At 45.1% G+C, this 144,179-nt stretch overlaps 2 protein-coding genes across 4 annotated transcripts; one reads left to right on the top strand and one right to left on the bottom strand.

Annotated features, from left to right (window-relative positions):
• Positions 1-6,942: 6,942 nt before the first annotated feature.
• On the bottom strand, positions 6,943-15,693 carry AP2S1 (adaptor related protein complex 2 subunit sigma 1). Its single transcript, XM_005283714.4, has 5 exons — positions 15,576-15,693; positions 10,381-10,530; positions 9,395-9,508; positions 8,691-8,750; positions 6,943-7,533 (listed from the first exon to the last, which is right to left on the bottom strand). Exons 1-5 carry the CDS (start codon positions 15,576-15,578, stop codon positions 7,432-7,434), a joined length of 429 nt encoding a protein of 142 aa, XP_005283771.1. The 5' UTR covers positions 15,579-15,693; the 3' UTR covers positions 6,943-7,431.
• An 18,847-nt stretch (positions 15,694-34,540) lies between these two features.
• Positions 34,541-137,117, top strand: ARHGAP35 (Rho GTPase activating protein 35). 3 transcript variants are annotated; one of them, XM_065570932.1, is made up of 7 exons: positions 34,541-34,720; positions 66,181-70,087; positions 86,105-86,249; positions 126,820-126,897; positions 130,620-130,751; positions 135,474-135,579; positions 136,229-137,117. In XM_065570932.1, exons 2-7 carry the CDS (start codon positions 66,386-66,388, stop codon positions 136,587-136,589), a joined length of 4,524 nt encoding a protein of 1,507 aa, XP_065427004.1. In that variant the 5' UTR covers positions 34,541-34,720; positions 66,181-66,385; the 3' UTR covers positions 136,590-137,117. The 3 variants fall into 3 exon arrangements, 1 of the variants encoding a protein (XP_065427004.1); XR_010593406.1 differs by lacking the exon at positions 34,541-34,720 and adding an exon at positions 128,844-128,908; XR_010593407.1 differs by lacking the exons at positions 34,541-34,720; positions 86,105-86,249 and having other exon boundaries at positions 66,187-70,087.
• The last annotated feature ends 7,062 nt before the right edge of the window (positions 137,118-144,179 follow it).

The raw sequence follows: 144,179 nt of genomic DNA, 5'->3' as shown, positions 1-144,179 counted from the left end.
GCGAGAGACCTGGCAGCTTGACAGATGTCACTGCTGCTGATGCAACCTCGCTGGCTGTTTCATACTCAGTATGTGGCTACGGTCACATCTCGCAGTTCCATTACAGTGGAACCCAGCCCAGCCCCCGGATTTCCACATCCTTGGTGAGGTGATGCAATGTGCGGGTGAAATAACAGCATATAGCTCTGAATGTGTCAGAGGAGGAAACTGAATAGACCAGGTGTGTGGGGGGAAGGGGACTGGGCGACTCCTGGGTTCTCTGCCTGGCTCAGAGGCAGTGTGGTTCAGGGTAGGTCTATGCTGCAATCACAGAGTGTGATTGCAGCTCAAGTGGGCAGACCAGAGTTAGCCTGAATCTAGCGAACGTGGGTCCTGGCAGCGCGTGGCAGCACAGAATTCTGGTGAGCTCGTACCGCCCCCGCCGCGGCAGCTTCCCTGCTCTGGTGCTTGAGCGAGTTCGATTAAAGCCAGTTTGGGTACGTCTAACCAAGCCACAGTCACACCCGGTGATCGGAACAGACATACCCTGAATGGAGTAAGCAGGGGGCCAGGGCTGATTCTGGCTCTGGGATGGAGCATAGCTTACAGGGTGTTCAAGAAAAGACACACTGAGCGTCTAGACTCCTGGGTGCTCTGCCACTGTTTTGCTGTGAGGTCTTGACCAAAGTCTGGTCTATACTAGAAAATTAGGTTGGTTTAACTACATTGATCGGGGTGTGAAAAATTCAACGTGGTTAAGCCACCTAGGTCCCCTTTTAGAGTAGCAGCCATGTTAGTCTGTATCCGCAAAAAGAACAGGAGTACTTGTGGCACCTTAGAGACTAACAAATTTATTAGAGCATAAGCTTTCGTGGACTACAGCCCACTTCTTCGGATGCATAAATATTTATTCCACTCTATATGCATCCGAAGAAGTGGGCTGTAGCCCACGAAAGCTTATGCTCTAATAAATGTGTTAGTCTCTAAGGTGCCACAAGTACTCCTGTTCTTTCTAGGTCCCCTTATAGGCAGTGTTAGGTAGATGGAAGAATTATTTGGTCAACCTAGCTACTGCCTCTCAGGGAGGTGGATGACCCTGCCTGTCAGCGTAGGTAGTGTCTACATTAAAGTGCCACCGTCTCCTTTACAGGAAATAGAGTTGTCATGTTGTTTGAAGCATCAGCTGCAGCTCGGGAGAATCCCCTTTCCTGTTGGTAAAGAACTGTATCACCCCACAGGCTGAGCATGACCCAGGAATGAGAGAGGGCAACCTCATTCTCCTGTCACATGACAGGGATCTGACTTCAAACCTCAGCCGGGGTGGCACTGTAGAACTAAGAGGCTCTGTGAACACAGCAGGTAATCCAGCACGTCTGTGCGTCACAGCCCACACGGGGCGCTGGCTCATAATCTCCACATCCTGTTGGCCAGGGCTCTTTCCTTGAAAGGCTTATTTCTAGGCCTGGTCTACAGTACAGCGTTAGGGCAATATAAGGCAGTTTACGTTGACCTTATGATGTCAATGTCTACACTACAGCCTTGCTCCCACCGATGTAAGTGCCCTATGCGGATAAACTCTGCACCAAAATCATAACCCCACCTCCGCCAGAGGCATCGGGGTTTTGCCAGCGTAGTTAGGGCGATGCAGTGTCTATGTAGACACTGCGTTACTTACATCGGCTGTTGGCTGTCACTCTCCTCAATTTCACAGCTGGGCTCTGCAGCTCTGGGCTCACAGCTGGAGCCATGAAATTGACATGAAAGGCTGGTAGGCTCCCAGCTGTGCACCGTGCCCCAGGCTCACAGCTGGTGGTGTCACCCTGGGGCAGGTTGGGGGCTCCAGCTGTGAGCCCAGCTGCTGTCTGGGCTTTCAGTTCCCTGCTCCCCATGGGAACCAGACTTCAGCTGGTTAGCTCTGCGGGGAGCCAAGCTCGGAGCGGGGAGCTGAGAGCCCAGGTGGCAGCCAAGCTCGGAGCGGGGAGCTGAGAGCCCAGGTTCTCAGCCCCGCACACTGCCCCTCTTAAGTCAATGCAAGCGCTTCTGGTGAGGATGCGCACCACCGACAGAAGGAGGGTAGCGTGGACATGGAAAAACTGCAGCAATTACTGAGGTGGCTGTATGTGGACTTGACTTAAGTTTGTAGTGTAGACATGCGGCTGACCCTCATCCCAGGCCTGCTTCTCTTCTGGGACACTTTTGGGCTGGGGGATTCTCTAGCAGGCTCTGAACTAAAAGGCGAACAGATGTGATGCCTGTTTCCACGGTTCTGTGACCTCCGGAGACCCTAAAGCCCTCTTAGCGCATGGGGAGAGCCTCAGACAGGAAGAATCTCCCGCTGGTGGGCATGGAGCAAAGCAGCCAGGGAATCATCAGAACGTGGGATCAGAGGGGTCTGGGGCAGAGCGAGGAGACGCGACGGTCCTCGCCCGCAGGCGCTCGGCATAAGAACGAATGCAACTGGGCTGGGAGGGCAGCAGATATGGGCTCCGGGGAACATGAGAGCTTTCAGGGGGGCTGGCACCGTGGGAGCTGGAGGGAGCACCGGGCATGAGAGAAGAGATGAAGAGAAGATGGGGTTCATTGGCTGGGCAGAAGAGGCAGGGGGCTCAGGAAGAAAAGCAGAGACGGGGCCAGCAGGAGAGCTGTGAAGGGGTTTGCATTTAAGGGCACTGATTAGGTGCCATGTCATCCTCCAGTGGAAGCCAGCACACGATTGTTCTCCGTTGTACTGCCTACGCTGGTTTTACACGGACCAAGCAAAGGGGCTCCCAGCCCTGCTGTTGAGGCAATTGCTGGGACACTGGACACCAGGCACCACCTGGGTTCTGTTCCCAGCTCTGCAATGACCTTGGGCAAACCCCTTCCTCTCTGTGCCTCAGTATCTGCTCCCACCCTTCGTCTGTTTAGACTGTCAGCTCTTTGGGACAGGGACTGTCTCCTACTGTGTGTCTGGGCAGCTGCCTGACACGATAGGGCCCTGCTCCTGGTCACTGTGTGTCTGGGCAGCGCCCGACCCGACGGGGCCCTGATCTCGGTCACTGTGTGTCTGGGCAGCTCCCGGCGCGACGGGGCCCTGATCTCGGTCACTGTGTGTCTGGGCAGCGCCCGGCGTGACAGGGCCCTGATCTCAGTCACTGTGTGTCTGGGCAGCTCCCGGCGCGACAGGGCCCTGATCTCGGTCACTGTGTGTCTGGGCAGCGCCCGGCCCGACGGGGCCCTGATCTCGGTCACTGTGTGTCTGGGCAGCGCCCGGCCTGACGGGGCCCTGATCTCGGTCATTGTGTGTCTGGGCAGCGCCCGGCCTGACGGGGCCCTGATCTCGGTCACTGTGTGTCTGGGCAGCGCCCGGTGCGACGGGGCCCTGATCTCGGTCACTGTGTGTCTGGGCGGCGCCCGGCCCGACGGGGCCCCGATCTCGGTCACTGTGTGTCTGGGCAGCTGCCTGACACGACGGGGCCCTGCTCATGGTCACTGTGTGTCTGGGCAGCTCCCGGCGCGACAGGGCCCTGATCTCGGTCACTGTGTGTCTGGGCAGCTGCCTGACACGACGGGGCCCTGCTCATGGTCACTGTGTGTCTGGGCAGCTCCCGGCGTGACGGGGCCCTGATCTCGGTCACTGTGTGTCTGGGCAGCGCCCGGCGCGACAGGGCCCTGATCTCGGTCACTGTGTGTCTGGGCAGCTGCCTGACACGACGGGGCCCTGCTCATGGTCACTGTGTGTCTGGGCAGCGCCCGGCGTGACGGGGCCCTGATCTCGGTCACTGTGTGTCTGGGCGGCGCCCGGCCCGACGGGGCCCCTATCTCGGTCACTGTGTGTCTGGGCGGCGCCCGGCCCGACGGGGCCCCGATCTCGGTCACTGTGTGTCTGGGCGGCGCCCGGCCCGACGGGGCCCCGATCTCGGTCATTGTGTGTCTGGGCGGCGCCCGGCATGACGGGGCCCCGATCTCGGTCATTGTGTGTCTGGGCGGCGCCCGGCGTGACGGGGCCCCGATCTCGGTCATTGTGTGTCTGGGCGGCGCCCGGCGTGACGGGGCCCCAATCTCGGTCACTGTGTGTCTGGGCAGCGCCCAGCGCGGCGGGGCCCCGATCTCGGTTAGTGTGGGACAGGGACTGTGCACCACCCAGCCTTAAAGAGTCCTGTTCTCAGGACACTCAGTGTAACTAATAATAAAGTAAATAATCCATTTTATGCTCAGGCTGCTTTGCTTGATGATCACCCGGTGCTTCCCCCGTCTTCGTTTCATCCCAGCAACCCCGGCGAGCAGCCATGATCCCAGGGGAGAATAAAGCAGTTAGGAGGGAACATTCTTACACGTGGTTAAATACACAGTACGGGCTCCCTCTGGTGGCTGCAGATCCACGTTCAGCTGGCAGCACTAATCAGCACTTGGATCAAACAGGGGCCAGCCCACATCTCTCCAGAGCAGCGGTGTTTTAGGCTTGGTCCCGGTGCATCGCAGGACACATATAAACATAAGAACAAGCGGGTACATGGTTATAGTAGAGGGCAGTCACCTGGTTGAGCAGGGATAAGGTTGTGGAATTCGCTGCCTGGGGCATTTTCTGATCTAGTTTTGCATGGGAAGAGGAGAGGTGTGATTGAACGCTCATAGCATGGAGATTCATTGCGCCTCCCTGTCCTCAGGCGTGGCATTAACTCCCTCTGGGCCTTCCCTTTCCTTTGGAGCATCCCAGATCAAGTCATAGATCCAAGCGACCACTGTGACCATCTGGCCCGACCCCCTGGATAACACAGGGCATAGGACTGCCCTGATTGATTTAAAGCAGATCTTTTAGAAAAAAAAAACATCCAAGCTTGGCTTTAAAGTGGCCAGTGATGGAGACTCCACCCCCACCCTGGGTAAATTGTTCCAATGGTTAATTAGTCTCCCTGTTAAAAATGTACACCTCATTTCCAAAACTGAATGTGTCTAGCTTCAACTTCCAGCCCTTGGATTGTGTTAGACCTTCCTCTGCCAGAATGAAGAGCCCATTATCAAAGATTTGTTCCCCACGTTGGCACTGATAGACTGGGATCAAGTCACCCCTTAACCTTCTCTTTGTTAAGGTTGAGCTCCCGGAGTCTATCTGTTTATCACTTTAAGGCCGGTTTTCTAATCCTTTAATCATTCTCGTGGCTCTTCTCTGCACCCTCTCCAATTTATCAACGTTCTTCTTAAACTGGGGGCACCAGAACTGGACACAGGATCCCAGCAGCGGTCGCACCAGGGCCAAATCCAGAGGGAAAATAAAATCTTTGCTCCTACTCAAAATTCCTGTTTATACATCCCTGGATCGCATTAGACTTTTTGGCCACAGCATCGTGCTGGGAGCTCTTGGTCAATTGATGACCTTTTTCAGAGTCTCTGCTTCCCAGGATAGAGTCTCTCTTCCTGTACAGCCCACATTTGTTCTTCCTAGATGTCTATATTGACATTTACCCGTATGATATTGAACACATTGTTTGCTTGCACCCAGCTTACCAAGCGATCCAGATCGCACTGTAGCGGTGATTTGTCATCTTCATTGTTTACCACTCCCCCAATTTTGGGGTCAGGTCATTTGCAAACTATCAGGGATGATTTTATGTTTTCTTCCAGGTCATTAATAAAAATGTTAAATAGCGCAGGGCCAAGAACCAACCCCCGGAGTACCCTACTAGAAACACATCCAGTGGGTGTTGCTGGAGGCAGGGTACTACCGCAGTAATTAGGGAGAGGCAGTGATGCCTAGTGGATAGAGCACCAGATTGGGACACAGGAGAGCTTAGTTCTATTCTTCGCTCTGCTGCTGGCCTTAGGCCCAGTCCCGTTCTGTGCCTCAGTTTCCCCATCTGTAAAATGGGGGATGGTGATACTGTCCTCATTTAAAAGCTATGGGTGGTAGGAGCTAGGTTTTATTATTCAGGGTAGGCACCATCTCTGAGCCATTACCGTAACGCCCAAGGAGCAAGGATACCAGGCTGCTACCTAGAGGGATCGACAAGTCTTATCCAGGATTCTGGGCCCAATGAACCAATGAACCTATTAGCCCAATATGGCTCCAGTTGAGATGGAGCAGTGATTCACTGCATGGTGAGAGGACAGACCTTCCTAAAAAGAATCGGGCCTCAGCCCAGGGAGAAAGGACCTTTCCCTGCATTCTGGGCTGCCCCAAGACAGCCTGCATTCTCCAGGAAAACATGAGGGAAAAGCCCTAACAGGGGACATGACTGCTCCTGAGAATTGCACTAGTGGCCTCTTTCATGAGACACCAGGGTAAATTCCTTTGCAGTAGATAGTCCAAGCTCTGGAGAAAGCCAACTACTGCAAGAGCCCCGTGTCTATGGTGAACTCCCTGCAGCATGTGAAGGTCACACAGCAGCTCCTGACCAGACCCACTTAGCTCAAAATATTAAGTATTACAGCCAAAATATTTCAGTCCTGAAATGGCAACTGTGCATCATGGCTCCTGTTCTCCTCTACAGGCTGGGCTCCCCAGCCAGACTACATCTCCCATGATGCACTGCCTCCCTTCAAAAGGAAAGACTCTGGTGCATCATGGGAGTGGCAGTCCAACCAGGGAGCCCAGCCTATGGGGAGAATGGGAGCATAAGGTGCCTGAACTATAACTCCCATGATGCACCACAGCAGCATTTCAGAATTGAAATAATTTGGCCGGAAACACACAGTTGTGGGTTGTTGTTTTTTTGGCCAAGATTGTCCATGCAAAATTTAGTCAAAACAATTTTTTTCCATGGGGGAAAACCTACCCTCTCCCCCATGTAGCTCCTTCCCCACCAGAGGCCACTGGACACCGAGCTCACTGAGAACATGACCTGCTCCCAATGCCAGACACCACCACCCAACAGGAGTTTCCTGCATGCACCTCAGAGCCTTATGTCAAATCTACCTCCAAGAACCTCACCCCCACTCCCTCCCTCCTGCTGCTGCAGGGCCCTTCGGAGACCACCCCAGAGGAAGGAGTGTTTCACAGATGGTTTATTTCAATACATCACTGGCCATATGGTATGGCTGCCACTCACCAATGGATAACACACAGTTGTGGTCCCACTTCTAGTGCAGACTCGGCACACACACGGACATGAACGGAGCTGGGGGGTTGGGGGGGGGGGGGGGGAGACAGCGCGCTGGTTATATGGAGGGAAAACACAGAGGTTCGGGGATGGTTGTGTCAGGGCCCCAAAAAAGGTTTTTGTTTTTTTTTTAAATACAGTCGCTCTCTCCCCTTAGACCCACCCACCCGGGATCTCAGCTGCCGCATTCGAGCATGGGGGAGGTGGGACTGAAACTTTCGACTTGTGGTTCTGATCCATTTGAGGGGGTGTCCTCCCCCCTCCCCCCAATGGAGAGTGGCTAAATTTGTTCTGAGACAGTCACTGATTCAGGGACTGGGTGCAAGGAGGAGTCCCGGGGCAGGATGGGGGATGGGGCCAATTCGATCCAGTTCTCTCATTCCAAGGACTGCAGCATAAGCAGCTGTTTCAGGACTTTCGTTTGGCTCGTCTCGCGGATCTCGCCGGCTAGGAACATTTCGTCCACCACGGTGTAAACCTGCCGCAAGAACAGACCACCCGTGAGCCAGGTGCACGGAGGACAGCCTCAGCGCTGCCTCTCCCTCTGGGGCACTCTGCAGCACACCGGCAGCGCAGTACGCAGCGCCTGGGTTCATCCACCAAGTGGCACCGAAAAGCATTTCCAAGGACAACGCTGTGACAGGTTCTGCCATTTGCTGCGTCCCAAGTGCCACGGGAGGGTAAAAAGACTGGCACCCGTGTCCTCCCCCAGAGCAGCGGAGTGACCCTGACACAGCGGGACCCTCGCGGGACTGAGGCTTGGAAAGTGGGTCCATAGCCATCAAATAGAGACCAGCATGCTGAACCTCTCCCTGCTACATTCCAGCCCTCTAAAATCCCCCAACCTGCAGGGGGAATTTATCTACCGGAACGCCACAGAGTTACATGGGATCTGCCCTGTGAAGCTGGAAGGGTCATCGGGGGCAAGGGCTGTCAATGTAACACGTTATATTTTGAATGTTTAAACCTCCCTCCCCCCACCCAGGACAGAGAGAGAGGTCAAGCAGGCTCAGCGCAGCAATGCTTCATAGACTCCACAGCCAGAAGGGACCATTGGGATCATCTCGTCAGATCTCCTGTGTAGCACAGGCCCCATAACAACTCCTAGAGCAGATCTCTTAGCAAAACATCCACTCTTGATTTTAAAATGGTCAGCGATGGAGAATCCACCACGACGCTGGTCAAATGTCCCAGTGGTTAATGACTCTCACTGTTAAAAATGGACACCAAATTTCCAGTCTGAATTTGTCTGGCTCCAGCTTCCAGTTATTGGATCATGTTAGACCTTCCTCTGCTAGGCGAAAGAGCCCATTATTCAATATTTGTTCCCTACGTAGGTACTGATAGGCAGCGACTTGATCCCAGTCTAACAGTCGCTTGGTTAAGCTAAATAGATTTAGCTCCTTGAATCCATCACGATAAAGCATATATTTTTTTGGCCACAGCATTGCAGTGGGAGCTCATGTTCATCTGATTATCCACCTCCTTCCCCCAAACCTTTTTCAGAGTCACTGCTTCCCACGATAGGGCCCCCAGCCTGTAGGTACGTCTGACATGAGACGGTGTTATGCAGCAGCTGCATGGAACCGCAGAGCGATTGGTCCCGTGCTCCCCTCCCTCCCGGGCTGAGCTCACCTTGTAGAAGTTGAAGACCAGGTCGAGTTCACAGACGTTGTGGAAATATTCATTCAAAACCTGGGCCAAGAGAAAGGAGAGCTGGATTTCAGAGACCGGGAGAAGGAGGGAGCCACGCCACCTTTCGGTCAGAGATGCTAAAGTCACAAGGGACCATTGTGATTGTCCGGTCTGATCACCTGCATAGCACAGCCCACAGACTCCCACACAGGATCCCTGCCTGAGCCAGCGCAGGTTGTTTAGAAAGACACAGCCAGCCAGGATTTACGACTCCAAGGGATGGAAAAATCTACTGTCTCTGGGTCAGTTGCTCCAGTGATGTCAACCTTTCCTCTTGTTTCAGCTTCCGGCCGCTGCAATGGTTCAGACCATTGCCTGGGCGGGATATGCCTCTGCCTCAGAAAAGGGTCACCAAAGGAGATCCCTTGCAGCCAGTGGAATCTGCAAACCTGACCCCCTTTAACACACGCACAGCCCCCAGTCTACCTGAAGGACGAGGCACCCTCTTTATGTCCCATCACAGCCGAGATCAGAGGGGCAGGAACTGCTGACTGTCCTGCCAGGACAGAGAGGGGCTGCAGAAAGCAGCTCACGGTCCTTTTAGGGCTGCCATCCCTCTGAGGAGCTGGCACAAAGGACCAGGCCACAAGACAGCTCAATTGAGTCGTACTAAGGGAAGGGCAGAGGCCGGGGGCAGTGCTCACCTCCACGAAGTTGTGGATGGCCTCCAGGTAGGCCAGGTTGTTGTCATTCACATCCACACAGATGCAGAAGTACAGCCCCGCGTAGCGGCGGTAGATGATCTTAAAATTCCGGAACTGGAAGAGAGAGGAAGAGGACCAGCTGACGTCTGTGCTCTGGCCCACTGAGATGCACCTGGATCAGACAACCTCCGCTCACTTCCTGCTAGCCCCCTTCTGGAGCACAGAGCAGCCAGTCAGAGACAGCACGGCCTGAGGGGCCACACATATCACCGGCGATACTCGAGTCTATAGAATAATCCCTAGCTCATGTCTAGCGCTTTTCACCCTTAGACCTCAAGGTGCTTGATGAAGGAGGGGCAGAATCATTAGCCCCATTTTACAGATGGGGAAACTGAGGCAGAGAGCGAGGCAGCAATTTGCTCAAGGTCACCCAGCAGGCCAGGGCACAGACAGGAATAGAATCCAAGTCTCCCTCCCTCAAGTCCCAGTCCAGTGCTCCACCCAGTAGGCCACACTGCCTCCGTATCCATGTCATCGGCTCACGACAGCTCAGTGTCGGCCTGCTGCCCCCCAGGCTGATCGGAGCGACTCCAATGAGATGAGGCATTAATGGCTTGTGGCTGGAGGAGAGATACCAGGAGAAGTGTGAATCCCTACGCCTCAAACAGACGAGCTGGCTCCCCGCTCAAGGGGACCAGGGGCTGAGCAGCGGATGGCTGGTTTTTAGCTGCAGTGATCCACCACCCCTAGACTGGATAATGAGCATGCTGTATTCGAAGCTGCCTCGAGGGCACCCACAGGCTGCAGCCTCAGCAGGACCCAGCAGCCGGAGGGCTCGGGCATGGAGATCTCCAAACCCAGGGTTGGTATAAATGGAAGGGTTGTACCAGAGAGGGCAAGATTACACCTGCCACAGCCTCGGAGACCCTGCAGTGTAGGCTGGGGCGTCGGTCGGCTGCCCGTTTGGCACGCCAGGGGCGCCTTACCTCCACGAAGTTGGTGTGCTTCGCGTCTCGCACCGTGACCACGGCGTGCACCTCCTCGATGAGCTTCTGCTTCTCGTCATCATCGAACTGCATGTACCACTTGGCCAGGCGCGTCTTGCCGGCCCGGTTCTGGATGAGGATGAAGCGAATCTGCACAGAGAGCAGGCAGGGTTACGGGCATCCCAGCCAGCCCTCCCCACCACTGGCACCACACACCCTGGACACTGCTGCTCAAATACGGGGCAGCCTGCAGGCTCTTGGGAGGGTGCCTCCTCTCCCCCTCACGTCAGCTGGCAGAGAGATCAGCTGTTCGGAGCTGGAGCCACCAATGCAGGGACCTTTACTCTGAACTGCAGAAAATTCTGTGACTAGCTAGAATTCCTCTGCCCTGTGCTCACTGGTTATTTGCTCCAACCCCCTCCCTCCCTCATCCCCAGTCACCCTGTTCTCCCCTGCACTGTCCCCCTCCTCTTTCCATTGCTCTAATCTCCTCCCTAAGTAATCCCACCTAAAAATAAAGTCACGGCACAGCCATGCCCGTTGCTGCCATCACTTTGTTCACGCTCGCCCCCTCGCCCCACCCCGGCTCTGTCTGGTCTATTTCGATTGCCAGCTCTTCAGGGCAAGGGCGGTCCACTACCATATGTACAGCGCCTTGCACGACAAGGCCCCATCTTTAGGCATGTAATAAACATGATTGCTAAGTAGCAGCAGCTGCGGGGCAGAGTCTGGGGGCTGCTGCTTTATGGAGATGGAGCCGTTGCCTCTCTGAGGGTGCAGCACACCTTGGAAGGAGGGTCTGTCTGAGCTACTAGCATGCCAGTGTGGCACGTGCCCTCTGCAGACACCGCTGTGCCTTAGCGAGCAGTCGGCACAGTATGGGGTAGAAGCAGAGGTCAATTTACCAGTCCCACAGGAGGTTATTCTCCATCAGTGACATTGGAGCTGCTCTAACTCCCAACTGATCTTCCCATGTCATTCTGCATCCCCCATAGACCCCTTCATGGCACTCTCCAAAAGGGCCCTGGGTCCCCCAGGCAGACTGCCCCTGGCAAGAGTCTAAGATCCCTAGAGCTTGGTTCTCATTGCCTGGCCCATGTAGTTCACTGGCCTCCTGGAAGCCCTTCCTACGGACAGAAACAGCAAGAATCAGGCAGTGCGGGACGGGACAGAACAGGGCAGATCTCACCCTCACCGAGGAATCTCCCAGAGGAAAGAGATGCAGAACTGCCTTCAAACATGGCGTCTTCAGTGGGCATCTCCCCCAGCCTGCCCCACTTTGGGGGCCCTTTGTCAGCTGCTCCCTCTGACAAGTTCCTGTCCCTCCCTTTCACCCGCTGGCCTCCCGTGGCTATGCACATAAAGACAACATGTCTTGCGCCTCCTCCCACCCCACCCATTCTGCTGGGCTGTGTGGGGAACAGATAAGGGAGGGGGTGTCGATGCAGGGATGCCCCAGAGCAGGAGAAGCAACAGGCACAGTTTGTGACTCCTCTGTCCATTCCCCTGCTGGTCCCAGCCTCTGTCTCATGTCACAGCCATAAGCTGGGCACGTGTGGATCCTCCTTCCCTTTCTGAGGGCTCCTTCCCATCACCAGGAATCCCACCGTTGATCTAAACATCGTTAAAAGATAGACGGCTAGATTCTGGCTACTCTGAAACTGGTCAGCATATTAGTCTAAAAATCACAAAGTCCCCCTTCTCTGAATTTTGCCTTCAAGACATCTGAGCTCCAGAGACTTAAATTTTTTTAATTGAAAGGCATCTTCATCAATTGAATCAAGAATGTTCTTTGCTTCAGAAGGGCAAGGTCCAACGGCCGAGACAATAAACGGATCACAAACAAATAAAAGCAAATCCTTTGGAATTTTAAAATTCTCAAATCGCATTTTGAAATTTTCGATCAGATGGTTTAGGAATTCATGCATCATTTTCGTCTGTAGCAACAACATGCAATGTGGGAAAGTGCAACATCTTTCCTGTTAAGTTTGTCTGACAGATTTCAAGATTCCTCTGAAAGGCACACACTTTTTCAAACAAATCCCTGACACTGCTTGCATGGTCTGGGAGCTGCAAATTGAGGGAATTCAAGTGACCAGTAATATCGCACGGAAAAGCTACCTGTGACAGAGGGGACATCATTCATAAATTCCAGAACTCGCAAGCCTTGTTGGTCTTGTGGTTTGAAAGAAATTCTATTTCTTTTTGATGTGCACAAAACCTCTCTAACACGTGACCATTAGAATCATAGACTATCAGGGTGGGAAGAAACCTCAGGAGGTATCTAGTCCAACCCCCTGCTCAAAGCAGGACCAGCACCAACTTAACCAGTGAACATCACTGTGCTGCAACAGGTCACTGTATTCGGCTGAAAAGTCTTGTAAAACACCTTTAAAAACACGATGTTGTAAGCGAGAAGTTGACCATATGTAGTTCACTAATCTTGTCACAATACTCGCTCTTTTTTTTTCCAAAATCCCCAGACAATTTACCACAGAGGACAGTCTGGTGAATAATGCACTGAAGTGTATTTAATGAAGGGTGTATCACTGCCAAACGTGAAGCAAAGCTCTTCTCTTTCCCTGTCACGTAACAAGCAAGTTTACTCCGTCTGTAACAAGCAAGTTTACTTTCTGCAGACCTAAACCTTTTCTTTTCCCCCTCCAAAAAAGCCTTTTACTTTTTAAAAAATGCTCTCTTCTGTAGTGTAGGTTTCTAATGGTATTAAGCACAAAAATTCTTCCTGACAATTTAACCATCATAAAAATCTAACCAACAGCAATAAATGGGCAGTGTCACTTAAATCACCTGATTCGTCCACTGCAAGAGACATATATTTGGTGTTTTTGAAACCAGAAAGCAGTGCTGAGAACTCATCCTCATAAATTAGCTCCAATCGTCACACTGCGGTGGAATCAGATTGTCAAACGTGTGAAGCAAGTTGCCCTATGTCATCTTTGTTTTTATCTCTGACCAAAAGCTCCGCCAGCATTTCCCAGGGCAGTCCTTGACAAGCTCGGCAACCAGGAAAGGCTGTTTCGTTTTAGCTAGGACCAACGTTATCCGAAATGAAGCAGCTATTGCTTTTATACAGTCGCTGATGTTATGAGAACGACATTTGAAGTGTGATACAAAGATATCAGATTTTCAATTTTGTGACATCTTGCAACATTGCCACGAGGACAGGCCTTATGGAAGTTACTGTGCTTTCATAGAATCATAGAATATCAAGGTTGGAAGGGACCTCAGGAGATCATCTAGTCCAACCCCCTGCTCAAAGCAGGACCAATCCCCAATTAAATCATCCAACAAATTTTTGCCCCATATCCCTAAATGGCCCCCCTCAAGGATTGAACTCACAACCCTAGGTTTAGCAGGCCAATGCTCAAACCACTGAGCTATCCCTCTCCCCGATTCAAAGTGGTGCCTCCCGTTGATGACCTTACAGATGGATATGCAGTGGTTTGGCACATTAAACACAAAGGTTTTGCGTTTAAATGAGGTGGCATCATAAAAAGAAAATCTCCTGTCCAGCTTGGGTTAAAAGCTCGGGTTTCACTGTCAACTCTGCGATGTTCACTCCCACTCACATTCATCTTTGGCTCCATTTCCATCACTAATGAAAAAATGGGTGACGTCCAAGCACAATCATAGCCAATGCTATCGTGAGAACTTCAGATCCAGTAAGTTACTAACTAAGGAAGTCATAGGCAAATGATAGGCAGCATATCACTGTTTGTGAATTTAATTAGACACATTTTTTAAGGTGAACTGGTGGGCACATTTGGCCTGCAGGTGGCCTATTGAGTATCACTGGTGTAGGGTGTTTCAAACTCTATTAATCAAGGCCTCAGGAGACAGACTGAAGGGGACACTCCTGCATTTGCAGGGAAGTGGACTGGAGAATCAAATAGATCTTTTCTATCTCTAACTTTTGCAATTCAATTATACACATGCAGAATTCAGTCCTCAATGTCCAGGGCCAAGCCCATATGTGCTGGTGGTTTTTTGGTGACCATCCCATCAAGATGGTAACAGCTTTGTCTCACCCAGCCCATGACAGCTTGGGTTAGGCACAGAAGCGTCCGGATGTCATTATGAATCCCCTGTGCTACCTGGATTAAACCAGACTAGGTCAGATGGGGCCACTCAAGGGATCCAGGAACCCCTTGGTTGGATGATAGTATCCGCCCAAATCTGTGATCATCTAAAATCTCCCCACTTGTCACAATGCCACACCACGTGGCCCCTCGGAAATTCATAAAGACAACAGGGACTAGAACTCAGAGCCTCCTGCCCTCGCCCCTTAAAGCAGAAGACAATTTCCATGATCAACTGGTGCTAGGCAAGGGGACCTCTGAATAAACAGCTTACTGCATCCCACACCAGAGACAGCTGCTTGTCAGCGGCAGCTGAGCAACCCCCATACGCAGCCCATGTGGCGGTACGAGTGCTGTCAGAATTACAGAAACAGCCCCAGCACCTGTCTTCTTCTGTTACCTACCTCCAGTCCTTTTGCCTACCAAATCTTACCCCGCAAGAGCCTCCCTCCTCAGGCCCTGGGGCTGCTCCCTACTTCCCCAGGGGTGGGGGAGCTTATACCCCAATGGTGCACCCCCTTTCCCCTCCCAGGATAGGGAACCTGGCCCCACATCCTTCCCTACAGAGAAACCACCAGTGGTGCCTCTCCCCACCCCCTCAAGAGGTCATCTAGTCCTGTCCCCTGCACTCCTGGCAGGACAAAGTATTATCTAGACCATGGGGATTCTGATCCAAATCACTCCCCTATAAGGGCCCCAATTTTCCCTTTCCCCAGGGATGAGACCCACATCTCACCCAATGGTGCCCCTCCCCCAGGGATAGGGAAGCCAGACCCACATCCTCCCATAGGTCTCCCAGTGGTGCCCCTCCCCCAGGGATAGGGAAGCCAGACCCACATCCTCCCATAGGGTCTCCCAATGGTGCCCCTCCCCCAGGGACAGGGAAGCCAGACCCACACCCTCTCCCAGGGATACGGAGCCAGACCCACATCCTCCCATAGGGTCTCCCAGTGGTGCCCCTCCCCCAGGGATAGGGAGCCAGACCCACATCCTCCCCCAGGGATAGGGAGCCAGACCCACATCCTCCCCCAGGGATAGGGAAGCCAGACCCACATCCCTCCATACAGCCCCGCCCCCGTGGTGCTCCCCCCTTACCATGATGGCCCCGTCTTTGCCAGAACCCCCCAGACCTTCTTCTCCTCCGCCCTCCGCTTCTTCACCCCTTCCCTTCCCACCGGATATCCGGCGCCCTCCCGTCGCGTGGCCTGCTGGGAGCCGTAGTCCCGGACGCCCCGGCGGAGCGGCCTGTCCCGGCAGGCCGTGCGGCCGCGGCGGTGCATGCTGGGGATTGTAGTTTCCCCCAGGGCGGGTCGGTGTCGTTCCCCGCCGGCTCCGCCAGGGGGAGCCCGGGCTCCGTGGTGCCCTGGGGTGGGCAGCGGGCTGCTGGAACCGGGGAGTCGCCTGGCGGCGCCAGCCGGGAACCTCCCCCCGGGCCCGGGAGAGCTGCCTACGTTAGCCCGCTGCTGGGAGAGGCCTCGTAGGCCCGAGCCTAGCCCAGAGCCCTGCAGCCCCGGGGGAAGCGAGCTGACCCCCCCCCCCCACCACTGGGGACACAAGTGGGGGGCGGGTCCCCCCCCGCGGGCAATGGGGGGGCAGTTTCCCGCCACTTCCCCCATCTTGGGCAGTGTGTGTGTGGGGGGGAGTCCTGGCCTGATTTGCCCCCCGTTCCTGGGCAACAGGGCCAGAGCAGAGGGCAACTCACTGCCTGAGCCTGGCCCCCGTCCCAGGGGCAAGATCATGGGAAGGCAGCTGTGGGCCCAGTTCCTTTCCCGCTCTGGTCCTGGAGCTGACTTTCAGTAGCGGGCGGGCGGCCCCCCACCCCACAGCCGCCGGCGGCTGGCCCTGTGACCACGCGAGGTGACGCGGAGGATGCAAAACCAGGAACGGTAGCTAACCCGAGCTTAGGGCAGAGTCTCTTCCTGAAAGGCTTTTGGGTGACCCTTCAATTTAGGAGACCCAGGTTCTAGTCCCTGCTCTGCTGTAAGCTCCCTGCATGTCCTCAGGCAAGTCACCTAGTCTCTCCTGGACTCAGTGTCTCCCCTGCACAATGGGGATAAATTCACTAGCGACTGTGAGGCGCTCAGATACTACAGGGATGAGGGACCAGGTAAATAGCTTAGATTAAACTTGTGTTTTGTGCCCAGACCCCACAGTGACTGGACCCCAGACAGATCAAAGTGACATGCAAGGACTTTCTCTTTTGGAGGCTTGTAGAGTAACCTCCAGCACTATAGTTTTATGTTGTAATCATATTGAGGCTAGAACTCAGAGTCTCCTGCTCCAAAAGCCCCAGACCTCTGCCATCTGAGCTAAAGGAGAATCTCCCTTAGCTAGCAGTAGCATATGAACCTATGACACACAGTTGAGCAGCCCCTGTTGCATCCAGTAGATGGCAGTGGTATGCATGTGGTAACCCTAACCCTGGACTAGCATGTGATGTAGCAGAACAGACGAACTGGAGTCTGGATAGGAGGTGAGGTGATAAAAGAACAGGAGAATGAAAGTAGGGGACTGGGAAGTGAGAAGGAGGAAAGCAGGAAAATGGGAAAGGCTTCAGGTCAGGAGAAGCAGAAAGCAAAACAAACCAGGGTGTGTGAGCAAACGCTATTAGAGAAGGGAAGTAGAGGGAAATAAAATCTACAGATGTACCAGAGAGAGAGAGTACCAAGGAAAAAAAACTGAATGGAAATGTAAGTGGTGAAAAAGGGGCTTGATCAAAGAGCCGTGTTAGATGAAAACAGATCCTGAAAACAGTAAACAAGATGCCCACTTACAAACGATCTAAAGCATTGATTCTCAACCAGGGGCCCCCTGGAGGGACGCGAGCAGGTTTCAGGGGGTCCACCGAGCATGGCCAGCATTAGACTTGCTGGAGCCCTGGGCAGAAAGCCGAAGCCCTGCCGCATGGGGCTGAAGCCCAGGGCCCCGACCCCCGCCACTCAGGGCTGAAGCCAAAGCTGGGTGAGCTTTGTGGGAGCCCACGGTGGCATGGGGACCCGACAATTGCCCGGCTTGCTACCCCAGATGTTGGTCCTGGCTTTTATATGCAGAAAACCAGTTGTGGCACACCTGGGCCGTGGCGTTTTTATAGCATGTTGGATGGGCCTCAGAAAGAAAAAGGCTGAGAACCCCTGATCTAAAGTATATGAACAGAGAGAACGACTGAGTGAACCGCTATTGAAGAAATACTGTTCAAAGTTGCTTAACGGACAAGGGAGGGTCAACCCTGTTTGTGGATAAAGTTGGTGAAAAGAGGTCCAGCCTCAAGATCATTGAATCTCAGGAGCACTTCAAGCCAAAGAGAGCAAAGACCAGTGCAGCAAAGAGTGGAGCTGGACGTACAGCCCAGAAGAGGAAACGTTCTCTGAAGTGACACGGTATGTTGTTAATTAATCTCCTTTGTTCTGGTTAATAGTGCATTTGGTATTAACGGCACAGAGTAAGGAAGAGTAGCATGTACAAGTTCCCAAAGGTTAATGTGTTGGTAATCTATAGTTTGTTTAGATAAGTAGTAAGTACTTGGCAATGTTCTATATTATTTATGCTCCTGGTACAGTATTTGAGTTTTCCCTTACAAAGTTCTAAAAATACAAATGAAAAGGATCCCTTTTGTATTGGTTTGCCTCTGTCTCTCCTCACAGTTAGCACAGCCTAGCCTAGCCAGGTCACTGCAGTACCTCCATCGTTACAGTGTGGATAATAATACTTGCTTTCTCCATAGATAGCAGAATAATGAGGGAACGAGTAGTTGAAGTGCGACCAGAAAGTGAAATTGAGTTAGTTTTTTGTCATGTCAGTGGGGTTTCATGTAACACGTTCTGGATAATAACAGGAAGGGCCTCCATGCTTGTGAAACTAACCTGGCTCTTTTATTAAGAGAATGATTTACAGAGATGCCACAATTGCAACTAGTATTCCAGCCATGTGCACACAGACGGACTCCCTGGGGTCTCCTCCAAACTCTTCCCTCTTGCAACCTGTGCACCTCCCCCCAAGTTCCCTGCAGGTTGTCACGTCTCTCTTTTTTAATCATTGTTGTGTCTGTTGTGCAAGCACTGGCTGACTTGGGGGGATCAGAGGTTATTAGGACATAGACCACCCCAGGGGACATGGCCTTTAGTGACAGCCCATTGCAGCCTGGTAATTCTCAGAGACCTTCAAGTGTGACACCTCTTCTCCCCCCCCCCCACCTTCTTGTTTGTGTTCTCACAGCGGGTGGGGGAGTTGCTTCCATCCTGTTGCTGTAGGGTGACCAGACAACAAGTGTGAAAAATTGGGACAGGGGGTGGGGGTTAGTAGGCACCTATATAAGACAAAGCCCCCCAAAATCGGGACTGTCCCTATAAAATCAGGACATCTGGTCACCCTATGTTGTTGCCTTCTGATGGGTGGCATCCTGTTGGTCCCCTGTAATGCTCGTGTACCTGGTTTCTTCTGAATCTCCTACATCAGGCCATGCACGGTCTGGCTATTTGATGGTTGGGCCCAGACCTGCCCCGCTATGGGTCGTGGCCTCAGATTCTGGGCTCCTTTGCTGTGGCAGCTGCCTCCTAGCTTGGCATTAACTGCTTCTGTGTCCTGTCCATCGTTTCTCCTCTGGGGGAATGGGCGGCACAGGGGTGGGGCCTCGGGGGAGGGGTGGCACGGGGGGCGAGGCCACAGGTCCGGCACCAGTGGCTCCTCCATTTTTAGGGAGCTTCCAGGGCTCCTGCCTCCCCCTGTAGCACGTTAGGACTGGGGCCTTGCTTAGGGTTGTTTTTACGCTTTCTGATGCCTGCTCTCGAGTCACAGACCATTCCCACATTGCATCATTGTGTGGTAACGGTCTCCAGGGCTCACAGCCTTCTGTCAGGTGCGCCCAGCGTCTGAAAAACTCGCCCCTCTAACTCGCCGGACTCCCTTCAGAGTCTCCGCTCTGGTCATTTCCTTAATGTCTCTCAGTGTCTGGCCAGAGTCCTTCAGAGGTCAACAGAAGGCTGACGGAGGGCACCTCAGTTCGCTTCAGCTTGTTGGCATTCAGACTGGTACCCTGCTCCTGGTACCCATTTAGGAGCTGTCACGGCTTGGTATCAGGGTCCTGGATTGCCTCTCCCTTGGCATCGTCTCCTACAATAAGAATGACAATCTTGGTTGCTTGTAGTCCCTCTAGTGCAGGGGTTCTCAAACTGGGGGGCGGGACCCCTCAGGGGGTCGCAAGGTTATTACATGGGGGGTCGTGAGCTGTCAGCCTCCACCCCAAACCCCGCTTTGCCTCCAGCATTTATAGTGGTGTTAAATATATAAAAAAGAGTTTTTAATTTATAAGGTGGGTGGCTCTCAGAGGCTTGCTGTGTGAAAGGGGTCACCAGTACAAAAGTTTGAGAACCACTGCTCTAGTGCTTGGTTCAGTTTATACTGAAACACTTCTGGGCTGGGCTGATGCCCACAGGTGTTTGTACCCAGCAGTACCTGCCGAAAGATGGGACAAAGGGTGGCCACATGGCTGATCGAGCTCGATACACCAGCCGTCACAAACACTGACCACTTTTGCCTGGGCTAGATCGGGTAGTGTGTCCGCCATCGTTAACGGGCAGTGACTTCTTTTCAAGGCTCTGTGCAGGTCCTCAGTTCTCACCGCTACTAGACAGCTGACCCTTTCTGAGCTCCTTTCCACAGGTGTAATGACGCCTCTTCTCTGCAAGCTTGCCCGTTCCTTCTTGAGTGGGACCGGGGCTAATGGACCTCAGTGTTTCAGTAGTCACGTGGGCTGCACGTGGGGGTCTGTTTCTACCTTCAGCTTGCCCCTTCCTTAAAATATGCCATTCTATTCTGTGAGAATACCAGACAGGGCCCGCAGTGACTATTGTCATGTTGTCAGATCCAGAGCATGGGCTGCCCTTGTGTGTTGCCTGCTATAACTTAAATGTACTTTGGAGCCCGGGACTGGAACGTGGGTTTCCCATCTCCCCGGGAGAGCCTAACCACTGAGCTAGAGGCAGAGTCTCTCTGGCTCCAGGTATAGTTAAGTATTTATACACATGGAACAGCATCAAGGGGGGGGAGGGTGTAGGCAGGGAATTGAGCACAGCCACCGGATTGAGGCCCCAAAGCAATTAATGGGGGGGAAGAATGCCTAGTTTGTGAATCCCACAGAGGTGTAGAGGTGAGCTAGGCGCTGCGTTGCTGGGCAGTGCCAGGATGTAGGTGGCTGTGCACACACCCAGCAGCTGAAATGTAGGTGCCTTGGGAACTTTAATGGCAGAAATGTAGGTGTTCCCAGGGCTAGGTGGCAGCTGAGTGGGGATTTTGCGAATGCCTGGGCTGCTTAAAGGTTGGACATAGGTACCAAAATATCTTTGTGAATGTAGCCCATGGTGTGATTATTAGAGGGGTGTTTGGGGCTCTTCAGTCTTCATAAAAACAAGACTTTGGAAATCTTATCCAAAGACAAACGCCAGCGCTGTTTGCAGCTACCGCTTGTGGCCAGGGGCGGCTCCAGGCACCAGCGCAGCAAGCGTGTGCCTGGGGCAGCAAGCCGCGGGGGGCGGCCTGCCGGTCACAGTGAGGGCGGCCATCAGGCTGCCTTCAGCAGCATGCCTGAGGGAGGTCCGCCGGTCCCGCGGCTTCGGCAGTAATTTGGCGGCGGGGACGCTGAAGGTGCGGCACCGGCGGACCTCCCGCAGGCATGCCGCCGAAAGCCGCCTGACTGCCGTGCTTGGGCCGGCAATAACCATAGAGCCGCCCCTGTTGGTGGCGAAGCCTCAAAGGGGGTGGCGGGAGAGACACGTTGATTCTTGGGCAGCAGACATCCCGACCTTGGTTCCTTCGTCTTCCCCCACCCTCCGAGCATCATCCTCCAACCAGGCTGTCTTGCTTCTGGCACTTGGTGCGGTCAATAGCCTCTAACTGTTTGTTTATAGTGTCCCTGCATTGGCCTGGTATTCAGCACAGAGGTGTCTAGGATAAAAGTCTGTTTCTTTTAGGGCTGGCTGAGAGCCGTTTCCCGTACGCACTTGTATTGTTCATATGCAGGGGAATTAAGACAATGAAAAGACTGAGTGGTCCTTATTAGCTCTCAAGTTTAGTTGTAAATGACCCATGGCTATGTCTACACTTGCAGGAAAAGGGGTGTTCTAGCCCAGGTTAAACTAGTAATGGCGTCAGACTTTTAACTTGAGTTAGCAGCTCGAGTTAAAGCCTAACGGCATTGAATGGGAGCTGCTAGGGTGACCAGATGTCCCAATTTTATAGGGACAGTCCTGATTTTTGGATCTTTTTCTTATATAGGCTCCTATTACCCCCCAACCCCATCCCGATTTTTCACATTTGCTGTCTGGTCACGCTAGGAGCTGGTAACCCGACAAACGCCAAGTTGCTGTGTCTTCATTGCTATTTTAGCTCAGGTTAGCTAACCCGAGGTAACACCCTTTTTTTGCGGTGCAGACACGCTCAGTGGTGGGACTTCTAATGGGCCCCAATGATTGGAAGTTGTAGTTTTTGGCTTCCTGAACCCATATAGGTCAAGTAGGCCGGTCTTGTGGTTAAAACCCTGGGTTGAGGTCAGGCAGTCTAGAGTCAATTCCCTGCTCTGCCCCAAACTCCCTGGGGGACCTTGAACAAGTCCCTGAATCTCTGGGCTTAAGGCCAAGGTTACACTAGAAATGTATGTTCGTCGGGCTGTGACTTTCCCTAGCATGGGATCTGCGAGTGGAGATGCAGTTTATATCACCACAAGAGTGTTTTTACCAGTAGAGCTTATTTCCTTGGCCGCATTGCTATAAGCCGTACCGCAAAAGCACCCTATTACCCGGATAAGCTGCATCTCCACTGTAATGGTCTTAGCTACTCCGGCAAACCTTCTCTAGGCTTAAATTCCCCCTCTGTAAAATGGGGATAATGACCGTTCTCTGCCTCCCAGGATGTTGGGAAGATAAATCCATAAACAGGCTGCGCACTGCCCGAGTCACAGCACCCTGGGCCGCGAGTGTTTTCCACCTCCCATGGACGGGTTTCCAGAAGGCTGCGACCATCTAACCACAAAGGAATCGGGTCCCTGCTCTTCAACCTTTCCAATCACTGATTGAAAACAACGAGGATGCTGCCTCTTCTATACATGTGCGGGTCTTTATCCTTGTTTGGGTGCTGCAGTGACTTGGCTTTCCAGCTAAATCATTAAGGGGGGGAAAAGCCAACCTCTTCCAGGATAGCCAGGAAACAAACCCAGAAGAATCTCCCATTCCCCATCTCAAGCTAGGCACAGACCCTCCTCCTTCCTAATGGTTGGTTGGTCTTTCAACCTGTCTGTCTAAGTTTTAGGCACTGTTCACCCCACTCTCTGGGTGCTGCTTTCCAGGCGCTGGTGCTGCTCAGACTTGCTCTTGTGGGTCACATCTTGCTCTGTTCTAAGCAGCGGCTTCCTGGAATCTTCCTACTCACCTCTGGCTCCCTACAGGCTTCGGTTCCCCCCCCCAAGCCCTGCCTGTCATGTGACACAACTTACCTCCCCAGGTGGAGAAAGTGAACAAAGAGCTTCGCAGGTGGGCCTGGACCCATCTCCCCTTAAAGGGACAGTCAGTCTGTGATAGGAGGGGAGCAGGCAACCAGCAAAGGCAAATAAAATTAGAGAGAAAGGCCCAGGGCCTTAAAGGTGTTTAGGCGCCCAACTCCCATTGGGGATCTGGGCCGAAATTTTTCCCAGCAGGGACCCTGTCTTACAATCTGTTTTTACAGTGCTCCCACCCTGATGGGGGTTTCTGGGAGCCATCCCAATCCGAATAACTCTCTCTGACAATACCGGATCCTTTGACCCAGCCACTTCAATAGAAAATGCACCTGTTGAAGAAAGCCAGACCGTCTCTGCATTAAAGGTGACCCGGCCAAACAAACAAACAAACAAACAAAAAAGGTTTGTGCCTTTTTTTAATGCTCCGTGAGGGTTAAGGCAGCCTGACTTTTATTTATTTATGTCAAGGAAAAATAAGTTTCTACCCGTCCCTCCCGACCCCCTTAAAAATTCAGGTCTTGTCTACCCTGGAAGTTTCGGTGGAAGACCAGAGAACAGGTAGGGTTAGGACATCAGCCGTGCTAAGGATACGGAACCTGATTAACTGAGAGAGGAAATGATTCCCCCCCCACCCCAGACTTCTAAAAACTCTGCTTTTTGCTGTTAACAGAAAACACTTGGAAGAAACAACCTTTTTAAGTATGCACACCCCCAACCGCTGTTATTAATATTGCAGGAGAGCTTAAGGCTAGACTAAGGAGGTTAGACTAGACTAAATGACCCCTTCCAACCCGATGATTCTAAGAACCCCAATCAAGGGTTTGAATTCCCATTGTGCTAAGGGTTGTACAGATAAATAAGAAAGGAGACAGTCTGGGCTCCAGAGAGCTGACAATCTATAGTTCATACACACATCATGGTGCAAGGACTGGAGAAAATGCCTTACAATGAGAGATTTAAAGAGCTCACGCTGATTGAGAGGTGGCTTAAATATGGTCTATCCGTCCTTTACTGGGAGGAAAACATTGGGTTCTAAAGGGCTCTTAAGTCTGGTGGAGGAAGGCAGAACAAAACCCGGCGGCTGGGAGCTGAAGCCAGACAAATTCAGGGTTGAAATTGGACACAAACATTTACCACTGAGGGAGGGTAACCACTGGAACAAACTCCCAAGAGAAGTGATGGATTTTCCATCTCTTGAGCGTTTCAGATCAAGACTGGATGCGTGTCTGGAAGATGCATTTGCCCAACACAAGTTGCTGAGCTCAATACAGGGGTAAGTGGGCAAATTTAGTGGCCTGCACAGTACAGGAGGTCAGACTAGAAGATCTAATGATCCCTGAAACTCTATGACTAGAGCACCTGGATTCAGGGCTGGAGAACAAGGGAACAATCAAGACAACAGATCTTAGCAAGCCCATGAAGTGCTGAAAAACCTCCTAGGCTGCGTGGTCACTAGAAATGGATTGCGTTAGTCTGCTAGGATTGTGTTAGTCTGCTAGACTGAAGAGACCGTGATCAAATATATGTTCCCCATGTAGGTGCTGATAGATTAGGATCAAGTCTTCTCTTTATTTAGCTAAGTAGATTGAGCTCTTTCAGTCTATCACTGCTAGGCAGGTTTTCTAACCCCAGTGACTCTTCTCTGACCCCTCTCCGATTTATCAACATCCTTCTCGAACGGTGGGCACCAGAACCGGACGCAGGAGTCCAGCAGCGGTCGCACCAGTGCCAAATACAGTACTTGAGATTCCCTCTGCTCCTACTCGAGATTCCCCTGTTTATGGATCCAAGGATTGCAGTCCCACCTGCTCCCCTGGATACGTACTCGGGTGCTCACCTGAGCTGCCTGGGCCACGCTGCTGGTTTTAGGTGCTAGCTTGACCACAGCTAGTGCATCTCTGTTCACCTGAGCTAAGAATTATACCTCCCAGCTGCAGTGTAGACGTGGGCACCGACTTTCCAAAGAGCTGGGGAGTGCTTGACCCCTGGCTCTGTGCCAGGCCCCGCCCCTGCTCCACCCCTTCCCTAATGCCCTGCCTCTTCCTGCCCCTCTCCACCCCCGCCCCGCCTCTTCCCTCCCAGTTCCACCTCCTCCCCTGAGCGCGTGGTGTCCTCGCTCCTCCCCCCACCCCCAGTTTCCTGCATACCGCGAAACAGCTGATCACGGTGGGTGGGAGCCATGGGGAGAGAGGGGGAGGCACTGATCTGCGGGGCCTGCCGGTGGGCGGGAGGTGCTGGGAGGGTGTGGGGGGAGCTGATGGGGGGCTGCCACATTTCCAGCCCCGGAGCACCCACAGAGTCGGTGCCTATGAGTGTAGATGTACCTTATAAGGCTTGTTTTGCACTCCTTTAATCATAGTCCTAGCTCTCCTCTGGGTCCATTCCAATTCTGATTAGACTTCGGTGGCCTTTTTGTTTGCAAAATCCACAATCAGGGCCTGACGCAGGTAATGTACATGTAGCTCTGTGTGTTTAAAGAAATCCCCCGCCCCTCCGGGAGAAACGTTTCCCTGAAGCTTTTCAAACTTTCCTCGCCTGCTCTGGAATGAATCCTGAGCCATCTCTCCGGTCTCCAGGGGAATTATGTAATTATGCGGGTGTTTTTCAGACGCGTGTTCCGTGCCCGGCAAAATGAAACTGTGCGGGTCTGTCGTGTTATGTAATTAGGATGCCCGTTATCTATATTAAGGATCTACATGAACAGGCACGACACAATTACACAGTGCACACTCGGCAGGAAGGTTTGCAGACCCACTGTCTCACTGGAAGGCCTGGGGCTGGAACCATGATTCCCTCCCGGTTTTTCAACCCAAGCAGGATTCTAAGTCCTGGCTCCAGGGCTGACTCTGAATAAGCGGCTAATCTAAGCTGATAACCAGCATGGGGACTTTTTTTCCTTTTGTAAGTGGGTACCTGGGTGTGAAAGCTCTGATGTTGTGCATTTCTCTGTCCCCTTTCATCCAAGAATTCCCAGGCCCTGGCCTCTAGTCTCCCCTACAACCTCCTTAGCAGGTTGAACCAGTTTAACTCAGCAGGTTGAACCAGTACTCAAAGCAGCAGAGCATAGGTGCCAACTTCGTGGTTGCTCCGAGGCTGAAGGGGGGACCCAGCACCCATCAGCCACCCACCGATCAGCTGTTCGGCGGTGGGTGGGGAGTGCTGGGGGGAGGAGGCGGGACGGGGACGGGAAGAGGTGGAGCGAGGGTGGTGCCTTCGTGGAAGGGGTGGAGTGGGGGTGGGACACCCACCCAGAAAGAAGAAAGTCAGTGCCTGTGCACCAGAGTCTTAGCTATATTAGGACACCTAGCGGGAGCATTGGTGGGAACCATAGGTGCCAACTCTGTGGGACTGGCAGCCAGCTCCCCGCCAGTGCCTCCAGTCCGCCGGTGGCCCCGCTGATCAAATCCTCCCCCTTCCTCCCAGCGCTTCCCGCCCACCGCAATCAGCTGTTTCACGGCATGCAGGAGGCACTGGGAGGGAGGGGGAGGAGTGGGGATGGGGTGCGCTCAGGGGAGGGAGGGGAAGAGGTAGGGAGGGGCCAAAGCGTGGGCGGGAAGAGGCGGGGCGGGGGTGGAGGAAGAGCCCTCAAAGGAGCTATAAAAGTTACCTTCCCGGCAACGGTGCCTAGCAGTTAGGGCCCGGGGCTAGAAGTTGGGAACTGTGGGTTTGAATGCCCTGCCACCAGTCCAATGCGTGGCCTTCCCATCTTGGTGCCACACATTTCTATCTTTAAAATGGGGATAACACCTCGTAACTCAGAAAACAAACTGTGTGGTGGCACAGGGCCCCCAGCGACGGGGGGGCCCCCAAAATGCAGGACAAATATCTGACAACCTGCCCCCGAGTCCTGGCCGGCAGCGCAGCAGGGCTCAGGCAGGCAGGCTGCCTGCATGCCGTGGCCGGTAGCCCCACGCCGCTCTCGGAAGTGGCTGGCTGCTGGCACGTCTCTGCATGCCCCTGGCTGGGGGAGGAGACAGCTCTGCAGAGGCGGCTCTGTGCGCTGCCGCCACCCCGAGCGCCGACTCTGCTGCTTTCATTGGCCGGGAACTGCAGCCAATGGGAGCTGCGGGGGCGGCAGCCACAAATGGAGACCCCTTGCTTCCCCACCACCACCACCTAGGAGCTGCTGCCGGAGGGGTGTGTGTGCCGGTTGCTTTGGGAGCTCCGCCACCCAAGGTAAGCGCCATCTCCTTGCCCCCCTCCCGCACCCCAACTCCCTGCCTCAGCTCAGAGCCCACACCCAGCACCCAAACTTCCTTCCAGAGCCCACTCCCCGCACCCCCTCCCACACCCCCTGCCCCAGCCCAGAGCCCACACCCAGCATCCAAACTTCCTGCCAGAGCCTGCACCCCTCACCCCCCTCCCATACCCCCTGCCCCAGCCCAGAGCCCACACCCAGCACCCAAACTTCCTGCCAGAGCCTGCACCCCTCACCCCCTCCCACACCCCCTGCCCCAACCCAGAGCCCACACCCAGCACCCAAACTTCCTCCCAGAACCCGCTCCCCGCACCCCCTCCTGCCCCTCAACCCCCCGCCCCAATCAAGGTACCTCACTTTATTTTCATTTACTTCCCATTACTTATAATATAGGAGGAGGATGAAGAAAAAAAGAATGAAAAACAGGGGATGAGAGAATGTTCTTTTTCTTGGCTGGGTCCCGAGGGGGCCCCCCCGAAAATGAAGCTGCGCACAGGGCCCCACTAACTCAAAATATACCACTGTCTTCACTGCTATAACATGGCTTGAAATTCTCAGATGAAAGATCAAGTGTGATTACTACCTAATATACCAGCTCCCTGCACGGGTGAGAGTCACAGCTATTGTCTTCATTACTGGGCTCCACTTTTAGCATTCGCTCCGGAAACCTTTTGTTTGTAGCTTAAATAATTATTACTCCTAATATACACAAACAAGTGTTAGGACATTGTAGCTTTTTCCGGGTCCAGTTGTTTAAAGAAACCAGCTCTAGGAATGGCTTTTTCCTCTCAACTAGAATGTCTTCCACCTTGAGGGTCATGCATTGAATACCCGCTTGGCCCTTTTCTCCCATCAGTCACTGCTTCCTCAACCACGCCCTCCTCCCAGATGAATGGACAAGACCTAATCTACAAGAGGCAGTGCTGTGTCGCAGGACGCATTTCTGTAAACTTGGCCATTTCTGCCGCATCCTTTTCCTGCTCATCTGGACCAGGGCTGGTGGATCTAACTCCCATTATCAATGAGGCAAATATCACGTTTATTTTCCTTTAACTAGAACGATAGAGACTTTTCCTTTCACTTTGCTCTCTGTAACCCACTCAACTCTCCCAAACCTGAGGTCTAGCAACTTTTCTTCTCCCAGCCTGGAGAAATCATTAAGGCCCACAAAGGAGTTAGAGGTCTAAATACCTTAGAACGTAAGAGTTGCCATATCATGATCCATCTTGCCCAGTTTCTTGTCTCTGACAGTGAACTGTACCAGAGTTTCAGGGGGTGTGTACAGAATGGTAATTATGGAGTGATCCACCCGTCTTCCCCGCCTGGCTTCTTGGCAGTCAGAGCTTTAGGGTCACCTTGAGCATGAAGTTGCATCCCTGACCATCTTGGCTAATAGCCACTGATGGACCTGTCCTCCATGAACTTATCCAGTTCTTTCTTTAACACAGTTGTACTTTTGGCCAACCCAACATCCATTGGCAACGAGTTCAACAGGTTAGTTGTCCATTGTGAAAAAGTACGTCCTCTTGTTTGAATTAAACATGCTGCCTGTTCATTTCTTTGGCTGACCCCTAGTTTTGGTGGTGTGGGAAAGGGTAAATATCACTTCTCTATCCACTTTCGCCACACTACGCATGATTTTATAGACCTCGATCAGATCCCCCCTTAGTCGTCTCTTTTCAACGCTGATCAACCCTTTTTAGTCTCTCCTCAGATGACCTTTGAAGATCTGGGCCCAGAGGTCCATCCAAGGGAACAACCTAAAGGCAGCATGAACCTATTGGATAGGGTGATGGACCAGGAATCAAAAGTCACATATTTTACCTCTGTTTCTGCTCCTACCCTTTGTCTGTCTTACCTGTTTAGATCATAAGTTCTTTGAGACAGGGACTGTCTCTCACTATGGTTTGATCTACATATAGATTTTGTCCCAGTATAACTATGAGAAGAATGGAAGACATGTTGTGATCGGCGCAATCTATACGCGGCTCGATGAAGGTGATAACTATGTCTATTAAGGATGTGATTTTTTTTTTTAAACCTTGTTGTTACGGGTTGGGCATAAGCAGCGCCATTCGTTCAGGGTGAATGTAAAGTGCCTGAAATACTAGTAGTCTCCAACCCAAACACAGGCATGTGTCTCCGCCCCAAACAAAAGGCAAATCCACGGCTGCCTAGAAATGTGGGTGGCTTGATATTGTTTGGTCTCCTGAGCCCCCGTCTGGTGCTCTCTTCAGTAGGCCACACTGCCTCCCTACGCCCTTCCTCCGGGGTTCTGCTCTCACTAATGTAAAACCACACACCTTCCCTGAGAGATGAGTCCGCCCTCATATGAGCTGGGGAGGAGATCCCCTCACCTGACGAGACTTGAAAGGGAAGGGAGAAAAAGGTGTAGGGCCAGATGCAAAGGCTTAAGGGGTCTGCAGCGGGCTATTACAACCCATAGTGCTAGGGCAGGGGGTCATGACCCCTCAGAGGGTTGCGAGGTTATTATGGGGAGGGGGGTGTTGTGAGCTGTCAGCCCCCGCCCTTCGGAGCTGGCTGGCTGGAGAGCAGGAGCTGCTGGCGGGGCACCCAGCTCTGAAGTCAGCACTGCCCCCAGCAGCACAGCGCAGAAATAAGGGTGGCGTGATATGGGGATGGCGTCACTTTTTTCGGGGGGTTGTCACAGACTGACATATTTTCAAAGGGGGGCGCAGCAAAAAAAAGTTTGAGACGCCCTGGAAGTTGTATTCTTTGTGTAGCACGGACTAGGGCGGTGCTGAACCATGGGCATATGGCGTTTGCTGCTGTGGCTTTGCAATGAGATAGTAATAACTCCCTTCTGTGCCTTGAAGTGCAGTTAACGCTGCTGCTGACCATTCGGAGCCTGAGGAGATTTGCTGGAACTCCCAGCTGGATGGAGACCCTTTGGGAGCAAAGGGGCAGGGGAGCATTTAACCGCATCACGCAAATGGGTCAGAATTAAGAAAACCGAGGGCTCTTTCCGCGGTGGACTCAAGGAGTCTCAAGTACCCTTGGTCTATTATGGAAGAAGCTTGGGTTTGGTTCAATTTGTAGAGCCCTGCGCAGATACAAAATTTGTGTCTGCATCCGATCCATGATCCGCAAAAATGGTCCACAGATATCCGCAGGGCTCTACCAATTTGTATAGTTTACGTACAGAACAGTTGGTCGATGCGTTTTCACAGGCCATTCAGATGCACAATTTCTCTACCAAATAATGCCCGGCTGGAGGGCTGTAGAAATAGAGAGGAAACTTTCCAGCTTGCTAGGGCTGGCATAAGACCGTCCTTATTCTCTGCAGACCTGAATCCTTCTAGGAGACATTCAGCACAGGGCAGAATCACCTTACTCTCTGCAAGGGGAGACTCTCTCCCCGAAGCTCATTTGCTTTGCAAAGCGAGGGACCGCACATCAGGGCACGGCTAGCTTTTCTGCACTGGTCTGTGTTAATTCCTCCCTTCTTCTGTGGGGGAGGTGCCTGCATCACCCTGTGGTCAGCAGAAATGCCAGAGGAGCAGGGAGAGGAGGATGCTATAAGGCAAAAGTGTGTATAGAGATTGCACAGGGGCAAGGGAGGTGCACAGAGATGTGTGTGGGGGAGTGCGTGGGGGGGCAGAATTGCATAGGGTTATACATTGGATTCACATAAGTTTTTGTGTGGAGGTTGTTTATTGTATAAGGATTGAATAGAGAACCAGGGGAGCGGTGTGGGGACTGTGTGGGAGAATGGGGAGGTTGTTTAGGACATGCACAGGCTTGGGGGGGCTGGATGGGGGAGCGAGAGGCTCACATGAGGGAGGGAGTGCCTGGCGTGGCTCCAGGGAGTGATGGGAAGGGGTGGTGAATGGAGGATTGTACCAAGTGTGCACAAGGTGGGATGGGATGTGCTCACAAGGCAGGGGAAATGCATGGTATGAGGGAGGGTAGGCATAGTTTCTCAAGCTGTGGGGCATGTATGGGGTTGGATGGGGTATAGGGGATGTGAACAGGATGCGGCCTGGGCATGGAGATCTTTGCACAGACTTGCCACCTCTGAGATACAAAAGACTGGGGCATCCAGGATGAGCCTGACCCCATACAGCTGGCTGTGCGCACTGAGCACCCCAGCTACCTCGAAGAAGAGACCACCCCGGGAAAACCTGGACAAGTGGTGAACCTAGATGTGGGGGGAGTTGCCTGGGCTGTGCATGAGCTGGGGGTGCATGTGGTTGGATAGGGGCATGCTGGTTATGAATAGGATGTGTACTAGGAATGGGCTGTGCACAGAGTTTGTGGGGTTTGCAGAGGCTGGGGGTCTGGGATTGTATGGTTTGTGCACAAATGGGTGGCGGTACGCATGGGGCATGCACAGGAATGTAAAGTTGGATGGGGCACAGGTGGGTTGCATGAGGAGGGCACTGGGGTGTGATGTGGGATGGGGGTTGCATGGGGCATGCACGGAGGAGGAGGGTTGGATGGGGCATACATGGGTTTATAGGGGGCTTTGGGCAGGTCTGCAGAGTGAAGAGAAAGGAGGTTGTGTGGAGCGTGCCCAGGGATGTGGGGCCGAATCAATATGTGGCAGGGTTGCATGGGGTATGAGCATTGCATGGGAGTTACATGTGGGGTATGCATGGGGAAGGAGAGCGGGTTGCTTGGAGATATGCATGGGAATGTGGCAATGGATGGAGTGAGGGGATTTCCATGGGGTGCAGGGGATAAGTGTAGGGCATACACAAGGGGAAGGGGAGGTGTGGGAGTTGAATGGGGTGTGCCTAGGGCATGGTTTGTGCACAGGGAAGGGGAGGGGGCTGGTGTAGGGTTGGATAGTTTGCATGGGGGGCTAAGTGTGGGGCTTGCACAAGGAGAAGGGGAGGGGCGGAGTTGAGTTGCATGGGGTGTGCCTGGGTATGGGGGCATTCATGGGGTGGGGGGGTGCACAAAGGGTGTGGGGCTGGATGGGGCATGAGGTGTGCTTGGGGCATGGGAGTAAGTGTGGGCTGTGCAAAAGGGAAAGGGGAGGGACAGGAGTTGCATGGAGTGTGCATGGGGGGGTGGGGAGCATGTGTGGGGTGTGCATGGTGGTGGGGGAAGAGGGCACAGAGCATGGGGTATGTGTGGAGGGTGCATGAGGATGGGCATAGACATGGGATGTGGGGGGCATGCCTGGGGTGTGCACAGGGGTGAAGGGTAGGTGTGGGGCTATATGTGGGGGTGTGCACAGGGGTGGAGGGTAGCCGTGGTGCACGAGGACATACGTGGAGGTGTGCACTGGGGTGGAGGTAGGCATGGGGCACTTGTATAGGGTGTGTATGAGGGTGGGGAACATAAGAACGGCCACACTGGGTCAGACCAATAGTCCATCTAGCCCAGTATCGTATCTTCCAACAGTAGCCAATGGCAGGTGCTTCAGAGGGAATGAACAGAACAGGGCAATTATTGAGTGATCCATCTCGTTACCCAGTCTCAGCTCCTGGCAGTCAGAGGTTTAGGAACACCCTGAGCATGGTGGTGTGTCCCTGTCCATCTTGGCTGATAGCCATCGATGGACCTGTGCTCCAGGAACTTATCTTATTATTTTTTTAAAACCAATTACACTTTTGGCCTTCACAGCATCCCCTGGCAATGAGTTCCCCAGGTTTGCAGTGCGTTGCGTGAAGCACTTCCTTTTGTTTGTTTTAAACCTGCTACCTGTTAATTTCACTGGGTGATTCCCCTGGTTTGTGTATTACATGAAGGAGTAAATAACCCTTCCCTAGTCACTTTCTCTCACCAGTCATGATTTTAGAGATCTGTCATATCTCCCCTTAGTCGTCTCTTTTCTAAGTTGAACAGTCCCAGGCTTGTCAATCTCTTCTCGTATGGAAGCTGTTCCATACCCCCCTAGTAATTTGTGTTGTCCTCTGCAGCTTTTTGAATTCTAATATATCTTTTTTGAGAGGGGGCTACCAGAACTGCACGCAGTAGCCACGGCGTGGGCGTACCATGGCTTTATACCGTGGCATTATGCTATTTTCTGTTTCATAATCTAGCCCTTTCCTAATGGTTCCTAACATCCTGTTAATTTTTTTGACTGCGGATGCACAGTGAGCCGAGGTTTTCAAGAGGACTGTCCGCGGTGACTCCAAGATCTCTTTCTTGAGTGGTTACAGCTAATTCAGACCCCATCGTTTTGTACGTAGAGCTGGAATGATGTTTTCTGTGGGGTTAGGGTGACCAGACAGCAAATGTGAAAAATCGGGGCGGGGGTCGGGGGAAATAGGAGCCTATATAAGAAAAAGACCCAAAATCGGGACTGTCCCTATAAAATCGGGACATCTGGTCACCCTACGGTGGGGTGTGTGGGGTTGGGAGGCATGCCTGGGTGTGGGCAGACATGGAGTGGGGGGGAGCCCGTGGGGGTGTGTGCTGGGGGGGTGGGGATAGGCATGGAGGTGGGGGAATGGGTGGGAGCCATGGGCAGTGGGGGATAGGTGGCGGCAGGGGGCGGTCATGCCTGGGGGTGTGCGTGGGGGGGGTCACGCCTGGGGCTGGAGGAGTGTGCGTGGGGGGGGGGTCACGCCTGGGGCTGGAGGAGTGTGCGTGGGGGGGGTCACTCCTGGGGGTGTGTGTGTGGGGGGGTCACCCCTGGGGCTGGAGGAGTGTGCGTGGGGGGGGTCACGCCTGGGGGTGTGCGTGGAGGGGGGGTCACGCCTGGGGCTGGAGGAGTGTGCGTGGGGGGGGTCACGCCTGGGGGTGCGTGGGGGGGGTCACCCCTGGGGCTGGAGGAGTGTGCGTGGGGGGGGTCACGCCTGGGGGTGTGCGTGGAGGGGGGGTCACGCCTGGGGCTGGAGGAGTGTGCGTGGGGGGGGTCCACGCCTGGGGGTGTGCGTGGGGGGGGGGTCACCCCTGGGGCTGGAGGAGTGTGCGTGGGGGGGTCACGCCTGGGGGTGTGCGTGGGGGGGTCACGCCTGGGGCTGGATGAGTGTGCGTGGGGGGGTCACGCCTGGGGGTGTGCGTGGGGGGGTCACGCCTGGGGCTGGATGAGTGTGCGTGGGGGGGTCACGCCTGGGGGTGTGCGTGGGGGGGGGTCACGCCTGGGGCTGGATGAGTGTGCGTGGGGGGGTCACGCCTGGGGGTGTGCGTGGGGGGGTCACCCCTGGGGCTGGAGGAGTGTGCGTGGGGGGGTCACGCCTGGGGCTGGAGGAGGGGTGTGGCCGCGCGTGGTGCAGCCAGCTCGGCCCCGCCGGCCCCGCCCCCCTGCTGCCCGCGCGCGCGCGCCCCCCCGCTCCCTCGGGTGGCGCGCACGCCGACGCGCGCTCTCCCGCCCCGCCCTGCCGGAGCCCGCGGCCCCGCCCCCTGCTGCCCGCGCGCGCGTTCGCTCGCTCGCTCCCGCGGCCCTCGGCGGCGGAGTCTGAGGGGAGGAGGAAGGAGTCGCGGCAGCCGCCGCCATTACAGGCCGAGCCCGCCCCGCGAGGGACTCGCCCCCCCCCGCCAGCCCCCACCGCCGCCGCCGCCGCCGCCCGGGGAGAAACATGGCGCCGCCGCCGCCTCCTCCCCGTCCCGGAGTCCCGGGCCGGACCCGCCGCCGCCAGGGTAGGTATCGCCCCCCCCCCCCCCGGCCGGCCCCTCCCCCTGCGCCGCCGGGAACAATGGGGCCGGGCCCCACCCCCTGCCGCGGCCTGAGGGGGGAGCCACCCCCCCGGCCCGGCACGTGGGGGGAGGGGTGGGGAGCGACCCCCCCCACCCTGGCATGTGGGGGGAGGATGGGCAGTGACGGGCAGTGACCACCCCGCTCCGTGGCTTGGGGGGGGGTAGAGAACAGGGAACGACCCCCCCCATCCCCTCCGACATGGGGGAGGGGAAGAGTGGGGAGCGACCCCTTCTCCCTGCCTAGGGGGGGGGGGTGGAGGACGGGAAGAGTGACCCGCCCCCCTTTGCAGTCCCTGGGGGGGGGGATGGAGCATGACTATCCCCGTCTCTCAGGCCCCGGGACTTGGGAGGGGTGTTTCTCCCCCACTCCTCTGGCATGGGGGCAGCTGGGCGGTGAATTGCCTGCTTTGCCCCTCCACCTGGGTGCCTTGTGGCGGCGGGTGGGGGGAGGGGGAGGAGCAGCCTCCTTCAGCCCCTGCTTACATAGTGGGGAAATAGGCCCTTTTTTTCTGACCCCGGGACCAGGTACCAGGAGGCAGCCTCCTATCCCTTATTGTGGCCCTCGGGGCGGGTAAATGGGGGAGCCACCTAGTGCCAGGGAACATCGGTCCTCTCACTTCCTTCTAGGTGGCTGTTGCGTCAGTCCCCACCCTTCTGCCAGGGTTTTCTCCCATTCTTTTTCTTCTGTGTCAAGGGATAGCCCCCCCCCTCTCTTGTGCCAGGGGGAGAATGAGGAAGTATCTGGTTGCTGCCAGGGAATGCTGTTCACTGTTCCTGGGATTTTCTCCTAACACCCTTTACCTCACTCCTCCCATGTCCTAGGGTGGTCTGCTCCACCCTCAGTGCCAGGAGATTTCAAGATATGTCCCCCTCCTTAGTCCTCAGGTACAGTGCTGCAGATTTTAGGCCTCGCCCGCTCTATCCTCTTTGCTTTGTGCTTTCTAGGGGAGGGGTCCGGAGTAAATGTACCCACTCTCTTTCTATTATAAATTCTCTGAGCTGGAGGGGTGGAGAAGAGAAGATCCCTTGTCCCCACAAAAAGAGACGTGGTTTTCCTCTCTTGGCTCCCAGTATCCCCATGCAGATAGAGAACTCTGATTTCCCAGTTGCTGTAATCTCTGGATTTTGTTACTGGTACTGTAGAGACTCCTCTCTGGTTTGCCATCATTCCTCCCCTCCCGTTAATGTGTCTCTCTTCACGAGTTCGCCGGAGAGCTTGGCCACCTCCGAGCTTCACCTCACAAAATAAATTCTGTGGTGGGTTAGCATATGCAGTTGAATGACAAATGATGGGCACCAGTTTATCATACCTTCTGTTCTACTAGCCACTGCCCACCATCCTATAGAACAAGGGGTCTATCCAGTCCGAGGGCAAAATTTGAGGATCAGGGTGTCCCAGTTGTTTCAGGGAGCTTGTAGCATGCACAGTTAATTGGGATGCATCAGGCGCTGTCTGGTAAAGTGGGGCAGTTGTCCCAAAGGGATTGGAAACTGCAGCTTTAAATGATTCTCTACATTAAAATAGAATAAATTTGCTTTCTTGGAGGGTCATCTCTCTTTACCTGTCCATTCAGTGCAGACATATATATCCATTTTAGTATATCCTTGGGGGGTATCAAGCTGCATATGTTTGTAATAACCCTTCCCATAATCAGTTACTAAAGTCCAGTCTTCCTCACATTGAAGTCAACTGGAAACTTATCGACTTCTGTGGCAGCAGGATTGGACCACAGCTCTGAGGGAGCAGTTGTGTGAAGGGCTAGCAAGATTACACTGATCAACTTTGTTTTATTGTCTCTTACTTAGATTAGAAATCAAATCCTGTGTGTGTGTGTATGTATGTATGTATCACTGATACACAGTCACCGAGTAAAAACATTCGTATGTGATGTAAATCAAAATAACTTCAGAGATCAGTAGGACAGTCATGAGTTTTTAATTGTAAATGGTGTTGAGGAACATTTAGCAAAGCCTGTGAGACAGAAAACACAGTTTCTTTTAGCCAGTTAATTATAATCAGGAAGATAGATAATATGATCTGCAGTTTCTAAAAGGCCCTTTGGTTTCATTTGCCCTACAGGGCAGAATTGTGCACCATTTTTGTCCCAGGAATTCAGGTTTATTCTCTTAAAGTGTGACTCTGTGAGGTCTGAAAATATTGCCAAGTGTGGCAGTAAATATTTTCTTAGCATGGTGAACTAAAGGTTTGGACCTAGGTTTTTTTTACCACCATTCACATTCTTACTGGAAGAAAGAAATATTTGTGTATGTTCTTGTGCTTGGTTTACATAATAGAATGAGCAGACAGATTTACTAGGAGCTGATGTTTTTCCCTACTTGCTTGAGCTGATAACTGATTTTGTAAAGACTGTGGGATGAGCAGCTTTCCATGCTGTGAGCTGACATTGAAGGAGGGAATTCAAAGCAAATGATATATTTATATCTGCTTTTGTTCATGTATTGATGGCTTCAAGAATCTGTGGTGGTAACATTTTCTGTGATAGTTACGTGTGCCCGTTGGTGTAAGGAGGTGTGTTTTCTGCATAGATTCTGCATTTCTCATCACTGGAACCCCTTTAGTAGAGGTAAAGGTGGGTTAGTGAGGACATTCTTATCCAAGGAGTAGGTGATGAGGGTGTGTTCCTAACCATTATTTCTGTGAAAGGAGCTGGGAATTACCTGACCTCTTTGAAAGGAAGCAGTGGCCATGTTGATACACCTCTACCTCAATATAACACTGTGTTCGGGAGCCAAAAAATCTTACCGTGTTATAGGTGAAACCGCGTTATATCGAACTTGTTTTGATCCGCCAGAGTGCTCAGTCCCGCCCCTCCGGAGCGCAGCTTTACTGCATTATATCCGAATTTGTGTTATATTGGGTCGCGTTATAATTTCTGGTTTTCCTGACTTGTAAAGCTGTTCGTTCAGTGTTACATTCTGATATAAAGTTACTTTTATTTTTTCCAGTCTAGCTTGGACCTCACTTTGTAACACCCAAAGTGCTCAAGTTCCAAAGGAGGTGTTGGATAATGAAGAGGATGGCAGTTAATGTGTAATACTGAATGTAAAGTTCTTGTTTTTAATTGGCATTTTGGTTGCCCAGTTCTTGTTTGCATTGAACAGGTGAAATAAAGCACAAACATGCCCTGTTTCATTTTTTTGCGGTTATTCAAATGGAAATTAATTCATATTTGGGGGGGGGGGGACTCAACACTGTTTTTTGCCTTTGTAATTAAGACTACACATTTTTAAAGAAGACTTAACTTTTCATGCTGAGTCATTGTTGACCCAGTTATCCAATAGCAAAGATCTGAATGAATGGCTTGAATTACTGCAGTTTGTTTCTATATCAATATTTCTGAAAGTGCAGAGCCCTCCCTACTCTTTAATGATTATATTCATAATGTTCATTCTGGAGTTTTGCAGGGTTATTATGGAAGAGATCCTTTAGTTTTCCCTTATTCTTCTGTAAATTTAACAGCTTTCTGTTTCTTGATTATGGAGGATGGTGGGATTATTGTCAACATTAAAGTATTCTCTTGAGCTGTGTCTTAACTGAATTATTGCTTAAAATATTGTGCTCTTCCCATTCTGTTTTCTCCACATACTACCTTTTGTTAAATTTGGATTCCTTTTCTCTAAATTATCAAGAAATGTTAAAACTACAACTGGCCCTGCTTACCCTAGGATTTTAAAATGTGTTATCTATCACATTTTGAAAACATAGCTTTTTCCTCGTGTATGTCTGGCCTTGGAGACTGCATTTGTAGTGTTGGGTGCACTCCCTTGTAGGGGCTTGTAGTATTAGTTTTTTTCTCAGTGGGAAGGGCAGTGTCTATCCAGGGGGGAAGGCATGGGGAGCTGAGTACAAGGGGAGATAATTTTTGGTAGCCAGAAGACAACACATTGGACTTCTGGTTATCTGAGCACCAACTTGAACTGCATTTTGAATACATGGCCTCTATCCCAAAACACAAGTTGCCATATTGATGCAATCTCTATCTGGACTCTTCTGCAAAGTGACTATATTGTATTCAGCAAGCATCAGGTCTCTGTGCAACGAAGAAGAGAACGAATGTCCCGTCATGTGCTTATACCCTGCATTCTAAAAGGCCTAAATGTTTTCCTGCTACAGTTGGTGGCTTGTTTACATATACATTTTCTGAACAGACTGTAGTCATTTTTTTAATTTAAGACCTTCCAAAATCTTTTTCTTTAGATAAGCAGTAAACCTCTCTAAACAATTGACAGTGTTCCTTTAAATATGAAGGATTATTTCTCCCTTTGGGAAAGCTGCAGTGATTTTACAGCATCAGATTTACAGAGATACGCTGTACAATCCACCACATACACCATATCCTGTGTTATGTGCTTTGAAAATTAGTCTAACTGATGTATAAATTGACCATGACCAAAAGCAGTAAGTTTCTTTGTTGCATATTAAAGCAGCATGTTGGCATTGTATTGATTTTTAAATATAATTGCAATGAACCTCTGAGGAAACCTTTAAAATCCCAGTTTTTCCTTCTCCGTGGAAGGTCAATGAGGTGCAGTTTCATAATCTATTGAAACCTCTGCATGTACTGACACACGGCAGCTGTGTGAGTGAGTGATCACACTTCACAGGAATAAAACAAGAGAAAAATCATTACCATTAATTGCCATAGGCAATTAAAAAGACCTTTTTTGGTAATAAATTGTTTACAAAGGAAAGTGGATAATATGTTACATATGAGATTATTAGACTTCTGACAGATTCCTAAATCTGGATTTTTAGACAAATAGGGGCTTTTATATCTAAATAGTGATTTTATGGGGGATAGGATACCTAAATGGACTAGTGATAATTGGCATTTTAATCTGGTCAGATAGAGCTTGGAGTGGATGCTTGCTTATTTTGTAGGTGGACTGCTGGCTGATGCCGCTATTGTGATGTAATTTTTAATGGCCTGGATTCATTGATTTATTTCTTTAGCCTGCTGACTGATGTGAGATTCAAGCACTGATTAGTCAGTAAAAGAATGCAAATGAACCCATTTGATAAATGTAAAAAAAAAAAATCTTCTGTGAGCACTAGCTGTGGGCCTGTGAAATTGGCATTTGCCCAGTAAATGGTCATTGAATACAAATGCTTGGAAGATGGTGGGTTTAGCTCCAGTGGCCAGTGAATTTGAGGGCTGCGTGACTGAGGTTAGTGTCTTTGTCTTGTTTATGCCCAGATCAGTTTGCAGTGTGACATGGTGATGTTTACCTTTTTCATATGCAATAGTTTGGAATTTTATACAACACTGTCATCTGGGTTCCAGTTTAAGGTCTTGCTTCTAGTGGCATATGATACTGGAATGAGGAAAGTGTTGTAATAAATATGCTTACAGAACAGTATCCATTATTACTTATGCTTTGATTCTTGCGTTTCTGTTTTTCTCTGTCCTGTTTTTTTTTTTTTTAATTATTTTCTCCTGATCTGGATTATCCAAATTTTTGGTTGTTTCAGTTTTTTGAGTCCATTGGAAGTTGTTGAAAATAAACTAAAATCTGATTATTATGATTATTATTATTATTGCCTACCACAATCCTAAGTGCTTGTTATCAAATATGATGGTGCACATGTAGTGTCCTTGGTTATGCTATCACAGTTGCTTTTTTTTATTCCCTGAGGGGCAGTGTGGCAAGATGTGCCTATGGATTTGCGAGCAAGTTTAAGACCGTTATCCTATCAAATGGCCTTACTCTCTGATATTTTGGTGAAGTACTCTTTTTAACCATTGGGGTCATCCACGTTCTTGATGAAACCATGATGATTCTTCATTTCCCCTTCTTTTATTGCTGCTGTCTCTTGGCCCTGCATCTCAGCTTCCATCTTTCTGCAGATGGCTGGGCAGGACACCCCCTCCCCCCCAATCCATCAGTGCTGCTCAATTGGCTGAAGGGGTCACAGTTTAGCAATGCTTTGCATATTCCTTTCTCTCCCTTCCCAGGGGCAGTCTGCTGCCTCTGAAGTGCTTCCAGTGTTTGTCTCTCACATAGCAGTGCAAAGCTAGGTCTTTGAGCCAGCCTTACTTATTTCTGACCATTACTTGTTGTTTTTTTGCTGCTATCCTCCTATACATGATGACAAATTTTCCAAGTGTTTTCTTAGGGCTGGTCTACACTGGGGGGTGGGGGGGATCGATCTAAGATACGCAACTTCAGCTACGTGAATAGCGTAGCTGAAGTCGAAGTATCTAAGATTGAATTACCTGGGGTCCACACGGCGCGCGATCGACGGCCGCAGCTCCCCCGTTGACTGCGCTACCGCCGCTCGCTCTGGTGGAGTTCCGTTGTTGACGGTGAGCGCGTTCGTTGCATCTTAACGAGACGCGATATATCGATGCCGGATAAATCGATTGCCACCCGCCGATACGGCGGGTAGGGAAGACGTACCCTTGGAGTTTTTTTATATCCTTTTGAATCCTCATCTGATTAGGATGAAATTTTAATATCAATTTTGTCTATCGAATATTGAGTACATTGGCATTTGTTCATGGTAGTTATAATGTGCCCTAATTTTAGTTATTTGTTAAAGGGTGTGGAGAAATGTGGTGACAGGAGATTGGAAGGAGTAAGACGGACTAATGGAGTAATGGAACGGTTCGCTGAAGATCCGACACCCTGGAATATTGCTCTTGATGCTGTTAGATCTAGTTTTTATTCTCATTTTACTGCTTTTTGGGGGTGTGTGTGTGTGGGGGGGTAATGTTACATTTCTATTTACAAAGAAAAGCCCTGCCTTCACATTCCTCTACAGTGGTTGGCTCTGACTGCAGTCTGACATTTCACTCTTGATTATTAGAGAATTTTTCTCTTTCCCAGTGAATGTATTTGATGGGCACCATGCATTCAGTAACTTGTCCCTTGGATCCCTGCTCTGTTAAACTCGTTAAAGATTTTCACATTTAATTGGTACCTGGTACTCGTATTCTTCTTCTTTTATCTTGCCTTTCAAAAGGTTGTTATACTTTTAAAGAAATTTTCCTTGCTGTCTGGGATTTCTAATTTTAGGACAGTGTCACCCAGGCTTTTCTTAGCTAATCAGTTACTGGTCCATTTATCTGAATGCCTTTGATGTCCAGTGTGATTTTAGAGCGGGCCTGTGGTAGTGAAGCTGCCTTGGTCCACAGAGTTAATGCTCTGACATGGCTGTGGTTTCAGGGTAGGCTGTAGTAATGAAGCTGCGTTCCTCCTCTCTGCTAATGCTCTTACATGCACCGATAACAGGGCTGTATCTATCATTTCTTTTGGATATTTCAGAAGCCTTTGATATGCTGCTTTGACCGTGACACTATGTCAGCTTGCCTTGAATCCTGTGTGCTGGTTACTGGGGATGCATCACTATGGTTCTAATAGATAGGGGATAATAGGCAGTCTGGTAGCAGAGTGAGATGAAGCTACTGCGGCCCTCATCATCTTGTTAAAAATAACAGACTATTGTTTGAATTAAACAGTATATCGGGGTACAGGGGAAACTTATAAACCACGCATCTACCCAAGTATCAGGAAAACCAATAAGTTGACTACCAAAAGTTGCTGCTTGGCAGGATATACTAGACTTCTGAGCTATAAACCTGGGATCTATTCTGCCTTATAATGTTATTTCTAACAATATTTTCAATATATTCAGCTTTTAATTGTCCTCTTACAGATAACTGATGAGGTCTTCTGCATTCTCTTTCACTTTATTTCTATGTGTTATTCTGTAACCCTTGCCTGTATTTCAGTTTACTTGTTGCTGTGCGTTTAATTCAAACTTTTGGTTCCAATAATACTATGCCTGTTTTTCTGTTGTCGGCAGACATGCATAGAAATGTGAAAATTGCTCATTTCCAGTAGAGTGGTCGTGCTGTTTCAAGGTCTTGCCATTAGTTCTGGAAATACCTCTTCCTATTGACTTTGTAGACAGTTTCATTTTGGAGTCTTGAACTCTTACAAGATTCCTGTCTTCAGTTAACCTCCTTCCCACTTTGTATCTGAGTGTACCTTTGTCTTGGAAGCAGAGCTAGAATATATTGTCCTCTGTCGAAGCTGTGACCCCGACACATGTATTGGTGTATCTTTCATTATTGATTATCAGGTCTAAAATTTGGAATGATACAGTTCTGTCCCACATATGTCAGGATGTGTATTTGAACTAAAATAGCTTATTTTAGGACTTGCTTTGCTATGCTGACCCCATTAACTTGTGACTTTTTGCTAGAGCGGAGAAACAGGTCTCTTGGGTCCCTGACTATCTTTCTGCCCTGAGATGCACAGAATAGTTACAGTTGCTAGTTAATTTTTATCATCTATCCCAGGAGTGATCTTGAACTCTTACTCCAGTCCCAGGTAGAGGGGGAGAATGTGCTTTTTTTTCTTCTATAGGGCCTGACTCATGGCAGTCAATGGAAATACTCCCGTTCACTTCAACAGAAGTTGGATCAGGCCCTAAGCTGTTAATACACACAGCCTAATTCTGCTCCCTGTATACAGCGCTTTTGTTAGAATCCAGGGGAGTTCCACTTGCTGAGGAATTGCAGAATAGGATAGGACCCGCAATAATTTGCTAAAATGTAATGCGTTTTCTTTCAAGGTGAGAGAGAGAACTGTCACTTAAGGAGATAAAGGGTGTACCTACGGGTGGATGGCCAGATCAGATGCTGGGGACACCAGATGATCTTCATGGTGACACCTTCCCCACAGTTTCCCATAGCAGAACAGTATACTTATTATGCTTTCATCTGTGCACTGACACACACTCCTTTTGAATATTAAAAGGGAAATAACCTAAATAACCCTAGATATTACATTGGAAAAAAGGAACCAGATATATCAAAATCTCTGCCTCTTCATTTGATTATTTTGTCTATTATATTTTTGAACAAATATTAAACTATTGAATGCTTTAGGACAAATTAGATTGTCAGCTTGCTACTATCGAATCTCTAATGTTAATGTTGTAGAAGTATAAACATGTCATGGTAAACAGTAGATGTTTCAATAGTTTTTTCAATAGATGTTATAGTAAGGTATTTATCTGTTAAATTAATATTAGAGTCATGCAAGTAGTATTCTGATGTTACTTTGCGTTCTATCGAGGTAGAGGTGTAACTTAATACTAAGAGAGCCTGCAAATGCTAATGAATTCAAAGTATTTGTTAAATTAACCTCTTTCCCTCTCTCCCTTTTGGACTTCTGGGTGTAAAACAGAACAAATGTGTTCTGATAGGCAGTAGTGTCCAGTGACGCGCTCATGTTCCTGATAACATCCCTGTCTACCCAGATGCTAAACTGGATTTGAGGACATCAGTCAACTGGTGTAAACAAATTATCTGCTTCTGTGTACATAGCTTGTGGGTGTCAGATTTGAAATGCCTGCACTTCTTGGAGGCATAGTTTTGAATTTCATCAGGGGTAACTTAGCCATATTAAATTCCATTTAGCTTCCCATATGTGTTGTGGGTTGTTTGTGTGTGTGTGTGTGTGTGTGTGTGTGTGTGTGTGTGTGTGTGTGAAACCTGAACAACTGTACTGGTGGACATTAAAGATACGATTGCACTTTTTTTGGGTAAGAGATGTGGTTGCCTCTGTCTTTTCTCCCGACACTTCCAAATGTTGCTTTGTGTTGTGTGCACCTACTGGCTGCTGCTCTACACCACAAGGTGACTGTTTCAGTACTGTTCATATATTTTTTAAAGCATTTGGGTGGGATCTGTCAGGTTGAAAGGTGCTATGGAGAGGTTTCTCAAACATTTACAGAGTGGCATATATTTTAATAGCATGTTTTCCTTCCCAGTCATAGTCAAGCGGACCACTTCCCTTATGATTCAGGGTCACTTACGATCTCTGTAGCAAATTCAACAATTGTTTACATAAAACAATTTAGAAAAGTGATTAATGCACTTTTAGTTTTTTTAATGAGATTTAGAATTCGAAATGAGGAAGAGAGGGCAACACCAGCTGACAGCCAACTCTTCAAGGGCCACCAATGGTCTGTGTACCATACTTCGAAAACCTGTGCACTGTGGAATAATGTAGTACGGCTGTAGATGTGTTTTAAAGGCCCGTATACTACGTAGGTTCCAAAGTCTCTTTGCAGGTTCTACTGAACTTTGATTTACTTTCCGATATTCCCAAAACCTCACCCAAGATCTTACTGAATTTTTCTTGATGTCCCCACAGATATAGCCTAAAATGAACATGTGATCTGTAGTTCGTATCTCTCACGGTGACAGTGGAAAAAACAGTCAGTGTGGACAGATACATGGAGTTTTTGAAATTATCCTTCTGTTTTGGACACAGTGTAATCTCTGGTGTGGATTGGCAGGCTGTTTAATTTTGTTTTCTTGATCTTCACATGGAATTGATATGTTAGGGTAAATTTTCCTATAGGAATATATCTTCTACTAATAAAATTCTATATTTCACTACAAAGTGTTTCCAAGCCCCAAGAGCAGCTTTATTAGAAGTAAAATTTCTCTATCCTTTAAGTTTTAAGTAAGGATTCTTTTCTTGTGCATTGATCGGTGAGAATTTCAGTGACTAACTGACTTCTAGATGTGTAGCAAATGGTGGTTAGATGTTGAAAGTGGCAGGTATAGTTATGGAGACTTCACACTTACTGGTTGAAAATATGGAATGTGCAAAGTCAACCTTTGCTTCCATTTGAAACAAGTGTTTCTACTTTTGTTTGAGCACTGTGGACAAACAATAATCCCAAGGATTTGTATAAATTATCAGTAGGCTAGTTGAGAGAAAGGGGATTCTCTGTCACCTTCAGTGTTGAGTTCCTGGATTTATTCAGCCCCCAAGTGGGGGCAGGGACTGTAGAAATCCTACAGGGAAACCTGTGAACATCCATGCTTAGGATGGTTACCCTGATTTTGGCTGTATACCAGTGTGCTGTGTACTGTTCAGAGCATGGTAGGAATTCCATCTGCTTACCGTCCAAGAGTTTATCACTCATGTACAACAAGAGGCCTTTCTTGGCCACATGCACTCTAGAAAGTCAAATTCTGCTGTCTTTGACTGGTAAAGATCTGGAGTTACCCATAACTTTGGTGATGTTACTCTGAATTTACATTGGACAGAATTTTGTCCTGTCAGTTTGGGACCCCCCCCATTGTATTTTCTCCTCTAAAACAAGTTTGAATTTACATAAGCTAAATAGAAGATGGAAGGAACTTAATGATTGTAGACATTTGAAAAGTAGTTGAAACACTTATCATAAATCTATATCTAAGTTTTGTGGATAGTTCATAATGTGAGATGGGGACAGGGTTAAAAGCTGTTTGTTCATCAACCATAGAGTTCTAGTGACATCCCCCCACCTCTGGAGGGAGATATATTTACAATCTTAACACCCAGATTTTTTCGTTTGGGAATTCTTTACGTAGAAATTTTTGTCTGATGTTTAAAGTGAGGTGTTACAAAGGCCATGGCTTAAAGTAACACTTTTGTTTACACTGTGTGATGAGTATCATCACTCTTCTTCCTTATAATTTAAGGTGAATCAGGGCTAGATAAATGTATCCCTGTAAGAGATGAAGTACGGTCTTTTCATGTAGCTGGTGTAATTTGAAGTTTGATTTCTACAGTGAATTTCTATCAAAAGATTAACTGGCACTGAGAGGACAGAAAGAATGACTTTGAGGGGAAGTGGGGATGACAGTAGGATTCAGAAACATCGGAGCAGAGCGGAACATAATTTTGCTGTACAGTGGTTTGATTAAGAGTCTATAAGCCAGTCTGGAAGTCACAACCTGGATATGGTCAGGCTGTCAACTGGTATAATGGGGCTTTCTACATTATTTTACAAGCACCTGTCTCTGGATCTTTGATGATAAAGCATAGTAACATTAGCAGATAAACTAATTTCAAGCTGCCACTTTTCAGTTTTTGTTTTGGGAAGCCCATTTTCATAAAACCTGTCATTTAAATAGATGCTGTGATTAAAGTTGAGCTAAACGAGCAAATAAACTGAGGTGAGAAATGGGTGGTAATCCCATTAAGCTTTAATTTTCTACTGCCGCATATTCCCTTCCCTTAAAACCTACATCTACCTTTAACATAAGCCATATCTCCACTGGGACTGAAACTTAGTTAACTATGTTTAACTCAGCTCCAACTAAATTGGTATTTAACACAGTATGACTGACCAGCATGGATGAGGCTAAATTATTAGTATGACACTGTTTTCTTTAAAAAAAAAAAAACATGATTCTAATGCAATTTGGCCTCATCCTTGCTGACTCTTGAAAGCATGTTAGGAAATAGTTTGCTGAATTTTGCTTTAAACTTGAGTCATAGGTAAGAATCTTAAATCCAGTTTAAGGGAATATAGATGGTGGGAAAGTCTCTAAGCTTAAACCAAATTGAGAAGTTTAAAATGCTTGTCTTCATTTTTGGTGAAATGGCAATACCAGAAGAGGGATACCACCCTCATAATGGAGAACTTCATGCTTAATCTTGAGAAGTTACTGGTTGGTTTGTGTTCTGAATCATTAGGTTTGAAATCCCTTATGTATTTTTATAACACCTCGCGCCTGTAGGATACTCTAGTCACCCCAAACCCAGAGTAAACAAATCTGGAGGTGAAATAGCCATTTTATTTCCTCCTTCATTCAAATGCAGGTACAACTCACTTGAGTCAAAATCCTTGGAGTACATTCACTTATTCTGTGAGTCCAAGAAACAAGACTAACTTGAGCTTTCTGCTAGGCTGTAAACCTCTAGATCCCAAAGGCTTCCAAGAGGAGCTGATAGGGTGATGAGAGTCACAAGACTCATTGTTCTGAGAGACTTCAGCATCACTATGGACACACTCTCTGATATGATAAGCCCCAAAACTCCAGTCTGAACACTGCACCCTAGGTGTTTCTAAGGTACTTCTGCAAATCCCACCTGTGGCTGGCCGGATTCTGGATGGGATTCTCGGGTTGCATGTGGAGGTAAGAAATGCAGTAGTAATTCTGTGTTGCTGGTCAGACCACTTTCTCTTCTATGTGGAAATAAACTCTCACTACTGCAGTGAAAGAAGAAATTACTACCACTGTCTTTCCCTGAAAACTTTTGGCTCCCCCAGTTTCAAAAACTTTCTTATGGAAAAAGAAACTTAGTGAGACAGCACAACTCCTCCCTTGCTACTTTTATAGACTTTCAGAGTAGCAGCCGTGTTAGTCTGTATCCGCAAAAAGAAGAACAGGAGGACTTGTGGCACCTTAGAGACTAACAAATTTATTAGAGCATAAGCTTTCGTGGACTACAGCCCACTTCTTCGGATGCATCCGAAGAAGTGGGCTGTAGTCCACGAAAGCTTATGCTCTAATAAATTTGTTAGTCTCTAAGGTGCCACAAGTCCTCCTGTTCTTCTTTTTATAGACTTTAGCACTGAAGCCCCTTTCCCACTCTACTGCCCACATGTATTGTCAGGGTTCTCAGGTGGCAAAGTGGGAAGGAAGAAAACTTGTGCATCAGTGTCAGAAAATAGTCTGATACAAACACCAGACACACAGAATTTCAAGAAGTCCATGCTGTTGTCGTAAAGGAAACCGAGAGCTCGCATCTCATCTGCTATTGAAGCAGTAAAGTCATGTCCTGCAGAGCTTTGCTGGATGATAAATTGCTTTGTAAACTCACGCTGCCGCCACTCTTACCCTAGAATGTGTCATCTGCCTTTGCGAGGAATTATATTGTTTCACAGAGGAGATCACCCATATGTGGGATGGGCAAGAAGTAAAAGTCGAAAGCAGGCCCAAAAATACAAGAATTTGACCCATTCACATGAAGTAAGCATGGAATCATTACAGCCACAATGTGTGACTCTGAGCCCTGCCTTTTCTAAATGGTAAAGCTAAAACATGTAGTTGTCTGATCAGTATTAAAGAAAACATTGCTTAGTGCTAAAGTCTTTGCAAAATACTGTCAGAGGCCACCATCTCTTTTCTAACCAAGATAAATAAGAATCTAGTACCAAAGAGTTTCACAGTGACACCTGTTAGCTGTCAGTGTCCTGGATAACTGTCCGGCTTCAGGGCAGGTCATTGTAATGAGAAAGCATTTGTTTTGGTGAATGACTGCTTTCGATTCGTAGCCAGGTGAAGTCCATTCATATTCCCCCTGCTGGGACACTGTTCTTTTTAATATTACTGTTCACCACCTGATACTGCTTGATATATCTGTCCTGTCTCCCAAGATGGTGCAGGGGTGAATAGAAATGTTGAATGCCTCAAATTAGTCCTTTCACACCAAACTTGGGTGTGTGAGTGTGTGTTTTGGCAAAACCTTCAGAACCCCACAAGGCTCAGTCTTCTTTCCCAGATTGTTCAATGTCTGTGTAAAACTGACAGTTGGTGAAATAACTTAGGCTGAAGTGCCAGCAGTTCACATCAAAACTAGTCTCTGCATCTTTTCTTCAAATAGTCCCATCTCCCAGACTTGTGAATGACTAGCCAAAATCTTTTCAGGGTGAAGAGCAGCTTGTTAAAGCCGACCCCTGCCAGATAGATGATGCTGCTAGGAAAAGGGAGTCACTTTGAAGAACTTGCCTCATAACATCCCCCACTACAGATGCCTTCCGATTGATGGTATGGAAGGTTGCTTCCCGTCCTATCAGACATCAAGCTGGCCTGTGGTCCATGTGTTTGTATAACCTCCAGGGTTGATTATTACAACTCATATCTAGAAATGAAGCTGTGTACTCTTAGAGCTTTTTATAAATGAGTACAATACACAGTAGTCCTCCTATTGTAATGTGTTCACAATTTTCTGTAAAGTCGTCATCAAGCCCTTCATGGGATTCTCCCAAGCTACTTGTGAGATCTCTTCTCCCTTCACGAGAACACTCACCAGAATGACATGCCACTGCAGTAATGAAATTGTCAGCCAATAGGAAGAGGCTTGAGGGTATGGGAGACAGAATTTTCACAGGGCTTTACCTGTGCTATGGAGCTCTTACAAGTGATAAGAATGACCACAGAACCGGCCACTCGGCCATAATTGCAAAATTCATGTGTTCGGTTAAGCTTTCCCTCAGTTTTCTCATAAAAAAGGGGATAGAGAATAAGACTGAGAATATATTATTGCCCTTATATAAATCGATGGTACGCCCTCATCTCGAATACTGCGTACAGATGTGGTCTCCTCATCTCAAAAAAGATATACTGGCACTAGAAAAGGTTCAGAAAAGGGCAACTAAAATGATTAGGGGTTTGGAACGGGTCCCATATGAGGAGAGATTAAAGAGGCTAGGACTCTTCAGCTTGGAAAAGAGGAGACTAAGGGGGGTATATATGATAGAGGTCTATAAAATCATGAGTGATGTGGAGAAAGTGGATAAGGAAAAGTTATTTACTTATTCCCATAATACAAGAACTAGGGGTCACCAAATGAAATTAATAGGCAGCAGGTCTAAAACAAATAAAAGGAAGAAGTTCTTCACGCAGCGCACAGTCAAGTTGTGGAACTCCTTACCCGAGGAGGTTGTGAAGGCTAGGACTATAACAGAGTTTAAAAGAGAACTGGATAAATTCATGGTGGTTAAGTCCATTAATGGCTATTAGCCAGGACAGGTAAGGAATGGAGTCCCTAGCCTCTATCTGTCAGAGGGTGGAGATGGATGGCAGGAGAGAGATCACTTGATCATTGCCTGTTAGGTTCACTCCCTCTGGGGCACCTGGCATTGGCCACTGTCAGTAGACAGGATACTGGGCTAGATGGACCTTTGGTCTGACCCGGTACGGCCTTTCTTATGTTCTTATACATGTGCACATTAGCACACTTATTCATGCAAACCTAAACAAGCAGAAAAACTCCATACGAAATCTATGAACTAATTAGCTCTTTGGGAGGCGCTTAGAGATGGGGACAATGCGTTGTTATTAACTGATACAATATAAATGTCCAAAGCTTTTGTGAATCGTGCTATATTCTTGGTCCGTGTCTTGTGGCCTGAGATTAATAAGTGTTTTTTTAAATCCTTTTATCAGTTTCAAATTTGTTACATTATACCCCTTGTTCTTGTTTTAGGAGGGTAAATGGAGTGTGTGATAAGCCTGTTAACCATTCATTATTTTTTAAGAAGTGCTAAGATACAATTTTCAAAAGCATCAAAGTTCTATGAGAGGTAAGCAAGATTTAAGCTTCTCAGTGCATAAGTCACTTTTGAAAATGGGACAAAGTCAGGCACTTTAAAAAAAATGTTACCACTAATATTTATATTTTTTGCCTACAGAAGTCTTTATCTTCTGCTAATCACTTTTTGTGATCACTCTCTGGACCTGTTCAGTTTCTGCTGAATTCTTTTTGGAACAGGTGACCATAACTGAACACAGTATGCAAGCCAAGGGAGTACCATTGATTTCTGTAATGCAGTTATATCTCAAATATTCTCCATTTCTTAACAGAACTTAATGTCTTGTTTGGTTTGTAACCATTGAGACTATATTGTGTCCTATTCCCTCCCTCATCCTGTAGTCTCAAGGAAACCCTGATTCTCTAAGGTGAAATGTAACCTTGATAGCTGTATACAAACTCCAGAAGTACTTGGGGGTGTTACTGTGATGGATATGTTAGCAATACCTAGCTTGGAATAAATATAATATGTGCAAAGGTCTTTCATGTTGTGTAGTTCTTAATGTGGAACGTAAGTGACAATTACATGTTGGGGGTTGACCTCTGGGAGCGGCACTGACATACTTGTTTTTTGCATTAATGCAAATCATGCACTTCTAGTGACATAAGATACTGTTGAAATGAATCTCCTGGCTGGAAGTCTTGTTAGCTTTAGTGGCGTCTTCCTTAAATCTATTGCATCTAGTGGATTGTTTTCTTACAGCCTAAATATTTGTTGCCTGTGCTGATGAAAGCTTCGGAAGATTCTTTTTGTATGAAAGAAAATGTCTCCAGCCACTTGTCAGTTGCTCGGTTCCTGTTCCTGCTCGCAGAGCTGGTAGCAGATCTTTTCTGTAGCTCAGCTATTAAATTTATGGCTGCCGGTTCAGTGGCTAAAACCTGGTCATTATCTATGTGATTATAGTTGCAGGGGTCTTAAGTAATCATTAGGAACAATAGACTTACCTGTCTCCTTGAGGAACATCTTTGTCCAGTGAACAAACTGGTGGAGGTGGAGCTTCTAGATTGAGAGATACTGCTTAACTAGAGCCTGTTTTTCCCCCCTTCAGAGAGTTTTAATGACCCAGCCGGAGGAGGAGTCCAGGCCGCTTGGCTATTATCCAAGTATTCCACCATCTGAGCTGTGAGATGTTACATGGCACTTAGATATCACAGTGATAGGGTCCTTAGAAATGCCTGAGATAGCTAGCTGGTAGCAGAATACCTCAAATTATTTGCCGGTGCTGTGACTTCTAAATGTTTAGGGCATGATTCTGCCACTCTTACAGTACCTCACCCTGCAATTAGTCCCATTAGAATCAATGGGACACCTTGCAGTTAAATATTACTCAAAATGAGTAAAAGTGGCAGAATGGGCCCTTCATTTTAAGTGTTCAGCTTGCTTGTTAGTATGTTTTGAAGTAGAAATCAGGGCTTCTGTTATCTGCTGCAAATAACAGGTTCACAGAATTTTTTTCAAAAGTCTAGAGTAAAGACTCTGAGTCTGTTGTGCAACCTGACATTTTATTTGGCAGCCACATAGATGCAGACCCTTCAATAACAAGGTCATTTCTGAAGAACATTTAGTGGCTGAAAATTTGGGACGTTCTTGTTTGGTAATGCATGTAGTTTTTTGCAGCAGCTTTGTTTAAAATGTAATTTTTGGTCTGTAATTGGAAACAAAAGTCTAATTTACTGTTGCATTAGATTGCAACACTATGCTTAGTGCAGGGGTTCTCAAACTGGGGGGTCGCGAGCTGTCAGCCTCCACTCCAAGCCCCGCTTTGCCTCCAGCATTTATAATGGTGTTAAATATATAAACAAGTGTTTTTAATTGATAAGGGGGGGGTCGCACCCAGAGGCTTGCTGTGTGAAAGGGGTCACCAGTACAATAGTTTGAGAACCACGGACTTAGTGTGACTAGAGACTGGAACAGAGCAAAGCTCTAGCTATTTGTACATTTTTAGATGCTGCTCATTGGAAGGTGTTTTTTGTTTTTATTTTTTGAGTTTTAGAGGGAAGACTTGATAGTTAAATGTATTTAATCCACCTAATGACAGGCAGGAATCCTTATATCCCTCCCCCACTCATTTTCACAGCTCTGGAATGTGGACAGATGACTTCCGAAGTTCAGGTAATAATTTATAATGGTGCAGCTAGCATGACTTATCAGGGTTTAACCTTTTAAAAAAAATCCCTCAATATACGAGAATGGAAAATGAGATATGAAGTTTCACTGTTTTCAAAGCACTTAATCAAGGTGACTTAACTGGTTCAAAAGCAGAACCAAGGTGAATTATTCATTCCTTAATGCTCGGTTAATTTTAGGGTTCTTTTAATTTAAAACAATCACTTTGTTCAAAGGCAGCTAGGTTTATAGTTAGATTTTTATATCTTTTATACAAATTAAAACAGAATTAACTGCATAGATGTTGGGTGAAGTTCTATCTGATATTGGTGAAAGCCCCATTGCTTTGGTCAGTAAAAAATATACTGCATAAAGTATTCTAGGTAATAGTCTTGTATGGGCCAGAGAGTGTGGGGCAGACAAGAGTCAACTTAGATGACTTAACAGGTTTCTTTTATCTTTTTATTTCTATAATCCACATAACTGCCAAAAATATAATGAAGGTACTGTTCATTCATATCCGATAATGGAATCCGTCAATAGCCACTAGGAATTTGAAGGACTCGTCTTAAATTTCAGCTACGTGTTGCCCCCCATAATAGCTTAATTAAGTTTTAAAGTGAAAGTAGTTCAAAGCTACACTAACATGGTTAAAGGCCTGGTTTTTGTGTTACTATGTTCATGTTATTTAGCGTGTACACAAGGGTTGAAAGCAGTGTGGCAGGGCTTGGTCGTAGTTGTGCCCAAATATACAAAGATAAACTGATGGCATTGTGAGATAGGAAAAATAGTTTTCTGCACTGGAGTGGGGCATCTTTGCCTCCTGGAAGCTGAGGTCATTGTAGAGGAGTCTCCAGTGGTCTGTAGAAGTACTGTGGCCAGCCACCTCTCTATGAAGGTATTTTTTGCTGTATAGGAAATAGCCTATTACTGTCTTGGTGTGGCTGTTGAAAGAGAAATTATATCAATAGTCATTTTTAGACTGCTGATTAATTTTGTTCCTTTAGGAATATGGTGGCTTTTGTGCAGAATTGCTTGTGCTTGTGTGCTTTTACTTAAAATTAGAGTGAACTCTGTATTCACTTTTGTCACTTTTTCCACTTTATATCTCCTGCACTCTTTTAATAAAATTGGAACTAGTCAAACTCGGAGCTCAGGTTTTGGGTCCAGTAGAGGCTGGGAACGCTGTGGGGGAAGCCTGGCTATGTTTTTGGGAGAAGGAAGTGCCTCCTTTGAATCTATAGGTGTACTGGGCACTGTGGGAATCAAGTACAGCCTAGTGCAGACTTTGGGGAGGTGATATTGTGTCCATTGAGCTCCCATAGATTGCAGTTGCAGGCTGATCTCCAACTTTGTCTAGTCAAAATAATTGAAAAGTGGTGCGTAAGCTCCAGCATCTAACCTGCTGACATAGTAGGACCTTCACTAAGTTGTCATGGGATAAGAGGGAAGGTCCTCTCATGGATTGGTAACTGGTTAAAAGATAGGAAACACAGGGTAGGAATAAATGGTCAGTTTTCAGAACCGAGAGAGTTTAATAGCGGTATCCCCCAGGGTCTGTACTGGGACCAGTCCTATTTAACGTATTCATAAATGATCTGGAAAAAGGGGTAAACAGTGAGGTGGCAAAATTTGCAGATGATACAAAATTACTCAGGATAGTTAAGTCCCAGGCAGAGTGCAAAGTGCTACAAAAGGAATTCTCAAAACTAAGTGACTGGGCAACAAAATGGCAGATGAAATTCAACACTGATAAATGCAAAGTAATGCACATTGGAAAACATAATCCCAACTATACGTATAAAATGTTGGGGTCTAAATTAGCTATTACCACTCAAGCCAGGATGGGCAGGGATGGTGTCCCTAGCTTCTGTTTGACAGAAGCTGGGAATGAGCGACAGGGAATGGATCACTTGATGATTACCTGTTCTGTTCATTCCCTCTGAAGCACCTGACATTGGCCATTTTCGAAAGACAGGATACTGGGCTAGATGGACCATTGGTCTGACCCAATATGGCTGTTCTTATGTTCTTAAGCTTCAGGCAAGGGTATGACACAGCTTTGGGTGGTGGTACTGGACAACCGCTATGGATAAGATGATAAACCTTGACGAGCATACTACATTCTGTCTACTGTGGATCATAAGGAACACCTGCTTTCTGCATGACCTTGCTGGGGTGGATGGAGCAGTAATGAACTACCTTCAGTCATTCCCTTCAGACCAATACCAAAGAACTGTGGTGGGCAGCTGTCCCTTGTTTTGAAAGGCCATTATGTGTGGAGTCCCACAGGATTGGGCCTGGGTCATTGCCCTGCCCCCACGCTCATATTCATTGGGGCCTCTGGGAGATGTGGGTGATGGCAAGCGCTCTAATGCACTAATATGCTGGTGACACCCAGCTGTACATCTCCTTTTAGTGGACACACACTGCACTGTTACCGCTTGGCTGCTGGCGGAAGAGGAACAGAGCATCTGGGCGGTGTCGCAGCTACTAGTCTGAGACTTTGCAGCAGGCAAGAAAAATTTCCCTTTCTTCCTCCTTCAAGAATCTTATCAGGGAATACAGATCTGTGACTGACTTGGGAGTGCAGATGAGAGTCGGAAGTTAAGGCCAGAAGGGACCACCAGATCATCTGATCTGACCTATTGTATATCATGGGCCACCAACACCACCCAACATCTGAAATTAGTCCAAAGTATTAGAGCGCTCAGGTGACTTAAACTTCTGTGCCACAGGCAGCGAATAGGAGGGATCAAGGCACACCAATATCAAAACCTTTCTGCTGTGTGTATGTGGGATAATGAGCGAGATCTGAGGAAATAGAACAGGGTTGTTGACTGACGAGACTGCCAGTTGTGGAGGGGGATTGAGTGGCTCCAGGGAGGGACAGCCATAGGGAGCTAACTGCTTTACCTGGTGGGGGCTGCAGCACGTGTCCTTCAATTGCTCCTCCCCTACTGTCTTAACATGGATGGGAAGGAAGCAGCCCCAGACAATGATGCCAGCTTGGTGCTGCTTCAGATAATCAAAAAGCATTCTCCTCCCCCCCCCACATGGTGTCCATGCACCACTGTTGAGAAGGAGTTGCCTGAGCACTCCTTCAGGCTTGTAGCCCAGTCCCTTGAGGGGGAATGTCTCCCTTCTGCTTCTCTAGAGACGGATCCCTGGAGGGAGTAATAGAATAGTTATCTGCTGCATGTTTGTTTGTGGTGCCCATGTAAACAAGAATGACCCTCGCCCTGCCTGCAATCAAAAACCAAGGGGTATGTGTGCAAAAATAGTTGGTTGGTTAGTTTTATTACTTTCAATTCATGTTTTACTACATAAACCCTGTATTTTAATTGTGGCTTCGGGGTAGCATGTGGGGGAAGTTGGTAGACTTTAATTGGGTAGAAGGCTGGCTATTGAGGTTTTGCAAATGCTGCTTTCTCCTCCAATATTTCAGTGATTTTTTTTCTCACTTTCCCGTCTTTAGTCTGGTGTCTGGATTAGAGCCGTAACTCTTCTTTTAACTAATGTATTATCTCTAAATGGGCTTTTCTTTGTAAAACGAAAACTTAAGAACCTTTTATTCAGGAATGTATGCAGGACAGACAGATTTGTTCCATAAACTGCCAGTACCATAATGAACTGTTACATTCCACTGGGTCGCTAATCTGCAGACAAGATGTACCTAGTAGATGAGAAAGCAGCAGTTCTTTAAACTGTGTCTACATTAGACTTTATTTCCTTTACATTTCCCACTGGGGCAGTTTACGGGTACTAATGCTAGTGTCGACCATCTGCCATCATAACGTGTCATCCAATATTGCTCATAGTAGGTCTAGACCAGGGGTTCTCAACCTTTCTTTCTGAGGCGCCCCCCCCCCCAACATGCTATAAAAACTCCACGGCCCACCAGTGTCACAACAACTGTTTTTCTGCATATAACAGCCAGGGCAAGTGTTACGGGGTAGCAAGCCGGGCAGTTGTCGAGGGCCCCACGCCACAGGGGTCCCCACAAAGCTAAGTTGCTTTGGCTTCAGCCCCAGGTGGTAGGGCTGGGAGCCCTGGGCTTCAGTCCCACACTGCGAGGCTTCAGCTTTCTGCCCTGGGCCCCAGCAAGTCTAACACTGGCCCTGCTTGGCGGACCCCCTGAAACCTGCTCTTGGCCCCCCTGGAGCTCCTGGTCGAGAAACACTGGGCTAGACAACAAGGTGGCAGAAATGCCAGAAATCACCAGTGCCTTGTCTATGCAAGTTTTTCCACTCTTGCTACCATTTGTGGTATTCATGGTGAGAAATCTTGAGAGGTGGAGGTGTGGCGTGGGATCCATGATTATCTGTTGCATCACAAACCCATATCTTTAGAAAAGTACATTAATGTGTATGTTATGGAAAACTGTGTGTTCTTTGAAACAGGGAATTTCTCTTCATCTACATGTTTGTGCAGCATTTAGCACAGCAGGGACTTGATTCTGACAGGGCCTCTGAGCTACTGTAGTACAAAGTATATTAACTTTGAAATCCAGCACAGTGGTGGAGGTTGATTGAGTTTCTGTCTAAAAGCTGGGCACTCTTTTTGTTACATGCACAGAGTCATTCAAAATTAAGGGCCAGATCTTCAGCTAGTGCAGGGGTGTTCAAACTTCATTGCACCGTGACCCCCTTCTGACAACAAAATTACGACATGACCCGGGTGGAGGGAGGGGCGGCCGGAGCCTGAGCCCTGCTGCCCCAGGTGGGGGGAGTGGGAGCCTGAGTGGGGGTGGAGCTCGGGCTTCAGCCCTGGGTCCCGGCAAGTATAATGTTGGCCGTGGTGACGCCATTAAAAGGGGTCCTGATCCACAGTTTGCACTGATTTACATTAGCTCAATGGGTCTCAGTCTCCTTGACTTGAGTGAAGCTCAGATTTACATCAGTTGAGAATCTGGCCCTAAAACTTTTAAACCACAATTTAGGTAATTTTTTATAAATACCTTGACTTGACAGTTGTAATAAATATATGTTTAAATGAGGTTTATTCTGTATTAACTACAGCGGTTAAGAGTTCTGCGAGAAAGTGTATGTTTTATAACTACATAAAGGGTTAAATATGCCATGAGGAAGTTCAGAGACCAGAAAACTGTGAAACAAATGGACAAAAGCCAGGAGTATTAGTGTTGTCTTTGAATTTCCTGTCTTTTGTAGGTTAGAATCATAACCTTGAGGTTCTTTTAAATGCAGTATATTGTCAGTGAAGTTAGTCAATGAGCAGGTTGTTAGGTATTCTTATCCGCCGTGAATAGAACCTGGCTGATGGGAAGGGCAGTTGTTGCTCTGTTTCTTAGTGACCTTTATGTGCAACATCAGGTGTATAAGATTTGTATGGTTTACATAGCTTTTGTGAAACTGTTTAATTGTTCATATTATTAACTCCATGGCTGCTGTAGCAATACACCACCAACATGGTGTGTTTTAGATTAGCCAATCGCATACCTTGGGTGTTCTGTGAAGCTGAAGGTTGAGTGCATCCAGACACCTAAGCACATCAGTATCCCACCATTGCATATGCTGGTTGTTCCCTAATTTCAAAATTTTTATAATACAATTCCCTCCCCCCCCCGCCCAAAAAAAAATGCTGGGTGTGTGTGGGAGTCGGCTTTCTATATATCTTTCTGCTGTGAAAGTGAGTTTATAGGGAGAAGGGTTAGAAAAGCCTTTTCTCTATTTTGAGCCTGTTGTTAATTTTTTTCCCCCTCTTAAAATTCACTGAACTGAACTATTTGAGTTCCTTCTCCTGACTCCTGTTCCTCATTAGGAACATCTTGTGGCCTAAATGCTACCCATAACTTGCTTTCTTTTATAAATCAAAACAAAATAGGGAGTAATGACTAGCTTCCAACTTCGTTTTTATGGCAGAAAACGAAAGTTGTCCTCTGGCCACTTATTGCCTGCCATTTAGCTGGGGTCCTGGGGAAGGGAGAAGGGGAAATAGAAATTTGCAATCACCCCCACCCCTCTCTTTGCTAGAGGAGATAGTATCACTTGAAAATGGAAAAAGATCAGGGTGGATAAAAAACAGTGATTTAAAAAAAAAATCATTTTTTTTATTTAAATTGGATTTTTTTGATAAAAGATTTTTCCTCAAAAAGCATATCTAAAGATAGTTTTAATTAAGATATATTATAGCTCAAAGATATCTTATCATGGAAGGATTATAAATTCTAATTCTATAGTATGAGACAATATATTCATGTAATGTTTAAGAAAAATTTTGGATTCAGAGACTGTTGAAGTGATGATAATCTCACTTTTAACAGCAGTAGCTTCTTCTGCCGGTGTAGAAAGAATATTTTCTTCCTTTGGACTAATTCATTCCAAATTGAGAAATCTTTTGGGACCTGAAAAATCAGGAAAGCTTGTTTTTCTTTTCCAGATCAACAAACAGGAAAATGAAGGTGAGGACGACTGAGTTATCTGCAGAAGCCAATATTTTAAGTTTCTCATAGTTGATTTAATTAAAAAAAAATTCATTTAACTATTTTAGTTAAAAACAATTTTAATAAAAACAAACCTGATTTTAAAAAACTTGAATGTTTAACTAAATTCAAAAATTTGTATGCTTGTTTTATTAAAATATTATGTTTGCTGTTGAAGAAAAATCCATAATACATAACGTTGTTGTTTTAGTTAAATAAAACAGTTTAAATGTCTGTCTGGTGATGTTCTCCTCCTAATACAGCATGGCAAGAAAATCATCCAAATATTATTGATTAACCTGTTGAATTGGAGATAGTTCACCTCCCAATGACTTCATAAATATCTGCTTCAGTTACCTTTGGCAAATGAAATAACCAAACAATCATTCATTTTCTGATATAGCTGTAAAATTAATATGAAAAGTTTTCAAAATAAATCACTTTAAAAATGTAGAATGTGTACCTTCTAAAAACGAAATCTACATCTATCTCTGAGTTGTGAAGAATATGTATTAAGGTTATAAGAACCAACAAGAATGCACTTTTCTGTAGAAATCCATGATTAATGCGAGTCTTCCTGACTAGTGATTTAAATCATGATTTAAATCAAATCCACCCTGAAAAAGGTGCACTTTATCAGGCTGTGCTGTAAGCTTCAATATATGTCCTCTTCAGAGGGAGGTGATAAGGATTTTGTATTTATCTTTAAAGGCACCCTAGATTTTAGACCACAAACTAAAATACATGTATCAACAGGGGGGAGGGATAGCTCAGTGGTTTGAGCATTGGCCTGCTAAACCCAGGGTTGTGAGTTCAAGCCTTGAGGGGGCCACTTAGGGATCTGGGGCAAAATTAGTACTTGGTCCTGCTAGTGAAGGCAGAGGGCTGGACTCGATGACCTTTCAAGGTCCTTTCCAGTTCTAGGAGATAGGATATCTCCATTAATTATAATTATAATTATTATTATTAATTATTATTATAATTATAACACAAGTTACAAATATATTTAAAACAATGTATTTGAAAATTATCTCCTCACCTGTCGAGACCCGTGTTCAGGGTTCTCTTGCTGACATCTCTAGCTTAGGGTAATAGACACAGAATCCTGCTCTGTTTTAGGTGTTAGTCATGATGTCAGCTCTTGCTACAGAGAGACCTCTGAAAGCAGATTTGGGGCAAGTAAAAGGAAAGAGGGTTGTTGTTTTTTAAATGTTATATATTTACAATTGTAAGGCTACATGTGTATGTTAATGATCTAAGATCTTAAATAGGGTTTGCATTGACTTCACATCCCCGGGAGAGTAACGTATAATTTTGTGAATGTTAGCAAAACTGTGGTATAGGTGGCTAGAAAGAATAATGACCCTGTCCTTCTTGAACCTTTTAAAATCAACTTTTATGCAACTGTGCTTCTGAAATCCATTTTTTCATCTTCAGCGTATTAAAAATCTAATTTTCAAAGAATATGAAGCAGATCTGATTTTGGGGTGGGGGGAGAGAATGGCAGACGTATTTGCAGTTTTTTTTTTAACCTTCATTGTAATAAAGTGTATATCTTATGATTTGTAAGGCCTTATCTTTTTTTTTTTTTTTTTTTTAATTAGAATAATATTTTATTTGGAAACACCATTTGTGACATGTTTGCCTATTTGAAAGTACTCTTTTGTATCAGAACTTGTTTATCCTCCAACTGTTTATTTTTGTAAAAGTGGCAGTATTACATTTAAGGAAGTACTTACGAAGTCACCATTGGAATTTGCTTTCACTCTCAGAACAACTTGCTTTTGGAAATGTTAATTTTATGACCAGATTCTAAATGTCTGAATGCCTAAAAATGAGGTCTCCGTGAAAAATTAGCCCTTACTGTAGGGCAAGACAAAGGTGAATAGTGGAAGCCTGTTCTGGTTTCTGCATCTGTTAGCAGGGAACAATCCAAATGCCTGGAGATTGGGTCATGTTTGCTGTATCAGTGGGGTTGGATTTGCTATATTAAGAACTGAGCTGGTTCAGGATAAATGATGAAGGAACGCTCACAGTTGCCTGTTTTTTTTGCTGTTGATTAAGACTTAGTACATTCCTCCCTTTATTCATTTCAGATTTAAAACATGGCACTTAGCCAAATAATTTCTGAAATCGATCCTCACATACAGTTCTGAAGCTTAGTTGTGTTGCTGACATTCTTTTGTGCGGTGTAAGGAAGCGGACTTTTGTGCAGGCCTATAAGAGGGTACCACAGTGATTTTTGTGGGGGAGGGTGGTCAGTGAGGGGGTGCTGCATAGCATGTGTGGCATGTAGGCTGCGTGCACGCCCTTTGCCTAAGAATAGCCCATCTGTTGCGTGAGATTAAGCATTTCAAATCCAGATGGTTAAAAGCTTAAATCAGTCTTTCCTAAGATACAAATGACCCATTTCAGAGACTTTCTACACTTGGGCCACTGTGATGCAGTGAGAAAATTTACAACTCTGTGAGGAAATCCTTCCACACTGATATACCTACAATATGTTCAGCATCAGTGTAATGGCATCCTTTAGTGCCATACTCAAGGGTCATTTGGAGTTTCCTTTATAAACTCTGATTTCCTACAGCATGTAATTATGCACATTCCAGCTGGCATACAAATTGTCATTCCTGTTCCCCAAAACACCCCTTAAATTGGGTTAATTTGTGATCAGTTTTAAAAAGAACTGTTTGAGGATATTTATATTAGTTTTGCATAAATAACACTATCCCATATAACTTCATTTAGGATGTAGGAATACAGAATCCAGTCCTACTAGAACAGTGTGGGAGCATCACTTTAGCATTCAGTTTAAGTAACTCCTAAGATTGACAAGTACCTTGTCCTCTCAAAAAACTTGAAATGTGCCTGTACCAAAACTTGAGCCCAGGAAACTGATGGAATGCCTTTCTACTATGAGTCTCATGATATAAAAATTAATATTTAGAAGTTCTAGGTGCAGGCTAGTAAACTCTTTATTGTCCAGCAACTCAGGACAAACAAACAATCCTATCTTGACATGGTTAATGTAGTTACCGTATGTGTATATAATCAATCATAAGCCGGTTCGTTTATAAGCCAACCCCCCACAAGATGGATAAGTAAAAATGGAAAATTTTTATGACCCATTCATAAGCCGACCCTATAATTCAGGGGTCAGCAAACTTTGGCTCCTGGGCCATCAGGATAAGCCACTGGTGGGCCAAGATGGTTTGTTTACCTCGAGCGTCCGCAGGCACGGAGGTAAACCTAAGAAAACAAAGTGTCCCAGCGCGCCAGCTGCTTACCCTGATGGGCCGGGACAGCAACTGGTGGGGGGAAATCGGCTTATGAACGAGTATATACTTGTTGCTTACCTGCACTTACAGTGTTGGGTGTGTTTACTGACTGACACATCTAACTTGGGGCTGTTATTGAGAACAAAGGCTCCACAACCTAGTTGTCGTTGTAAATTTTATTGTTCAGTATTTGATTCGCCTGTCTGACCTGCCTTTTTGCTAAATTCTTCCTCTGACTGATACCCACGTGCCCTTTGAGGTGAGCACGCACAAAGTTGGCTATATGTTTCTCCAATGAATGTAACCAGGATTTTAAAGATCGTATCCGCTGTTCCCAGGAGGGAGTGACCTATGATGTAACAATTTTAAAAAGTTACCCTCTTTGGCTACCAAATGCATGTATAATATAAAAATGCAAATTTGGACACTAATGTGTAGCTTCAGATGAAGGTTTTTCAAAAGTGACTTGTGACTTTGAGTGCCTCAGTTTTTGAGTACCCAACTCGATGCTCTAAAGGGACCTGATTTTTCAGAGGGTGAATGCTCAGCACTTTGAATATCAGGTCCTATAAGAGGTACCTGAAATCAATGGTCACTCTTGAAAATCTTAGCCCAGTATAATATTGTTTGACCTAATTTATACCAGAAGGTATATAGAAAATGCAATGTGACTGTTAACGTTGTTGGACACACTTTTGTCCTGGGTGATTTGCACAGGTATTGGACTGACTTTCCTAGATTTCAGCAGTAACTTTAACATTTCATATTTCCCCCTGCCCCCAGAGTTAAGGCATCTGGGGTGGGACAGGGAAACCACTGAGATGCCCAGATAAAGACTTAAACTGACTGGAAGCATTCTGTTCAGAAACAAATCTGCTTGCTTATTCTGTATTTTCTAGATTTCCCTTCTCTCTTGAACCTGGGGCCTGGGCTAAATATGAAGTTGCACAGGTTTATCTAAAAGTGTGTTTTTAAACTGATTTAGTTATCCCTGTGTGGATGCGCTCTTATGTTGATCTTCCTTGCATTGGTGAATTCACAGGTGTCAGCCGAAGCAGTTTTAAACAGAATATGTTCACACAGGTTAAAAACACACCTTTAGATAAACTGGCATAACTTGGGATCTTTGTTAGGTAACTGGCTGAGCCAGATTTGTTCCGTACCTGAAGCTGATACTTTCGGAGACATTAATTGGTGGAAATGTCAGAAGATTGGCAAGGACTGGGAAATAAGCAGGTGTAGCAGCTAAGCTCCTAGAGAGGCTCTTTACATGCACATTTTCTCATTAATAGATGAGAGGATAGCCCCCTTCCCCCCTGAAAATAACATTCAAGCAAAATTTTTCTGAACCATTAATATGCTGAGCTTTCCAGGAGGTATAAGTAGTTCTTTAAATTTAATGTTAAGAGTAGCTGTTCAAAAGAATAATAAAAAAAAATATTGGACAGAACAGCAGCTCAGCAGAAGAGCTTACATCACACACTAGCCCCAACTTGCCCTTTCACCTATGGACTCTCGTCTTTAAGAGTGAAGTACGGTACTTACAAATATAGAGATCTTCATCCCTCAACCGTGTCTGGTCTTTGAGGAGCTAAAGATACTAAGGAGAAAATCTCCAGATTTGGACTGTAAGGATCCTGTCGTCACTCCTGGTACCTGACTACCATGGTGTACCGTCATTGCTTTTGTGGGTTTTAGATAATAGAGCCGGGTGACTCAGCTAATTTTAAGCACCTTTTAAAGAAGTTGAACGTGCTTAAGATCAAGGGTTAAGATTGCCTTCTCAAACGCACAAGACCCATTTCAAATTTACCGCAGCCTTCGTCTATTGTGTAATTCAGCCCAACTGAAGAACTTGTAAAACTGCATTATCCAGACATCAAAGCAAAGAAAATATTTTATACTAGCTGCATATTCAATGCTTAGCAACAGACAGAGTTACTGTGAAGACCAACAGTGTTACCAGTAGACCAGTTAATTACTGTCTCGTTTTAAAAAGCTTACCACATCAACATCATTCTGAGATTTTCCTTTTAAGCAACCTCCCCTCTCCAACTTCTGCTATTTAAACATAGCACCATCTTGAAAAATAGTATAATTGGAACCATTCCTTCATTAGGCATTAGTTTAAGAGGACTTCCTTGTTTTAGTATATAAATCTTGGTTAAGTATATGGAAATTATATTCCTTTTTATGGGGTTTACTTAGATCTTTTCACTCTCTGAACTACTACGATCCTGTTAGATTGAGTCTGTTCCCCTGCAAGTGCAGGAGATAATCCTCCTGGTAGAAGACACATCGGATATTAGACTAGTACCATACTTGATCTTAGCTGGAAGGCAAACAGAAGACTTTACATTCTGCTGCTCTAGGAATTATTTTCAATATGTTAAACAGGAATACATATGCAGCGTTTCGTCTCCTTCCCTCTCCTTTCCTTCCCTTGGGGGTGGATGGCCTTTCTCCTGTCTCCAGAACTGACTCTTATTTCTCCCCTTCAAGTCTCTGTCAGGCTGACTCATTTTTCCTGCGGAGTACTTACTCCCAGGCTTTCTAGGGCGGGTTGCTCCCTTCTCCAGCCCTCACCCTAAGGCCCTGTGCAAACTACAACTTTTAACTGAGTTTGTAACCTTTAGTGACATGGCTGGCTTGTGGTTTGTGCCAACACACCACAAGATATGGCAGTTATAATGATGGTTGGGTAAGTAGTGTCCATCGTGGCTAGGCTAGCCTGCGGTTAGTAACCATGGAAGTTAAATGTTTTGTCCTTGCCAGAGGCCTGGGCTGGCACATGTTATCCTGTAATCAGTCTGTCACAGCTTTTTGAACTGGGAGCAGGACCCTCACCTGTGTCTGTGTACCTGGTTTGGGTGGTCTTCCCTCCTGCCAGCTGGTGTGGTTGCCTCTGATGCTTATCTTTGTGCATGTTCTCCAGGCACTCAAATCCCAGTTGAGACCAGAAGGAGAACTGTCTAGTGCACTGTTACAAACTTGATTTAGGCACATGGTAGGTGCAGATACACAAATATAAATGTGATGAAAGAAAAATTACTTCCTGGACACAAACTGAACTGTAACTTGTAACTGGGTGAGGTGATCTGCTTCTAACTGATTACAAAATCACGGTTGAGGTGGTAGCATGGTCCGAGTACCTCTCCTAGCCTAGTATTCCCATTTGTTTGGGTGACCAAACATATACAGCTAAGCAGTGGGACTTCTGGGAGATGGCAAATGAAAGTGAAAGTCAGAATAATAAGATTGAGACACTGCATTGATAAAATATTTTAAGGAACAGTTTACAACTAGTTGCCATTTGTGTTTGTGTTTAAATGCAATGTATTAAACTGTACTGACCGAGTCTTTCTTGAGTTCAGTTCTATTCGTACTATAATTTCAGAGCTGTAATACTGATTATTCTTTTTCTTTTTCCTAGGGGGAAATGCAGGCTATCCAATTATGAGACTCAGTGAGAACTGAGCTGCTGCTGGTGCATGCGGTATGGGAACAGCAAACTTCATTGCCCTGGCAGTCCACCTGGATTGATAACTGTCACCCCTCCTCCAGCAAGCTTTGAAATTGCACGGAGTACTGGAAACACTAATCCTCTCGGAAGCAGTTGACTGTGGCAGGATGTGTGGATGATGATGATGGCAAGAAAGCAAGATGCTCGCACTCCCACCTACAACATTAATGTGGTGGGATTGTCCGGGACGGAGAAGGAGAAGGGGCAGTGTGGCATTGGGAAGTCTTGCCTCTGCAATCGGTTTGTGCGGCCTAGTGCAGATGACTTTCATTTGGACCACACTTCCGTTCTCAGCACCAGTGACTTTGGAGGAAGGGTTGTCAATAATGATCACTTTCTGTACTGGGGGGAAGTTGGGCGTCCCCTGGAGGATTGCGTGGACTGTAAAATGCATATTGTGGAACAGACTGAATTTATTGACGACCAGACTTTTCAGCCACATCGTAGCACGGCCCTGCAGCCCTATATCAAAAGGGCAGCTGCAACCAAACTTGCATCAGCTGAAAAGCTCATGTACTTTTGCACTGATCAGCTGGGGCTGGAACAGGACTTTGAACAAAAACAAATGCCAGATGGGAAGCTGCTGATTGATGGCTTTCTTCTCTGCATCGATGTTAGTAGAGGTATGAACAGGAATTTTGATGATCAACTTAAGTTTATTTCAAATCTTTACAATCAACTAGCAAAAACAAAAAAGCCCATTGTGGTGGTCCTGACGAAGTGTGATGAAGGAGTGGAGCGGTACATTCGAGATGCACATACTTTTGCCTTAAGCAAAAAGAATCTCCAGGTTGTGGAGACATCTGCTAGATCCAATGTGAATGTTGACCTGGCTTTCAGCACTTTAGTGCAGCTAATTGATAAAAGTAGGGGGAAGACTAAAATTATCCCCTACTTTGAAGCTTTGAAACAGCAGAGCCAACAGATAGCTGCTTCAAAAGATAAGTATGAATGGCTGGTTAGCCGCATTGTCAAAAACCACAATGAAACATGGTCGAATGTCAGCCGGAAGATGCAGTCCTCTCCAGAATATCGGGACTACGTGTATTTGGAAGGAACACAGAAAGCCAAGAAGTTGTTCCTACAACATGTCCATCGCCTCAAGCAAGAGCATATTGAGCGCAGAAGAAAGATGTATCTTGCTGCTCTTCCTCTAGCATTTGATGCTCTTATTCCTAATCTGGATGAAATAGATCACCTGAGCTGCATAAAAGTAGAGAAGTTATTGGAGACTAAACCAGATTTCTTAAAATGGTTTGTTGTTCTTGATGAGACCCCTTGGGATGCTACTAGCCATATAGACAACATGGAAAATGAATGCATTCCTTTTGACCTGATGGAGACTTTGCCTGCAGAGCAACTTTATGAAGCTCACTTAGAAAAGCTGAGAAATGAGAGGAAAAGAGCAGAAATGAGAAGGGCTTTCAAAGAAAATCTGGAGACTTCCCCTTTCATAACACCTGGAAAACCCTGGGAAGAGGCTCGTAGTTTTATTATGAATGAGGAGTTTTACATGTGGCTGGAGGAATCTGTCTATATGGATATCTACGGCAAACACCAAAAACAAATTATAGAAAAGGCAAAGGAGGAGTTTCAGGAACTGCTTCTGGAATATTCAGAATTGTTTTATGAGCTGGAGCTGGATGCTAAACCTAGCAAAGAGAAAATGGGGGTCATTCAAGAGGTTTTAGGTGAAGAGCAAAGATTTAAAGCTTTACAAAAGCTGCAAGCTGAGCGAGACGCCCTTATTTTGAAGCACATTCATTTTGTGTATCACCCAACTAAGGAAACTTGTCCTAGCTGCCCAGTTTGTATAGACTCTAAAATCGAGCACTTGATCAGTTCCAAGTTTATAAGACAATCCGAGCGCAATCAGAAAAACTTGCTTTCTGATTCCAATATAGATAGGATCAATCTAGTTATTCTTGGCAAAGATGGCCTCGCACGTGAACTAGCAAATGAGATTCGAGCTCTGTGTACAAATGATGACAAGTATGTGATAGATGGTAAAATGTATGAACTTTCCTTGAGACCAATTGAGGGTAATGTCCGACTTCCTGTTAATTCTTTTCAGACACCAACATTTCAGCCACACGGTTGTCTCTGCCTTTATAATTCGAAGGAATCTCTATCTTACGTTGTGGAAAGTATTGAAAAGAGTAGAGAGTCCACCCTTGGCAGAAGGGACAATCACTTGGTTCATCTTCCTCTGACACTAATACTGGTTAACAAGAGAGGGGACACCAGTGGAGAAACACTGCATAGCTTAATACAGCAAGGTCAACAGATCGCCAGTAAACTACAGTGTGTCTTTCTTGACCCCGCTTCTGCTGGCATTGGATATGGACGTAACATTAATGAAAAGCAAATCAGTCAAGTTTTGAAAGGATTACTGGACTCGAAGCGTAACTTAAATCTTGTAAGTTCTACATCTAGCATCAAAGATTTAGCAGATGTTGACCTTCGAATTGTTATGTGTTTGTTGTGTGGAGATCCTTTTAATGCAGATGACATCCTTCTACCTATCCTTCAGTCCCAAACCTACAGACCTTCCCAGTGTGGCAGTAGTAACTCAGTTCTACTTGAACTACCAATAGGATCACACAAAAGACGGATAGAACTGTCCATCCTTTCATACCATTCCTCATTCAGCATTAGGAAAAGCCGGTTAGTCCATGGGTACATTGTGTTTTTTTCAGCAAAACGTAAGGCGTCCTTGGCTATGTTACGTGCCTTTCTTTGTGAAGTGCAGGATATTATCCCTATTCAAATTGTGGCACTCACAGATGGCTCAATAGACATTTTAGACAATGACTTAAGTCGAGAACAGCTGACTGAGGGACAGGAGATTGCCCAAGAAATTGATGGAAAGTTTACGACAATATCCTGTAGCCCGCCTCAACATAAACTCGAGATCTTTCACTCATTCTTTAAAGATGTGGTGGAGAAAAAAAATATAATTGAAGCCACTCATATGTATGATAATGCTGCTGAAGCATGCAGCACCACGGAAGAAGTGTTTAATTCACCTCGGGCTGGCTCACCTCATTGTAATTCAAACCTTCACGATTCAGAAGAAGACACTGAGCCACCATCTTACAGCCCATTTAGAGAGGACACATCCATGCCCACTTTGCCCAAAGATCATTCTAAACTGTCAATGGAACTGCTGGAGGGGAATGATGGTCTGTCTGTCTTTTCTGTTATGAGCACTTTCGAAAGCAAGCTGAACAACAAAGTACCTCCTCCAGTGAAACCAAAGCCCCCTGTACACTTTGACATTACAAAGGGGGATCTGCCTTATTTGGAACAAGGGCATAGAGATGGACAGAGGAAGTCTGTGTCATCTAGTAGTTGGCTGCCTACAGATGGTTTTGACCCTTCTGATTATGCAGAACCTATGGATGCTGTGGTCAAACCAAGGAATGAGGAGGAAAATATATACTCTGTGCCTCATGACAGCACCCAAGGCAAAATCATCACCATTCGTAATATTAACAAAACTCAGTCTAATGGCAGTGGTAATGGTTCAGACAGTGAAATGGACACAAGCTCTCTGGAACGTGGTCGAAAGGTGTCTATTGTTAGTAAACCTGTGTTGTATCGGACAAGATGTGCAAGACTTGGGAGATTTGCCAGTTACAGAACCAGTTTCAGTGTAGGAAGCGATGATGAGTTGGGGCCCATTAGGAAGAAAGAAGAAGACCAGACATCCCAAGGATATAAGGGGGATAATGCTGTTATTCCGTATGAAAGTGCAGATGGAGAAGATCCAAGGAGAAGGAACATTTTACGAAGCTTGAGAAGGACAACAAAGGTAAGATGCTAATTTCTGGCTTTAGAGTTTGAGACTTAAAATATATCTTGGATTATAGAAGTCTTTTTCCTCCATGAGAAAAAAGCATACACTTTCTAAGAACAGAGTAGTAGGGGAACGGTTGACTTAACTGGCATCAACCTCACAGATTAGACAACCCAATTAGTATGAACATTAAAAACTGGGCTCAGAATGACTCTTTAACGGTCATTTGTATACTTCATATATTTTTAAATTGCCCCTACACATGTTCTTAATTTCTAATTTCTGACTAGATCTCTGTGAACTGTGTGTGGAGGAAGGTGGTAGAGAGTGGGGAAGGAAGGAAGGAAGATGATAGTAAATAGTTCACCACCAAGGAACATCTCTCTTATGTAGAGAGATCCTTGTATTGCACCTAAGTAAAAAATATTGTTCCTAATAAGTGTTGTTTTATTTAGTCTTAATAAAGTTTCTTGCAGAATACTCTTGGGTTACTTCCTTAAGTTGAATGTTACAATCGGATTGAAGCAAGAAATCGTTTAATAGTAAGACTGATGCTGTGCCAAAGAAAACCTAAAGTGTTTGTTTTACTGTAGCGAAAGTGGTTGTCTAACATGATTGCCCATACTTATTCCGTACAGTTCTTGGGATAAGTGTGCCCCCTTCTCCCCGGCCCCCGAATCTTTGAGAGCAGTGTCACTTGTAACCATTTTTCACCTTAACCCTCCCCCCACATAGCTTGTTCTCATGTAGGTTTCTGAGGGTGTAGAAGGGTGAGTGGCCCCAGCTGCCCAGTAGTTACTTTTGTCCACTGAAAACAGAGCGAGCTCAGAGCATGCTGTTTCTTGGTGCTTCCCTCACCCTGTGTGTAGTTTTGCAGGGGTTGGGGTGTATAATTGACTGGTCTGAAGATTCAGAGCTTGGGTACCAGAGGCCCACTTTTCCCAAGAGTGTGGGGCTTGTTGCGGGCACCTCTGTAAAGAGAAGGGATGAACACCTTATGTTATGTTGCACGGTGGTCCTTCTCCTTGAACTTACTGTGGGGAAATGCCAAAGAGTACAGAATCAATAATGATGGAAGATGTAATCTTTGGCTTGAATACATCTTTATATATAGAATAAATGGCAACGATAGATTTTATGGAGCATGAAAAGGAGGCAGGAGACTTTGATGACTACATAACAATTGGTGTCAAAATTGAGTCCTTAAAAGCACCTTGCTAGCAACTTTTACAGCCTTGTTTTTAACATAATTTAGTCATACAGGAATAAAAATTTAAATTCTAACTCCCTCCTTTGTCCATTTGTCTCCATACCTGAAAGTATCCTTATCCATGGATATAATCCTACAATCATGAGATGATATCACATGTATGCTTTGAGATTATTTTTTTTACACAATAGCGATGTTAAACAGGTTTATCAGTATATTTCTTCGCTAAAAAAAAGGAATGCTGACGAGCTTAACATATATAGTAACGAGAAGTTAACATGAAACGACTATATTTTGATCCATTGCCAACAATTTTGTGCAAATATATTGGTATTGGTATAGTATGTCCTGGTTAGAACTAGCTGCACCTGTTTCCCCCCTTCTGTTCTCTTTCAGTGAACCCCTTCAGGTGTCAAGTCTCATGCCTTTACCTATCCCAGGGTGGAATTCTGCAGTTCTTCTACTCTTAGACTGGGCCCTAGGCTACAGTATCCTGCGTATCCAGCAGGTCTGACTGAATTTGGGTAACCTGTGGTTCTTCATTTTGGGAGACTGTGACCAATGGTATACAATGATTAGACAGGCTTCATAGAACCAAATAATTGTTTATTTTAACATTTCCCAGAACATTTAGACAAAAAGGATTTTAAAATAGTCTGCATGCATGTCTAGCTTAGCTAAATGCATACCCTTCCCTGACAGTAACTTAGGCCTCCTAGCTTCTTCAAACACCCTTAATGGGGTGTCGTCCCAGTTGGGTTTCCCTGAACAACTGCTTGCCTCTTGAGAGAGAATTCCTTTTTAAACCTGCCAGAGTTCTTTTGATCTCATGTGTTCTCAGGCCTTTTCCTGTCATGATTAATACTAGTTTTGTAGGCTAGCTGGAGAAGAGGCAAAATCTTCAAAGATAATAATCCTGGCATTGTTCCTTTACCACCCTCAAGTGTTTGCGAAGAGGTGGCTTATCTTGAGCAATTCTTTCCCATCCTGCCGTTTTTTTCAGAAAGTCTCCTGTTGCAGTAAATCAGGATACTCAAACAGTCATAAATTATTATGCAGCAGCTCTGAATGTGTCACAAAGTACACTTAGCTAAAATCAAGAAGGAACCCCTCTGTGGCTCAGAACCTGAAACGGGAGAATAAACAAATGCAGAGGAAGATAAAAAGGCTTGAACCCAGGGAGACCCTAGAACTGAGGGTATCTAGATTAGGCAAGTAGATGCTGTAGGAATGGTTCTTCAACATTCCTTTTTTAAAAAATAGCCTAAGGTGCTTTACTTATCTCTGTTATACTGATAACGCTAGCTAGGCGGGGCCATTGCAATCAGATTTACTCTTTTCCAGGGCGTCTCCCCATTGAGACACTGACAGTCACAGTGTTTGGTGCCAAACTCCTTTGGCAGTGAACATCGATCTCTTTTCCACCAACTGTCATGTTTTGGCAGTCAAAATTCCTCCCCCATATTTTTATCCATATAGGTGGGGATGTTGGGAGTATCGAGTAGTGAGTGTAGTTCTCCATTGCCCCAAGACCGATGTCTTTGATTTTGCTGTGCTGTATGTCTCAGGCAAATTAGCAGGAAGTTGAGAGACTGGAAAACAAATACTTCAAAGTTCTTGAACCTACTAACAGAAAATATCACGGAAGCAGCATGGCTGTACATCTGTTCCGGGGGTTCTCAAACTGGAGGTCGGGACCCCTCAGGGGGTCGCGAGCTGTCCGCCTCCAACCCAAACCCTGCTTTGCCTTCAGCATTTATAATGGTGTTAAATATATAAAAAAGTGTTTTTAATTTATAAGGGGGGGTCGCACTCAGAGGCTTGCTGTGTGAAAAGGGGTCACCAATACAAAAGTTTGAGAACCACTGAATTCAGTTGAAACCAGTTTGCACAATTGCCAAATTCCTTTACTGAATTAGACAATAAACAGGACTTCTGGCTTGCTGGAGCACAGGTTTCTTGAAATGGCCCTATGACTAGATATTAAATCGACATATTAAAAACTACCTTATTCAAAAGGAACTTAAGGTGGGATTTTCTGAAGTACCTTGTTTGTGGTAAGGTATTTAATTGTCAGCATTGGGAACTGAAATATTTTATCAATAGAACAGGTAGAACTGAAATAATTGAAGAGTGCCACATAGCCTTGTATGTCCACTTTACCTCAACCCTGGTATGGAGGGGGTTACCTGTGAGGGCATTAGTGGAGTTGAGTCTCTTCTGCACTCTCCTTTTGAGTCTGAAACCATCTCACTTGTAACAGAGGTTTACGTAGATTCCTGTCTACTAGGAATTCGGCTGAGACCCACAAACTCACTTTGCATATTTTGGAAAGGCATTGTGTTCCTATGAGGTGAACGGTGCTGTAACCGATTTTGTAATCTTTTATATGCAATTATAGGGTTTTTTGTTACAGAGGTGCTTGTTGCAACTCCATAGTTAAGGCTGAGTTCCAATTTGCACTTAAAGTAGGATTTCCACTGCTTTGATTTGTAAGTAAAATGTGTTGGCTTTCCCTTCACCCTCCCACTTTCCTGGTTCTTATCACGCAGACAGCAAGCAGCAAAAGACCAGAAGTCCGAAGCACAGACAATGCGATGTTTTTTGGGGTTAGTTTCTAAGCAAGCATATTCCGAAGCCCTTCACACCAGTTGGGCGTATCTCTATACGCCGGTAGTCTATTCCTCAGTGTTCTGCTCCCAGCTCTGACGCCGCAGAGCGTTTACCCGTGTCTCCCTTCCCACCTCTGATGCCGCAGAGTCTTGTCTGTGTCCTTGTTCCCTATTCCTGTTCCCCCCCTTAGCAAGCATGATTCCAATTTTGCAATATCTTCCCCAAGCTAGCAGCACTAACTCTGAATACGCTATGAATTTTCTGAGAATTTACAAGTAAATCCATTGATTAATTTTGAGCTACAGTTAGTTAATTTGAGTCCATTAAGAAATTTAACATCTGTAAGTCATCTTTGTTTCAAATGATCTTAACAATGAAATAACACACTTCAAACTTCCCATGTAGTTAAAATTAATTGAAATCATGGACATAGGCTATATTTGAAGAAATTAAATTGTAATTAAGATGAGTTGTATCAGGCTCGGGTAACCGTAAATGGGGTCATTGTGATGTTAGATTACTCAACCAATGGCCACCCTTCTCCACAGCGGATTTTTGTATAGCAGTTCTATTGCATATATTGACTCATTGATTTGAGGCTCTGTGGTCTCTAGTCAGGAGTTCTCATCAGTAGATTGTGGTCCAACCAGCACTGCTCTTTAACGATTCCATGGTGGCATACTAGCTTGAGCCATCAGAGTTTGTAAGGCTCCCCATGCACTGCTTTCTCAACTCCACTGTGCATTCGGGAAGTACTGATGAACTGAGGCGGGAGTGCAGGGGAAGCTCTTAAAGCACAGACATGTTGGGTTTTACGGACGGGGCTCTCCTTGTTCTCCCTTTACACAGCACTGATCTCTGCAACACAATCTGCAATGCCCTTTTTGGTTTACAAGGCTAAGGGATAGATTCAGCAGAACACTTTGGCAGCTTTGTGTTACGCAAAGCTGTTGTTAAACCCATATCCACTGGCTTGTGAACTCTGGCTACATTGCACTGTTTTCGTACACCAATGAATCTGCCCTTTAAAAGTCAAAATTAAAACAAAGTAAGGTTGATACTACGTATCTTGAAATAAATAGAAATCTTGCATGGTAGAATTCTCTTTGGGCTTCTTTTTTAGTGTTTGTGTATGACATTTTAAAATTTAAAACTAAGGAAATTCCTGGAAACGCGAACTACATTGAGGCGAAGATTTATAGTGTGTATCAGTAATTTAAGTGTAAGAAATGTTGTTGTAATACTGTTGTAAATATCCAAAAATAAAGTATTGTAAACCCAGGAAATTAAAAATTAAGGTAACATTTAAAGGAAGTCAAAACATGTTAAAGAAAGAAATGCATAATTAAGACACCTAAACAGCCTTCGCTCTGCTCTGTAGTAATGCTATGATAGGTAAGAAATATGAAAAAACAAACAAACTTAATTTAATCTGGGACCACACACCCTAAAATGCCTTAATCATAATCAGAGACAAGGTGGATGAGGTAATATTTTCTTGGACCACCTTCTATTGGTAAGAGACAAGCTTTCGAGTTTACACAGAGTTGCTCTTTTTTTCCCACAAAGGTCAATTATAGACTGATCACTATCAGTCCTCATCCTCAAAGGAAACCTGCACAATACTTTCAAAAGACAAGCCTGGGAGCTTACATTTATAACTTTGCAAGACACTAAAAATCATGGTCTTAATGATGACACTGGATTTATGTTGTTTTATAACAATCTGTAATCCACTTACTCCCCTTTTTGTCCTGTGTCTGTAGGGATGTTAAAGGGTCGCTTCACCTTGAATGGTCCTTTAGAATGTGGTGTCTACTTATGCTACGCTATCTGTTCGACCTTGTATTTAGCTGTGACACTCTGAGTACCTTTCCCAGACCTGAGGAAGAGCTGGTTGGTCCAATTAAAGATATTACCTCCCCCACTTTGTCTCTCTAATATCCTGGGACTGACATGGCTACAACAGTACTGCATACAAAGATAGAAATGTATCCTATAAAGCTAAATTGCTACTTTTAATAATATGTAGATCCCAAAATTGAGACTTAACCCTTTATCTTCCTCCTTCAGGCTTCCACTTTCCTCATAATTCATGAGTAACATATCATTTACTAATTAGATACGTAGGAAAATGTATGTACCCAGGAGCTGAGACTTTTGTCTGTGCATTTCAGCTGTACAGGTTTAACATTGGCAGTATGATATCCTATTAAAACAAACGACTGTACGATCAGTGTAAAAAGCACAGAACTTTATAAGTACAGCAGAAAGCAGTGGATTACTTTTTTAGAGTCTGGAACACCTTAGGGACAAATAATTTGCAATTAAAATTTCTCAGACTTAAACTTCCTCGACCCAGGAGTGTTACCAGCGAGCACGCAATGATTTAAAACTAATCAGTTTTCAGGTGATTGTCCCGCATCTTTGAGAAAAATTAAATATAAGCGCGGTCCAGATCTGGTATTGTGCCATAAATCAATAGGCCCTTGAATAGTACGGTATAGAAATGCCTGTAAATAAATGGTGGAGTATCTTTTGAGGGCATGTATGTGGAGGGAGGGGAAGAATAGAGACACAGAGACCATGTATTTAAAATGCCGATTTGAAGGAGTAGTGTAAGCGTAAGTGATGAAAGTCCACTGTGTGTATCTAAAAGAGTTGGTATTTCCCAGCGCCCACGTCAAGAGGTCAAAGGGCTTGGTGTAAGAATAGCAGATCTAGCAGGAGAGCACAGTGTGCAGAATGCTAATGGGAGAAAGGGCAGGAAATTCTCTGACTTCTCAGCTAATTGGCTAGTTGCTATGAAGCTGTGAAATTTACATACCAGGTAGTGGTTTCACTGCGGACGTAAATGAAATATCTTAATTGCATTTCTAATACATCTATCATGGTAGTCATAGCTGGGTGTGTTTGTCATGATTTCATTTCATTCTTTCTGAGCTATTTTGAAATCAGCCTGTTGTCTGCTATATCTACTTGATTTCAAAATGAATTGTGTACATTTCAGGACTGCTCATGAGGGCAATGCTACCGAAAGTCTCTCCATGCACCGCCCTCTCCCTCCCCCCAGTGTGTTTTAAAGATAGTTCATCAGAGGAGCTGTGCAATTGATTTTCAGAAAATACTGGTGAGCTAGAGAAACCGTTCTCCCAATATTCCTTTGGAAATCCAGATGCATAGCCTCGCTCGTATGGCCTTGCCAGTAGTACCTCATCTTTAGTACGCTCTTCTTTGAGTGAGAAAGTATACGTCTTACTTGCTGCCTACCTATGTGTTCCTTATCCTGTAAGGATGGAAAACGTGGAGTTAGTCCTGAAATAAGAGAATCCCCCCCCCCCCCCCCAAATTTTCATATTTTCATTTGGAGAGTTGTGTGAATTATGAATAAACAGTAGCTGGTGAACACTCAGGTTTCCCTGCCCTTCAAAAGATGGTGAATTTTGACAGACAAGTTGAATGGTATGAAATTTGAACCTTGTGTAATCTTACAGCATGGAAAAAAATTTTGTTGTTGTTGTAAGGAACTATAGTGGTTTGCAGTGTAAACACACTCTCGCACCAATAGGACTACAGCTTTGTTCCTGTAACGTGAAATTATTGAGAAGGCTATTCTTCAGTGATTATGTAAGGTCAGTGCTGCTCCTTGCTTCAAATTGAACTTTCCACACAGGTTTTGCCAACTTGGGCTGTAGAAGATTGTTCCTTACAATGAACAATAATAATAGCTACTAAATGGAAGGGTATTCTCATTCTTTCATCCTTAAACTCTTGTCTTCTTAAACAATGTTGCTACTGCTTTGCAAAACAGTGGTGATTTCATACTTGCAGCAGCTGTCCCTTGGCAAGCAGGGTAGGGTGGTATACTTCTTTTCATTGGCATTGGAGCACTGTTCCTAAAAACAAAGGAGGGCTGAATTGGTAGAAGTCTTGTACAGTCTGAGGAACTGTTTTGAAGTGGAGAGGTTTTTGCAATTTTTAAACCTTTTTTTGTATTGTGCGCTTGCTTTGAATTATAAAAATAGAATATCTTTAAAAAAATCTGTCAGCGCTTAACACCGTTGGGAATTAAATTAGAATAAGAAAAAGCCTATTTTTAGAAAACTATATTCTCTATTCTAAGACCCTCAATGGCATGCAGACCTCTGACAGGAAACCAAGTTTTAATTAAAAAGGAGGTGAACTTCCTCAGTTCTTGACCTATAAGGTGAGAGACAGTCTTACCTGGGTGGGAACAATCTCTGAGGTGCATGAGAAGTGCTGATACGGAGAGCTCCTTTCTGTAGGAAAAATATATTCATAGACCTGCTAAACTGTGCATTGGTTTAAATGGACACATTTTAGTAATTTAGGTGCAGAACTCAGTGCTTAAATATTGTGCAATAAGTGCTGTAAAAATCGATCACAGATGAAAATTGGAAGTATTTTTTAACTAAAAGATCACAGGACAGGGGAAATCTCCTCCAAAACCCATTGCTTATAGAATACCTGGATTAAAAAAAATGTTTTGTGCTTGGCTATCTCAGAGCCAGCAGAGGGAGCACAAGTTAATTGCCAAACATAATTACTAGCTCTTGATGTTGATGCACAAACAATTAAGTAAATTGAAAGGCTTTGTTAATTTCAAGCTCCATTGGAAACACATGGAGAGAACCTCAAATATTTGCCAAATAGAAAATGGCAAAATTAATAATTTTTATAATAATGACAAATAATCTTTCAAGCTTCTCAGAGGGAATAAATAATGGAGTAAAAATACTTGTTCTGGTGTCCCTTTTTTAGTAACTTACCCATTACATTTAAAGTGTTAAACTGCAATAGCATGTTACCCTGAGGAATTCCTGAGCTGGCCCCAGTCAGTGCTCTGATTCTTTGAGTCAAAATAAAAACTTGCCTCAGCTCATCATTCTTTGTCAGATAAGGACTGTATTCTGGCAGTTATTTTCCTGAGGGAAGCTCATCTGCATTAGATAGATACACTTGGCTGTAGCAGGTATGTGCATAGATTTTTATGGGCAGAAGGGCCCATTGTGTTCATCTAGTCTGACCTCTCGCATAACACATGCCATAGAATTTCATCCTGTGCTTCCTGCATCCAGTGGTAAGTTGTTCCAGTGGCTAACTACTCTGTTTTTTTTTTTTGTTTTTTTTTAAATGTGCCTCATTTTCTGGTTTGGATTTATCTAGCCTCAACTTTCAGCCATTAGTTCTTATGCTTTTGCATGTCTAAAGAGCCTTCTACTCAGATATCTGACTGTGGAAGTGCTTATAGAACATGACACAGGTGCTTCTTAGCTTTCTCAATAAGCTAACTAAAGCTTATTAAATCTCTCTGTAAGGCATGTTTTCATGTGGTTCTCTGGTCCATTGTTTATGCAGTTAGTAACTATGTTATTCTCCTTTTACAGATGGTGTAAATTAGGCCCAGAGGTTATGGCTTGTCCAAGGTCACATAGCTAGTTGTCATTTTGTTTTCCTGGTCTTAAAACGAACATAGTAACACTTACACACTTATTGCTTTGTATAGATCTAAAATGAAGGTTAATACTCCACATTTTCTAATCTGCTGAAAGATTTGTATAGCGATGTTGCAAAATCCATTAGCTATCCCTGAAGAACTGATTGAATCCGGCAAATAGAAAATAGGAAGACTTCAGTTAAGGCATTGTGACCTCCATCTTCAAAGATCAAGCTGCTAATAAGAGGATCAGATTCCCTCTAATCTTTTTTTAGTGACTCATCTGATACTAGAGTTTGTTGCAGTTCATTTCTTTGGGCTAAAATGATATAATAGAGCAAAATATACACTGGCACGAAATCCAAGACAGGGATGGATAGAGGAGAGTGTTCATCAGCTTTTAGAATTTAAGTTTGGTAAGAGGCAAATTGTGCTTGGCATTTTAATTAGTTCTGCAAGTTTTGTGTTGTTTTAACATATTCCTGTTTTGTCCTGCCAGCTTTTTAGTTAGTAGCCTTCCTCACTCTGCCTTTTACAGGAACAAGCAGATAACATTGAACAAAGATCCCTCCAGGTCTGTGGGAGAAAACAGTTGGTTCATGAAATCCAAGCTTCAGGCATCACAAGGGGCTTGATCATACCATTTCAATTCTATCTTTTCATGAGTGTTCACAGAGGCCTTTGAGACAGTATACCTAATATAATCCATGCAATAGTGCATTACTTAAAGCATACAGCATCTGCACCTTCATGAGGCCAATTGTCAGAGTAACATGTCCAGTGTTGGCTTCTTTAAAAGAGAACTGGATAAATTCATGGAGGTTAAGTCCATTAATGGCTATTAGCCAGGCTGGGTAAGGAATGGTGTCCCTAGCCTCTGTTTGTCAGAGGATGGAGATGGATGGCAGGAGAGAGATCACTTGATCATTACCTGTTAGGTTCACTCCCTCTGGGGCACCTGGCATTGGCCGCTGTCGGTAGACAGGATACTGGGCTAGATGGACCTTTGGTCTGACCCAGTACGGCCGTTCTTATGTTTTACTAGCCTTTCAGTCACTTCGATTTTCATGATACATTTCTTCTTTCTTAGCATCTTCCATAGTCTGCAAGTTTTCTGTAGCTGATTCAGTTCTTGGTGTGATCACAGTTGGTAAGAGATGATGTAATTTAGTTCTAGCTACCTTGTTTTAATGCAACAGAACTCTAACTCTGTAGATTTTAACAATGGATTATGATGCTTTTCACCTCTAGGTTACTGGTTTGAATCCAGCCCAGGATGATAGGAAATTTGGCATATTCCAACTTCAGTGGTCCATATGAAACAAACAAATGGACCTTTGGTCCAGCCCCAAGCAAGGATGTGTTTCCATATTTCACAAATCATCATCACTATTGTCACTAATTGGCCTGCAAATTGGCAGTCTCATTGGAAGTGAATAATTGAATGACACACTGAAGCTGAACAATCTTTCTGAATGCGAGAAATAGTTTATTCAAATCAGGTTTGAGACATTCTCGGGAGTCAGCTTGTGTTACTGCTGTCTGTACTGTAAGTAGAAAACATCAGTCTCCAATATTACCAAACCAACACCTTTCACCAGCATTAAATTCACTTTAAAAATACAATTATTTATTATTTGTATTATTGTTGTGCCTAGAAATCCCAGTCATGGACCAGGACCCCAGTGTGCTAGACACTGTACAAACATAGAACAAAAAGACGGCCACTGACTTTTTTGCTTAGTAAGAAAGTATTACTGTGCTTTTTCCTCCTCTTTCAGTTTCAGGCTGGCATATGTGGAGTTGAGTAGCCCCATTTGCCCACACTGGAAGAGTGCCTAGATTGATTAGGATTGCAGGGTGCCAATTTTATTCTCATTTGGTGTATCAGGTAAAGCATATCCGCATTGGAGAGTGGTACTGGTATCTAGATTCCAGCATCAGTTCCTCACAGATGTCTAGTGGGAAAAGGGAGCTCTGCTTGTGTCCTCCTTACAAGTTGGTTGTGATTGCAAGTTGAAAAAAGCTGCCAGCATACTTGTAGTCCTTGCTTAACCCACCCTTCAGTCCTCAAGTGAATTGCCTGAAGTTTTGCCTGATGTGGTTTAGATGCAGAGATGCCATCATCTATGTGATGCTTCTTGGCACTTAACCATCATTCCCCTTTGTTACAGGGAGAATGGGCAGCTTTTCCCTTAACCATCAGGCTGTTCTGGGCTGCTGTTAGAATTCTCTCCATATTCCTGCCATCAAAGCGATGCCATTGTGTCAGTGTATCACTCTGTGCAATCTGATCAAATCCTTCAACACGCTGGGGCTGTGCCCTTGCAGTTCAGCTCAGTTGAGCAGAAACACTATTTTTTGCCAAGTTCCAACAGATCAATGAGCTACTTCAAGAATGCAAAGATCCAAATAGTTCTGGCTCTCAAGGTAATTCTGTTCTCTGAACAGCTACCAGACTCTGCTTTATTGCTTTTTTAAAAAACTAACACAACCTCATATACCATTTTGTCAGCTATGTATCATACTGTTGTCCAAAGCATAATACATTAGCATTTATTCAGCACTTTGTTTTCGTGTTCTGCACAGCCATTAATTAATCCATCCTCACTCCTCTGAGATAGCTAAATATTCTCCCCATTTTACAGATGATTAAATATTTTTAAAATAAAGACGGCTATGCTTTTAAGTCTGTGTGGAGAACTCTCAGCAGGATCATGATATAATTGCTTCATTAATAGGGAGTACAAAGCATAACCTTTGAAGCTTTTTGTCAGTTACCCACTTCTAGTTCCTGGTCCTTTGTCTGCCTTCCACTTTCTCTCACTCTAAAGCCATTCTCTACTTTACCTGTTATGGCAACTTCCAGAGCTTCTGTTTTGAGAGGGGAAGAACACTGAAGAATGTGCTGCTTCATTAGGTGCTAATAAGTGGGTTCTCAAGCCCTTCCTTGGAAAGCAGGAGTATTGTCATTGCTGCTGCTTTATTCCTTGTCTCCCACCCTTTCCTGGTCTCCGTCAGACAAGAAGTTGGAGTCCTGGAGCAGATTCCAAGCGAGTCTCCTACATAGCAATGCAGGCATAAATTATAAATATCCCTGTATGCAGGCCTTTGTTTCTGGCAAGGTTCTTAATGCTGAGACCCAGCCAAGACACCTGCTGTTTTTATAGAAACTGTCAGCGGGCCTGAAGTGCTGTGAAGAGCCCTTACCCTTTTAAAGACCAAACAATTATATTCTCTCTGAGCAGGAGATGTGTGGGGCAGGCAGTTCTATTGTATGAACTGGACGTGCTTTTTTGTAAGTACAATTCTTGGTGATTTTTTTTTTTTTAGTGAATTCTAAAAAATTAGGTAGCACTGACATGCGTCTGTCTTTCTAAAGACTTAATTTATCTCCTTTGTAGAGGCTTTGTCTGATTTGCTAACTAAGAATTAGCTGCTGTAAATGAAGATGGATGTTGGGATGATGTTGCTTTCTTCTTGCTGAGTGCCTGCTGCTGCTCTCTAACCCTTTTAATGGTTCCCTAATGAGTGACACATGCCCAGCTAAGGGCAGGGGACTGTCCATTAGACATCTGGCAGGTGGCACCGAAGGGTGACGTTTCCAGCTGAAATTTACAAAGTAACCCTTTTATTGCCTGAAGTTCTAGAAGGGTTTCTACATATGTTGTAGCCTCAAATTTCCTTGATGCCCTGACTTTGGTGCACACTGCATCTAGTCACAGGCAGCTAGAGATAGAGCTACCGGTTACACCATTCAGTTGCCTTTCGACTGAGTCTAAGGCCTTGTCTACACTGCCACTTTACAGCGCTGCGACTTTTTTTCTCAGGGATGTGAAAAAACACACCCCTGAGTGCTGCAAGTTTCAGCGCTGTAAAGTGGCAGTGTAGACTGCGCACCAGCTGGGAGTGCTGGTACTACTCCCCTCGTGGAAGTGGGTTTTTTACAGCGCTCTCTCCCAGCGCTGGTGTTGCGTTTAACCACGTTTAACATTGCTAGTGAAGACATACCCTCACAAACTTCTTTAGAAATCTGCTAGGTCATCAGAATTTGCTTTCTGTAAACGTTTATCAGCAGTTCCTTTCCCCTTTTTGGTTCATCCAGCTACTACTACTGAGGAAGGAAGGGGGAGAGATTCATAGTTCTAGTATTTGTATTCTGCCATCATCCTGCTGTGCTACAGATCAGTGGTTCTCAGTGAGGGCCCAGGGCCCACAGGGGCCTGCAAGCAGGTTTCAGGGGGTCCGCCAAGCAGGGCTGGCATTAGACCTGCTGAGGCCTAGGGCAGAAAGCTAAAGCTCCCACCACCTGGGGCTGAAGCCCAGGGCTCCAAGTCCTGTCACCCAGGGCTGAAGCCGAAGCCTGAGCAACTTAGTTTCGCCGGGCCCTCTATGGCATGGGGCACCAGGGAATTGCCTTGTTTCCTATCCCCTAATGCTGGCCCTGGCTTTTATATGCAGAAAAACAGTTGTGGCACAGGTGGGCCATGGAGTTTTTATAGCATGTTGGCGGGGCCTTGAAAAGAAAAAGGTTGAGAACCCCTGCTATAGATGATTAAAATGATGTACAATTTGAAAGCTTTCTAGTGATTGGAGTCATCCCAATTACAGCTTCCTGTCGTCTCATTGTTGGATCTCTGACTGAAACACCGATTGCAAGCTTCTTCTGCATTGAAGAGGTCTCTTGTTTGTTAGCCCTGTCCAAGCATAGTGTACCGTACTTCATAGGGTTATTTGGGAAAGATGAGGATTTTGTCATCTTGGCAGTTGGGCGTAATGAAATTTGTATTGAATTTCAGTAGATCTGTGAGCTAGAGTATGGCAGCATTATTTTAGACAGCTTCCCAAAAGGGGTGTGCTGAGGTTTTTCATCTGATCTTGGAGCCAAATCTGAGAGGACAGTGTCTCTTTTTCACCTGTTAATTTATTGCACAGAGCAAGCATGCACATAGCAAAGGGGCATGTGACAAACTGCACATCACAGACCTAGTAGGTGTGGCAAGGGATTGACATTAGGATTGAGAACTGTAAAGTACATATATTAGAGAGGTGTCTCCCTGTACTGATCTGCTCACTTTTTCCTCACTTTCTGTACACAGGACCAGCACACAGAGGTACATGTAGTAGGTTACATTACAATTGTTGTGTGGGGTTAGCTTTAAGTATGGACAAGGTTTTCATTCCTTTTTTCACCACTTTTTTGCTACTAAATCTGTCACGTGATACTTGTTCTAAATTTGCTGTTTGCTTTTATTGGCACAAACAAGATGCTGTGCCTGTTGCACAAAAATAAACGTTTCTCTCATTATTGCAAACTCAGTATTGTTCTAATGTGTCCATGTGTGTCACCACTGCTATGCAGGAGGAAGTTTTATAGAAACACAGACTAAACAGGAAGTGATCTGTTCCAGCGGGGCGGGGATATAGACAATGGGGTGTGTGTGAGTTTCTTGGAGTCACATGGCCCAGCATCTGGATAGCAGTGCTCTCTAGGGAGGTTTGTTCATGCAGTTATTGGGCTTCTAGAATTACCGTTCTATGATATTGCAGGTCAGGAGTTTGAGTAAGAATAATCAACTCACCAGGGCTCAAAATAAATCTGGACACCTGCTCTCATAAGTTATTTTTGTCAAACTAGAAACTGTATGGAAATTGAGCCACCACTGATTGATTTTTTTCCAGCACTTCAACATCTGTGTCTTCCGCTAGATCTCCGACCATCTACCTCATCTGGAGAGAATGTTAATGCTTATTTTATGAATCAGTACCTATTGAAAAGCATTTGACTAGCCAGCTTGCCTATTGAAAAGTGTTTGACTAGCCAACTTTTATTCTTTAGATGTACAAGCATTTCAAAAACAATTAAATGCACATAGTGCCCAAAATAAATTGCAGGGAGCATCTTCACTCAACCAAAACCATCCTCTCTCAATCCACCCTGCTTAAGAAAAAGACTGAATAAATGTGTAGTGGTGGGGAGGGAGGGACAAAAAATTGATAGGGATGGAAAAAATTCCGATGGCTAAAGGGCTCTTCATTGAGAGTGCCCTTCCTGTGGTCCTCTGATCTATAAATCTATGGACAGTAAACTCAGATAGCCCTGTTGATCTCAGTTATTGCAGCATCACTCAAAGAATGGAGATAGTTTCCTAGATAACTATAGCTCAAACCATAAAGATGGGACCTAGTAGTTTGAATGTATCTAGAAACTGGTTGGAAGCCTGTGCAGTTCTAGAGCACAGATGTAATGTGCTACCTACGCAGAACAACACTAAATAAATGTATCAGAGGGGTAGCCATGTTAGTCTGGATCTGTAAAAAGCAACGGAGAGTCCTGTGGCACCTTTAAGACTAACAGATGTATTGGAGCATAAGCTTTCGTGGGTGAATGCATCCGACGAAGTGGGCATTCACCCACGAAAGCTTATGCTCCAATACATCTGTTAGTCTTAAAGGGGCCACAGGAGACTCTGTTGTTTTTTACTAAATAAATGGGCAGCCGCAGTCTGAACTAGTTGACGTTTCCAAGTGGTTTTAGGGTGTGTACACACTGCAATTAGATACCATTGCTGGCCTATGCCAGCTGACTAGGACTCTCAGAGCTCAAGCTTACGGGGCTGTTTAATTGCAACCCATAGATATTTGGGCTTGGGCGTGAGCCTCTCACCTCTCAGGGTCCTAGAGTTTATAATCCTATGTATGTTGTGGTATTTTTCTTGTTATATTAATTCAAGGACATTCTCTTCTACAGAAACCAAAGCCAAAGCCTCGGGCATCCATCACAAAGACTCCGTGGGAAAGTAATTATTTTGGGGTGCCTTTGTCCACTGTAGTGACTCCAGAAAAGCCTATTCCCATCTTTATCGAGCGATGTATTGAGTACATTGAAGCAACAGGTAAGAATTTCTCTTGGGGCAAGCATCAATGAGTAAACTGTCCACTGGGAGCTTGGTACAAAAGTTCTATAGTTTGTTAGGAAGTCCAGGATCATATTACCCTTGAGGGAGAGAGGGTTATGAAAATGTTTGTATGCAGATACCTTTGTACATATTGGAAGACTGGAATTACATTTTCCTTAAGCTTCCTGCATTTAACCCTTTAAGTAAGCCAGGTTGCACTGCACGCTTTTGGAAATAAAATAAAATAGGTATTATCCTAAAATCTGTATTACAAGCAATCTGATAGGTTAAATTGAAATGATTGTCTTTACAATACAGTATTAGGCTGTGAACCTGAATTCCCATTCCTTGCAATTTCAGCTTCCCTGATTTGTATAAGTAATTGACAAATCATTTGTATTTCATGAGATTAGAAAATGAGACAATTTGCTCTGTTGGGATAAAGCTGAACTTTATTTTGGTGCCAATGTGGGCTTGGGTTTGTGCCTCAATCATACTACACTGAAATTGCATGCAGATACTCTAGGACCATGCACTTTGCTGTTTTGTGTCAACAAAAAATAGCTCCTTTAATTTCATTTTGTGTGGCAAATGTATTAAGGTTTGTAGTGCACTGAAGATGTAAACTGCCATTCTTGTGATTTCAGAAATTTGCCAGATATTTACTAGCCACAGAACTAAATGTGGTAGCCAGAGAGTAATATGAAAATACCGCTCCCCCCCAGTCAACAATGTCAAGGAGTGGTGTCCTAATGAGAAACCCAAACCCAACATCCCCAGTGTTGTCATTTTCTTCATAGCACTGGCCCCTAACTTGATGTGCGTGGCTAGGAAAATCTGATTATATACTGAGTTTAATTTTCTGTCTGGCTCCTGGAGAGAGAAGGATGGGGTGTTCTTCCTTCCCCTTTACAGATCCAGAGTGGAAGGGCATCAGGAAGGTTGTGTCTTTTTTACTTTGTTCATCCTCTCCCTGGATCACACCCCTACTGTTGCTGCTGGTCTCTGCCTTATAGCAGAGTGAAAACGACATTACTTTGGCCTGCTTCACTCCGCTACTGTGAATTGCTGTGAGCAGCAGCAGCATAGATTAAGGGTATACCTGCACTACAGCTGCTGCAGTTGTGCTGCCGTAGCACCATAGTGTAGACATTTCCTACATCAAAGAAAGGGGGTTTTCCATCAATGTACTTAATCCACCTCACCGTGAGGCAGTAGCTAGATCGACAGAAGAATCCTTCCATTGACCTAGTCGCATCTACACTGGAGGTTAAGTTGACCTAACTGTGGTGCTCAGGGCATGAAATTTTTCACATCCCTGAGATATGTACTAGGTCAACCTAAGTTTTAGGTGCAGACCGAACCTCAAGCCTCTACTGTTCTTGGACTGTTTTTCAGGGTGGTAGGTGGGGAATCAGTGAGAAGGGAGGAAGAGAAAACATTCACCTTTTACAGCTCTGAGTCTGCCATAGGCACGAGCAGCCAGTTAGCAACCTGTTGTCATGTCAACTGAACACTCATGTGCGTGATAAAGAAGACAGAACAGTGGATGGGCAGTAGTGGAAGGAACTATTGTTCAAGCATAACTTAAAATTGATTTAAAAATAACTCCATTTCCCATCCTTCAGTATTAGTGAGTGTTCTTATTTGGCTTTTCCCTTCCCTGAGTTAATACCATAGGCCCCGAGATTATTCCTGGTTCTAACACTTGATATCAATCTGTTTTCTAGGGATAGAGAGTTCCCATACCTAGTTCTAGTTCCATTTCTGGGGGAGTGACTTCTAAACCTGTCAACACTGCAGTAGGGCTGCATGGAAACATGCATTATTTTGGGCCTACTTGTAAATTTCCCCGTTTACTTGTTCTGCCCCTGAAGTGCGATGCAAGGATTTAATTTTGGAAGTTTGTTTAGTGGTTAGAGATTATCCTTGAATTCTGCAGCTAGGGTTGAATTGTACTGAAAGTCATCACAAGATTCAGTTCTACCATAACTTCTGTCAAAATTCCTTAAGTGGCAAAGAATTCTAGATGCCCTAACTCAGGGGTAGGCAACCTATGGCATGCATGCCGAAGGCGGCACGCGAGCTCATTTTCAGTGGCACTCACACTGCCCAGGTCCTGGCCACCGGTCCGGGGGGCTCTGCATTTTAATTTAATTTTAAATGAAGCTTCTTAAACATTTTAAAAACCTTATTTACTTTACATACAACAAGAGTTTAGTTATATATTGTAGACTTATAGAAAAAGACCTTCTAAAAACATTAAAATGTATGACCGGCACGCAAAACCTTAAATTAGGGTGAATAAATGAAGACTCAGCACACCACTTCTGAAAGGTTGCCGACCCCTGCCCTAACTATATCTGGATGGTTTACTTGATTCTATTTGAAATAGACTTTTGTGTGTGTGTGTGTCAGTATTTTTGATCCATTTTCCCCCCTCCTCTGGTTTTTACTTGCTACTTTCAAAGCCTTGATAGCATTTGAGGTGGGAGGTGCTCTGAGTCTCTAGTAATGCAAATTCTTCTGCAGTAATAGCTATGCTCAAGATTACAGGCTTACACTAATGTGTTAGTAGCCCAACACAGTCAGGCTGCGGATTACAGTCTCTTTCCCTCTAATCCAAGTGTAATCAGTAATGATTAAGTATCATTAAGTGTGGACGAACTGTCTCAGCCTGCTATTAACCCTGATAGCAACATCTGGAGTCGAGTGATGGCGTTAACACTCTGACTATTTGCAACTTCATGACAAGGGGGAAAATGCACGGACTTTTAATCATTCAAGATCTGGGTCAAATGAAGCCTAGACAACAATCCAAAAAGTCAATTTTAAAGTGTGATATCCTGACTGAGTTCCAATTGAATAACTCTTCAGTGTACGTCTGTATGCTATATTTGAAAATGGTTCTTTAGACAAATACTTTCTTCTGTTTGATCTAGTTGTTAAATGCCAGCAAAGCTTTGCTGGAGTGCTAAAGAAAGTAAATCTTTGGTGTCCTATCCCCACCTTCTCAAAAGTCATACAACAGGGTAATGTGTACAGACAAAATAAAGCTAGTGACATGTATATCAGGTTTCCGACTTCATTTAAAATTAAGATCTCAAGTATACAGCACCTGCTTTTAGAATAGAGTTGTAGGTAGCACCCCTATAACTTTTACTGGTCCTTTCCATTATGCTGTTCCTTTGTTAACGGTCTTGGGGTTTGACATAATGTGTAGATGGAACTTAATATTCAGCTACCCTTCTGTATCCTCTTCGGACACTGAGTTTGTAATGCTCTGATGAACTGGAAGGTGAAGACCCGACATAGATATTGAAAATCCAGTCACTGATATTTCATTTTCACTGATTTTTCTCCAGTAGGTTTGATTTATGAGCTTATCCCTTAATCCATATTGGGCTTCAGAGATGTCGTAATACCTAAACTACCTTCTCTGAAGAGCAGCTTTTTGCTAGACACAATTGCATTTTGGTCCCCATCTGTTCTAATTTTTTTCACAGTGGTGATATGGCTCCTCAGATCTGTGTGGTATTTAAATTGCTGTCAGGATTCATCTGTTGGAGTCTTTGCTTTGACCAATGGAAGCTTTTCTCTTGCTTGGTGATATGTCCGTTTAGCTTGAGGGAATTGCCATTTTCTCCTGAAGATCCTACAGCTGTGGCCTTGAATGGCCATTTTCTCTTGGGGGCTCTAAATTTTTCTACATATGTTTCAGCTTTGTTCCCTTTTGGCTTATATGAGGGAAGAAAGGGGACAGCATCTTTGTTGCTTTGATGGTATAATTCAGGTATTTGCAACACCGGTGACCAAGACATCTGTAAAGACACAAGAATTTATTTTTCTAGACAGAGCTAAATTCACACAGTTCTGTTTCCTGCTCAACACCCAAAAGAGCAGGACATTCCTGAAGAGATTCTCCAGTCTGAAACCTGAAGTATTCTGCATGATCAGAATTTCCTAGGTTGCAGCTTATCTGTGTGTTTGTATGGGGGAACATCTTTGGCATTGCAGTCCAGCTCTGTCCACTTAAAGTTCATGAGGGAAAAGATATTCTCTTCTTGAAACACTTTATAAAACATGGTTTCTGTCTGTTGCATGTGCCTATTAATTTCCCTATCAGTGATACAAGTTCTAACATCTTTAATTTATTCACCATACCATATCTCTGACAGTTTGTTTATACTGCAGAGGAATGCAGAAATTAAAAGGAAAAATGTACCTGTGGAGAAGTGGTCAGTCATTTCAATTACAAATGATTGAGTTCTTTTGTTGTTTATCGTTGTTCTTACTATAGTATTGCAGTAGTGCCTACGAGTTCCAAACAGCAATCAAGGTCCCATTGTGCTTGGCACTGTACAAATGTATAACAGAGATGGTCCTTGTCCCCAAAAGCTTAAAATCTAAATCCTTTAGTGTAGGCAGATTTTAAAAGTTGCTGCACAATCTGCTTTGGCTTGGCTGGAAAATTAAACTTGTTGCTCTTGACCTATCTGACTATTTTGATCTACCAGAGTAGCTGAAAAACCCAGGCTCCATCTCTTCCCAGTCACCATACACCTGTGATCAGAGAGCTAAGTCAACACATTCAAACTAATGTTCATCACCTCCCCATCTGCCTTCTCTCACCAGAATAGCAACTCAGTTGTGTTCTGTTTAGCCTCTTCTCTCCTTACCCCAGAGGCAGCTCAGTTCTCTTTGCTTCCATTCCATGTGGCCCCTCTCTTTCACCGTCCCCTCTGAGTGATGTCACTCATTCTGCCCCAGCCTCAGCTATGGCCTCTTTTTGGCAGGTAGGAAACCTGACACATTTATTTGCCCAGATATTACTTCTACTTTTCCTGAGCTTCTGGGTACTGGTTTAGTTAAATTGGTGCAAGCTTCTGTGCACACGTTCTGGTTTCAGTTTAAGACTGTCTACACACAAACAACTGTCGGGAATGGTACAGGTAAACTTAGTCCTGCCTCAGTGCAGGGGGCTGGACTTGATGACCTTCATTTGTGATTCTAAACTTGCACTGTCTACACACAAACTTGCACGAGCAAACTAAATCCGTTAAAAAACACACCTTTAGTTAAACTGGTGCAACCCTGTGTGTGTAGACAAAACTTAGAGTATTTTACTCCTTGGGTATGTTGGACTGGGTTTTTATGTGCACAGCTACACTGATGTATCTGAGTATAAATTGGTTTAATTTTTGTATATTTGCTTTAGGGATAATCAATATGTCATATTTGCTGGCAGTTACGGCTTATTTTCATGTGTGTTTAAATATGTGCATTACTTTAATTGTAATGCAAGTTTCTTTTGGAAAAGCCAGTAGCTTTAATTTCCTGAATAGTGGTCTGAAGTTGGCTTGATATAAAAGGAAATGCCTTGCTGAAGGAGTTCTAGCTGCCCTGTTTGCTAATCACTTAATACACTGGAGGAATGGGTTATACTGTTCTCTCAACTGGCAGTTCAAGCACGTGCAGTCAGTTGTCTCAGCACGTACAGATTCCTGTAGACGAGTCTGAGATTTTTTGACCATCAAAATACAAAGCCTGTTATCTGGTCTTTCTCCATGGGCTAACGTAAACTAAGTGCGCTGCAGAGGCTTGGAAGAGATCTCGAGTTGTAAAATTAAAGATATGCACTTAAAGGGGAAGTTGGCTTTGCACGGTAAGAGAGATAGTGGGGGTGAGTGGTGGCTAGTTAATCAGAACTCCACTAAATGATTGATAATCGCCGTATATACTCGATCATAAGCCGGTTCGTTTATAAGCCGACTCTCTCCCCCTTCCCTCCCACTCACCCCCCCAGATGGATAAGTAAAAATTGAAAATGTTTATGACTCGTTTATAAGCCAACCCTATAATTCAGGGGTCAGCCAATTTTGGCTCCCGCGCCAGGAGGATAAGCCGCTGGTGGGCCGAGATGGTTTGTTTACCTCGAGTGTCTGCAGGCACGAAGGTAAACCTAAGTAAACAAAGTGTCCTGGTGTGCCAGCTGCTTGACCTGATGGGCCGGGACAGCAACTGGTGAGGAAATTTTTTGGGGGGCGGGGGGTGTGGAAGAAGCTGGGGGTCAGGGGAGTAACCTCTGTGACCACCCCCCACATGACCCCACCCCTAGCCTGGGACCCCCACACTCTCCCCTTCCCATCCCTTCCCACCTTGTCTGGGGAGAGCCAGGGGAGGATGTCTCTGGCCTGGCCGCAGCCTGCTCCGGCAGGCCGGGCAGCGCGGCGCGGCCGCAGCCTGCCAGCCCTGGAGCTGCAGCTGCTTCAGAGGCTGGGGGGAGAGCAGCGTGGCCAGAAGCGGAGAGAGACTGGCCCCTTCTCTTCCCTTCTGGCTGCGCTGCCTCTCCTTGCTCCCTCTGTTGAGGGGAGGGGCTGTGTCCCACCTCTCCCTCTCTATACCCGTTCATAAGCCGACCCCCTTCTCTGGTGCTTCCCTTTTTTACTAAAAAAAATTCGGCTTATGAACGAGTATATATGGTATCTCAATATCAGGTCTCATAAATGTGTTCTAATATGTGAAGGGAGGAGGACAACCCCAAGTTCTTGGTTTTCTGAGAAATATGGCAGTGAGCTTGTATTAACTGTATGTAACTAGTTCTCACCAAACTCAGAAGAGCCCAAAAGGTATAGTTCTCTTTCCCCTGTTTACATCTCTCTTTGTGGTATGTACAAAAAATATGCAGTAGTCATTGATTTACTAAACATTAAAGATCCAAAGGAGATTCTCTTTTATAGACTTGATACGAAGGGCCCTTAATGTTTTGGTAAGAGTTTGGAAAGGTGATTCTTTGTTCTGCTTGAATTAGCCAAAAGTGAGGGTGAAGGCCAATAGGTTGTTGCTAGTAGAGGTCAAGGGCGGCATGAGGAAGGCAAGCGGGGACTAAATGGTGTAGGGGGTTGGTAATAGGGTACAGAGTCTTTCCCCTCTGGGTCACTAGTTCAAATCAAACCAGTATCAGTAGGGACTGAAAGTTAGCCTCTGACAGCTGTTCATTGGCCTGCCTGAGAGGAGCTCTGGTGGTCCTAGAAAATAGAATATCCCCTTTTGTGACTGAATGCCACAGTCGAAACTGACAGACAGCCACTAACTAACATTATTTGGACTCAAAACAGGTGGGTTTTTTGTTTGTTTGTTTTAAAGAACTGAAGTTAACATTCACAAGAGAAGTTCTGAACATTAATACAGATCTTTTAAGCCTAAACAATTGGACAGTGTTGACTTTTTAAAAAAAAGTAAACATGGTATTCTGCTAGCACATTACTGCTTACAATAGAGAAATATTTTAGTGCTTCAAAAGTATTTTTAAGGCTGTAATTGCTGTGCTAGGTTTTTATCTTAAAGCTGTCTTTGCTTCAGCAGCCTAAGATGAATAAAATGCAAAGTGGTGTGGTGGTTTTTCTTCCTAATATCATGCCAGAGGTTCTGAATGCCGATTCTTCTACTTACATTTTGCACATCTTCTTTTGGCTGCTGCCAAAACATAAATTATTTTCTTTTGAATATGTAACTAAAGTGTAATATTCCGCAAGTAGTAGCATTTTCAGGCACAGAACATCCAGCAATTTTGTAATACAATCTTGTCGAGCTTCCGTTTTGTCAGAAGTAATCCTGTTCTAGAATTTAGGACTGCCTTCAGATTAACTCTAATCTCTGGCTGTTGCATTCTGGTAGAACTGCATAATATAAGGCCATTTTTCTCTGGAGCACTTTGAGCGTAACTTCTGTTTATGCTGGTCAGTGGGAAGGAAGAGCTTTGAATGAGACCTTTTTCAGAATAGGGACTATAAAATTCTTCCTTCCAGGAATGTTGGAATATAGCAATAGGAAGCCAGATCTTGTTCCTGCTATCATTGTACTATGCTTCTTTATGAATAGATTGCTTCTTATATACGCTTGCTCTTTTCTCTGAGCCTTTTGATTAATCCATTTGCAGCCATTCTGTGAGAGAGATTGGTTTGTACTCTGAAATGGCCGGTGCGTAGAAAACAGTCCTCTAGGATTCTGTCTGCAGACATTTTTAATATTGCGAAAACACAATAGTCTGTCCCTCACAATAGAAAAACCTCTTTTTCTTTAGTGTACTAATGAGATATTAGGCTTTCAGTCTGTCAGTGCAAATCGCTCCCTATCAGACAGAGCAGGTTCGTTGGCATAGCTGAAATGAGGTATCCCATTAGCACCGCTTGCTGTAGCATCAGTGGGTCAGGGAAGGTTTAACCACCAGTTAACACACACATCCACTTCTCAGATTCCCGCACAAAGGAAATTGGCTGACAAGGATCTACATGTCAGGGCTGCTGCCTAACCAGTAGGTAGTTCCATGCCTTGCATGAACATCTGACTTTCTTGGTGAAAGGAGAGATGAGTATCTTCAATTAGAGCTGTTGCATATTGCAGCATTGGTGTTAGAAAAACCATCTGTAATGATGTCCACCCTAGCGCGGATTTGCAAAACACTTTTCACAACTATTAGAACTTCCACATTACCTTTCTAGGAATCAGTTCAGATGTACTGTGTGAAGTGTGGAATCATGCTTACGCTGTGCTGCGCTTGTAATAGACACAGAGGTGTGTGTATCTGCTTGTTGGTTTGAATCTTTGTGATATTAGATTACCTGGTATGGCTTTACTAATACAGTTCCACAGCAAGCTCTGAAGCCCTGTTCACACTGCAAGTAAACCAGCTTAAGCTAAAATGTCCAGTGGTGCTGTCTCAGGCTATTTCTCTAACAGGGTTTGAACGCAGGTACAAAAGGTTTTTTTATTTAAAAAAAAAAAATATGGTAAGGTGACATGATCTAATCATGTTGACCATTCAGTGATAAATCATGTGGTTTTTCTTGTAGCGTGTTCAAAGTTCATAATGCATCAGAACTGCAGTTAGTCCTCACTGGGTCCTCCCCCTGTGTTACAAATAGTTAGTGGAATGATTTTACGGGCAAGGCTGCTTCTATCAGATGAATGCACCTGCTTTACATCTTTAGCTATAATGTATTCAGACAGTACTGTATAAATAGCTATCAGGGCAAGGTTTTTGTTAGTGTATCTGTAGCTCATTCTGCCCCAGTGGGATGAATAATACCCTGCAGTTAGCAGTCAGGATTCTCCCTCAAATAATGGCGAGCTCTGAGTAGTGTTAATCTTTTTCTTAGTTTGGTAGATCAGTTAGAGGCTGAGAGCCCTTTGGGCAGACCAAGTACTGCTTGGTTGGTTGTGCAGTGCCCGTTGTCATATTGCTGACACCCTTTATGATGGATATGCTGAGAGTGCAGGTCCAACCTGCTCCAAAACAGGCAGAATCAGCACATACAATAGATCTCTAGCTGGTGTGTTAGAAGAGGGATTTTGTTCTGTATGGGAAGTGGAATGGCAGTGATCAGCCATTGATAATCTCCATAGTGAAACCTAAATGGTGTCAGCTCACCTGAAGATGCTTTAAATCAGTGGGGTTGACAATTTAGTTTTTTCCTTTGCTATGAAAAGCTGTTTTTACCTTTCATGGTACAACACTAAACACCATTTGAAAGATTAGCTTGCTTCAGGGTATTTATCTGGCCCTGATTTGGCAGGGATTTGAGTACATAAATATATATATTTTATATTGGACATTGATGTATGCTTCCAGCGGGTCTTGAACTCATTCTCCTGGTGATCACATGCTTCTGTTTTGATTAACTCTATAGCATGAGCAGGGGAATCCATGTTTTATCAGTTTCTACCAACTAGTGTAATTGAAGGTTTTGGGGTTTTTTTGTTTGAGGGCTCATAACTTTTTCATCAATGTTTGCTCTGAGTTTTAACTTCATGTACAAGAGGCTTTTCCTAGAGGAGCTTTAATCTGTATAGAGGAAAAAGTAATTGTAATGAGGAAAATAGTTAGCAAGTTAGCCAAAGGGGGAAAAAAAAACTTGTAAATATAGGGAGGCAGGAAGGCCAATGGTTCAATTCTGTTAATGTTTGGCAACTTACTTGGCCACTCTGTGCCTTTATTAGCTCAGCTTTAACACTGTTTATTTAACAAAAAAAACCCAAAACAAACCCACAGAAAGCAAAACAAAACCCTAGAACTTAATTGAAAACCAGAAGTAATGCAGTTAGCCCTGATATCCTGGAAGATAGGCTGTATTGCTTTTTTTAATCTAACAGCCATGAGCTCTTGACAAATGAAACTGCATTATGTTGGTTTCTCTCAGTCAAAAGACTAAATCCAATTCACTAGTTACAAGCTTGCCCTGTGTATGTGTTGGTCCTCCAAACTACACTCTTCATCAGTTCATCTCTGCAGCATTAATAATTGAAGGAATGTGACTAACTGTGGAAGTTCAAACAGAATATGGATTCTTTTTATCCCTTATAGCAATGGTGGGTGAAACTGGATAACACGTGAACTATTTTAATATTTAATTTTAGCCAGGTTGATCTTGATGCCTTAAAATAAATCCTTGCATGTTTGTCCCCCTAGGAAAACTAGTCTGTGAACCTTGGATCTAAAACTGAAGATCAGATTTTCTAAGGGCTAGTCTTCACTTACCGGCTGGTCCGGAGGCACGCAATCGATGTTCTGTGATCGATTTATCGCGTCTGGTTAAGACGCGATAAATCGATCCCGGATCGATCCCGGAAGTGCCCACAATCGGCGCCGGTACTCCAGCTCTCCGAGAGGAGTACGCAGCGTCGACGGGGGGAGACTTCCGGCCGCGTCTGGACCCCGGTAAGTCCGGACTAAGTGGGGACCAGCCCTAAGTGAAGTAACTTCTCTCTTACCTACAGTAAAAAGAGTAAAGCTTCCAGGTTGCTTGCTATGAGGGCTAAAGTAATCACTTCTGCTATCCCACCTCCTGCATGAGGGTTATACTCTCTGGAGTTTCACCTTGTGGTATTTCACATGTGGCAATCAGTGATTTACTTGTTGAAACAATTAATTTCCCAGCGGTTAGCTCAGTGTTTAATAACACAAAGGTCTTAGCAGCAATGCTGCTGATGTAGCTTTGATATTTTTAAATACAAGAGGTTCTTGAGGGGGAGGGAATATCAGTAGGCGTTCTTGTTAGTGCAACATTGCAAGAGAGCGAGTCTTCAGCATAACTCCCTGGATGAAAGATCCATGAGCATTCCCTATCTCTAAAGGAAAAACTGCCTCAAGCTATAGAATTGGGACTAGAGAGAGATGAAGAGTATCTCCATTACCTGGAAATATTCTTTCTGGGAGAACAATAAAACCCACAGCTGTGGATTCGTGGCTGCGTTAGCTCAGATTGTGTGCGTCATTGAAAGTTCACATGTCAGCCTCAGCTCTTTGGTTGCAATTGAAAGCTCTAAATAAAAACGGACTTTTGATTTTGTATGGATGGTTGTGACCTCCATCACTGTTTGCTAGGCTGACTGAATAAATGAGCAGAGTGCTTTATGTGGAAGAACACATTTAAATTTTAACATTTAATTTGTGATGGTGTCTTCAGGAAGGCAACTTCTTGTTAGATCAAGAGACCTTTAGAAAACAGATTCTCAGTGATTATTCTGGGAGACAGATATGTATTTTATGATGAGCAGAACTGCAGAAAAATGTCTTTCAAAAGTGGGGAATCTTACAATATACCCCTTTGGAATTTGTATATGTTATCCTAGCCCTGATGACTATTTATTGCTGGGTGTGATGAAGTGGGAATTTTCTGTAATATTTTTATAACACCTGTGTATGCCTCAGTTTCCCTTATCTTTTGCATGTTACCGGGAGAGGGAGAGGCAGGACTGTTTGCTCTCAAGGCAGCCTGCTCTCAGGGCAGCCTGGGAGACAGATATGAATGTTACTTCGCTCTCTGAGCCTGAATAGGTTGTTAAAAAGGACTGGCCGAGGCTGACCCCATATCAGTGGAAAATCTGAGAAGATGGCAAATCCAGTCACCAGGACATTGATGCCTAGCAACCAAGGACCAAGAGAAAGATGGAGTTCCTCACCTTTCAGCAGAAAAGCTGAGCAAAATCTCCCAGCTTGAGAATAAAAGACCAGGGAAGATGTGAGGTGGGGGTACAAGAGTTGCCTGCTACAGGGAGTCTTGGGCTCTCACCTAGGAACTGACAAGGAGGTGAGACGGAGAGAGATGGAGTATGAATATGAGGGTTTCACTACAGCTTGACTGGGGGGGCTCTTGGCTAACCAGAATGGTCTATGCCTTAACCTTCATTTCTCTATGCTAACATAAGGACTTCCTATGTTGTGTGCCAGTTGATTAATAAACCCTACTGTTTTGACAACATTTGAGTGTCACTGCAAATGCTTGGTGAGGTGCATTGATCCCTGAAGAATGTATAAGTCTCCACCAGGAGTATGTCTCAGGTGGACTTACTGAACAGAGCTCATGGTATGAAGCAGGAGTGCTGAAGCGGCAGAGGTCAGTCTCAGGAGACAATGAGGCCGTGTGACCTATCCTGTAGGAAGAGAGAATCCCCTTGGGGGTTCGGCATACTGAAGGGGTTCCTCTAAGAGACTGTTCCAGAGCTGGGGGTGTAGCACCGATACTGTGGATCCGTGACCTTGATGTGTTAAAGATAGTCTCCACTTTGAGACCCAGCTGGTCACATCTCATCCTCTATGGTTTGATTTGCAGGTAGGTTTCAGAATTAGATAATTGAATCATATTTAGCTAAGCAGATGTGGCATGTTTTAGTACGGTATTTCTAGTCTCTAAAGCTCACCTCTCTCTTCCTTTCCCCAGGTGTAGGTGGAATTTTGGAATTTGTCCTTGTATGTTGTAATACCTGTATGGGGAATAAGACTATGTTATAACTTCAGAGCCGTATCTTTTCCGGTTATTGTCCTGTGACACTTTAGCTTTTTTCTATACCAAGGTTAGACTTGCAAGCTCTTCGGGGCATTGTCTGTCTATAAGGTACCATGTGCATTTATACCACTACTGAAATGACAGCCCTCTCCACCTTTTTATTTTCCTCTTGGGAGCCTGTATTTTGTACTGTAGTCAGAAGGAGTGAGATCCTTATAAACATAACAGATCTTCTTTTCTGTTGGAGTCCTTCTTGGGTTGAGAGTACCGTGGTTCTGGTACTAGAAGGGGTACTTACAACAGCATATATTTATTTATAACGTAGAGAGCAGAGAGTTACTTTAGATAAAATTCACCTAAAATTTATGACTTTAACAGCTGTTTGGTGCCCTATTATCGTATTTTAGTAGGTGGAATTAAATAAACGCAGACAGGTATCAGGGACTGGATTATTTTTTGCTGAATGGCAAACTTGTGCCTGGCAGTATCAACATGGAGGAAGATTTAGTCCCTGCCCCAAGGAGTTTATAACTTACTTTATTAACTAAGATTGTATCTAACATTGTAGACTTGGACTCTAGTACTTGAACATTTGCCACTTACATCTGTTACCCGTCATCTTTTATTTGCATTCAGTTGACCCATAAAATTAGAGGGAACGCTGCACTATAGACATAGCAATCAACTGGGTGCACCTGAACCTGTGCTGGAGTTTGAGCTGTTTCAAAACCGATTGTGGGATCCTGAGGAGCCTAAACCATTGCAAAATGTCCATAATAAATGGGAGGTGGTGGGCACTGTCGAGGTCTTATTCTAGGAGAGTGGTGGTGGCGTCGGAAAAAGTTAGAAACTGCTGTTTTAAGCTACGAGTCATCAATTTTAGGGAACTTTCTTTTGACATTTGTCTCCCCCCGAACCCTATGTCCTGCAAGAAGTGTTTTCTTGCCTCTGACAACAAGCAGAGCCTCTCCTGGCTCTGAAATTCTAGCAGCCATTTAAAGAGCTTGGTAGTCAATGAAGCAGTTTGAACAATGATCTGAAAGTGGTTTTGTGTGAATAAGAAATACATGGTAAATGAATGATTCATGGCAATCCAGACAAAACCTCTCCTCTAATGATAGTGTTGGGCTGGGTTTGGCAGCAGACTGCCAAATCAACTGTATTGTTTTAGATCAAAACACTGAGATCTATCATTTGTAGAGATGAGAAATTTACATATCTGGTTTGCTCTGTGCAGTCCTTTATTTCACTAAACAGATCTCTTTCGGCCTCTGGAGAGCTCAGTGAATGAAACTTGCACTTGAGGTCTCAATAATGTGTCATTCGTTTGACAGGTAATTGGGTTAAATCTCAATGGCTCTGTGGCCATGGGACAGTCACCATGCTAATATCCTACTGCAGTTACCACTGTTTTCCCACATAGAGGGCTTTTTGACTTTGCACAGCTACAGAATGAAATATTTCAAATGAATGACAATTTTTGACTTCCTCCCCCTACATCAGTGATTCTCAAACTTTTTTACAGGTGACCCCTTTCACATAGCAAGCCTCTGAGTGCGACCCCCCCACCCATCAATTAAAAATGCTTTTTTATATATTTAGCACCATTATAAATGTTGGAGGCAAAGTGGGGTTTGGTTGGAAGCTGACAGCTCGCGACCCCCTATGTAAGAACCTTGTGACACCCTAAGGGGTCCCGACCCCCAGTTTGAGAACCCCTGCTCTACATTTAAAATGTTTCCTCCCATTTCTGGATGATGGAAACATGATTTTGCTTAAATGTGAAGACTAATGCATTAATTTAAATGTTTCAGAGGGGTAGCCATGTTAGTCTCCTCTACAAGTAAAAACAACGAGGAGTCCTTGTGGCACCTTAGAGACTAACAAATTTGGGCGTAAGCTTTTGTGGGCTATAACCCACTTCATCAGAAGCCTGGAGTGAAAAATACAGTAAGCAGGTATAAATATACAGCGCATGAAAAGATGGGAATTGCCTTACCAAGTGGGGGGGTCAGTGCTAACGAGGCCAATTCAGTTAGGGTGGATGTCAACTGTTGGGAATGGGCTACAAGAAGGCGTGAATGGGAGCCTGCTCCCAAGTTTGAGGTTTGTGGTGTCCTAGGCAGCTAGGAAAGCATGGAGCCAGGAGAGGGGAGGTTGATGAAGGGAGGGAGGTACACAGATGGCTTTGTCTTCCCAGGAAAGGCCCATCAACCAGTAGCAAGTTTGCATAAAGAAAGATGCAAATTTCTTTTGTAGGTTTTAGTAACTGATTCTACAGACATATAAACTGTGGCCTAATGGAGCCTGAATAGATGACTAGTTCTGAGGAAAGGTGTGCGTACTTCTAGGTCGATGACGGATGGCCGTTGTAACTGTCTGTTAGAGATTCTACTCAGTTTACTGTACAGTGATTATTCAGGAAGTTTAAAATCAAGACTATTGCTTGATCAGAGTGACAATGGCAGTTCAGGAAGTATAAAGTTAAATACCAAACAAGGCAAGGCTTTGAGCCAGTAAATGTTTCAGTGAATACTCTCACAGTGGGGGTCTTGATAACATCAGGGCTACAGAGATTTGCCTTCAGTGTTGTTCAGTGTCAGAGCTTATTCTGAAAGACTTCTAATTCATTACCATCCTGTTGATACTGGCCAGGAAAAAAGTTAACCCTTCTAGTGAGCAGTGGCTTTTTAAAACATTGTTCTTGCTTGAAAATTGCTAACAGGTTTTGACAATCAGTGCACCCAAGCAATGTTAATTCCTTCTTGTAGTGATTCTGTGAGAGGAAAAATATGAAAAGAAATTCTTTAAAAATCACTGACACTAAAATGACTCCTTAATTATGCATGACAATTACTACAGGGCAGAGTTAAGGTTGTTTGGATGTCTTAACTGCATTTCTTGCACCTTACAGTAACATGTTCGGATTTCTTTTAAGTATAAATGGTCTGAGTTAAACAGGATGACGTTTAACAAAGACAAATGCAAAGTGCTCCACTTAGGAAGGAAAAACCAATTTCACACATACAGAATGGGAAAAGACTGTCTAGGTAGGAGTACGGCAGAAAGGGATCTAGGGGTTATAGTGGACCACAAGCTAAATATGAGTCAACAGTGTGATGCTGTTGCAAAAAAAGCAAACGTGATTCTGGGATGTATTAACAGGTGTGTTGTGAGCAAGACACGAGAAGTCATTCTTCCGCTCTACTCTGCTCTGGTTAGGCCTCAGCTGGAGTATTGTGTCCAGTTCTGGGCGCCGCATTTTAAAAAAGATGTGGAGAAATTGGAAAGGGTCCAAAGAAGAGCAACAAGAATGATTAAAGGTCTTGAGAACATGACCTATGAAGGAAGGCTGAAAGAATTGGGTTTGTTTAGTTTGGAAAAGAGAAGACTGAGAGGGGACATGATAGCAGTTTACAGGTATCTAAAAGGGTGTCATAAGGAGGAGGGAGAGAACTTGTTCACCTTAGCCTCTAAGGATAGAACCAGAAACAATGGGTTTAAACTGCAGCAAGGGAGGTCTAGGTTGGACATTAGGAAAAAGTTCCTAACTGTCAGGGTGGTTAAACACTGGAACAAATTGCCTAGGGAGGTTGTGGAATCTCCGTCTCTGGAGATATTTAAGAGTAGGTTAGATAAATGTCTATCAGGGATGGTCTAGACAGTATTTGGTCCTGCCATGCGGGCAGGGGACTGGACTCGATGACCTCTCGAGGTCCCTTCCAGTCCTATAATCTATGAATCTATGAATAACCTTAACTTTGAATTTCCTGGGTTTATAATGCCTGATTCTAGGATAATTACAGCAGCTTTCTCATTTTTTTTACCTTTAAATTATTGATAATACTCTCTGCCTTAATGTATAATTGGAAATTATATACAGTTTAAAATCTCTGCTTTTATTCCAAGCAATGAAAGTTGTTTTTAGTGTATTTAATGTAGCCAAAACCTGCTGCAGTTCTTCTCAAACGGATTAAAAATAATTTCCACTTCCATATATAGGGAGTGAAGTGTTCGATGAACCATCTCGGAGAGTGCTAGCTAGTACAATTCCTCTGTCTATGTGCTGGAAGTGAAGAGGGAATTAAACAAGCTGATAACTTCCTCAGACATTTCTTAACACGAGAGCCTTTATCCAGCACAGTCCTTTTCAAATGCATGAAAACGTAGAAAGATTAATGTAAATTCTAAGTTTCAGAGTAACAGCCGTGTTAGTCTGTATAGCTCAAAAAGATGTTACCTTACCGTCACTGACACATCATGAAAAAACGTTGCTAAATCCATTTAGAGACAATTCTGCAGATTATAGCGTTGCAGCAGCAAATTGGGGTTGAGGTAGAACTTTCATTCTAAACCTCCATTTACAGGAACTCGGTGTGTTTTTTGTTGTTTGTTTGTTTTTTTAAACTGACTCGTCAGACTGATATTTCCCATGTTAGTTCTCTGTTTAACACATGGATTTTTTCAAGTGTGTGTAGAATGTTTGCTGAAATGCCCCCCTGTTTTCTTTGTGTTCAGGTAATTCAAAATGTTCATTAAAACTTCAGATTTGCTACGAGCCTAGTCCTCCATGAGGAAAAGTGCCTATAACATCCTTGAAGAATTGTCATTTATAAACCAAATTGTGGATTAGAGTAATGGATATTCTCTTTGTAGCTTTTTATAAGTAAGTGTTTGTGTATAAATCTTCTGTATATAGAGGTTTTTTTAACTCTATATACCTTGGATCATACAAAGAGCTCATAACTTGGCTAGGAAATGCCTGTATGAAACGGCAATTGTGCATATCTGTATCTGCATTTTGTTTTAAATTCAGGAGAACCGATTTAAGGGTCTCCTCTGTGTATATCCATGTCTCAGTTAAACAAGCATCCCATGTAAACAGTTTATACAGTACTGAATTTTACCGCTTATTTCATTTGGCTGAAGCCTGATTACAATTAATGTACATTTTATTAGTGCATAAAACAGATTAACTTGTAATTTAAAATATAAAATTAGTAAAATGAACATAGCCAGTGCATTCCTGGCCCTTTCCTGATTCACTATGAGACATGCAGAAAATAAAGCCGCAAGCAAATTGTGACTTTTAACTGCCACGTTAACACTTGTAATTGTAATTGGCAGTGTTTTAGGCTGAAAATCACCACAACAAAGTGATTGGATTGAGCAATTAGTCGTCCTGTAAAGTGACAAAACACTTATTCTGTTCAGTGAGAGAAAAATTGGTTATTTGAGGATTGGCATATTAAAATTGGCTTTCTTGTTATCCATGCCTTGTTAGGAAAATAGAAATTGCCAGATTGGATCAGACCCATGATCTGTCTAGTCCAGTGTCCTGTCTCTGACCGTGCTTACCACCACATGTTCAGAAAATAGTGCAAGAATCCACACAGTAGGCAGATAGTGGGTAATCTGCACCCCATTAAGGTCCCATCCTAATCCCTAATTGTCAAATTGGTTTAATCTCTAAAGCATGAGATTTTATATCCCTTCCAATACTTCTTGTTACCATTAACTATGGATATTCTTGTTACCCATATAAGTGTTCAATTCACCTTTTGATCTTGCTAATTCTTGACCTTAGCGATGCCCTTTGGCAATGAGTTCCACAGCCTAATCATGCATGATTTTTAATATTAATTATGCATTTTTTTTGTTTGTTTTCATCAAAAAGGTTAGCAGTGATTGGGCAAGTAATATAGTGAACATCGGTGTCAGTGGCATGAGATCTGAGGCTAAAATAGGGAAAGAATGAGTTAAGAATTATGTAGGTCTCGCCTACACTAGAAAACTAGGTCAACCCAGCTACGTTGCTCAGAGGTTTGAAAAATCCACAACTCTGGGTGACATAGTTAAGCTGACCTAAATCCCCTTGTAGACAATGGCAGTTCAATGGACGAATTCTTCTTTCGACCTAGCTATCCCCTCTAAGGGATGTGGATTACCTCTGCTGATGGAAGAACTACCTGGCATAGGTAGCGTCTACGCCGAGGCTACGTCTACACTACGCCCTATGTTGGCAAAATTTATGTTGCTTGGGGCATAAATATTCCACCCCCCTGAAGTTACACTGACATAAGCGCTAGTGTGCACAGTGCTATGTTGGCGGTAGAGCTTCTCCCACTGACATAGCTTATGCTGCTCACGGGGGTGGTTTTTTATGCTGCTGGGAGAGCTCTCTCCCATCCGCAAAGTGTCTTCACCACACATGCTGCACCGGTGCCACTGCAGCATTGTAAATCAAGACATGCCCTGAGTGTTACAGTGGTGCAGCTGTGCTGTGAAGCATTGTAAGTGAAGAAGACTGAGAGGGGACATGATAGCAGTTTTCAGGTATCTAAAAGGGTGTCATAAGGAGGAGGGAGAAAACTTGTTCACCTTAGCCTCTAAGGATAGAACCAGAAGCAATGGGTTTAAACTGCAGCAAGGGAGGTCTAGGTTGGACATTAGGAAAAAGTTCCTAACTGTCAGGGTGGTTAAACACTGGAATAAATTGCCTAGGGAGGTTGTGGAATCTCCATCTCTGGAGATATTTAAGAGTAGGTTAGATAAATGTCTATCAGGGATGGTCTAGACAGTATTTGGTCCTGCCATGCGGGCAGGGGACTGGACTCGATGACCTCTCGAGGTCCCTTCCAGTCCTAGAATCTATGAATCTATGAATAAGCCCTTAGACAAATTAGATGTCTTCAAGTTGGCACCTTAGAATACCTAAGAAATTTGCTGAAGAGATCTTTGAGGCATTAGTGATTATCTTTGAGAACTCATGGAGGACAGGAGAGATCTTAGAGGACTGGAAAAGGGCAAATATAATACTTACCTATAAAAAGGGGAATAAGGACAACGCACAGAATTATAGGCCAATCAACTTAATTTTGGTACTTGGAAAGAAATAGAAGTAAATAATCAAGCAATCAGTTTGTAAGCACCTAGAAGATAGTAAGGTGATAAGTAACAGTCAGCATGGATTTGTCAAGAACAAATCAAGTCAAACTAACCCAGTTGTCCCCAAACTGGCACGCCCTTCCCTAGGGGAGTACAGAGGAACGTCTGGAGGGGCGCAGCGGGGCCTGGGCCAGCCCCCATGAGGGGGCGAGGTAGGAGCGTCACCCAACTCTACTTTGGCCCTTGCCCCAATTGTGGCTATGGCCCGACTCTTGCTTTTGGCCTCCGGCCCGGCTGCAACTCCACTTGGGGGTGGGGCAGTGAGTGGGAGAGGAGGCGTCGACTGGTAATGGGGGTTTGAGGGGAAAAGTTTGAGGACCATTGAACTAACCTAATATCCTTCTTTGACAGGGTAACAAGCCTTGTGGATGGGGGGAAGCAGCAGCAATGAGATTGGAACCCCATAATATATATTAGTACATTGCCAGGCACAGTGGGATCCAACCTGATACTTGTCTTTAGATGTACTCACAATGTAAATAACAATTGTGGCAGTAATTGTACTGTAATGATGATCCATCATTAGTAATCTTTATCCTTCCTTAATGCATACAAAGGAAAAGGTAGTTTGGGGTATTGGCAAGTTTAAAAATTTGATGCATCTGTATCTTGTATTGTGCCAAAGATTACCAGGATTTTCAGACAGTATTTCACACTGTCAGCATTGGTAACTTTTTAAGAAACCATTTTCTGAAATTTTCCTGTAATTGCCAAAACCTTATAAACGTAAAATGGCTGTCAGGTTTTGGAATAATAGAACTGAATTTGGAATCATAGAGCTGTGACCCGGTAAGAAGGTAACAGAAACCAAAAGACCAAACTGTGCACTAAAACAGGCAGATGATTTTATACATCTGTCTTCAAATTTCAGGATTGCATAATCCAGTTCGTTCTCTTAAAACAGGACCAAATTAATCCTTTGTGTAACTCCATTTATTTTAGTGGAGTTACAGCAGGAATGAATTTAGTCTATAGTCTCTGTTCACAGCAATGTCCTTTCTATGAGTGTACAAAATTCTGGGATGAGTAACAGAAGAAATGGTAGGAAGGCTCACAGTTGTGTTGTCACTAGCCAGATTACACGTTTTAATACAATGACCATGTCTTGGCAACATTGTACTGCCTATGATTGCTCAGTCTGTGCTAGAATTCAACAGAAACTTATTAACGGAATCCTAAAATACTACTTCACACCCTTCCAAGAGAGTGCTACTTAGAGAGAGTACAGTAACTTTCATGCCATAGTCTCAATTTTTTTGCTACGCTTAATCTAATTTTTAGTGGTCACCACTCTAGAGATCAAAGTGTATTAGAAGGAGTCCTATTTTTTAAATTTAGAAGAAAATGGTCTTGTGGTAAAGCCACTTGATTGGGACTTGGCAGACCTATGTTCAGTATGAAACTCTACCAGACTTCCTGTGTGATCTGAAGAAAATCACTTAATCTCTCTGGGGTCAGTTCCCAATTTGTAAAATGGGGATAATAGCTCCTTTGTTTGTAAGCTCTTGGGGGCAGGGACTGCCTCGTACTTTGTCTGTACAGCACTCATCACAACAAGCCCTTGGTCTCAGTTGGGGCTTCTAAGTTAGTACCATAATACAAATAAATAAAATTTAGGATAGTTCCACTCTGGTAGTTAGTTTGCCTTTTAATAGATAATGTATAAGTGATTGAACTAGCAAAACTTATAAACTGTTGTTGCATTATTTCTAATGGTGGTGAAAAAAGGGGTATTAAAATTCATAGTTCCTTTCAGTATTCTGCATTTTAATGAGCTTTTTAGTGTTGGTACCTCTTTTGAAAAAATAGTGAAATATAATTTGGGATAAAACATGGGATTAAGCTGAGTTGAAAAACTTCAGTAATGTTGACATAACGTAGCGTTTTTTCTGTGGTTTTAAGGTATGGTTTAAATGATACTTTGAGATATGCTCGGGTGTAATTAAGAAAAGATCAAATTAGCTTTAATATAATATTAGGAAAGATTCCTAACAGTGAGAGCTAATAATTTGTGGAATGTTCTCCCATGAGATATGATCGAGGTCCCATCACTTGTGGAAACCTCATTTTAGACAGGAGCAAACCTGCTTTGGTCTCAGAGCATTGCACTGTATGCAACTATGAAATCCTTGATGTGATAAGCCAGTTGCTATGGAGACCAATATTTGGAATAGATCAGAGGGTCTCAAACTGTGGTCCGCGGATCACCAGTGGTCCACAAGCTCTATTCAGGTGGTCCGCGGATAGTTCCCTCTAAGGTGCGCGCCTGGGCGACCGCAAACGAGAGAATGAAGGGTCACCCACCTAATTAGTGGAGCCACTCAGGCATGGCTCCACTAATTAGGTGCCTGGACCCTGGAGAAGATGCACATGTAAGGTGAGGTGATGGCCTTGGGGGGTAGGTGGGAGGGGGCAGTGGGGTGAGAAGAGGAGGTGGGGGGAATTTGGGACGTGCAGGGCTGCGGTGGCCAGAGAAAGAGGCGATTTTCCCCAGCTCCAGGGCTGCGGCTGCCGGGGAGAGACCCCCTCTCCTTCCCAGCCTCAGCTCTGTGGCTGCTGTGGTGTGGGAGAGACCTCCCCTCTTTCCCAGGCCTAGCTCGGGGGTTGCCGCGGCAGGGGAGAGAGGGTAACATCCATTGCATTAGAAAGGTAAGACTACTGATATTAAAATGTGAGTTGTGTGCTTTTATTTGTAGAACAAAAAAAGTTTGTTTTTTTTACATAGCGCTTTTATCCAAAGCACTTTACAATAGTTAGCTAACTGTACAAACAACATTTGGAAAGATCATTAAGTGGTCCACCGAGACCCTCAGAAATTTTCAAGTGGTCTGCGAAAAAGAAAGTTTGAGAACCACTGGAATAGATAATTCCTTGAGTAGATGTGGCTGTGTATTCCACTTAGGCGTGTGTGGAGAATTTTGCCTAGCAGGGGCGGCGTTCCCACCTCATGGCCATAGCCCTACTACCCGTTTAGTGTTAGTTAAGTATTGACCTGGTGATGCTCTCACTGGGATTTTTAAACATTGTCTGTTATGTGGAGGGGCAATTCCTAACAGCCGTCCACACATGCGGTGCTTGCTCTGCTTGGGCAAGGCTGAGTGTGCTGGAGTTTCACCCTCTGGAGCCGACGCCTCTCTGAAGAGAGGGAGGAGCCATTCTCCATTGAGTGCACTGAGGAAAAGATCACATAAAACCAATCCAGACTGTCTATGGAGACCAGTATTTGGAATACATAATACTACAGTAGAACCTCAACGATATGAACACCAGAGTTACAGACCGGTCAACCGGACACCATGTGAAACCGGAAGTAACCAATCAGGCAGCAGCAGAAATTAAAAAAAAAAAAATCAAGTACTGTACTGTGCCTGTATTGCCTCTTAAAGGTAGGCACATCTGGGCTGCCTATGCCCACCCGACCCCCAGCCCCACTCGCAGGGCAGCCACTTACTACAAGAAACTGGGCCTGGCAGCCGAGGCGGCTGGTGCTGAATCAACGAGGAGTACGGTGGCACCTTAAAGACTAACCGATTTATTTGGGCATAAGCTTTCACAGATAAAAAACCCACTTCTTCAGATGCCCCCGGTACTTGTTCATGAACTGTTGTTAATGTGTTAAACTTTGGTTCATTAATGCCGCTGATTGTGTCTGGATGAGAACACTGCAGAGGTGAACCTCCTTGAAACAGGAAGGGTCTTGCAGCATACGCTTGCGTCTCTAGTGATTTGTTGTGGAGACAGAATAGCAGTCAGCCCTCTCTTTCAGAGGGTGAATAGAGTGTTGTAGGGAAAGGGAGAAGAGTACTGACGAGGAAAGAAAATCTTCATGGGCATTCTAACAAGTTCACACTTTAGGATTCAGAGTGTCTCACATACTTGGCAGACTGTTTACTCACAGCTGCTTTTACACTTCATCACTCAGGGCTTGTCTTGGTTTGAAACGCAACAGTGGTGCAGCTGCATCACTATAGCACTTCAGTGTAGACACTACCTATCATGGACTACCCATCCCCCTGCCGGAGCCCAGAGCCCACCCACCACGGCCACCAGCCCCAGGCTAGTGCCCCGGAGTGCCGGGAGGGCGGGTGGTGCGGCCCCAGCCTTCCCAATCCTGGAGCGCTGGGAGGCCGAGTGGTGCGGCCCCAGCCTGAGCTGGGGCCGCTACGCAGGAGGAGCTGCAGAGGAATCCTGGTGGTGGAGCGTGGGCAAGGCCAGGCCTGGCTGTTTTGGGAGGCACAGCCTCCCTTAGCCTATGGTACCCGCCACCTATGCTACCTATATGCCAACGGGAGGGATTCTTCTGTTGGCATAGATAATCCACTTCCCCTGCAGGTGGTAGCTATTCTTCTGTCAACCTTCCGCTGTCAACCCAGGGATTGGGTTAGCTTAACGATATCGCTCAGGGGTGTGGATTTTTCACACCCCAGAGCAATGTAGCTGGGTCAGCCTAACTTTTTGGTGTAGGCCTTGTTCTCTTTTATTATTTTGATATCTGTACCTGTTGTTTCAAATACTTTAATCCTTGAATCAACAGACCCATAACAAATGGTGTTGAAATAGTAGAGACTATAGTCCAAGAGAAATGTTCTCTACCAGGGAAAAGTGCAAAGCAGAAATACTCAGGACATCATGGTTTACCTAGGGCATACTTATGGCTTATCTATACTTGGAAGCTTACCAAAATAGCTATTCTCGAATGTATATTCCAGAATAACGATTTCAGTAAATTTTGTAAGTGTAGACAAGTTTGGTGCTATAGAAACGGATGCTGAGATAGAAAGAGATTTGGTAATGTAGGTATTTTATAGATGTCTGAAGATGTGCATTTCCGTACTAACTGCCGAGATCACTGAAACGATTTCTGGTTTAGATCAGGACATGCGTTCAGAAACTCCCCAGCATTTATTATCTGTAATGGGAGGCACAGAAAGAACCAACCAGATGTCAAATCCATATGATGCCACAGACATGGTGTGATGTTTGCACCTCTCCTTTTCCTAACCTAGGGATTTATGACACAGCTGGCTGTGTACACAATGCCTTCTCTAATTTATAGAGTGACAGCATCTGTTCGCCTGGCTGGCAGTCATCAAGATTGTCATAACAGACTGAGTAGATATCGCAAGTCCATGTTTCAGTGAAAGAAGGCGGCGTATTGCCAGAAGTTGACACACTTACTCTTTAGAGAGATCTTTGCTGCCAAGGAGAAATACCCAGTAAAAATGCAGGGCTGAAGTCTCCTGAGCTGTCTGTCTGACACCTTTCTCTAGCGCTAGGTCCACTCAGAATTTAAAGGAGAAATATGGATTGTGTGCAGAATTTCTGCCTGAGTAAAGGGTGAGGGGTGAAAATCCTTTAAATAAGGACACCGGCAAACTTACTTGATGCAGCCAGTTATGAAGCACCAACTAATGTAAATAAAAATGTCAAAAGATAATGAATGGCGAGGAGAATAAATCTGGCCTGCTCTGGATGACTCTTTGGAGGATGATTTAATACCAGAGCAGAATATTTTTCTTGTCAGCTCCTAATATTCTATATTTAAAACCACTTTGCTAATAAAAGTTTAGATTGGGATAAGTCATGTTAGTGTCTACTTGTAAACTTAAGAATGTGTCCTACATTATATTTTTTGTTTTGTTTTGTTGTGGCTTATATATCGAATGTGTATAAATATGGACAGAGAGTCATAATGGTTTAAAAAAGAAACCACAGATTTTCACAGAAAATAGTGGAGTTAAAATTGAGAAAGTATGAATACCTTACGGGAAAAATATAAGTATTCCCTTTGTTCTTCTCTTAGGCATCTAATTCAAACCAGGTGTAACTCCATTGGTTCTCATGACCTCTTACCCAAGGACTGAATTTAGCCTGTATTTCTAAAACTTTGGTCTTTTCTAGAGAGTTTCATCTGTACTGTATCGAGTTTATTCCTTGTTCTGTTTGTCTTTGAGTATTGTATTTTGCCTAGTTACTTCAGGAGGCATAGTCAACACACAATCTAGACAATTTCAGCAAATGAGTTTCAGGTGGTCCACCATGTTCTGAACCCTGTACCAATTTTATTTTATGGTTTTGTAATCACATTTTTTTTAACTCCCTGGTTGTTGTGTAATGGACCCATACAAACATGGGAAACAGGGGAAGTGACTGTTCAAATTGCTATCAAATACCTTAAGTATATTTAAAATCATAGAACAATATGTTCTTTTAGAAATGAGATGAATGCTTGTGTGAAATTTGTAGGAATGCTATTAGTTTGTGGGCTTAAAATCATAGAAGTTTTATTTTTTTAAAGCAGATTATAAAAATATTTTTAAAACTAAAAGGAAATATTGCTTTCACACTTTATATCCTGGAGATTTTGAATGTAAGTTTATAATTTAAAGAAAAGCTCTGTGTAAGCCCCAAACTTCTCTCTCAGCAACTGAAGTTGGTCCAATAAAAGATATTACCTCACTGACCTTGTCTCTCTAATATCCTGGGACTGACATGGCTAGGACAACACAGCTTATGAAAAAACAACAACCCATTGTTAATGCACAGAACTAGATATCTGCAAATAGCTAGATCTTAATTCAGGTGACTTGCCTTTTCAATATAAGTCTTTTAATGTTTTATAAAACCAACATTTCAGAAAAGAAACTAATGTAGAATATGGTGGTGAAATAACATTACAGGTTTGGATCTAATCGCAAAAACAAGGAAATCCCTTGAGACACAAGCTTTAGTGTTTATGGTGATTACAACTTGCCTGGCAGAAAGAATGAGGCGTGTGATATTCCTCAAGTGATTGCCTGTATGGATTCCACTCTTGATTTGCATGAGCCTAAGACTGGATTATTTTGGCCAGCAGTGTCTGTGCCAGTGCCCTTGATGACCTCATGCCCCACCACCCGAGGACATAAACTAGGGAGAAAGTCCTTGTTTCCTTTTTATCACTCTTGAAAGAATCCCTGCAGTGTCTGCCTGCTTCTCTGCACACTGTGCTAGTGTTGGTTATTGGTATTGTTAATTAGTTAGTCTTAGTCTCTCTGCCCTTTGGCACAAAAAATCTTTAGTCAGTTTATAGTCTAAGCTCCCTGACCCCTACGATAGGGGCTCGAGCAATGCAGAAGTGAAATCCCTGGAGTTCAAACCCCGCACCTCAAATGAAACTGCAATCATGCTTAATGTCAGGTGCTCCAGGTGCCTCTTTTTGTTCAGAAATATGATCTCTCCTAAGCAATGTTTTGTATGTCACTCCTTTTCTAAGTGGACTGAAAGCTAGAGGTTCATCTAAAATTGTTCCTCATGGAGCGCTTTTTGCTCTATCACAGGAACAAGTGAAATTTAAAATGGCTACCGAGGGACAGATAATAGCCCACGTTTCCCTACATACGGCACTGGATGCATCGGACACAGCGGTGTGTACTATGGCCACATCTGTGGAAGAACATCCTCCTAGCTTCAGTCCTCTGGGATTCCCAGGGAAGTCCAAACCACAACTGAGGACCTTCCCATTAAGGGTAATGAACTTAATTCCAAAATAGATCAGATTCTCCATTTGCTGAAGGTACTTCAAGAAAACTTGGCATTCTTTGGGACTGTGTGATCCAGTCCCAAGAAGAAAGCCACTAAGACCACAGTGTTCCTTCTGCCTGTTACTATCATCAGCCTCAGAAGACTTCGGAGCCACTGAGAGAAGCAGAGTTTCTTCCAACAGTAACTCTTCTGCCTCTTCACAAACTCTGCTTCTTCTGCCAGGCAGCAGGTTTGATGCCAGTGTCAGAGCCTGACAGAACCTCTTGATCTCTTTCTTTCCACCCCTCTTTGGCTTTTTATTTTTGGGAAGCCTGGACTCTGATCACTTCAGACCAGTGTGTCTTGGAAATTGTCAACAAGGAGTATTCTCTCCAATTCCAGTCCCTTCCTACCCTCCTTCCTTGTCCTCTTCAGGGATCTCATGAGATACTGTTGAAAGAAATGGACTTCTGTCTACAACTTGGATCTCTAGAGAAGGAGGTACTGTTAGAGTTCAGGGGTTTTATACCCATTATTTTCTCATCCCAAAGAAGAAAGGGAGTTGTTGGCATCCCATTCTGGACCTTCAACATCTTGGCAAATTCCATCCATCGATTCAAGTTCAGGATGGTGACTTTGGTCTCTCTAATTCCTTTGGTAGATCCTCAAGACTGGCTCATGACTCTTGACCTTCAGCATACCGTTTTCATATGTCCATTCGTCCAACCCACAGCAAATACTTCAGATTCCTGATAGGAACATCTCACTGCTGGTACAGGATCCTTCCCACTTTGGTTTTTCCACAGCATTGAAGGTATTTCATCATGTGCTTGGCAGTTATGGCAGCTTGTCCAAGGAAGCATGGGAACCAGGTCTGTCCATGTCCCAACTTCTGGCTGATCTGAGGAAGCTCACGCCAGCAGGTGACCAACTTGAGTCACATGACTGTACGGCTCTTCAGTGCATTGGGTCTCAAAGTCAACAGTGAAAAATATATTTATTTCAACTCAGAACATAGTTTTATAGGAGCTGAGTTAGATTCCATGTCAGTGCAAGTTTACCTTACGTAAGAGAGGTTCCAAACTACAGCGAACCTCATCAACCAACTTCTGTCCCTCTCAGACATCGTAAGAGCATGCCTTAGACTTCTGGACGAAAGGCCTCATGCACCTATGTGAAGCAGTTGGCTAGGCTTCACCTACATTCCTTACAAAGGTGGTTAAAATCAGTGTATCTATCCAGCAGGCACCGCATGGATATATGATGGTCCCAGTCCTGCAAGTAGTCATCTCCTTGCTAAACTGGTGGAAATACCCTCTTCAGGTGTGCAAGGGAGTACCCTTCTCTGCAGTTCTTCCAATCAAGACACTGGTGACGATGCCTCCACTGAGGAATAGGGGGATGCGCTCCTTCAAATGCAGGGGATGTGATCCTTCAGGAAGCTAGTCTGCACGTAAATGTCCTGGATCTCAGAGCCATCCACTTGGTATGCAAAATCATTTCAGCCTTTACTCCAGGGATCCACAATCCAGGTGCTCACAGGCAACACCACAGCTGTGCGTTATGTCTACAGGCAGGGAGTAGCCAGGTCACCAGCTCTCTGGAGGCCATTCAGCTCTGAACTTGGTGTATTTATCATGCTGAAGGCACTGCATCTTCCAGGCTTTCAGACTCACTAACAGATTGTCAGCAGACAATTCCCAGACAACTGTAAGCGGCTGAATAAGGACCCAGTGTTGCAGACCATCTTGGTTGGTTGGGCCTGCTCCATCCTTCGGGTGAGGGATGTGAGGATGTCTAGAGCACAGGTTTGTCCCAACAGACTCTGTTGACTAAAACATCTGATCTTGTGCGAGTGGGGCACACACGTACCAAGAGTGGAGTCTGTGTGGACAATGTATGTTGAAGAGCTGTAGTTTTATATTTATGGTGTTTTTACTGCTTTTTGGTGAATTTTAAACCCAGAAATTGTCAATCCCTGAAGCTGCTCTAGCAATCTGTTTCTAACTGCTCACAGGCGCTAGTTGGGTTAGATCAGTGTCATCGTAGGTCATTCTTTGTAGCTCTGAAAATTACTCAACAGGTGCATTTTGTGTTTTGTTCTCATTTGTTGTTTCGTGCTGCTATATTTTTTCAGAACTAATTTAACTTGATTTTTCTCTCCAAGGCTGGATTAAGGGCTCTAGAGACCCTAAATGTCATGAACCTTGCCCTGATGCTATCCTTCATATGTAGTATGTGTTTTCCCCCTCAAACTGTATTATGTATATAATTGTCCTCTGTGTTTTTTTTGCTTCTTTTCATGACTCTACGAACACAACTGTACTAGTGCTTCTTGTATGGGCGCAACTCAGAAAATTGACTTTGCTATCATTTTTCTAGTCGCTAACTAATATGCCAAATGCTCCCCCCCCCTTTTCCCCCTTTCGAGTGATGATCCGGAAAAGGAGAGGTTCTGTCACAGGGATAAAGGCCTAAACATCTGGGAAGCCTTCCCTGATTGAAAAACCAGATTTATTTCTAGTTATCTGGATTATTAAAGGGTTCTTTCATATCTAAATGTCCTGCTAAAAAACGTAGATTGTCATGGACTATTATCGCCGTGGATGTCTCAACATTTATGAAGGTCTCCAGTGAGTCATTTGATTCTTGGTAGCTAGTGTATGTGAATCTTACTTTCTGGTTGTAGAAATGTCAGCTGGAAGAATGAAGTGCTTTAGAAAGGCAAGGTATATTTGCATGTTTATCCAAAATTCTTTTCTGAAACAGATTAAGGTTCTACCTTCATTAACTTTTCCCACCACTTGAGTCTAAGATTTGACTCATGTAATAAAGGTCGTTTATTGAGAATGAACAAATCTCTTTGGATAGTCCAACCAGCTTTTTTCTTTAGATTCTAATTCATTAACTGGGCCTCTGATTAAGGACTATGTTGAAAATAACTGCTGTCTTTCTTTTCTTGTTCTTGCTGATGGGAATGCCACTTAGGCAATGTTAAAGTCCTTTCTACTGGAGGGCTCTCAGCAGCCAGTTTTTGGTTGGTGTAACCACACAAGATATCCCAGGGTAGCCACATTGCGCTCATTCTAGATCTTTGTCAGATGTTACTGCTGAGAATCTGACAGCAAGAGTGAGAAACCCAACCGTTCCTCCTACTTAGTATCTTTCAGGATGTTGGTCATTTTGTATTCTCACCTTACTTCCATTATCCGTGAACTTTCTTACAGCTATTGACAAAAACTAACGGGGAGCAAGCATACAAGTGAGGTTATACATGAATTGCGCTGTTGAAAACACTGCAGCACATATCTTTGAATCTTGTCATTCACTGCCCTGACCAGATATGAACCAGTGAAAGTCACGTGTTGACACTTACATGAATTACCAGATGTAACCAGTTGGTGCTGCTGGAGCATACCGTGGGCACTGTTAGGAGCAATAAGGTGGGTCACCCAGAGACTGATAGTTGAGAAGAAAAGAGCAGAAGTCAGGTAGCATTAGAAACCTTTGATGAACATAGACCCTGTAATGAGCATGACCCTTATATAAATGATCATGTTGGTTATGGTGCTGTTCTACCTTTTCTGGTGATCTCCCTTTAAAAAGTTTTACCTTTTTATCATAGAAACCCCATGCTGGATTTGTATCCCCATTATTCAGGTACCCATTCATTCTGTGTGTTTCATTTCAAAATGAATGGATTGATCCTCTCCTCATGCACTGGATACATACATATCTTGGGAAATCTATTGCCTTTGTGTGCAGACAGGTTATCTTGATTCTTCACAAAATTCATGTCCGTATGTCTGAGGATAAATCTTACTGCTTTTTTGCACATTTAGGTTCCAGTAATTCTCTCAAATGCAAACCTTTCTTACACTGCTGTAGCGCAGCTACTTGGGGGATTTGCATGGATATGGGGCAAAAATTCCCTTCTATGCTGGGGCTCCCAACATTGCCAAAACTGATGGAGCTGGACCCATGTTAGCAATGGTGTAGACAGGGCTTTGTGTTTCAAAGTCAAGTTACTCCTTTGCAGCTTCTTCCCAGGTTTTATTTCTGTTTATATGAAATTAGTGGTTGATATTAATAGTTCAGTTCAGGTCAAATGATGTTTAGCCTGTCTTGATGCTACAGCTTTGCAATGTCTGTGTGGCTGGTGTAAAACAGGATTTCATAAAATAAACATGGAAGTGGATTGCAGGAAATATTAAGTCAGTTAATAAATACTGATGAGACATGATGGGTGAGGTTATATCTTTTATTGGACCAACTTCTTTTGGTGAGAGAGAGAAGCTTTTGAGCTTACCCAGAGCTTTTCTTCAGGTCTGGGAAATGTACTCATGCCATATCGAAGTACAGGTGGAACAGATTGTTTAGCATAAGCCATAAATCCAATGTCTCTATTGAGTCCATGTCTTTTAGTATCTAGCAAAGTTATGAATTTAAGCTCCCAAGTTCATCTTTTGCAGGTGTCGTGCAGGTTTCCGTTGACTGATGTCAGCTATAGAGTGATCGCTTTGTCAAAAATGTTCACCCACAAACGATGTGGTGTTTTTATCTTCTATTAATTTTTTTGTGAGAGTTAATCAAGAGCGTAGTAGCAGTGGAGGTTTGACTACAGGTTTTACATGTGGTGTTTTGGCAAGATCTGGTGCTGCTTTGAGTTGGTGGGTCCTGGTCTCTGGGGCGTTTGCTTCTGATAACGAGCTTGGAGAGTATGGAGGGTTGTTTGAAAACCAAAAGAATCCTCATCCTCAAAGGAAACCCGCATAATACCTTCAAAAGATAATCCTGTGAGCTTAAATTCATGACTTGGCTAGATACTAAAAATCATGGACTGAATAGAGACACTGGATTTATTGCTTATTACAACAATCTATAACTTAACCTCCCCCGCCCCCCCAGCTTTCCCCCCTCTCCTATGGCTGGGAGTTAATGTTCATGGGTCACGTCATCTTGAATGGTGACTTGAAATATGTTAACTACTTATGCTAAACAATCTGTTCTGCTTTACATTTAGCTATGACAATGAAACTGACTCTGTACTAGAAGCATGACATCAGCGGAGCTGCACCGCTGTAGAGCGTTTGGTGAAAACGCTCTGCACTGACGGGAGAGAGCTCTTGCATTGGTATAATAAATCCACCTCCACAAGAGGCGGTAGTTATGTCGGCATGATAGTGCTATCCATACTGGTGCTTAGGTCGGTGTGACTTATTCACACCCCTGAATGACATAAATTATTCTTGCATGGTGTCAAGTATCAGGAGGTAGCAGTGTTAGTCTATATCCACAAAAACAACAAGGAATCCGGTGGCCACTGGACTCCTTGTTGTTTTTCTAAATTATTCTGAAGTAAGTGGGAGTGTAGTGTAGATCTGGCCTGAGTATATTTCCCAGACCTGAAGAAAAGCTCCGTGTAAGCTCGAAGCGCTTCTCTCTCCAACAGAAGTTGGTCCAATAAAAGATATTGCCTCACCCACCTTGTCTCTCTCATATCCTGGGACCAACATGGCTACACCAATGCATATATTAAATATTGCTGTTGCTCAGTCATGAAAGGGGATGGTTTGAATTTACAAGTTACGTTTGTTGCAATTTTTCATTATATATGTTGTCAGCATTATGCCTCTCGTTTAAGCTACTGGTAATTAATTTGTCATTTACTCTTATTAGCGGCTATGGTGGACGGTCAATAAGAGAAGGAATTACTCATCTTACTTTGTGCTGAGTGGTAATGTTCTGTCAGAAAAAATTAATTGGGGAACAATTGTGGAGCCATCTGCAGTCTTCGCAGTCCCATAGTGTCTAATCCCTTTCCATCTACATGTCTGAGCAACGAGTCTTTGGGGAAAAAAGAAAGAAATTGCCAGAATGTCTGTGACTCTGATGTTCCTTTTGTTTCATGCATTCATTGCTTAGTATTGCTGTAAGGTTCAACAGTGCCAGTGTTACTTAAGGCAAGAACGATGCTGGCTTTGTTATGTGTGAGTTTGGTGTGACAGAAATGATTGAGGTCAGATTTGCTAACAGGAGTTAGGGAGCATGTAGACTTTTAATGACCATACTAGGCTTTTAAATAGCTCTTCGTATTTTCACGGCTTTCTTTTTCCAGTTTGCACATCCCTGCTTTGATTTCTCTGTGGCTCTCCCATTTTATATGAAAATGGAACTAGCCCTGGGGTCCATGACTAGGTTGCTTCTTTCTTGGGAACGTGGTGCTGTAGCAGTAATGGTTCACCACGGGCTGGGGGTTGTAACAAAACCCGAGAAGCAGAGCACAATAATCTTTGGGGAAAGTGCAACTCCTGGGGAACACTTAATATGAACAGTATTTTATAGCACGGCAAAAGCCAGAAACAAATCTTAAGAACTAGTTACTGTCAATTTAAAGTCATCTTTGGACAGTTTGAGTATGTCCATCAGTAGTGAGTCAAACTGAGGCTATGTCTACACTACCATGGGATCGATGCTCCAGTGATCGATGCACCGGGATCGATTTAGTGGGTCTAGTGAAGACCCACTAAATTGGCAGCAGAGCACTCTCCAGTCGACCCTGGTACTCCACCAGGAACGAGAGGAGTAAGGTAAGACTCTCCTGTCAACCCAGCGTGGTGTAGATCCCGTAATAAGTCAACCTAAGCTACATCGTTATTCACGTAGCTGGAGTTGCGTAACTCAGGTTGATGTACCCTGGTAGTGTAGACATAGCCTGAGACAAGTGTGAGCAAGGACCAGAAAGCCAGAGCTTCAGATTAAAGGCAAAGAGATGGGGCTCTCTTTTCTTGCTCTATGTGTACATTAAACAGTTACTTGCCTTAATAAGCCCTGTTGTCTAATGGCGAGCTTGTTTTGAATTTGGGCCGCAGGGAGACAAATGGTGGCAGCTGCTCCTGTTTTTCTTTCCAAGTGCACAAACACTGATTCTTTTCTGTCCAGCCCTGAATTTTATGATCCTCTGGGTTGGTCCATTTTTTTTTCCTGATGAGGTGAGTTTCTTTCTGTGAAATGAGACCCTGATACAGAGCACTTCTTTAGCAATTAAAAGCTTTTAAACTGTACAGTTGATGACCTGTATATTGAATAAATCCTTTGCCTTTCAGATTCAAATACCATTAATGTACTGCGCATCATAAGACAGGTTCTCTGCTTTTATCTCACTGAACGTGGGCTTCTCAGAAAGCATCAATTAAAATGATGGCTAAATTGAGACATTTGTTCTCCCTGCTTATAGATTGACTGCAAGAGTTGCATATCCTTCTAGTTGCACTGCAAGTTATCACCCTCGCCCTCTTGTGTCCAATCGTTTCTGTCTATGCTGTGGTTACTGCAACAGAGCTGCATGAGCGGCTGTATGTACAGGCATTTGTCCTTGGGATAGTAATAAGGAAAGGAGCAGTGAGGGGTAGCTTCTTCCTTTAGCCAGATTCCAAATACCCATGGACATCAGCAGTCACTTGCCTTATTTCTTCCATCTGTTGCACAGATGTGTGGAAAACAGAAGCACCTTTTTAAATCTAATTTTATGCCCCAAAAAGTTGTTTAGTGAAATAGTGTTATTTGTTCAGTATATTCATTTAACAGGTTAACTTCCTATAGAAGCTATTTTTGCAGTTGCCACAACGTTTATTTTAGGTAAGAACTGGTATTGTCCTCTGCTTAGAGTAGAGGGGGAGTCAGAGACCCAGGGTATGTCTACACTACAAAATTAGGTCGAATTTATAGAAGCCGGTTTTATAGATATCGGTTTTATACAGTCGATTGTGTGTGTCCCTACATAAAATGCTCTAAGTGTATGAAGCTGGCAGACCGCGTCCACTGTACTGAGGCTAGCGTCGACTTCCGGAGCGTTGCACTGTGGGTAGCTATCCCACAGTTCCCGCAGTCTCCACCGCCCATTGGAATTTTGGGTTGAGATCCCAATGCCTGATGATGCAAAACAGTGTCGTGGGGGGTTCTGGGTACATGCCGTCAGGCCCCTCACCCTCCGTCAGAGCAACAGCAGACAATCGATTCGCGCCTTTTTACCTGGGTTACCTGGGCAGACAACATACCACGGCAAGCATGGAGCCCGCTCAGCTCAGCTCAGCTCACCGTCACCATATGTCATCTGGGTGCCAGCCGACGTGGTACTGCATTGCTACACAGCAGCAGCTAATTGCCTTTTGGCAGTAGACGGTGCAGTATGACTGGTAGCCGTCATCGGCTATCTGGGTGCTGGCAGACGTGGGGCTGCATTGCTACACAGCAGCAGCCCCTTGCCTTTTGGCAGTAGATGGTGTACTAAGACTGATATCCATCGTCGTCATATTCCAGTTCAATCAGCGGCACCTGGGCAGACATGCTTTGTCTCCTGGAGACTCAGTCCTGCCGGCAGTCCTATTGAACCGTCTTGACGATGATGGCTAGCAGTCGTAGTACAGTATCTTCTGCCAAGCACCCAGAAGATGCCGAGGGCTATCAGTCATGCTGCACCGTCTGCTGCCAGCTTAAGATGTAAAAAATAGATGTATTCATTTGCTTCCCCCTCCCTCCGTGAAATCAAAGGCCTGCAAAACCCAGGGTTTTGAGTTCAGTCTTTGGGGGGGCCATTCTATGTGACAGTTGTTTGTGTTTCTCCCTGATGCACAGCCACCTTCGTTAATTTTAATTCCCTGTACCTGTACGCCATGTCGTCAGTCGCCCCTCCCTCCCTCCGTCAGTTTCGCGCCTTTTTTCAGACCAGACGCCATAGCACTGGGATCATGGAGCCCGCTCAGATCACCGCGGCAATTATGAGCACTATGAACACCACGCGCATTGTCCTGGAGTATATGCAGAGCCAGGACATGCCAAAGCAAAACCAGGACCAGCCAATGAGGCGATTGCAGTGCGGCGACGAGAGTGATGAGGAAATTGACATGGACACAGCCCTCACACAAGGTACGGGTCCCAGCAATGTGCAAATCATGGTGTTACTGGGGCAGGTTCATGCCGTGGAACGCCGATTCTGGGCCCAGGAAACAAGCACAGACTGGTGGGACCGCATCGTGTTGCAGGTCTGGGACGATTCCCAGTGGCTGCAAAACTTTCGCATGCGTAAGGGCACTTTCATGGAACTTTGTGACTTGCTTTCCCCTGTCCTGAAGCGCCAGAATACCAGGATGAGAGCAGCCCTCACAGTTGAGAAGCGAGTGGAGATAGCCCTGTGGAAGCTTGCAACACCAGACAGCTACCAGTCAGTCAGGAATCAATTTGGAGTGGGCAAATCTACTGTGGGGGCTGCTGTGATCCAAGTTGCCAGGGCAATCAAAGACCTGCTGATATCAAGGGTAGTGACTCTGGGAAACGTGCAGGCCATAGTGGATGGCTTTGCTGCAATGGGATTCCCAAACTGTGGTGGGGCGATAGACGGAACCCATATCCCTATCTTGTCACCGGAGCACCAAACCACCGAGTACATAAACCGCAAGGGGTACTTTTCAATGCTGCTGCAAGCCCTGGTGGATCACAAGGGACGTTTCACCAACATCAACTTGGGATGGCTGGGAAAGGTATATGATGCTTGCGTCTTCAGGCACTCTGGTCTGTTTCGAAAGCTGGAGGAAGGGGCTTTCTTCCCGGACCAGAAAATAACCGTTGGGGATGTTGAAATGCCTATCGTGATCCTTGGGGACCCAGCCTACCCCTTAATGCCATGGCTCATGAAGCCGTACACAGGCAGCCTGGACAGTAGTCAGGACCTGTTCAACTACAGGCTGAGCAAGTGCCGAATGGTGGTGGAATGTGCATTTGGACGTTTAAAAGCACGCTGGCGCAGCTTACTAACTCGCTCAGACCTCAGCGAAAAGAATATCCCCATTGTTATTGCTGCTTGCTGTGCGCTCCACAATATTTGTGAGAGTAAGGGAGAGACATTTATGGCAGGGTGGGAGGTTAAGGCAAATCGCCTGGCCGCTGATTACGCACAGCCAGATACCAGGGCGGTTAGAAGAGTACAGCAGGGCACGGTGCTCATCAGAGAAGCTTTGAAAACGAGTTTTGTGACTTGCCAGGCTACGGTGTGAAACTTCTGTTTGTTTGTTTCTCCTTGATGAACCCTCCACCTCCCCCACCCCCCAGTTCACTCTACTTCCCTGTAAACCAACCACCCCACCCTCCCCTCCCCCCTTCGAGCACTGCTTGCAGAGGCAATAAAGTCATTGTTACTTCACATTCATGCATTCTTTATTAATTCATCACACGACTAGGGGGATAATTGCCAAGGTAGCCCGAGAGGAGTGGGGGAGGAGGGAAGGAAAAGGACACACTGCAGTTTAAAACTTTAAAACTTATTGAAGGCCAGCCTTCCGATGCTCGGGCAATCATCTGGGGTGGAGTGACTGGGTGGCCGGAGGCCCCCCCACTGTGTTTTTGGGCATCTGGGTGAGGAGGCAATGGGACTTGGGGAGGAGGGCTGTTGGTTACACAGGGGCTGTAGCGGTGGTCTCTGCTCCTGCTGCCTTTCCTGCAGCTCAACCATATGCTGGAGCATATCAGTTTGATGCTCCAGCAGCCGGAGCATCAACTCTTGCCTTCTGTCTGCAAGCTGATGCCACCTATCATCTTCAGCCCGCCACTTGCTCTTTTCATCCCGCGATTCAGCCCACCACCTCTCCTCTCATTCATATTGTGCTTTTCTGTAGTCTGACATTGACTGCCTCCACGCATTCTGCTGTGCTCTTTCAGCGTGGGAGGACATCTGGAGCTCCGTGAACGTATCATCCCGAGTCCGCCGTTTTCTTCTTCCAATCTTTGCTAGCCTCTGCGAAGGAGAAACATTTGCAGCTGGTGGAGGACAAGGGAGAGGTGGTTAAAAAAGACACATTTTAGAGAACAATGGGTACACTCTTTCACGTTAAATTTTGCTGTTCCCATTACACAGCACATGTGCTTTCGTTACAAGGTCGCATTTTTCCTCTTATATTGAGGGCCTGCCGGTTTGGTGTGTGAGATCACTCACGCGGTGCCAGGCAACAGAATTCGGCTTGCAGGCAGCCATGGTAAGCCACAGTCTTTTGGCTTTTTTAACCCTCATAACGTGGGAATGGTTTCAAACAATAGCGCCCTCATTTCCCATACCAAGGGCCCATTGGGTTGGCCATTTAAAATGGGTTTGCAGTGTAAAAGGAGGGGCTGGGGTTTCCGGGTTAACATGCAGCACAAACCCAACTACCCCCACATACACACACACCCAATTCTCTGGGATGATCCCTTCACCCCTCCCCTCGCCCCACCGCGTGGCTAACAGAGGGGAACGTTTCTGTTCAGCTGAGCAGGAACGGGCACCTCTGAATGCCCCCTTAATAAAATCACCCCATTTCAACCAGGTGACCGTGAATGATATCACTGTCCTGAGGATAACAAAGAGAGATAAGGAATGGATGTTGTCTGCATGCCAGCAAACACCGGGACCATACGCTGCCATGCTTTGTTATGCAATGATTCCAGACTACGTGCTACTGGTCTGGCGTGGTAAAGTGTCCTACCATGGCGGACCGGATAAGGCAGCCCTCCCCAGAAACCTTTTGCAAAGGCTTTGGGAGTACATGAAGGAGAGCTTTCTGGAGATGTCCCTGGAGGATTTCCGCTCCATCCCCATACATGTTAACAGACTTTTCCAGTAGTTGTACTGGCCGCGATTGCCAGGGCAAATTAATCATTAAACACACTTGCTTTTAAACCATGTGTAATATTTACAAAGGTACACTCACCAGAGGTCCCTTGTGTGCCCTCAGGGTCTGGGAGCACGCCTTTGGTGGGTTGGGGGGTTACTGGTTCCAGGTCCAGGGTGATAAACATATCCTGGCTGTTGGGGAAACCGGTTTCTCCGCTTCCTTGCTGTGAGCTATCTTCATTGTCTTCTTCATCATCATCATCATTATCATTATCTTCCGTGTACCCCGAACCTGCTTCCCTGTTGCATGTTTCTCCATTGATGGAGTCAAAGCACATGGTTGGGGTAGTGGTGGCTGCACCCCCTAGAATGGCATGCAGCTCCGCGTAGAAGTGGCATGTTTGCGGCTCTGCCCCAGACCTTCCGTTTGCCTCTCTGGCTTTGTGGTAGGCTTGCCTTAGCTCCTTAATTTTCACGCAGCACTGCTGTGCGTCCCTGTTATGGCCTCTGTCCTTCATGGCCTTGGAGACCTTTTCTAATATTTTGCCATTTTGTTTACTGCTACGGAGTTCAGCTAGCACTGATTCATCTCCCCATATGGCGAGCAGATCCCGTACCTCCCATTCTGTCCATGCTGGAGCTCTTTTGCGATCCTGGGACTCCATCATGGTTACCCGTGCCAATGAGCTCCGCGTGATCACCTGTGCTCTCCCCGCTGGGCAAACAGGAAATGAAATTCAAAAGTTCGCGGGGCTTTTCCTGTCTACCTGGTCAGTGCATCTGAGTTGAGAGTGCTGTCCAGAGTGGTCACAATGAAGCACTGTGGGATAGCTCCCGGAGGCCAATAACGTCAAAATGCATCCACACTACCCCAAATCCGACCCGCAAAGGCCAATTTTAGCGCTAATCCCCTCGTCAGAGGTGGAGTAAAGAAACCAGTTTAAAGGGCCCTTTAAGTCGAAAGAAAGGGCTTCGTCGTGTGGACGTGTCCAGGCTTAATTCAGTTTAACCCTGCTAAAGTCAACCTAAACTCGTAGTGTAGACCAGGGCTCAGATTCTAAACCTGATTCTGCCACTGGCTTGCAGTGTGACCTCTGTGTTTCTTTCCCCATCTATAAAATGGTGACTCAGGCCATGTCTGTGCTACAGCGGCACGGTGACATCACCATAACTATGTCACTATAGCACCGTACTGTAGACATTTCCTACAGCAACAGAAGGATTTTTTTTTTTTTCTGTTGCTGTAGGTAATCTACCTCTCCGGCACCTACACTGCGGGTTAGGTCGGCTTAGCTGCATGCTCAGGGGTGTGAACTTCTCACGTCCCTGAGTGCTGTAACTATGTTGACCCAACTTTTAAGTGTAGACTAGAGCTAATTATATTTCTCTCTCAGTATATGCTTAACTACTGTTTGTTTATAAAGTAGCCTGAAATCCTCTGAGGAAAACTGGTAGAGAAGCACAAGTCTTTTTTTTCCCTCTGGGTATTTTTGCAAAGCATATTGCTTGTTCTAAGGAATAAAAGTTGTGCACCACTTTCCAGTTCTTGTGACATGGTAGGCTTTGCACTGATTCAATTTTTTTCTCCTTGTAGACAGAGAATTCTGTTCCATCCAGATAACACTTCCACAAAGTTGCACCCTTCTGATTCCAGTCCTTGCATTGACTTCTCGTGTCCTTGTTGTTTCACTAGGGTTGAATACTGAAGGAATCTATCGTGTGAGTGGAAACAAGTCTGAAATGGAGAGTCTGCAGAGACAGTTTGATCAAGGTAATGTCTGTTCCTATTGGGCAAAGGGGTTAGGATGTGGCAGTAGCATAGGAAATAGTTTTTTAAATTTACTTAGGATCGTCTAGTCTAGTCTAGATCAAAGTGATTTGTTTTTGTGCAATCTGTTTTGATTCCAGGTGCGGGCCTCTGTAATCACCTTTTAAACTATTACTGGTATTCAGACTGAAAGCTGAGAAGTCTGAATGTGACCATGAGATTAGTTGTGGGCACAGCTTTCTTTAATATTTGTTCATTGACTGATTGAGAATTTGCTCTAATTTCTCAAACCTGACCAATCAGATTGTGCTAATGAGCCAAATTATCAGCCAGTACTGCTGTAACGGTGGTTGTGCTGTGTTGGTACTCTGTTCTTCGCAAAATATTTAGGCTATGTCTGCTCTGCTGAAATAATCAGGATCCTATGTGTGCTGCGCTTCCCCAGCTGTAGAACTTGCAACACAATCCACCCCTTAAAGCAGACTTGTGCTCTAGAATAAAAGGGATGATGGTACTCTAGAATACAAGGGCTAGAAATGGTGTCCCTAGCCCTTGTTTGCCAGAAGCTGGGGATGGGTGACAGGGGATGGATCACTTGATGATCACCTGTTCTGTTCATTCCCTCTGAAGCACCTGGCATTGGCCACTATCAGAAGACCTTTGTTCTGACCCAGTATGGCCATTCTTATATTTTATTTCATTTTTTAAAAAGATGTTTCTAGAGCTTGTGGATGTGAAAATAACTTTAAAAATGTGAAACAAGTGTGAATCAATGCAAGGTTTTATTTTCTGGCTTTGTAAACTGGCCTTGTCTAGTCTGCAGGTAAAAGGTGTATTTTAAATTGTCTGCTAACATGATTTGAAATACCATTTTGTACCCAGTGTAGAAATAGTTTTAATGCTGTTAACACACTAGAGTTAATTAGGTACCAGCTGACATGGTTTTAAAGGTATTAAACTATATCTAGGCTATGTGGTAAGTGATCTCAAACTCTAATAATTAATTTAGTTTTAAAAACACTTTTTCATAGAGTACAATCTGGAACTGGAATAACCAATCTGTTTTAATTCACACCCTCATTTATTTTGACTTGAGTCTGTGGCTGCACACTTCTTTTAGATTTATCAAAATAGAACATTCTTAATCTGAAATAAATGTGTCCACATGCAGATTTGCACCAAAATAGATGAGGGTGTGAGTTAAGAGACTGATATTTTGGTTCCAGGTTGTGTAAACAAACCTATAATCTAGACAAGACCTCAGAGGTGTGAGCTGCTCCATTATCTTAATGGGGTTAACTCTGAAACACAAAACAAAATAATTTTAAACTACAGTTTCTCTGCTTGAGGCTGATAATTTTAGTAGAAACATCCAGCTGTTGTGTTTAGTCCACAATCCCAAACTGCGTCCCATGTCTTCCCAGATGCCAGAAGCCCCACCTGTTGTTTACCCAACTCCCATCGGTCCCAGACACCTATTGCAATCCAGTTTTGTATTGTCAATGCACAAATTTTCAGCACATTCAAAACTTAAACTGTTGATACAACATAAAATAAATTTATAATCAAAACAAATACCATGGTGACTAGCATACTGATTGTTTGTGTTCATATTTAACTAAATGTCCATGTTTAAATTTAGATGGGGGTGCCAGAGTACCACACAGACATTAGGTCCTTGAAAATAACCATATTTAATCACGGTCTTGTGCACTTTGGACCGTGTAAAGTAACCTGTTATAAGGCTTCTAGATTCCTAGGCTAAAGCATGTGTCCTTAAAGGATTCACACAACTTAAGAACTGGACAGGTTAGAAAATGAGTTAAATTAGTTTAAGGTACCCTGAGCCTCTTGCCAATTTTTGTTCTGTTACGGATAAGCTCCCCCCTCCCCTTTTTTTTCTCTCTCTCTCTCTCTCTCCTGTTGCTATGTGGAAAATCCACTGATAGTGGGAAACTAACTGCAGAGGAAACCGTGAAACTGAATAGAAGCAATGTGCTGTCAAATGCGCAAAGTAAGCAAAGCGAAAACACAACGAGAAATATCTTTTCTCTAATCTTTCAATTACAATAATCATAGGTATTACTTGGAACAATTGTAGGGGAAAGGTTGTCAGTAATATGAGTTTTAAGTTAGCTATGTCCCTTCAAACAGAGCAAGTCTTTTCTGATGACACAAGTGAGGTGAAAACGTGTTATAACATGTTTGGGTGACAACCAAATTTAACTGCAGCTATTTTTGTAGCATAGGCAGAACTGATATTCGTGACCTTGCAATTCCTGCCTTGGTTTTTAAATTCCTGGCATCACAATCTGTACCATAACGCTTGCAAATAGGATTTTCCGGCTCTGGGACATCAAAAGCTTGTTCGTTTGGCAGTTTTTGTGTGTCTTTGTTGCTCCTGGCCTCTGTAGACCATCTTATCTGACACTTTCCCTTTGCCCTTATCTAAGTCTCTCCCTTTCCTTCCACACTTTTCTGTGAGTGGTTCAGTTGTTTGTAATTAATGTATTCACATGAGGTTTTGCCACTTTGTGTAGGAGTTCTTGTTTGACATGTTCCTTCAATAAAGTGTTTAAGAGATTTATTTAGTGCAGATAAATGAAACTACTAATTCCCGTGTACCAGTGTTTAAACTTCCAGTGTTTTCCAGTGTTGCATCCGAAGAAGTGAGGTTTTAACTCACGAAAGCTTATGCCCAAATAAATCTGTTAGTCTTTAAGGTGCCACCAGACTCCTTGTTGTTTTGTAGATACAGACTAACACGGCTACCCCCTGATACTTGGCTTCCAGTGTTTTTGTAACTCCTAATGTTTTGTTCTTCCAGGGCCCTCGCTGACCACTGGGATTTTGATTATTTCCTGGTCTGAAAAAGCAAATTTAGGACTTCAAACATGATAAAGTGACTTAAAACTGAATAAATGTAGCTCTAGTCATATGAAAAGTTTAGGGATTCAAACTAGCTTTACTATGATGTCTACTATAGGGTGACATGATAGAGCAAAACTCTTATTAGAGCATAAGCTTTCGTGCTCTAATAAATTTGTTAGTCTCTAAGGTGCCACAAGTCCTCCTGTTCTTCTTTTTGCGGATACAGACTAACACGGCTGCTACTCTGAAACAAAACTCTTATAATATCACTTTACATGATTTTTAACATTGTAAAGGTGCCTACAGACATTAACTGCAATGATGCCACATTTGAGTTTCTTCATCAGTAGCTGCTTTGGGGGAGGGATCTGTAAGAAGATAGATAAATTAGCAGAAAAGTATTTACAAACTGCAGGTGGCTTTGAAAAATAGGACAAGGCAGGAATATTCGTAATCTCATTAGCCAGATCCAAAAGGTTCATGGCAGGCAGTATTATCTACTGGGTAGGGTAAGGATGGACGTCAGGACTCCTTTATCCCTTTTCTGGACCTGTCAAATTAACTGCCCCCTCAGAGCTTCTGTTTAGCTATCAGTCAAATGGGCGTCATCTTACAGGATTGGAGTTTCGCACAAGACCGGGGGATGGTTACTGTGTGTTCTGTGCAAGAACAGTTTTTTAGCTGTTTGTCACATAGAGAAAGTGCTGAATGTAGAGGGCCTAAGTCTCATTTGTAGCCCGCCAAGTGATTTCTATCTCTTCCCTGTCAGGATCTCACGCGTGTCACTTGCTTCACTGCAGCAGCTGCATGTCTTGTGTTTGGTGAGTTTTAACTGTTAAATGCTTTCATTGTAGATCACAATCTAGACCTGGCGGAGAAGGACTTTACAGTGAATACTGTGGCTGGTGCCATGAAGAGCTTCTTCTCAGAACTGCCCGATCCCCTGGTACCGTACAATATGCAGATTGAACTGGTGGAGGCCCACAGTGAGTATGCACAAGGCAATGGGTGACACCATTGTTTCAGAGCATAAAGAATCCAAATTCTTCTGTCCATCTGGCATTATAGGAAACTGCTTTCTCCTGTCTGAAATACATCAACATAGTGGCAGAGCACGTTGTGCTGGTAGCGTGTTGGCTTTAATTGCAAATTTCCTAGCTTTAATTGACTTAGTCCGTATTGTGTGTTGTCATCATGACAACAGTAATAACTGTCTCCGCTTGTAGAGCTTAGAGCAAGAACTGAGCTGAGACATTTGTGGTGCTTTCCTAATCATACCGTTCTATCCTCTGCCTCTAACATCACGTTCTTTAGGACGTGGATTGCGAGACACAAATGCAGGACTTGGGTGCATCTGGAAATTTGCTTGTTCCAATATATTGCACTGGGATGCAATGGGTACTGAATCAGCGTTGTTTGGGCAGGTATAAATCCAAAATTGCAGCCAGTTTCCTTGCACCTCAGGGGGGTGAATCCTTAGTCTCGGTTTGGAGCTTAGCCCCTGCACAAGTTTTTCCTTCCCTTTTTTATTTCTTTTTCTAGCTGCTCGGCGGGGGCATTGACCCACTGCTTTCATATGCTGTGACGAACTGGGACTGTTCTTACTGTGGTCTTTGAATGCTGACAGGGGAGTGTGGCTAGGATAGTCTGCATTGAGGGATGGGAGACTGGCCGAGGGAGAATACCTGAGCATGTAACATGAGGACCCAGGAAGGGGTTAGAGGCCAGGTGACACCTTTGCCCGGGAAACTGAACAAAGGGTTGGGGGAGAGTTTCAGAGCTGGCTGGTGGAATGGCTGGGAGGCAGACGGGGCTCTGACCTCCCAAGGGGGCTGGGGTGCCCGGGGACCCCAAGATGGACCTAACTGAGGGGGTCCTGTTGTCTGTGCCTGCAAGACCTGTCTTGGGCTGTATTCCTGTCGTCTAAATAAACCTGCTATTGTACTGGCTGGCTGAGAGTCATAGTGAATCGCAGGAAGCCGGGGGTGCAGGGCCTTGTGTCCCCCCACTCTCCGTGACACATGCCAAAAAGGCAGCTGCTACCTTTTAGGGCTGAGCAAGACTTTCAGTCTAGCTGCTCGGTCAGTACATGATCTCTATCAGCAGGCAAGCCCTGATCTATCCAAAGTAGTCTTCTCACAGCAGAACCTAGGCTGCCACAATGAATACATTATAGTGGGTGGTATCTCCTTATGTGCCCGGCCTGCAACCCAACCCAGTGACTCTCTATCTAGCTGCCCTGTATGAGCTGGGTCCGACGATACACACTCCTAAAGGATGGTTCTTGACAGTCAGTTGGGTCTCGAGCGCATGCTGCTGTTTGCCACAAATAGAGGGAGACCGTGTAATACACAGCACTGCCTGTTAATGTCTCAGTGTTCCATAGATCGCTTTTCTTCCGGGATCAGCTGGCGTTTATAAATGCTTTCCATGCTGAACTTGGGTTTCCAGACACTAGTTGACAGTCCAGTGGGCCGAAAGTTTCCGAGAATGGGTTAATGTCAGGGAAGAGAACTCCATCACCAGTGGTTTGAGGGCATCTAATGCCAGCAGTAGACATCATGCTGAGGAAAGGATTAAAGACCCAGTGAGTCTGTGTACGTACACACACACGTACACACACACCTTCCTTCAGTACATTTCTTTTCCCCTCCCCTATCCTTAAGAGAAAGCTGTGAAGGGCTGTTAACATGACCAGTGCCCTTAGAGAAAGAGCTTTTGGAATAATGCATATTACTTAAGTTAGGAAAGCCATAGATTCAGCTGGAAAAATGGATCTCTCCTGGCAGTTATGTTTAGGGGCTCACAGCCTGCTGGAAGCAAATAGGTTTGTTGGTGATAGCCTTGCCATGGTGCCATCTAGAGGTGGAAAAGATAAAGGCATGCTAAAAATTCCATTGTGTGAGAAAATTGCTGACATAGCATCTTTTGTTTGCTTTTTTTTTTTTTTGACTTAAGAAATCTTGGCAAGAAAAATCAAGTGATTCTAGTGCAACAGCCTTTCTAAAACACGCATTTCATCCCAGTTGATTCTGCTGTGAAGACAGTACATTAAAACAGTGAGAACCTGGTGTGGATTTAATTTCCCTTTTCATGAAGTGTCCTCTTTGTTGCTACTGCCCTTTCGCGGATATTCACAGCATCTTTAAGTGTGGTAGAGGCACAGCCCTGCGCATTTTAACTTGTGGCACATCTACCCAGGGGCTAAGCAGAGCAATGAAATGAGGTATGCAAGACAAACGTACACATGCAAGCAGGAATTTAGATATACCATTCAATGGCGGGGAAAATGCAAATAAAATATTAAGGCTGAGAATTTAAATGAATGACACAGATTCTCGTTAACTCAGTTCCCTTCAGCATATTTCATATTTATTTTAATTACAATCTCCATATCCAGGCACCTGACAGTATGAATGGATTATCCTGATAGTTCCCGTGAAGGGTAGAGGACTTTTGTTACCTGGTACTGCTGAATCACTTTTAACAGCAGTGGGATACTTTTGTTCCAAAACCTCAGTACACAGACAGCCACCTTTGGAATGGTAAATACATAACCAGAACAATGTTTGACATGCCTCTTTGGCTTCAAGGAAGGCACCAGGTACATCCAAAAGTTACCCTGGGCTTGATGGGGGAGTCCAGGGAACACCATTGTCAGTTGACAGTTCAGTGTAGTGGAAGATCATATTTTCCTTCCATTTAGTTCTTTCTGAAAGAGACTTTTTTAGCGAAGGCCGATGGTTTGGAGAGACGTCTCCAAATCACCAAGAGCTTGTGTACATGCAGAGTAGCACTGGTTTTACAGGTGTGATGCTAAAGCAATTTAGTTAAACTGGTGCAAAAGGTGTGGACATGTTTATTTCAGTTTAAGCCTCTCTTCACCAACCTTTGCTCCCGAGGACCAGTTCTTTCCCTCTGCCAGCCTAATGCTCAGCTAATGCCCATTCTGGTTTCATTGGTTTTCAACCAACCTGCTTTCCAGTAGTGGTTCCCAGTCCCACAAAGGTTGGCTGGGTTGGAATCATATGCTAGAGATCAGGGACAGTTACGGGCAATGAGGAGCACAACTTGCTTCTGTCTAGAGTCCTGCCTGTCTCCTTGCTGCAGGGACTAGTACTAGTGCCCCTAACCCTTCCTTAAAGCCAGCCAGTTCCTAGGTAAGCTATCCATCTGGGAACTAACCAGGTTCAAAGAGTTAGGCCACATCATCTGGCTCGTTGTTAGGTGCCTCTGCTCTTCAGCACCAGAGCAGGATCTTCTGAAACAGGTGGACAAGACTGATGATTTGTAGCAGCAATGGGTTATTGCTCATATCTGAAACATCAGGTTGATTGTAGAGGATGAGGTTATACCTAGAGTGGGATAAATGTGGGTCATCTTCCTGTAAATCCTCTCTTCCCCTTGATTGGGTTGTATAATGGCGAGGGGTGTATAAGGGGAGGAAGACTCATAGATTCTAGGACTGGAAGGGATCTCGAGAGGTCATCGAGTCCAGTCCCCTGCCCTCATGGCAGGACCAAATAATGTCTAGACCATCTCTGGTAGATATTTATCTAACCTACTCTTAAATATCTCCAGAGATGGAGATTCCACAACCTCCCTAGGCAATTTATGCCATTGAATTTAGTCTCCTTTATTCTGGAGAGCTGCATGTACTTTATGGATGATAGAATATGGTGGAGGTACCAATATCCACCCTGTCCTTGAAGGAGAGCGCGAGCGCTGGAGACCTGTTGTTCAGGATGCTAGGAGCAGGATGGGGAAGTATATAGTACCAATGCTGCTGCATAATTTTCCCTCGCCACCTCAGAATGAGGGCCTTGAGCCAGTAGGGTACAAGGCTAGATTTTGATACCTTCAAAAGATGGAGATCATTGCCTGTGTTGTCAGCCTCCAGGCTTATTCCAACTTGCAGCACCCTCCCCTCCCTAGTGGCCTCTCTGGGCGTGTCTAAGTTAGACACACAGAGCAGCCTTCTGTATCAAACTATGGTCTGATGTGCAGGAGGAGACTTACTCAGATGTAACAAGGAATTCTCTTCTTACGTGTGCTGGATATCAAAAATACCAGCCTGGTGCTCCAGCTTTCATCCCTCTTCATCCAGTGTTGGGATGCCAGTCTTATCTGATTGTGCCCAGTGTTTGTCTTTGATAATGCTTTACTCGAAGGTACGTACACGGCTCTATTCGACTGTTTTTCTAGGCCATGCACTGGATGGAAAAGGAAGATACGAATGTGGTAATTATGTTCCCCAAAGGCAATACAGCAGTACACCAAGGATGATGTGTTCTTTGTAGGGAAGACTTATTAATTGAGCTATGAATCTGCTCCCTCACCGTTGCACCCTGGAGGTCATGCAACCAAGTAGGAAGTAGCACTTCTCCGTATGCGGCGATTTGTGCGTTTAAAGGGTGAATCTATCCTACACCACCTGTGGCACAACAGTTAAGTGCATGTGGCTTTAGGGTTAGCTGCTGATGGTAAACTTTTGGATTGAACAGTAGGATGACACTTGTCTGAACAGATTCCCTGAGGTGCTTGGCTTCTCTTTGGAGAAGACCCAGTGGGATTCACATCCATATGTTTGAGCAGGTTCTCTTTGCTGCTGGCGGCCTTTGAGTTGTATTTAATCAGCTCATCAAAGGTTCATAAGCATTTCACTTCCTCTGAAATTTCTGATTCTCATCGCTTTTTTCTTTTGACAGAAATTAATGACCGAGAGCAGAAGCTACATGCGCTCAAAGAGGTGCTGAAGAAATTTCCCAAGGAGAACTATGAGGTCTTCAAATATGTCATCTTTCATTTGAACAAGTATGTACAAGATCTCTTACTTCTGTATGACCATGGATGGCAGTTGGATACATAGACTGTCCCCTTTATTCCATGAGCAGCTTCTTAACATAAGCTGTGTACAAAGCATTGGAACAATATTAAGCTAATGTTGACTTATTTAGCAGCTGTAATAGAGTAGGGAAGCAGCCTGGAGTGAATTTGTTCCTTGGCAGTTGTCCCAATTAAGCGGGCATGTCATTTATCAGGGGGACTAATTAAGTTCCATAAACATTGCTACATCAGAACTAGCAGAATTCTATGGGGAAAACCTACATTAGACCCACATCTCTCCAACTCCATTAGTTTCTGCTTAGGATGTCACTTGCTTCTGGAGGTATAAGATCACTTCTGGTGCTGCAGAGTTTAGAATCAGCAGGGAGCCTGCATTCATCATTCTGCACGGCCCATGGGAGGGAAGCGGGAGAGCTCTCCCAGAAGGCACATGATGATAGCTTGGGTGTGGTTTTGAGCATGGTTTCCTAGTCCACCGGAATTTGGATAATGCTGTCAAGGGGACGAGTTGGATGCCAACTGATTACTCCCTGTACCCGTCACGTCCTAGATATGTGAGCGTTCTTCCTGTTGTGAACAGACTGTGCTCACGGCCTCTCTCTCTTGTCTGTTGCAGGGTCAGTCACAACAACAGAGTGAATCTGATGACGAGCGAGAACCTCTCCATCTGCTTCTGGCCCACCTTGATGAGACCTGACTTCAGCACTATGGACGCTCTCACTGCAACTCGCACCTATCAGACAATCATTGAACTCTTCATCCAGCAGTGCCCCTTCTTTTTCTACAATCGACCAATTATCGAGCCCCCCAGTGCTACACCCAGTTCTCCGTCAGCGGTTCCTGCCAGCACACCTGTCTTATCCAGCACACCTGTGATGACTCAGCCGTCCCCACCACAGACTCCTCCTCCATCACCACAGTCTCCTCTCCAGCCTCTTCTCCCACCCCAGCTTCAAGCGGAGCAGCACACACTGTGAACTGGTGTGGGAGAAAGGAGGTTTGGTCTTTTCTCACACAGCGTGGAGATTGGAAAGAAAACCCAGGGTTCTGCTGTCCCCCCCTCTCTACCATCCTGTTGCAAGCTACAGCTGTGTTGGCAGTCTGAGAAAGCAGGAACAAGTTGGGCCATTGGGTGCACATTTTGAGCGTTCCAGACTGGTGCCTGGGACTGGGTTGAAGAGGACATTGGACCTTTCTCTTGTTTGTGGGGGTTGTGGGGGGGGCACTTTTGAGTACTGAATCTGTTCAAGTGTGATTGGTTCTGATCCAAGCCAACCTACGTTCATGACAACACTACCGAGTTCAGTCTAGGGCTCTGAGATCTATTGCTTCTGTCCACTTGGCTGCTTGTACAGAACATGTCCTTTGACTGACTCTTCGCAACACCCTCAGCCTGTGCATGGGAAAGATCCTGCCAGAGCGCAGAGCCGCAGAAACACCCAAACACGTTCCACAGGATATGGTTGAGGCTCATCAAACACTAAAAAAAAAAAGAAAAAAAAGAAGACACTAATCATGGGGACCAGAACTCAGAGCAATCTCACTGCTAGCAGATCAGCGTAGCTACTCCGAAAGCTGCATTGCCACAGGTCTGGACCCGGTATCTCTCTAACAAGTACAGCTTTGTGTGTGGACAAAGCTAGAATGTAACTTTCTCTGACTTAACTGATGACCAGGGTGGGAAGTGAGAGGAATCTCCCTTCAGAGCAAAGGAACACTGGAAAACTAACATGTTCCCACCATCCACTGGTTTTAATCAAGAGATGAGAGACGTGGCACAGACCATGGCCCCTTTTCCTTGGAAGCAGAACTACTGTGCAGCAGGTTCCTTAGGAGAGTTCAGGCTTGTTGGGCTGCCCTTGATTTGGCTTAGCCTTGCCTTTTCTTTGACAAATCACTACATCTCTCTCACCCTGGTAGAATTTGGCATTAGCACTTACAGGATGAGAGGTTTGGAAACACAGTAGATGTTTACTATCAGACAAGCTGGATTTTGATTCCTTTAAAACTCTATTGTTACTGAAACACTTTTGTTAAACTGCGTCTGGGGAGGGTGGTGGGCAGGTGGTGGGACTAGAACACTTTTTTCTTTTGTCGGTTGAAAGGTTTTTCAGTCCAGCACTTATTGTGCAATGAGGTTGTGAGGGAAGCGTGTGTCTGCAGTGTGTCACAGGGCTCTGAAGGCACAGACAGTATTGCAGCTAACTTGTCCATGGCAGGGACTGCGGTAGTAAGAGTAGTAGCCCTCAGTTGGGTGGCTGCTGAAGCCTCTGTAAACCTTGAGGACATTCTGGCTTTGTGGGTAAGACTTGGTGCAAGTATCCCCGCTAGACGGGGAGGGTGGAGTACGTTACTGGTGTCCCCTCAAGGCTCTGATTTTGTTTGCTTAAAAAAAATTGTAGCCAACCTGATGGAAGAGGGACCCATTATGGAAGAGGGACCCACCTTCCAGGCCCTCTTTGTATCTCCAGCTGGTAGAAGTTAGGTGACACACTTTGGCTTTTTGACAAAGGGTGGTGGCTGTTCACTGCATTCTCACCTGCTGCTGGTTGATACCACAAAATTAGCAAGAAAGGTAGGGAGTGAATGTTGAAGGGGAGTGGATGGAAAAAAAGCTGTACATGAGTAAAAAGGATGGTAGGTTCTCAAGGCTCCATCTTGGACCGGCCTTCAGGATCCATACTTGGATCCCTGGTATGGTGCCACCACAGAAGAGCGTGTGCAAGTTTAAGTAGTGCTACATGACATGCAAAGTGCTAATTTGGCACCTGAACTGCTGTACCTGCTGTCTTCTCACTCACCTCCGTGTGTGTGTGTGTGGTCCAGTCCTGCCATCCTGGCCCTGGCCCCTCTAGACTGTCTTGCGCGCATGTCACCTTCCTCCTCCCTCTCTCCCCACACGTAAGCTGCTGTGTGTGCGAATCATATCTTAAACCTGTGTTGTCTCCCCATCTCCTCTCTGTGTGTGGCCTCCCTATCCTCAGTCATATAGGGCAGTTTTTAACTGGAGTTTCTATGGTACCAATGGGAGAAATCCCTACAAAGACCCTCCTGTGTCTCCTCGCACTTTAATATGGGATCTGTGATTTATCACTATTTTTTATCTTTCAAGGATGTTTGAGTCCCTATATCTAGGCAGTTTAAAAAAAAATTAAAAACAAAAATAGCCTCAAAGCACGCCCTGCCCTCCTTACGCCCTTCGGCACGCAGAGCCAGCTCTCCATGAACTGAATCCCTCCTATAAATAAGCTGGGTTATTTATGTACTGACAAAACTGCATTTAAAGTTATACCTATGACAGAATAATGTGCTTGAAAGTACTTCTTATAGCATTCCTCCGAGTTTTATATTCTCATGCTTTAAAACAAAAGCTTTTATGTAAATATTGGATGCTGTTTTTTTTAGAACTTAAACCTCCTCCCTCCCCACAAAAGCCCTTAGGTTGTGCATGTGTGATGCTAACGTTCTGAGTGGAGAAGGAGAGTTGAAGCCCAAGGTTGATTCCTTTCAAACCTTTCACCATAAAATAAGGACCCATCTGTGCTCCATTGGACTTTCTTGCTTCTCTGTAGGCAGTGAGGATGGGAAAGGGTTTTTTTGGTGTTCTTCCTTTGGATTCTTTGGGGTCATTTTGCTTTGTGTAAAAAGGTTTGTTTCCGTGCCTTTCTTATAGGTCTGATGCTAAACTTCTCTCTAGACAGCTCTTTGGTACCTCTTTCCAAAACCTGCTCAGAACAGAGCCGTCCTGTCTGAGGATGTTGGGAGGACGGGACCTCTTCCTTCACACAAAAAAACAAAAACAAAATCCCATTCTCTGCAGAACAGTAGTGCATTCTTCCCCCGAGGCACTGATCAGTTCCTGTTGTTCTGCCTGAAAACTAAAGCAATCAGTCTCCAGAACTCCCATCCTGGATTCCTCTACTGTGCAGAGGCTGGTTCTGCCCAGTTACCCATCTGTGGCCTTGAGATTTTGTCCTCAATTTGTGTATATTGCTGACTGAAGCAGCAAGGCATGGCGCATCGGGAGTGGGGTGTGTAGGAAGGGCGCAGCCATTGTAATTGTACTGATCTAGTCTGAGGTTCTAGATGCAGCAGGGGAGCCTGCTTTTGCCCATAGGATGGAAATAATGTACCTCATTTTAAAAAACAAACACTGCTGATTGATTTCCTACGGGATTTGCTCACTAATTCTGTTCTACCCTGGAGATGCCTGCTGTGAAGATAGACTAGCAGGCCCATCCTAAGGGAAAGAGGTGTATGTTACAGAACGTACTGTCTCCAATCAGGTGGCACATACCTGGTTGCAAAGCACCTGATTGGTTGCTCCTCACTGACGGGCGTTAACCGTCTGTCCCTCCCTGAGCAGTAACGTTCTGCCCATACCTCAAACACTAAGTTTTTCACATACCTTTCATGCCACCTGTGCTTTACAAATGGTCAAGACTTTTCTGTGTTCTGGGGAATGTGGTTTTTCTGTACAGTGGAGGTAACGGCTCTAGAGCAGACAAGAAGTGCATGTTTGGTTTCATCATGCATGTGGTACTCCTGGGGGAATTCTGCGCCAAAAAATTAAAAATTATGCTCACAATACTTTAAAATTCTGCAGATTTTATTTGTTGAAATAACAATATAATCACATCAGTTTCAATAATTTTAGTAATTTATTTCAAAATACCTATCAGCAGGTATGTCTCTAACAATACAGATAACAGAAAGATCGAGGAAATGTTTTTTGACAAATTGATTCCTTACTAGGCATATAAATACAGACCGTTGAGTAATCATTCATTTACACTACAATACAGAAACATATTTCCTGAACCCCCCAGAAGCAGTGCAAAGGCTTGCGGGAGTCCAGGGAAACAGAGGAGCTGAGGGAGAGGGAAGTAATTGCTGGGAAGAAGCCTGGATATGAACTCGGGGAATTGTTGGGTGTAGGTGGGAAAAGTATGGAACGGGGTTTGTGTTTTTTTGTGCGGGGAGGGGGATTGTTGAGGAGCCTCCCACATGCAGACGCTGGTTGACCACTAGCCTCTCTCATTCAGTCAGGCACATCTGGCCCTGGCCTCATATGTTCCTGCACCCCCATTCAGCCACCTCTTCTCCCCCATGTGTCCCTATACCCCTATCACCCCATACCATCTCCGCGCCCCCTCCTCGTCTCCACGTGTCACTGCATTCCTCCTCCCATTCATCCTCTGCCCCAGTCCGTCTCCCTCACCAGCCCTTTTGAACCCCAGTCTGACCCCCCAGCAGCCCCATGTGCCCCACACTGTCCGTCCCCCTATATCCCATGCCTCTTGACCTGGCCCCATGGGCAGGGCATTGCGAAGAATGCAGCCTCTTCGCTTCCTTAGCAGGAGCTGAGGCTGTTCCTGCCCAGAAGTGGCATGGCCACAGTGACCCCTGGTGCGCAAAAGGCATAACGGCAGAACTTGTATTTTCTGCTGAGAAAAAACATTCTGCGTGGCACATGAATTCTGCGTGTGCACAGTGGTGCAGAATTCCCCCCCTCTCCCCCTTCCGGAGTAATGTGGTTATGTTCCACTCACAGCACTGTTCTTACTGCAGGCGGGAAGGGTGGGGAGGAAAAGTAGGCACCGAAGGGTGGAAATTTGAGTAGTCTTTAGCTTCTAGTTGCATTTTGAAAACTGTCTTGGCTGTGTGCTCACCATGTGGCTAAATCAGCTATCCAGTGTGCAGCTTATCTCCCTAGGAGAGTATTCTGCTAGAGGCTGGAAATGTGTCTGCTTCCTTGCCCATGTAGTCTATGGTACCTATCATAGAGATAGCGGTAAAATTCTTCCAAAGTATTCATTTGTTTTGTCGGGCAAATGGATGTTTTCTTCATGTGATTTTTGGACGCGCTTAGAACCTGCTTCATTAATCCAGCGCGCTCCAGCTTTTCTGTGATTCTGTTCTTCCTTTCTTGTGCAACTCCGAGCGTCCATGATCCTTGCTATTCTGTGTTATTTTAAAGTAAAATTTAACCCTTTTAAATAGATTACAGGCAGCTGAGGTTTAAGCCACTTGTTTAAAAGAACCTGATTGAAGAGGATTGGCGACGGATGCTTATTGGACACTAGGCAGCGTTTCTGGACATGTAGCCAGCACTTCCTTTCAGCTGTGCTCGGCTCTTATACTTGGCGATTACATTTCATCAGTGATTATACCTGTGACATTTCATAGTTCTTAAACAGTCATCGGAGTGGGGAAATAAATCTTTTAACCATTTCCACTTTAACTGCTGTGCTGATTATTCGTCTTCAATTTCAGTGACTCAGCAACTGTGGTCGAGAGTCTGATTTTTATTTTTTTGTACAGCCACGTACGGTTTTAGTTTCCCTAAATCATTTCCTCATTCAAGTATGTGTCATTCAGTCTGTCTGTCACTCTAACCCAGAGCGCTGCATAGATTTGCAGAGTTCCCACTGTTATTTTCTCTCCCTACTTCTTGTGTAATAGGTCCTAGTTTTTCTAGGTTTAAAAACCCTTTTTGTAAAATTGAAATACAATAGGAATATTGTATTTTAAATTTAGTTTAAAGCAGGACATAAGTTATTGTTTAAATAAAAAAAAATCCTTAATTTTTTCCCTGTGTACATTTTAAAAACAAAAATCTGTCTCTTAAATTGTATGGGAATAAAACTTGTCCTGAAAAGTTGGATTAGTACGGCACCCAGCTTATTTTTCTGGTACTTGTATTTTCACATGTAAAATGATCTCTATATATGTTGAATTAACAAATATTTTGAGTTCAAGAAGAAGAAAAAAAAAACATATTAATGGTATTAAAATGTGTTAGTAGTTCCAGCTAAGTATGTGCCCGAAACAAGTTTTTTGCAGGAAAAAAAAAGTGAAGATCTGTATGTAAAGAACAGTATAACGGTTATTTCTTTGTATTTTTAGGGGCCTAACAGCTACATCCTTTAGTTATTGGTGATAGAATATATTTCCTTTTACGCTTCTTTTAAGGACATTTTTAACAATTTGTGGTATTTTCCAGGGCCAATCCAATTAGTGCATGATAATGTTTCAAGCTCGGGGCCGAGGAGCCCGTTTTCTGCTGAGTTTAAAAAAAAAAAAAAAAATCATGTATTTGCTACAGAGTATTGTAATTGTCTCAATGGGAATGGTGTAAAAACTTAAAGGCCTTACGTGATATGTATCATAGTTAATAAATCAATCTTGTAAAAAACAAAAGAGAGAGCTCCCTCCAAAACCAACCCATGCGGCTGTTTCTTCTGGTGGCTTCCCCTCTTTGTCTTGTTTCTCTGTCTGCTCTGGAGGTTGGCAGTGTCACCGCAGGCTGTCCAACAGCCCACCAAGGCAGGCTACGCTGGGCAGGCATAGGGACAGTTAAAAGCCTTATCAGAAACAAATCTCCACCAAAGGGGGAGCGGGGGGAGTGAGAGAAGAGTGGTTATTGGGTCAGTACTGTTGAGTATCACAGTACTGGCGTGCTATGGAGGGGGGAAAGGCCACACTGTCCGGGGCTGGGGTGTCAAACTCCTGAGCTGTTTGCTGTATTTATCAGCCCCTCTGGACTACAGAATCTCCCACTGGACTGTAAGCTTTTTCTTCAGAAACAGATGTAGCCGTTGTGTACATGGTGAAGATAACAGTCCAACTCTGAAGTGAAGGAGTTCTGGTCAAACCAGTCTGAGCACAGCTCTGAGATGTGAGAACTGGTCCATTCACCTGTGGGGAGTGTTGACTGCGGAGACTAATGACTCTGCGTGGGCCTGGTTTTCAAAATGATTCAGGCCCAATTTGCACATGCCACTGCTGTACACAGATGGCTAAATAACCAAAGGGCAGAAATAAATGGTCCTAAACGTTCCCCACATCATTGGTTTTTGCTGCTGACTGGATCAGTAACTTTACTAACTACAGCTTGGTGTAATTTTCAAAAACTCCTAAGTCCCATTTCAAGCAATTTAAGGCTTAGGCTCCTAAATCATGTAAACAATTTAGAAAATTTTCCCTGTAGTTCCTACATATAAAGGCGGCTGTATTCTTCCCTTGATCCTAGTGCAAACCTTCCAGTGTCACTAAAAGGAAGCTCTGCTGGGGATCTGGGTTGGTAAATGACTCTGATTAAAATATTAAACATCTTCACCTTTTTATTCCCCTCCCTCCTTCCACCAATGGTTTAACCCTTACATTGCTGCAGGTGCCTGGGTATCAATCTGCAGCAGTTAATTATCGTCATGTTCCGAAAAGAGCCGCCTTATGCCTGCCTCTGCTCTCTGCCACGGGCTCCTTCCTTGTAAGGGAGAAAAGCACTCCAGTTCCTAATCCAATGCTGCATCCAGTACTGGGAGCCGGTTAAGCTGGGGGCGCTTGCTAAGAAACATCTTCCACCCCATGGAACGGCGGGGATGGGTTGGGGGTGCTGGCAGGCTTTTCGGGAGCGAGAGGTGTATTTAGCATGATCTCATCTGAGGGGTCAGTGCCTCTAGCTGCATGTATTCCACTTCCTTAGAACACTTATTGCCGCCCGATCCTGCATGTAGGGGAAGGGGGCGGCTCTGTGTTGTAAAGGCTAACTGGAACCCTGCAAA

Source organism: Chrysemys picta, chromosome 17 (assembly GCF_011386835.1).
Source record: "Chrysemys picta bellii isolate R12L10 chromosome 17, ASM1138683v2, whole genome shotgun sequence".
Taxonomy (NCBI): Eukaryota; Metazoa; Chordata; order Testudines; family Emydidae; genus Chrysemys; species Chrysemys picta.
Note: the sequence above shows the minus strand (reverse complement) of the source record. Positions and strands in the feature narration are given on the sequence as shown.

What these genes read in the sequence shown, in the direction of transcription:
- AP2S1 (XM_005283714.4), bottom strand. An exon ending in AGCACACCAACTTCGTGGAG is followed by an intron (nt 9,509 to 10,380) that starts GTAAGGCGCCCC and finishes TCTCTCTTCCAG; the next exon opens with TTCCGGAATTTTAAGATCAT. An exon ending in TGGTCTTCAACTTCTACAAG is followed by an intron (nt 7,534 to 8,690) that starts GTGAGCTCAGCC and finishes TTCTTGCGGCAG; the next exon opens with GTTTACACCGTGGTGGACGA.
- ARHGAP35 (XM_065570932.1), top strand. Translation starts at nt 66,386, where the DNA reads ATGATGATGATGGCAAGAAAGCAAGATGCTCGCACTCCCACCTACAAC. An exon ending in GCTTGAGAAGGACAACAAAG is followed by an intron (nt 70,088 to 86,104) that starts GTAAGATGCTAA and finishes TCTCTTCTACAG; the next exon opens with AAACCAAAGCCAAAGCCTCG. An exon ending in GTCATCTTTCATTTGAACAA is followed by an intron (nt 135,580 to 136,228) that starts GTATGTACAAGA and finishes TGTCTGTTGCAG; the next exon opens with GGTCAGTCACAACAACAGAG.